Below are 144,179 nucleotides of genomic sequence, written 5' to 3'. Positions count from 1 at the left end.
TGTAAACGGTACGAGCCTATATTTTTATTGTTTTTAAGATTATCTTTTCAGCATTTCTTCTTTATTTGATAGTGAGAGACAGACCGCAAAGGCATGAGAGAAAGGCAGTGACATGAAGCAAAGGGACCGGAGACAAACCTGAATTCCTGCGATAAGGACTCTTAATGGTACATGCTCTACGAAGACCAAGACCATTTAGTGTCACTTGTCAAGGCCTGTGAATCGTATGACGCTCCTGGTCGCTGCACTGGGTAGTTCTAAGGACATGTCATGTTTAATGTCTGAGCATTTAAGCTTTTCATGTGTCATTTGACGTCCTGTTCTCATTCACAACTGGGCACATACGGACATTTAGTTAGGACTCCTTGGCCTCACTTTTTAACGCACTGGGTAGCCCTACACATCAAACTACACGTCAGTGGTCAAAGTTTTAAACATGTGGTTAACGTTGTAAATTCAAACAAAGCTATGTGGTTAGAAAAGGTCATGGTTTGGATTATAATAAGTACATATGTAAATTAAGTTGCCTATTTAACTTAAGTAGTAAATGTAAATAAGTCAATGTTGACTTTTGGTTTCACACGGGACACGGACAGAGGTCTTCTGAGTGAAGGTCCTGCGTTTGTTTGTCCTTCTCCCGTCAGACTTTCTCGCTCTTCGTACCACATCACAATATACTGTAAGTCAATAGAGACGGCCTGAAAAGACACACAAAAAGCAATAGTGATAGCACGTAAAATGAGAATTGGCACACGCCACTTGGTGATAACAGGTTGCATTACCAGTTTCACCATCTGTTAATATACAAATAGAGCAGCTTTAACTGTTTCCAGTGTTGTAGTTCACCTCCTACAGTAAGTTGAAGTAATGAATCATCACCAGGCAGAACATTTATTTACTGTTTGCTGGCTTTGAGGTCGCTTGTACTGTATATAATTTAAACCACATTTACCTTGATTTGTATGGAACACCATTATTGTCACAATGAAATGTTAATTATAAATGTTTTGTTAAAAAATTAACAAAACTGTAAAATAATTACACCCATGACCTTCATAGCTTTCAGTATTTAACATGACATATTGTGGATCTCAACTGGATTTTAAAATCAAACTCAAATGATGGACCTGCTAAAGGATCTATGGGGTTGAGGAGGCTAACTAACCAGCATTACTTAAAAAACATTTAGCTCATCGACAGCTTGTCAATATGTTGTCGGCTGAGAGCCCATTTAAAGATGAACCTCTTTGCTTTCAACCACCAAGAAGCCTGCTATCCCCAGACAGGGCATTAACTTAACACTCTGTGTAGCCAAAACAATTTGATCGTGCTCTCATTCACCAAGTTCAATCTCCTGTAAATCTGAGTCCAATCTGTTGCTCCCTGTTTGTGCCCTCTGCTATCAGCAGACATTACCCAAAGGTCAACTAAGGTGCTCAGGATGACAGAAAATTAACCTAATCAGCTCAGTGAAGAAGACTCAAATGCTTTAACAGGATTAGGACCAGGCCACTCCCCCGGCCATCTTTCCACTCTGAACACCTTATTGCTGTAATCTACCTCTCACAGGCTGACGAGCTAACTGTCCTTTTAGATCACCTGCTCTGTTGTTGTTCTGGACACTGATCTGTTGTGTGTTCAGCACGACTTTGACTCCCGTAGAGTGGCTCTGTTATGTAAAGTACATCACACAAACATGTTAAGCTCCATTTAGGCGTGATTTCAGGCTCAGTACAGATTCAGTTTCAGTAAAGCAAACAAAGTTAATTTACTCAGATTAACTTTGCATTAAAGAATGAATGTGAGACTTTCCACTGCGTAAAGTATGTGTGTAGATTTTATACAGTTTTATTTTTGTACACCACATTAGTATGAATGAGGGTAGGCTAAATTATAGAATCACCTGTCGGCACCACCCACATCCTCCGAATAGGATCATAGAGTTGAATCACATCCCTCTAAAACTGTGTCAATATAACCTGAACTTTATAAACCTCATGAAGGTAGAATTTGTTTGGTTTGTTAATAATCAATTAATCAATTGCTTTAGCTTAGTGTACTTAAACACCTAAGTCTATTTGATGTCGTCGATACATCACAGTGAACATCATGTCCACAATTTGCACCAGTACTGCATAACATACTTTGTAAGTTAGATGGTGCAACTCAGTAATTTCCTGTATCTGTCGTGTGGTTTGTCACTGCCCCGCCTCTTTAGGAGGTTAGCAGCAGGTCCTGAGTGTATTGTCTCCAATGGGAGAAGTGGACATGAGCACAAATTATGACATTTCCCTTCACTTCATAGTCACTGAACTAAATATTGGACCCGTTTTACAAAAGCCACATATCTCCAGAACATTCTGAAACTAAAATGGCATTATTCAGACCGACAAATCAGGAAATGAACTTTGTTTGAGACCTGTTTCCGTCTCAGCAACAAACTCTTTCTGGATCTGTGAACACAGCGCAACTAACGTCAACTAATGTCTGTGAAGGCCTCAGAAAACTAATTGAAATGGCTGTTAGTTGTGTAAACATCAAATGTTAGATGCATCCATCCACATGACGCTCACCACACTTTTAAATGAAGAGTGTGTATCATTACATTTCATTCTGAAATTTATTATATTTAACATAGAGAATCTTTGATCATATTTTATTGTATATTCCACTGCAATCAATGGGAAAGAAACAGAAAACCATCAGCTGCATGTAAGATGTAAAAACAGTATATATTTTTTTTTAAGTTAGGGTGCCTATAAAGTGCTGACCATGAAACACAATTTTCCCAGTTGCGTGTCATTCCCCATCTCTCTCTCTCTCTCTCTCTCTCTCTCTCTCTCTCTCTCTCTCTCTCTCTCTCTCTCTCTCTCTCTCTCTTTCTCTTTCTCTCTCTCTCTCTCTCTCTCTCTCTCTCTCTCTCTCTCTCTCTCTCTCTCTCTCTCTCTCTCTCTCCCCATTTCCTGTAAATTTGAGATTTAATACTGGATCAAAGATACAATCATAAAATGAATGTTGTATTCAAACCATTTTTTGTACTTTTTGTACTTTGATATTCGTTACCAACATTTAAGTTGCTTTTTTGTCCTTCACAGTTTGAGTCTACAAGCCTCTGAAACTACTTGAAAGATGAAACAGCATTCCTCCAAAGGTATACTGTTATTTTTATTATTATTATTATTATTATTATTATTATTATTATTATTATTATTATTATTATTATTATTATTATTATTATTAAAATATTATATTAATCTGTTTTGTGACCATTATGTAAAAAGCTCCATCTCATATTACATTAAACAATTATATTACAGTAATACCACATGGTGGTCATTTATGTTCCAAAGAAAAACTAATCATTGCAAACCACACATTATACGGGTGTCCTGAACCAAAGAACATAAACATGTTTACACAGACATACCACAGACTTAATTTCTTAATAAACTGTCTGTTCAGATATTCTGCTAATAAGTATCTGGACCAATGAAGTGTTTTATAGTTTATTTGTTTATTTATTCGGATCCCCATCGGCTGTTACCAGCACAGCTGCTCCTCTTCCTGTGGTCCTTCAGGAAGAAAAACACATGATTATGTAAATACAAGTCAAAGTAATAGTCCATACCTCACACGTACATGAACATATAAATACGTAAGACGTGCTTACATATAAGGTACAGTACTGCAATATAATCAGCAGTAGTGCAGCAACAAATATCCATAACTAGTCTACAAATACAATATAGAACAATATGACTCTCCACTATTTATTCTCAAAATTTACATGAGCTCTGTATCAGTCATCTATGACCCACGAGGAATCTCTGTTTTTAAAAAGTAATCTTCTACAGGAATTTTCTGGTAAATATTGGTAAATTGGCATAACTTTAAACCTTTTGTAAAGTGCTTATCCCAAATGAATGAAACTATTTTCATAGTTTTTTTGATTTCCAACATAAAATATATATTTTAATTTTACGATTTAACGGAAATAATAACAAGTGTGCCAAGCACTCATTGAATTGATCGGGATAGGATGGGGAAGAATCTCAGGCATCAACCGAACTTTCTTGACCTTTAGACGAACAGACATGCAGTCCTTTAACGGGAACTTGAGCATGCAAATCCCCTTAATTAGACTCAGTTTCACTGGCAACAAGATTTCACTCTTTATCTGGTGGTTGTGCTGCTTGTTCTGAGCTGTTTGTCATTATCTGAGAGGGTGAAAGCACAAAAAGGATGTGATCGGCCATTTGATTGAGGTCAAATCTCTTTCGCGTTCCTCCGTGCCAATTGTATCCTCCTGACCTCTTCACGGGCTGACTTGTGTCGGAAAGCTCAGGAGAGTCAGGTCAGCGTGGCACAGAGCAGAACAGAGAGATATAGAGAGGAGGAGGAGATGAGAGTGGATATGGAGTGTTTGTGACAGGTGAGCTAATGGCTTTGAAAAAGAGGTCGTGGGGATGAAGGCGCAGGCTGTGATCTCTTTATACAGCTTACAGAGGGACAACTTATTAAAATGAGGAACGGATGCAGAGCATAAATGAGTTGACCTAAAACCCCTAGGTCACTGCCCCTCCCTTCTTGTGGATGTGTGTGTGTGTGATTGCGTCCAGCCCCCACACTGATTGACAGCCTCTGTTGTTGTCTAATAATGGTGTGAGTATTTTTCCCAGGCACTGAAAAACTCCCTTAACCACATGTGGGGGTTTTAAAAAGAGTCCAGAGATGTGGAGTTTAAATGTTACCAGATGAGAGTGTCAGCCTCTATACCGTCCCAAAGAAATGACTGTTAAAATATCAAAATCAATCTGCTCTAATGTGCTTTGTTTGACTTTCTTATCTCACTCGTCCTTTAGTGCACTTTTAGAAAACTACATTTCAATGCATATTTCTTCACACACATAAACCTGTAATGGCTTTATCATGAGCAAGATTAGATTAGACCCTTCATGTCGGGCCAAGGTTAGAACAAGGTTTTATTCATGCAACAGAAATGTTGAAGTATGTTTGAATAACATTTATTTAAAAGGAAAAACCTTCAGCGGTTCTACTGCTTTAGGTACAGCACTTTACCAAAGTATATCCATTTAATACTTTATACTTCCACTACATTTCAGAGGGAAATTCTGTACTGTCCTTTTTGCTCCAGTACTCCACTGCCCTGCCATATTTTTTCTTAATCATGAGAATTAGAAGTAATTATACACGATGACAGTCCTGAACCTGTTATACTGGGAAAAATGCAGCACAGTTGTTCAAGTACTGTTCTTGGGTACAATTTGAAATACTTATAGTTTATGTGAGTAATTTCAGGCTATTCGACTTTTTAATTCTACTGTGATTGGAGGTTAGATTTCAGAGGCAAATATTTAGTGTTTACTCCATTTATTTGACAGTAATATTTATATAGTTACTTATTCGTTTCTTTACATTACAAATAGCACTGTATTTCTTAAATAAAAAGCACCGATGTAAAGTCAATCACTTATATATAAAGTGGTCATTTGCTTCAGCATTTATATTTAATCACTAACCAGGGAGATTTCTTTTGCAAAGTACATCTTGCAAGTAAAAAAAAAAAAAAGTCTGTAGTTTTATTTAAATTTTGAATGCATGACTTGGAGTGGATTATTTCTTTCATTGTCACATTGGTACTTTTTCTGAGCCAAACATGATCAAATATGTCCCTCCAGGGAACATTTAGACATGGGCTCTTTGACACAAGAGTCACCAGAAGGTTACAACAATCATCTCTCCAAAAAAAAAAAACCTTTGATGAACTCAGAAGCTTAACATAGATCTTAGAAAGAGCAAACACAAAATGGAATGATAATTGTATCATCTGCTCTAATAGCAGCTATTACAACAATAGCGATGGTGACCTGGAGGGATGGGGGGAGCGGCGAGGACAGGCCCTCTGCCGTGACCTCTGCTCGGGAAAGGGCAAGCTCAGGCAAGAGTCAGGGCGTCAGGGGCTCACCACCTCGTCTGGCACTCTGAACTCTCCATTCACAGGCTAACACAACAGCCAGGCATCGCTGTGACCCTGTGGGTGTGACACTCAACCTTTGCCTTAACCTCCTGACCGCCGGTCACAGCTGCAGCTGACCGGCTTGGGTAGGTCAGGGCAGGGGGGTCGACTGGAGGAGGGAGAAGGGTTGGAGATGATTGAGAGATGATTGAGAGATGAGTGAGGAGAGAAGATGGAGGGATAGAAATGGAGGTGTGAGTGAGAGGTAAAGAGCGAAGCATAGGTATGAAGAGACGGTTAGAGCTGTTTTTAAAAGCTTGGTTCAACTAAATTACATTTTTTTAAATTTTCAGTTACTGTTATTTGTATCAGTCTGTAGACATGGTTTTGGTTTTATTTGTGCCAATTTTGAAATATCCGTCTTTTGCATTGGCAACAAATACAATGAAGTGACCAAAACTAAAAGTGTGTTAAAGTCCTAATAGTCTTTAAATACTAACATTTTGATAATTAACATTAACAACGTGACAATAGCACAAATACAACACAATAAGGTTGTCAAAGCCATCGATACTTACCACATATTTCTAAATGATTCGACATCCACATTTGATAGTATTGAAAGTATCCAAGCTATAAGCTATATTTTTTAACCCATGGCCGCACATAAAGGCAAGAAAATCTGCGTGTTCACTGACTTTTGCTGTACCAGCACTGTGGGCAGGATGTTAATAGAATTTTTTTTTTATATGAAAAGATCCTATTTAGTGTGCCAAGGACTTTTTCTTCTTTTTCTGACATAAACATCATAGACTGTATAAATAATAGACGTGACGTGACGTCACGTCACGTCACGTCACCCACAGTTTTCTGAATGGGCGGCTCCTGGTCGCTCCAGCCATCGCCATCTTCTGGCTAATGGGCAAAAAGGTGGAGTCAAGGTGGTCCTGTCTGACTCAAAGCTCTAAGCTAGTGAAAGCTAACAAGATAGACTGCTTCGCTAAGGAGGAAAGTTGAAGGCAGAAGCCAGGAGTTTGAGTAACTTAGTTGCAGTATCAACTTAAATTCAGGCAGTGAAAACCACAGCACCAGGAGGCCAGCAGTAGACCTGAGTCGGGGGAGTCTTGGATCCGTAATCTGAACCTGGTGCTGCTACAAGTCTCCCCCTTGTCAGTTGTCACCACAAATACAATGTGCTGTGTGGGATTATTATCTTGAATATGACTGTAAAGAAATAATAATGCTAACATAAATAAAATTAGAATATAATTTCAGTCACGGAAAAAACTGTAGCATAATCTTCTTGAACAGTCCATTGGTCCATTTAAATGTACAGTAAGCCATATTATTAATCTGATATGTGGATGAATGGAATAAATGTGTTACACCAATACGGCTTGACGAGCCATGGATGTATTAAAAGACTGGATACCAGACCCCAAGATGGCACCTATTTAGTTTAAATGAGAATTGCTCGCCTGGTGCATATCTCCAAAAAATTCAAGGCGTTTGGATTAACTAAAGGGGTATGTGGCCCACTGAATAGTGCATTTGTGTTGTCACTAAAAATAAAAACTCCATGGATCAAATATTCATAATAGAAAGACTCATGATCGTCCTTGTCTGAAGTTCCAGGTGTCCTGTCAACAGTTTTAAAATAGTGTTCTGTGGAGAAAATTGCTGCAAGGCTAAGCGGCAGCTCCCTATCCAGTTTTTATACATCTATACATTAGCTGCTCACAATATAACACACCAAAATCTCTAACTGAACTGTTGATGGTCAAGTTGCTTCGTGGGTAATGTAGGAGAAAGGTTTTGACAAGGAAGAAGAATGCATGATCATATCTCTAGTTCCGCTGCATTCATTTTGATCGTTTTTTTTAAACTGTCCATCGTGATGTTATTATTACAATATTAGAGTACTTCCAAGAGGATCAGCTTTAGATTAGTGTCATAGTTTTTTGCCAGCTACAAGCAAACCCTTGAAGAGAAGTTGAAATAGTGAAGGCTAGAGAGCAAGATGGGGAGAACTATGAAAGTGCTAAGAAGACAAATGGGCTGGCCGTACATTTTGTGTGCACATCAGCCATTGTCCTGGCCCCCTTCCCCCCTCTCCGAGCTTTGTCCGGTCGGGAGTGGCTTTACACAGTCGGCTTGTACGGGAAAAAGGACATGTGCGCTCTAGAGGTCAGTCCCGAGGTCCTCAGAGGGTTCAGTCCTTGAAATGGCCTCACACATTCATGACTGCATAACAGCTGTGTCTCTGAAATAAGGAATGTGTCTTGTGATGTGTGAGTCCTGTTGGACAAGTTAAACCCAGTTCATTTTATTGGTGAGTCTCTCAAGGGTTGAAAAGGAAAAACTGACCGTTCTTCCCATATTTTATTGCCCTACATGCTCTATATTTACCTCTCAACCTGTCATGAATAACAGACTGCTGCAGGTGTCAAAGAGTTTACAGCCATAATAGCAGCTATGTCAGGCCCTATGTAGGCACAACTTTGAGCTAAATGCTAATGCTCACAATGACAATAACTTCACAAATTATGAAAATACATATGAGCGACTTGAATTCAGCAGGACGGTACATTACAGTTGGATAAATTTGACCATTACAGCAGGACAGGAAAATCACAGAATAGTCTCTTCCCTCCTCCACTCCAAGGCCTCCCCTGCAGCTTTTGGAGCTCCACTCTGGTGGTGGTGACTCTCCGTCATGGCAGCCACTTTCTGCTCTAGCCTCCACACCTGCTCCCGGTACTTCCTGCGAATCTGCCGGTACGAACTCAAGGCTTTACTGGAATGGAAAAAAAACCCAGCAATTTAATACACTCACATTAACAATAGGTGTTCTTATACAGAAAAGTCGGCACATTGGCGGCCAGGCAAAGGCAGTAAATTGCCGTCCTGTCTATGTGAAACCGAGGCGTAATATTCATATTTTCCCAAAAGCCAGCTTTCAGGGATAGGTGTAAACATGTGACATGAAGCCCAATGTGTGCTGTACAACATATGCATTGGAAGAAGTTAGCCCTGTAACACCAGTGTCATTTTCAAAATAGTGGGAAAAACATGAAGTTTTAAATAGGTTAAAAAAAAAAAAGGTTATGTGCAGCATCTACGGTTGATGACTTCCTGTTTCTCGTTCCTGTGATCAGCTGTTTCCTGCTTTAAAACCCCCGGCTGTGGGTTGCACAAAAGTTCACGTCATTGACACCTCCGCCGAATGTGCCGGCAAGCTGCAAAACTCTGTTTACATGGAAATCGAGCCGCTAATACGTGTAGGGTCTGAACCGGCACATTGGGGGGCTAAATCAGGCTGGGTATTTGCCGCGATCTGTCTGAATATGCGAACAACCGGTAAAAAGGCAGCCAAATTACTGGCTTGCTGTCCACCTTAAAAACACCTAATGACCCTACAAAACTGCCTGTATTACAAAACTGATTGAATTGCACCCTCGGTCAGAGTAGTCCGCTGATTTCGCTCTCAATAAACTGACCCACTTCAAACCAGCCCAGTAAAGAACAAGTTTTTATAAGAAGGTAGATACAATCAATAAGACGTGAATGAAGGATGGAGAAACTGTGGCAAAAAGCCTTTAATTACTAAATCCAAATGTTAGTTTTAGGCTCAGTAAACATTACACCGGACGAAACACTAATTATTTAACATTACTAACAGTCAACTTGTCCTCCCTGGTAAATGCAGGGTGCTAAAATAATCCTTTGACATCCTATAAGCTATTTTTTTAGCGGGAGGGTACTTGTGTTCCCCGGGTGCTATGTCCCCCACTTTGTATGCGACCAGGGAACATCGGACCATTTTTTTAAAAAAGGTCTGATGTTCCCTGCTTTTCCCAAAAAAGGTCTTATATTTTCCCCGGTCTGTTATTTTTTCCACAATCAGTGCCAAATTCTGCAAATAGGCCTATGTAGACCCTCACACTACCACCTAACCCTGACCCTAACCGTAACCCCTAACCCTAACAAAATGCTGAATTAAATCAGCGAAGGGATAGGCTTATGCGTCCGGGGAACATAGGGATGACCCCGTTTTTAGCTAGCCACAGGCAGCATTCATAATTGCCACATGATGCAACCTAGGTCTGGTCTGTTTAACAAAGTAATATGAATAAATTGTTGAAAATAGCATGATAACCCTACATTGTTGAATTACATTAAATTAAAGCATTCCTCAATTATATATACAGGAGTTATATTTTGTATATATTAGACACCCCAGCTGGCTGTCATTGTAACAACAGGACCACAATGAAGCACACTGACCATACAGTTCAGGGTCCAGCCATACTGTGTACGGACTAGGTAGACTTAGAAAGATGATGATGATGACGAGTTTACCTGTGAGCTTGTGTGAGCCGAGTCATCTGCTCTCCATTGTCCCTCCTGTGTGCACTGCTGTCTGATAGAGCTGTGTTTAGGGAGTCCTGGACTAAAGCCAGTCTCTTCTTCAGGGCATGTTCCCTGAAAACAAAAACAAGAGATTAGATGAAATAAAGGGGAGAACATCACAACATGTTCAGTACATTTGGACTAGGCATTAAAGATCCTCCCATAAACTATTTTTAAAATCTACATAAAGAACAATGAATGTCTTTTATGATGCGAGTTGACATTGGAGCAAATGTGATGTACTGAGGCTACAAACAGCAGAGCTTTGTTCAAAAGTATTCACTACTCGAGGTCAGTGGAGAAAAGGATGCTCTGAAGCGCCTGATGAACAGAACAAGAAGCCCTTTATGTCCAATGCCTGTATTTCTGCTGATAGTGTTCCTAGGCAACAGATAAAACCAAGCAACAGATGTTTGAATCATTCACCTTCTTCAGGCACCTTTTTATTTTATTATTTTTATTTTTATCTGTGAACACCCAAATGTCTCCAGGTGACATTACATTAAATGACTTACCTTTTAAAGACATTTTAAACAGCTAATATTTAAATATATATAAGCTATCTAATACAACATAAGGATGTGCTTTTACTGATAGTATTTTATAGTATAGTATTCATAGTATAGTGTTATATGCTTTAAACATCAGTATGCAGAGGAATGAGGATGTCTCACCTTTGCAGGACGGCCTGCAGCTCTTTCAGAATGGGTCTGGTTCGAGGATCAGCGATGTCCCCGTCACTACCTAGTTTAACTGCATTTTCACAGAGCCTCTGAAACACAGCATTCAATTATAGTTATCTTTAAAGCTCAAAGGCCCCCTTCCCATTCAATTCTGTATTAATGAACACAGTATACACAGTTATCTTGACCAATGTTGTGAGCAGTTCAACCAAAGAAGGATTTCCCAGTCACAGATTGATTCATTTGAATGGGCTTTAGAGGCCTGAAGGGGTAAATGTATGTTAGGCCTACAATAAAAAAAAAAATTAAAGAAAAGTTGGAGATAAAGCTATTTTTCTGCGACCCTTGCATCCACTCAGTTTATGGGAAACCGACCTCTATAGGTTGGGAACCACTGATCTAAATAAAGAACGATGCAGAATAATTAAGCTAAGCTAAAAGCTCACGACAGGCTGTGGTAATGCTTTTATAACAGTCATCAAGTACGGCAATGTGAAAGGTATAGACACATTCCAGTTTAACCCTTGTATGGTCTTCACTTTTGTGACCCTCTGGTATCCCTCAGGTCAAACTGACCCAGGACATATTTGGGTCTGAGTCTGAAATCTGAAATCAAATTTTACTTCATCAACTATTAACATATATTTTCTTTATCTCAATTTCAAACAATAGAGCTAACACATATGTTTAATAATTGCAATCATTCTCTGCCACAACACAATTAACAATTTAAATGAAAGTCTGATTTGTTTATTGTGGTGGAAGTGAACACATGACAGAGGGTAAAGAGAGGGGGGCAGTGAGGGCAAACAGCTTCTCTCTGCTTAGATTATAATAATGTAACATTATTTGTGTGTGTGTGTGTGTGTGTGTGTGTGTGTGTGTGTGTGTGTGTGTGTGTGTGTGTGTGTGTGTGTGTGTGTGTGTGTGTGTGTGTGTGTGTGTGTGTGTGTGTGTGTGTGTGTGTGTGTGTGTGTGTGTGTGTTGTGTTTGTGTGTGTGTGAGTGGGCATTTTTCTGTGTGTGTCTGTGTATGCGGTCAAACTGACCCGAAGACCATACGACGAATGTAAACGTGTGGGGAATAGCAGCATGTGTGCTCTGTTATTTGTTTTTTTGTTTGTACATGTTTATCACATAAAATACGCTAAGGCCATTGAGTTTCAGGTAGAAAGAAAAAATTATGCTGTAACATTTATCTTCTTGCAAAGACTTGAAATGGGGCAATTTGACCCGAATAGCACACAAGAGTTAAACTAGCACCTACACTAGCGACTAGAGTTCACCAAAGTCACACAATAACACAGACACATTAAATGATCGAGGCAGCGGTAGCCTGGACCAGCAACTCCTGTGTTCTGTGAGGTAAAAATAACTGCTTTTGTAAAAGGAGTCTGGTGGCTTTGAAGAGAACATACTTGTATATAAAAGGCTGCCTGATGGCAAAGCAACGGTTTTATTTTCTTATACGCAGAGTGATACACAATCGTCCAAAGGAATAAGATATCATAGCCGTTGTGGTTATTATGTCACAGCTATGAGCTAACCGTTTTAGAACATTTATTATGCTGCAATCAGAAACCATTGTGATTTTGGTTGAAATAGTTAACAGACATCTGTACGATCACTTATTGAGTCTGAACACGGTGAGGGAGATAAACCAGCTGTAGAGGGACATTTTAACTGCACAAATCTCTGTGCAGCATTTGTTTCTCACTCCTGTGTGGACAGTAATAGACAGAAAGCTGTACTAACTCTCATTTGATTTGGTGCGGTATGAATCTGTGCTGCGGCAACAGGACAGCCCAGCAGAAGACCTTGTGGAAACCAAAATATCCCTTTTGGCCTGGAGGGATTCTGCTTTGGTAGATGTGTGATTTCCCAAGAGCGACACCCAGATTTGAAACAGGTCTGCCACAGTAGACCAACGCCCTGCTCCCTCTTGCTCATTTCACCTTGACTTTGTATTATTTAATAAATTAAAGAAAGAAGTCTCTGTGTTGCTGCTGTAGGAGTCTGTCCTACCTGCTGTTCGGTCTTACGATCCTCCGTCTCCTCTCTGAGGCTTTCTGGAACAAAAGCTCCAGCAGCTTCCTGGGCCTTCTGGGCCATTAAACCCCACTCCAGACACCTCAGCTCTTTCTCCTTGAGGCGGATTAGAGCTCGTAGATCTGACATCTCCTCCTGAGCATAAAAAGTTGAACTAAAATCATTTAATATAAAGAGCTGAATGCAGGTTTAGCATGAGTGAAGCACAAGATGTGGACATTTTTATCGCAGTGAGCAGGTTCTGAAGCTGTTGTGAACGTTAAAGCTCCAATTTGTAGAATATTTATTATTTCTGTATCGGTCCTGTATTGCCGTTCTACCACTAATAGTAACTGAATGTAAATTCATGGATTTTTGTTTTGTTTTGTTGTTGCTGTTTGTTTGTAGTGATCTTTTCAAATAATTCCCACTCATTCACTTATCCCTAATCGACACTGAGTAGTTTAATCAATATCAAATTGTGATTTTGGACACTTATTAATCATCATCATTTGTCGTCATGGCTCACGGGTGGAGTGTCATACAGCTGTAATTGTATTTCAAATGTGTAACACTGCATTGTGGGTTTGTTGGAAGAAAAAAAAAACTCTTTTCTGCTGTCTCGCCGAGAGTTAGAAGATCAATGCCACGCCCATGTCCGTTATATGTGAAGATTCAGAGCAGCTCACCTGGTAGAGGGCTCCCATACTGAAGCTTAGCTAAGCACAAAGACAGGAAATGGGGAGAAAAGGCTAGTTTGGGTCGGGGCCATCCCCTATGTTCCCTGGGTCCTAAAAAATAACAAACAGGGGAACATAGGACCCTTTCTGTGACTGACTGAAGCTACAAAAATATGCTAGCAACTCTAAAGCTCACTAACATGTTATATCTTGTTTGATTTATCAAAACTAACGCAAAAACAACCTCAGGCTTACAAGTTACAACCGGTCTCCTGGAATTTTTTTTTTTTTTTGGGGGGGGGGGGGGGGGGTTATCACCTATTATTGGATGGGATACAGGAGACAAAGGGACATTTGGATTATGTTGTATGCACCAGGATCAAGATACCCACACTTCAGGTTTTGAACAATTTAAACTAACGAGATACCGGGTAACATGATGATGAGTGAGTTTTGGAGGTACTGGTCGTTGGGTTTTGTTTGACAGAGGCGGGCTAGCTGTTTCTCCGTTTCTGGTCTGTGTTCAAATGTTGAACTTTATTTGAAACGACCAGTTTCAAGTCTCTCAGTTCTTCCTGACCTCACTGTATATATTAGATGGAGATCTGCCAGCCTCGTCTTATACAGATAGGTATACTGTATGTGAGCTAAGTGCAGTGTTAAGAATAGATTTTCAAACAATTCACCCAAAATAACTATGACACGAGGATAAAAGCCACTTTTCTGTGATGATCTTTTTTGCATTGGAAGGTTTTAGCTGCATCTTTCCATTTCAGATCATGATTTTTTAATCATATATTAGGACGCACAGCTCGTACCCTGACGGAGATGAGTTCATAGAAGAGGGAAGCCTTCTCTTTCTTGGTATCAGGAGGTTTGGTCACATGTCCCCCTCTCGATCCGACCGGGGAGCCAGTTTCGGGGCTTATTTTGCTCTCAACTCCTGGGCTCGGTTTCGGTAGACAAATGGCTGCTCGCTCCCTCTTCAGGCGCTCAATTTGCTGACGGAGAACAGTCTCTCGCTCCACCGGCACAGGTGTCCTGTTGGGTTACAGGTGGTCCAAGAAAACACATTTTTGAATTGAACAGTTCTTTCATGCAAGCTTTTCCAAACATTTTGTAAATATAATATGTTATAATTTCTATTTGCAGTTTCAGTCTGTCAGTGTTGACACACATTTTTTCATTTCTACTCATTCCTGTTACAAAGAGCACTTTCAAACGTCACCTTTGCCCTGTGTGACTCTGTGTTTCCGTCTCCTCTGTGTCACCTGCTGTTGAGAAGGAGGTGGACAGCTCCTCAGTTCCCATTTTCATGAGCTGAGCTGATGGACTGTCGGGCTGCTGCCTGTCATCGACTGCCTCTGATGAGAGGAAAACTGTGAGCCTGTGTGCTTAGTGTGTGCTTAGTGTGTGTGTTTGCGTGTGTGAATGACATGCATACCACTGAGTTGTAAGCAGTATTAAAACATGGTATTCAAACACCTGCTGAGTCTGTCTGTGGAGGAATGCTTTGCTGCTTCTTGGCGTCATAAAGTGACAGCAGCTCGCCGTAGGCCTCTTCACACTCTTCACTGTCAATCACAACCACAAAGACAACAAAATGTGACCTCACTACATGAGAAGAACCTTGACGAATACAGTTAGACTGCTGACCTGTGCACATTGATATTTTGCATGTTCTTGAGTGGCCTGCACTACTTGACGCTGTGTGTCAGCTGTGTTGAATGTGTGTACCAGTATGTGAGAGCCATCTGCAGGGCAGAGCAGTCAGCCTCAAGTCTGTTCAGTGTAATACTGATCTGTTCAGACTCTCCCTTTCTTCGCTCCAGAGCTGCAGTCAGCCGTTCATTTCTGGCCCTAAGCCGCTCAATGCACCTGGAATAACAAAGGAGAAAATGAGAGGGTTAAGAGCAAAGATGTTTGTTTCATGGAGAGTTTTAATTATACAAATGATTTTTACATTTTCGCTGTTGTGGTTGAGTTGCGCCTCAAACAAACAATCACTTTTTACAGTTTCCAGCTCCTTAGATATTAGATATTCAGTGTAATTACGCCAACTTACATTATCTAGCTTGCCTGCCTGATTTTGAAACGCCAAACAGGTCAAACATACCAGAGATAACAAATCAACTTCGAGTAAAAATAGAAACAAAAAAAATATAAGACCAAGGCCATTTATTCATGGCATTAATCTTGAAAGGTCACTTTAATAGCTAACCTAGCTAACTTATTATTTTGTGTCCTACCCTGATTATATAGTCTGAATATACTGAAATGTTTGCGAAACCCCCTGTATTCTTATAATTAACTATCCTAACTATAACTATAACTATATCTCTACATATGTATGAGTGTCATGAAGAAAAAATGATATATCATTAAAATTATATTTACAGATGTGTAGCCTATACAGACATTAACAAAACAAAACAAACAAACACTGTCATCACTTTTTGTTTGGTTGATGCCTGACAAAGGTTAATGGTCTAAAACATGGCGTCTCAATAAATGTAATATAAGTGTTGAAAGTGTGCTGTAGCTGATTTTTATTACTTTAAAACATCCTGAACAGCTCCTTACACTCACCTGTTCAGTCGTTCTGTCTCAGGCTCTATGCTAATGGGGCTCGGACAAGGACTGCACGAGTTAACAGAGCCCACTGGAGATCCACCCCCACTCACAGACAGAGGTGTTACAGCTCTGGCTGCTCTTCTGTGGAGTAACGGTGACCCAGGGAAGGGAGGAGAGGCCCAGTCTGGACTGAGAGCCCCAGCAGTGGGCCGGTAGGACGGAGAGTGACTACCTGACCTCCAGGCTTTATGGAGACCGACCAGCTGAGAGAACAGAGAAGGGGTGCTAGATTTAGTTGTAGTTATTACATTTGTATAATAACCTATTAATGTACTCATAGTACTTCTGTCACAAACAAAAACCCCTCTCTTCTACCTTGTTGTTCTTCTCCTCCTCCATCTGGCTGATGGTGCTCTGTGTTTGCTCCAGCTCCTTCTGATGACTCTGCAAGGTGCTTCGGAGAGCAGAGTCTCGCTTCTCAAGGTCCAGGATGTCCTCCTGATACTGGTACCTGGGCAGGCCTGGTGGGCATGATATCCCAAACTCTATTTCCATCTCCTCCAATATCTGCAACCAGTGAGCCAAAATTACTAAAGGGGCTGATGGGAGTCTAGAGATTAACAACACCTTTTTTCTCCAAATCCTTTGCAGCATTGATTGATCTCTCTATTTATTAGTTAAAGTTTTAAAAATAGAATGAGTTTGTTAGTTAGTTCTAAAACTAACAATTGTGTAATATTGTTATTATTGTGCTAAATGTGTCAGTAAATTTGATCTAACATTAGATTTTTGTTTTGGCAGCTGTGATAACATAAATTCAAATACATTGAAAGATCCTGAGCATTTGTTACAGTTGTAATACCTGAGAGGCCTTATGCCAGCTCTTATGGGCTGCTCTCAGATGCTCTCTGTGTTTGTCCTGGTCCGATGCTGTGATGGGGGCGGCCCAGGACCTTTTACAGCTGATGGAGTCCTCCACTGATGTTAAAACTGCCTGGAGTTTAGTCCAGACGACACCACCGCCCCCTCGTGGGTGAAAAGTAGAAGTGCAATTAATCATGAAAAACATGGATGTAGTGATGGATATAAAAGTTTCTTTTAACATTTTTAGCTTACTGTGTTTACTGTATTTACTGTGTCAACTGTTACTGTGTATTGGACGGTTATCCATCATCCAAAAGAGTCGTTCTAAAGAATAAAGATTACGTCAGTGCTCACCTCGGTCAGTAAGTGGAGGTTTACATGTGGCAGCAGAGGCCGTGTTCCTCTCTGGGCTGCTCCTGGCCACCCTGTGGGACAAGAGGTCTGGAACCAGAGGCCTGGATGGTCCTGGTGGCCTCAGGTCTCCTGGTTCACTGCAGAATACCAGCAGCATAAGATTTTTTGCTAGTTAATCCGAATCCGAATCAGAAATACTTTAATAATCCCAGGGGGAAATCATTTTTGCTACAAAACCCCAGATATACAAACAACAAATATTATAGAGACAACATATATTAGAAAAACTCAAATTAAAATTTACATAAATTAATATTTACATTATTGAAGTATATACAATATAAATAATACCAGACTAATGTGTAATACCACTGTGCTTGTTTTAAGACAATATATAAGCAGAACAGTATGTATTTATTGTTTGGAAAACAGGGTTAAACCAAATCCTTATTCAGATCAATTTTATGGCTCGTCTCAGTGCCACATTTCATAAATTGCATATCTAATTACTCTCTTCACTTACGTTACCTTGGTGCCTTTAATGAACCCATCTTCTTGTTCAGTTCAGCAATGATGCTGAGCAGTGTGCCCACTTCAGCCTCACATTGAGCCAGTTCTGCTGGTGAAGGTTCGAGGTTTGCTGTGGGGTCAGAGCCCTCAGGATCAAGGGTCATATAGTCGATCGGGGTCATCACCTCACTGTCGCACCCCGACCCAGCATCCAGGCTGTCACATCGGACCAGGCAGGAATCCTGCTGACACATGAAGTTGTATTTGGATTGTAAGAAAATAGCCTGCCTTATTTGATACAATATTTTAGTATTTTACAGTATATTATTGCAAATTTCTTTATTTTCCCCCTTCCGTTCTACTCAAATATGTGTACCAATATAATAAATATAAAATGTATGTTATTGCCACCTAATTATGCTCCACTGAAGAGTGGCTCATAATTATAAATATGCTCTTGAACCAGACATTGTTGCTGTGGTGTTTAGCGGCTATTGTTTTGAGCAGCGGAAAAGGAGGAAACTAAAACATCCTGAGATCCAACTTCCTGCCTAGCAAATATTTGTGGACCAAACCATCTTTTGTTGTTTGCAAAGAATGTCGACTAAACTTAATAAGAACAAAGTGTTTCTCTCTCTTCTGCTAAGAAGTAGATATGAGGCATATGCAAAAATTATACAATTTGCAGACGTCTTACTCTTGAGCGTGTGAATTCATACGTATATTGTGCAGGTGATAATTGGCGACGTACTTCAAATTCCTTATCCAGCCAGTAATACATCCACTATACCCACCTCTTCCTTTTCAGAGTCACAGGATTATTCAAGAATGCACTGGGTGAAAAGTACAGAAACATCTGGGATAGGTCACGAGAAAAACACTCACATTTACAATTTCTGGCAATTTAAAGTTTCAAATTCAAATTGTATAACACATTGATTCCAGTCAGTCAGCGATATTGCTCCATAAACATTCTGCTCCTAATGCACAATGGTCAAATAAGGTTTCACACCAATGCATGTTGCTGTTATTCTGTATAACCATTCAGTTTGTAGATCTTGTTTATGGACAAAGTACATCGTCTTCGTAGATGACAGGTTTGAAAAAATGTACTTATCTTATGTCAAATCATCGAACATGTAATGCTCCAAATTGTGCAACACCCAGTATGATAAGTGACATATATTCAAGACAAACACTTTTTCATAACTTACCTCCATGCTTCTTGATCCTGATGTTTGCAGCAGTGATTTAGTTCCTGTTGTGGCCATTCACTGCCTGCGATTAAACATTTGACAACATGAGATGATATTTTCTTCAGTCCTGCTATTATGGTGTGATTATATTTTCCAGTCACTGCTGCAGTCTGCTCTCTGCATGTCTCTCCAACAGTGTTTAGTGTGATGAGTGAAGTAAGTGGAAAACACTAAAAGTCATCCCCACCCATTCCCCGTCACTGTGTGTCCTTTCCTGTTTTGTCCACATTTAGCTTTCATGCCTAATACCAGACTATGCGTTGAAACATACTGTAGCTGCTCTGAGAAAAATCTGTTGAAGCGTACTACAGTATGATGTTGAGTTATTTGAAAAAATGCAGGAAGTTACAATGACTGACTTACGTAAGGGATATAACATAAATGGTATTTTTCTGTCTGTTTACTGCAAAGACAGATTCTGCTGAAGCATTAAGCCAGGTTCTGCAGAATTGTGCAAATAGTAAGTTGAACAACTAAAACCAGACATGAATTAGCCTTAAAATAATACATTCAACACCAGTTTAATTTTAATGTATTTTCTTTATAGAGTGATTCACCACACCATATTTTTTCAGCATGGTGAGTCTTTGTGTATCAGTGGGAGATGTAAGAGAGACATACATAGCCTATTTACTGCTTGGAGATGATTAAATGAATCATTTTCTGATTCGCAAAATAATAATAATAATAATAATAATAATAATAATAATAATAATAATAATAATAATAATAATAATAATAATAATAATAATAATAATAATGATAATAAACATTAATTATATAGCACTTTTCTTAACATAACAATGTTAAGAAAAGTGCTTAACATAAGGAAATAAAAACGGGGCAGGACTAAATGGATTTGTACCAATGGAGGTCTTTATTTTTTAATATTTACTCATTTTGTTACTGCTACAAATATTGTTTTAACGACCACGACAGTCTCCTCAAGGAAAAGAGTAATGAGAGGATGCAGACCCTCTCATTAAACACCATTACCCAGAATGCTATGCGACTGCGCAGTTCCGGCTTTGATCATTTCCGGTAAGGAAGTTGTCCGACCAAAACAAATGTAAGCTCTTCGTTGAAATATTTACAACAGCTCAATGAGTTTCACTTTATTTCAGTCCTAGAAGTTTCCCAGTGTCCTGTCACGTAAGTCTACACGGGCATTTGGACTTACAACGTTTCGTGTCGAGTGGTTCAATTTCTCTTGAAGCTAATGCTAACCGTTCATCGCTGCTGTCATCACCTGTGTTTAGCTGCAGGGACACTGACGGACTCGTTTCTGACTAACTATCTTTCCTGTAGAGCTAAAACACCTCAGCATTGTTACTCCAGTTAGCCGCACTCCGTACTCTCAGCTTCATTGTGTACGGGCATGGTTTTGAAAGTAGAAATATGATTATAAAGTTAGTATAGGCACTGGGGTCATTCTGAGATTCATGCAGCAGCATTGTGCTCATTGTATGATCTGTGTTGAACTTTTAAATGAGCTCTAATTTTGATTTTTAAGTATTTATAGACAGCTGCCTTATACTTATACTTGTTGCTGGTCGTTTTTGAGAGGCAGATGTAAAGACCACTTGGTGAAGTTGACCTGTATTTACATTTTATTATGAGTGGATGCCAAACACAACTAAATGCAAAGGACATTCTGGTTACAAATGTTAAACTATATTGTTGCCCAGACAAAGCCATCATTTCCAATTCATTAAAATACAATAGAAAGCCTTGATTGTCATAATTTGTACAGAATACAAAAAAAATTAGGGTCCCTACTCCTGACCAGTGAAATAAAGGACACAGGAAAAACATCACAAGGCAAACAAACATCCACAGCTGACAAACCATGTTCAAACTGAATTAAATAATAAATACATTATGAACTAGAATATGAGTTTGTATTGTACTGGAGGAAATGTCAGTAATTTACTGCTGTGATATATTGAATGTAATAATTGCAGTATAGTAAAATGGTTTGCCCTTGAAAGTCATTCGATGCTTTGATGGCCCTGTAGCAACCTGTGCATCCATGGAGACACCAGAGCCGGGCCCCGCAGATGGAGAGGAGCGTCTGGTGGAGCTGCGGCCTCGGACACGTTCCAACCCCGAAGGTGCTGAGGACCGTCGCAGCAGCACCGGCAGCCTCGGGGGAAACAGTAACCCCAACATACCTCAGCCCGCTGTGGGGAGTCGTGTTGAGGGCGAGGGCGAGGCTTCATCCAGCGACAGTCCTCCCAGTTCCACCACCACGATCGTCTCAGCAGCTACAGCTCAGACTGTAGCTCCTATTACAGTAGCAGCAGCGGCCGCAGCCAGTGCCGTGGTCCCGCCATCCACTGCTGTTGTTGCACCCAAAGAGAGGCCGAAGCCCACACAGCAGCAGCCCACATTGACGACCCCCATCCCGCCACCAGCAGAGTATCAGCTCAGAGTTCCCCGTGTCAACTGTCCAGAGAAAGTGGTAGGCCCAGATTGCAATTCTGATGTTTCACATGAAAATTGAGAACCACTTTCATCATAATGCTTATTCTATCTGGTGCTCCTCATGGCAGATCATCTGCTTAGACCTCTCCGAAGAGATGTCTTTGCCAAAGTTGGAGTCTTTTAATGGGTAAGCTACTGTAAAGTAAACTTTATCCTCCCTGCTTGTTTTTCCATTTGACTTTAATTTGACTTTAAATTGACTTCTTAATTTGACTTTCCATTTAGGTCAAAAACAAATGCCCTGAACATTTCCCAGAAGATGATTGAGATGTTTGTCAGAACTAAACACAAGATTGATAAACGGCATGAGTTTGCCCTGGTGGTAGTCAATGATGACGCTCTGTGGGTGAGTACAGGAATGTCTTAGTATGAATGTTCATAAAACTGTATCTGTGCAACTTGTTTCTTATTTCTCTTGCGTCTTGTCTTCTTTTTCCTCTTCTTCTGTATGTGCCACAGTTGTCAGGCTTCACCTCTGACCCCAGGGAGCTGTGCAGCTGTCTGTATGACCTTGAGACCAATGTGTGCGAGTCCTTCAGTATCCTTTCATTCAAATCTAGCTCTTAAACAATGAAGATAAGTTTCCTACTATAAAGCGATACAGAGGACAAATCCATTCTAAATTTTATCCTTAAATATCCTCCGTAGACTTGGAAGATCTTCTTAATGTGATGTAAGTTCTGTCTGACTTTAAATCTTTAGGACTCTTAATACATTAATACATTACACAGAAGTGTTTACTGAATTTAATCCCTTTTTCTGTTCGTAGACGTCAGAAGATCGAGCTGCCGTCGATGGACAATGTTCAGACCGTCCCTCCTCCATATGTAGTGCGGACAGTGCTCATCTACAGCCGTCAAGCAGGACAGCTTCAGTTTAACCCCTCGGAAGCTGTTAATGTAAGAATGACTGAGATATCCAGTCTGTGAATTTGATTTCCATTTTGAAAACGTTTTTTCCCTCTCTCTTAGTACATGGCTGCTTTATAATAACTTTACATTGAAGTAGAAGTCTTGTTCTTGTGTTCTGCCACAGAAAATGCTGCAGTCTCCATATTTTTTCTTTGATGTGGTCTATCTACACAACGGGGTGGAGGAGCAGGGGGACGAGAGCAGCTGGAGGGTGAGTGAATCAGCTGATGGAGACACAATGATCCATTTTGAATGTGTACCAAGACTTTGCTCTGTTGCTGTAATTTGGCTGAAGTTTATCTGGTGTGGTGTATCATTAGTGTTTTTAGTAATACAGAAAAACTTCAGTTTGCATATATGGTATCAACTGTGTTTGGACCATAGACTGGTCTGTACTGTTTAAGAGACTTTACTACAGAGCCAACGTAAGGTCACTGGTTATTACTTCTTCTTATCTGTTTATTTATTTCCCACATTTGCAGTATAACATGAGATAGTGTAACGTGACATGACATAACACCGATATTTTTTGCGTTCCTTCTGATCTATAGAGAAATGCTGAGCAGTATTGTGTAGTAGACTATCTCTGATTGTGACTACAGCACAATATATATAGAAAAAAGTGGATTTAAAAGCAGATTTATGAGATTAAAATGGCAAATTTCCCGGATTTACAAGATGAAAAAGTAGAAAATCTATGAGAAAAAAGTCGCAGATTTGTGACATTAAAAGTCAGAAAAGTTGTGTTTTGTTTTACACTCCCTGTTGATCTTCATTGCTTCAGGATCACCAGATGCTGCTGCATGCCATAGGCTACTATGTCTGCAGGAAATTCTGAAAAATACTGTTTTGAGAAAGCATGAAGGACGCTACAAGGTTTTGTTTTTATCATACATGGCCCGATACGCCGTCGTAGCTCCGTACCTTCCTGTTTTTGCAGAGAATTAATTTAGATACTTCTGTCTGCAGATTAAAGAGCTAAAGAGCTTTTCACACAATGGTGTACTTATATGGTATGTTTTCTGTTTTGTGCATGTTTTCTGTGTCCAGGACAACTATACCTCTTTCTGCAACCTGGACTCAAAGGGCATGTGCTATCGCTTTGAGGTTTCCGTGAGTGGACCTGCCATCGAGCTGCACAACTGCATGGCCAAACTACTGGCGCACCCTTTACAGAGACCTTTCCAGAGCCACGTGTCTTACAGCCTTCTGGAGGGGGAAGACTCCCAGGACATTGAGGCAACGGTCTAACATTGGACGCTCTCATAAAGTTTCTCTGTGAAATTCACACACTGTAGTTTATTAAAAAGGGGCAGGGGTTTTCAAGTACACCTTATTACTGAGCATTTTCTCCCATTAACTGCTTTAGAGCAGAATATTTGGGGAAACCAGGTGTAGCACTAAAAAAATGAGGGTTTCAGCAGGTTGCTGTTAACTGAATCATTGGGTTTCCATAAAAGAATGAATGAGTCATTGATTGTTCTAAGCTGAGTAAGTAATACAATGATCCAGATATTGACTGTCAAACAGCAGGTGACCTGGGGATGTCAGAGAGTCCAGAAGGAAGACACAAGTAGGAGAAAAAAGAGCAAGATGGTTAAAGCATCAGGCTTTGTTAAACTCACTCCCTTACCATTTGCTTTTTCATTCAAATCTTAGACCACACTGATGCCAGTCTTAAATCAGTGCAAGCTTGTGACAGTTTGGTGGCCTTCTGAGACAAACTGTAATATGATGCACTGTTTCACAACTTCTGTAATATTGCCTTCCCTTTTAGTTGGTAATTTCCACCTTTTGTCGCCTGTTTTAATGCATTTTCTATTTTTTAAGGGGTTGTTTTTAGTCTTTAGTAAGACAATGAAAGAATGTAGAAGCGGCCACTCTTTTTACAATGATCTCTTGAGGCATTGATAGATTGATTGTAAAAAAGGCCCCTTTGTACTGCCAGTCTAGCTGCACTTGAAACACACTGTACAGATGAGCTTTTTGAAGCTGTTTCTGGATATTAAAATAAAATGGCATGTTGAATCATATTTTTCATGCTCGTATGTGCTTTCTAAGTTTTTTTCAGGAGATGGCAGCAAAGTCCTTCTAGAGATCTTAATTCAAAGGCTTGTTAAAAGCTGCTGTGGTCCATGAGGGAAGAGAGAAGTCTAATTTTGCGCTACAGCCACATACAAGTGTCATTTTAGATATATATATTTTTAGGATTGAAAGTGTTCAGCCGTCTGTTTTGCTAATTTTTACTGTGTTATATCCCCAGACTTTTTCACTGTCAAGCCTATTCTTAATGTGTCAGTGTCACTAACTTCTCTACAGGTCCATATGACAGCATGATTAAGCAGCTGTCGCAGCTTCTGCTGAAAACCTTATCTGTTATCCACCTATGGATGGAATATTACTTCAAGAGTAAAAGCATATTTTCCTGTGTCTGGTTAGTTATCTTGAGAGGTGTTTTTATCTCAGTAGTCGACCGTTTGGTTTCCTGTTTTTGTTCAGAAGTTCATCCGACGTCTGTCCCGTCTCCTGATAGTCTCTCATTTTCTGTCACTCTAACATGCTTTCATAAATTAGTTTTTTTCCGGTGAGGACAGGTTGTCAGGGAGACAATGGGGAGCAGGAAAACCCAGGGCTCAGAGGACCTTTCCCCTTTCACACACTTCCCCAGCTGTTCCTCGCGTCACCGCTGCAGATAACAGCGCGGGGGGGATCCAGTGTGTCTGCACTGCGGCGAGAATTTGTTATTCCCTCATCCCTGAAGAATGACAGGTCCCTATTGTTTTCATTCTTTCACTCCTCCACTGCTATGACTCCTTTCCGTACTTGCTTGGAACAGGATATGGTGGATTTTTTTGTTTGTTTGGTATTTTCTGCTTTTACTCCTTGCATGGCTTACATTGTTCATCCACCGCCAGGGGAATATGACCAGGAATTGTATATTGGCTATGTTTAAATGTGGCACTGATGGGTGATCTTTCCTGGTTCCTTTTATATCACATGCAAACAGTGGTGGAAAATAACTCATTTACTCAAGACACTTGAACCTTTACTTCACCGCACCGAGGGTAATATTGTACATTTAACACAATTGTTACTTTTCAGGTCAATATAAAACATGATTATCTTCAATTAAATTAAATTTTATTTATAATGTCAAATCATAATAAAAGTTATCGCAGGACACTTTCAATATATAATGGGTCTAGTACACACTGTGATAAATAAATCATCAATCGTCTGATGATTTATTTATGATTTACAGAGTCAATTCCCCCATGAGCAAACAGTGACAGTAACAGCAACAGTGCTGATGAAAACTATCCTTTTAACAGGCAGGAACGTCAAACCGACCCTAAAGGCTTTACGATGGACGACCATCCGTCTTGACTGGTTAGGGGAAAGGGGTAGACAGACCAGAGAGACCCAGCATGGAAACAATAATACTAAAAAATATGACTACTAGATATACTAGAATAATTAAACCAAACAGTGCTCCTATGCTGGTGTACTACCTGGCTCTTTGTGAAGAAAATGTAAAGTATGGAGGATACAACCTAGTTTATATTGTATATTAGTGGTGCAATTTTGTTTTCTAAACAATTGCTGTTAATCAAATTACTAACTAATTGACAAACGGTGCACCCGGAGGTCTGGAGCCCCGGCGCAGCACTTTAAGTGCTTAGTTATTTAAATCAAGCTCTATCTTGAACAACATCATCATGACAAACTTGTTTACATGCTAATATACCAGTAATAATATCTGAATATGCATAATAAGTAAGTTTACTTTAATTACATTTTGCCTATGAGATGACTATTAAATATTATAATTTGGGAATGTAGTTTTTACAGTGCAATTTTACTTAAATCTGACTTCTTCCAACTGTAGAGTACGCAGCAACATACATCTTTTCATCATGTGCAGCACATTAAAAGGACAGATCACTTTTTTAAAAAGTCTGTCTTAAAGTGAAATTCCGGCGTAAAATCATCCCAGGGTCTTTTTTGGCAAATACACTCATCAAATAAGCCACCGAGACCATATTTCTGTGTAACAACTATTGATGGAGATATCCTGGAGAGCCGCTAACAGTAATTGATGTAATGCAATGCGGCTAACACTGATTAGCTCGGGGGAGCACGGTGAACGCATTAAAACATCTTTTTTAACCACTAATGCTGCTCATGATAACATCAAACCTCTGCAGCAGCAGAGTCTGCAAGAGTCCTTAAACATTAACCGAGGCACCAGCAACGTAGTATGTGAACACAGAGTTTATAAGCGTGTTTTGAAAGACTTACCAACTGGCCCCGGTTCCAGCTCCTCTCAAAGTTAAGTCCATTCAAGTCAATTACCAAAGTCTATCCAAAAGGAAGGAGCCCATTGATGCTTTGTTTTATGTCTAGGGACTCTCATCATGCTAGTGCAGAGGTTTGGTGTTGTCTTGAGCAATATAAGTGTTTAAAAATGCTGTTTTAATGCGTTCAACATGCTGCCCCGAGCTGATCAGTGTTAGCGACTCTACCTTGACTCTATCTTGTCTCGATGGCTTAGTTGATGAGTGTATTTGCCAAAAAAGAGCCTTGGAATTTCACTTTAATACAAGAGCCACATGTCCAGATGTTTTGAAAGAGTTTTTGTTTGCTGTAGTCATTCCTCCCGTCCATTCTGGTTGTAAAAACATCCCTTCTGAGCTTGATTTCAATGAAAGTTGTAAAAGACAAAATAATCCATAGTCCTCATCCTGTATTAAAATGACTTCTAAGATTTAGCTGAAGATAATATGAGTTAGAAAAATTAACTTCTTTTAAGTATGAAATTTGTATTAGGTTCATATGAAGTTTTGTTTGAACAGAACAAGGACAGTGGATTATGTCCCTCATAGTTTACAATGGAATCACATTCAAAAGGCATTTGTAAATGGCTAGTTTGAACAAGTCGAATGACCTATTTTCTGTGTATATACATAAGAAGTGGAAAAAGAAGACATGCGCACCTGACCTGAAGTGTTTTAAGACACTTGAAAAAGCAGAACTACCCTTTAATTAAATAAATATCATAACAAGACCATTTTAATGATAAGTAAATGTTTATTGTATGAGTTTATGACTGGATAGAAGTTAAACATCATGAGGAAAGATCATATCAGACAGAGATTCTTATTCCAGGTGGATGTGTCTTAAACACGTCTGGAGGGGATCTTTAATCTTAATTTAATCTTCCTGCCACAACAATCTCCTTTTGTCTCAAACACCAGGAGCAGTTGTCTTAATTTGGGCAGAGGTGCCGCTGGAGGCTGTAACTGTGACAGAGGTCGATGAGGGAGGAGAGGAGAGGAGAGGGGAGGGAGAGGAGGTGAGGGCTGGGCTGGGCCAGGATGGACTGGAAGTGTGCCCCCACTGGCATTTATAAACATGGCCCCTTTACACACCTAAGGGTCATTGTTTACATCCATCCACACATGCCATTTCTGCGTGTATGTTTCTGCACCCTGACCGAGCGACAGAGCCAGAAGACAGAGGAACAAACCTCTCACCAGCTTCCATCTCTGCTCGACAGTGTTCACCTTGAAGCCTCAACACCTGCTCTGCAGAGAAGATAACATCCGAAACGGGAACCTTGTGGAATTTTTGGCAAAAATATTTCCTGTTTAAATCTTCCAAAACCAGCTGCCACCATTTCACCTCCAACAGTCATGTACAGCTCCAGCTACTCCCGGGCCAAGTTTGGCCTGGAGGCAAGGGAGCCCCTCCACAAGCCCAAAGGGAAGAGCTGCGGCTACTACATGAGGATCATCTTCTTTTTTTCCTCTCTGATCCAGTCTCTGATCATAGTCAGCCTGGTGCTCTTCCTCATCTATGGACAGCCAGAGAAGTCTGCAGAGGAGAAGAGGGTCCAGGTCAGTGATTTCTTCTAGTAAAATGGTTTTGTCAGATGTTAAAGGCACTCACACAAAAAAATCTTAAAATGACATCTAATTCCAAGTAAAGTAACTAAACAAAACACATTTTTTTAGGTTAAGGTGAATCGGGTGGAATTATTTCTGCAGAGACTTTTGATCAAACTGTAGCACAGCATCAATCATCACCGCCTTTTATGTTTCTAACACACATTACAATATTTTTGTATATACTTTGTTCAGAGATGTAAAAAACAGTGATGATGATGATGCTGAGGTTTCTGATGACTGTTACTGTGAAGGAGCTGGAGCTGAACTTCAACAGGCTGAGTGAGAACAACATCCAGCTGAGAAAGGAGAAAGGCGAGCTGGGAGCTCAGCTGGGAGCTCGCACAGCTGAGAAAGCTGCTGTGGAGGCAGAACTGGCAAAGCTGAAGACTACTGCCAACAACACAGAATACACGCTAAAAGATAAATTGGTAAGTAGATAACTTGATTAATATTCTACTAAGAGAAACCGGTCATTTTGTGCAGCTTTAATTTTATACACTTTTTACAGCAAGAGAAAATGGGTTAAAACGTTTTTACAATGTGTGAATTATATAAAAAAAATCTGATTTCTTTAGACACTGTTGTAGTTTTCCTATTTGTGACCAGTGGTGGAGGAATTATTCAGATCCTTTAATTAAGTAAAAGTACTAATTCCACTTTGGAAAAATACTCCATTACAAGCAAAAGTCATGCGTGGAAAAAGTAAAGTATATAAAGTATAAGCAGGAAAAAGTATCAAAAGTGCTGCAAAACATGCCCCCTGTGACTGTTCTACTATTATATGTTATATAATTAAATCATAATTATTATTCACGCAAAAGTAAAGTATGTATGTATGATGTATGTATTTTATATACGGCTACAACTAATGATTCAAGATTATCTTCTCAATTAATCTACTGGTTCTTTGGATTTGTAAAACATGCGATGGAAATCTGAATAAACAGCACCCACAGTGACACCTTCACACGGCTTGTTCTGTCCTACGGCCAGAGCAACAAACAAACAGGCAAACAAACAAACAAACAAACAAACATAGTCTTATGGATTAATAAAAGAACTACAACGAAAAAGCAACAAAGCACAATCACTTTACAAACGCTGGAACCATGAAAAGTTTCCATTTTGCAGGAAAACTTCTCAAAATAGTTTCTCAGTTGATTTCCTGCTAATCGATTAATCAGCTAATTCCAGCATTATCAGATGATGGGCGTTATCAGTTGTTTATCACTACCATACCGTATATATGAGGCGGTACTCAAATTGTATAAACTGTTGTATAATTTTAGCTCTTCATATGTTTTGAATGTAAAATCTTCATTTGTCAAGTAACTAAAGCTGTCAGATAATTGCAATGGAGTAAAAATTGTAATATTTCCCCCAAAAATGAGTGGAGTCTAAAGTCAAATGAAAATACTATAAAGTACAAGTACCTCAGAGGTTGTAAATGTACTCTCTTACATTCCTCCACTAATGGTCACTATGTTAATAAAATAAAACCCACAAATCATTAAACATCTTGTAAATAAACACATATATACTGTATTTAATTTATAGGCTAACTGTGAGAGAATGAGTGCTGTAACATTTAGCATGATGGCGCGTCGTCCCACCCCTCCGATCCAGCCCCCTCCTGTGGTTACTACGAGCGGTATGTACTAATACTTACATTTTGGATATTGAATATTAAGTCTAATGCTCTAATACTGTTTAAATATTGTAAAAATTACTCTTTTGGTTTACTTTCACTGCATCAGAGATTTGGCAAATAATGAATTCATGCAATGCCTCCTTTATACAGCCTTTAATGAAGGACTTTATTAACTGTAAATAAATCCTTTATTAATGCTTCTAGATCAGTTACACGACATTAACAAAAACAACTTTTTGCATTGGCTGGATGGTATTTAAATGGTTTAGTTGATATTGTATTACCCTCTTAAGTACTTTTCTACAGGTAGACTTGGTGGCTTATAAGAAAGTAATACGCTAATTAATTTGCCTCATTAGTGACTCGCGAGATTTTTTACATCCTGGCAAATCAGAAGTTCTTCTTGTAAATTTGTAATAACTGATCTACAAAGCATGACTAAATGATGTATTAAACATTAACAACATCATTCGTTACACTTTGTAAAGGTTGATTTACTAGAAAGTGGCATCCGAATATTAATATTTTATTTATTTATTTATATATATATATAGCACATTTCATACGGCAAGCATGGCTCAATGTGCTTCAATAAATTAAAACAAAGACACATTGTATAACATAAAATAGCATATAGGATACAAATAATTAAACATTAAACATAAACATTAAAACAAAACATTTAGGACATTATACAATCAAACAAGAATGTATTATTATCATCATTAAATAACCACAGAAAATGTCAGTGTTACTAAAAGTTTGTTTCCTGTTTTTAAACTGTTTTACACTGAACTGTTCAGGTGAAATGAAGACTCTGCAGACACTCAACGCTCAGCAGAGAGCTATGATAAGTCTCATCGAGGCAAACTTCACCCAGACGGTTCAGTACCTGAGCCAGGACAGAGACAACGCCCTCAAAGACAGAGACACACACCACCAGTTGGCCATCACCCTGCGCAGGGACAACACCATGCTGCAGGAGCAGCTCACCACCTACACCAGGTACACTTTGTTTTCTCCGCTGCTCCGAGTGTGTGTCTGAAAATGTTAACATTAAACATATTACAAATGTTGTATGATATATTTTTTTTTACCAGGAAGTGCAAAGAGGACTTTGCTCAGTCTTTGGGCGGCATCAAAACGGTGACCAGTGATTTCCTGAACAAGATCAACAACCTGTTTCCCCACCAGATGACCTTTCACCTCACCTGCGACAGCCAGCAGGAGCAGATGGAGAAGATCAGAAACAGCTGCACGAACCTGTCCAGAGACGTGGAGAATAAGTTCCAGCTGTATTTAGACAACGTGGGCAACAAGGTGTGGGCAACAAAGCTTGTGATTCTAGGTGTGATGTTATTTTTTAAAATGACCAATAGATGGACTCCACTCAGGTTATGCTGCAGCCTGGAGAGGGATTAAGCAGTGAAGTCACTTAGTTTTCACATTAATAGGAACTAAAGTATACCTATACGTAGACTTATACACAGGGATTGAAGACGCGTCAGATCCTCTACAAGTAAAGGTCCCGAACTCCAAATCCTACTTTAGTGAAAACAAAAATTTTACCAGTAAAAGATATATAAAGTTTCAAAAAAAGTTCTCATTTTGCATAAAAATACCATTCTAGGGTTCTTGTCCTTTGAAATGATCTAAAAAGGTCCTGAGATCATTTATGAGGTAGAATAGGTGAACAAATGTCTGCTTCACAACCTATTATGACTTACTTTAGTTAAATATTGGATCTTTTTTATGTAAAATCCTTAAGTAACTGGAAACTTGAGCTGTCAGATGAATCTGTTTTAAAGTGTAATGTTCATAGAATAATATATATAATACTAATTTCTTGCAAACTATCTCTTCACCTTTCCTTAAACTCTGATGGAAAATTCCACGGGACAAACTAAATGGGAAACCAGTTTCTCTGGGGAGGAAGTCTACCCGCTGCCTCATTCATGATAAATCTACAGCTAAAGAGACAGACGTCCTCTGAGGCAAACTCAGGGTCAAAGCAGAGGTGAAGTGCGTGTCTCTGCTGATGCAGCAGCTCAGAGCAGTGCAACAAACACATGCCCTCAGCAAGTGGCTTATTTTTTACTCTTAAGAGCAATTTTTCATTTGGATACAGCGTTCACTTAGGGGTCAAAAAGCATCACTACTCTAGAAAATATATATTTTTTCATGTATAATGTCTGTTTTATAAGTATAAAAGTGTAGAAAACATGTATTTGTGTATAAATACACAAAAGTCAAGAAACAAATACAAACAAGAACAGCACTAACAAGTACACAATTTCAAATCAATTACCATCAAACTCAAAGACAAGCCCCAGCACATCTATGACTTCAGTAGGGCTGACAACATGAGTAGGGCTGCAACTAAAGATTATTTTCATTATCGATTAATATGCCAATTATTATCTCATTTTCTTGATTGATTGATCTTAAAATGTTAGAAAATGGTGAAAAATGCCCATCACATTTATCCAGAGTGCTTGGTGAGGACTTAATGCCTTTTTTCTGACCTACTGTCCAAACCCCAAGTATATTCAGTTTACAATGATATAAAACAAAGATCCTCATACTGTTATAGAAAAGCTGAAACCAGAGAATGATTTATCCTTAAAAAATCAACTTAAACAATTGATTGATTAATCTATTTTTGATTGGGTGGGTAAGGGGTTTCCACATACTGCTCCCTAAAATAGGAAAAACAAGGATTTCTGAAAGGACACATTGTAGTTCCCCGTGGTTATGTTGGCATCTATGGATGAGTTTATTTGAACATTAGGAATATAGCAGTGAGGAAATCTTATTGCCTTCCTGTCCAAAATGTTAACTTTATGGTTGTACTTGGACAATTTATGAGGTACATCTGTACAAACTAAAGCAATCCAGTAAAATAGCTCCACCACATATTTAGCCATTAAAAAGCGTATTATGGCCATGTTGAGTGATTATTGGTGAGGATATTGTTGTTGTAGTACTGGACTGCATTATATTGATACTCCTCATGTTTGTACATGGGAAAGGCAGATCGTTCAACACCAGTCCAAAGTATAACCTCAATAACATGAAGTTAAATTACATTTTCTCAGACGGTGTCAATCATTTGCAGTAGAGAATGGTGAACAGTCTCTAATGCGTCTAAATGTTTACAGTTGGTTTTAACATGTTTCTCAGACTTTAGGCGGGACTCTAATGTAAGTACTACATACATACAGTACTACATGTACTTCAGAAAACATTTTCAATATGTTGTTCGCTAACTTTTAAATCTGACGTCTGACAGGAGTCGAGCCTTGGAAGAAAAACAATCGTCTTAATATTGAGTTTTCAAATCTCACAGTCAAATTCCTTAAGGAAACCATCATGTGACTACAAAGATTCCTCTGACTGAGCTCCATATCTGGTCAAACATAATCAGCGTTCATTAGTGTCACAGGCACCTCAACAGCTGATTTAGCCTAGACGTTAACCTTTGTGCTGTGACCACCAGGGAGACGTGTAGATTTCATTCACCCTTTCCTGACGTTGAGGAAAATGTACATTAAGAAACACTCACATTGATAGACAGAAATAGCTTCATGGTAAACAAAAACAGGTGAAGGCTCCATCTGGAAACATATTTGGTACAATGGAGTGTGTCACGTTCATTAACCACAGCCCATTATACTGCATATCAGAGACTCTCCCATTTTCTTACAGAACAATATGTTTGTCTTCTTCCAGGTGGCCGAGATTCAGGCCAAGTCTAGTCGTCTGGAGGTCCAAAACTCACACGTGACTGCTGAGCTGCAGCAGTGTGAACGCAGTCGCAGCGAGACAGTCGCCGAAGCCGCCCAGCAGCTACAGCTTAAGCAAAAGGCTCATGACGATCAGGTAGATTATATTTGACCTGAACTGTGACCTGCTACCATTGTAATATGTATAATAATGTATGCTTGTTATAACAAGAACCTAAATCATACAGTACCATTTAAAATAATGTATGCATCTTTTATTCAGGTGGAGAAATTACTGATTGAGCAGAACCGGCTGAGAGAGCAGAGGAAGCTGCAGGACGACAGTTTGGCCCTGAGAGATAGAGAGCTTCAGACCCTGCAGCGAATGCTCTCTGCTCAGCCCAATTTCAAGGTAAAATAAATACAGGGGACCAGCCATTTGCTCTGTACAGACACCTGAAATGAAATTAAGGAAGGCAGCGCCCACAAATTATTTCAAACCTTAAGTAATTCAGGACAGACATTCATTTTTGAGCGGTAAAGCATTAATCTAAGGAGCTCTCAAATGAACATCTGGCTCAATGTCTGATTGTATGCCACCCGTACACTTTTGATTTACTTACACTGATTACATGGACGAGAGTGCAGAGATAAGGTGGGGCGTGTGGACTCAGCAGAAAAGGGGAATCTGAGGGCAGCAGTAGCGGAAAGGATGTACAGGCAAGATAACAAAGGAGTCATAAATTCACAAACCCCACAGTTATGAGCGTGCGGTGTGGGTGTCAATGCATCGGTGTGTGTGATGTTAACTAATACTGAAATAAACATATTTGTTTTCCAGGCTGGTGTTCCTAAAGCTGCCAACCTACAGACCTCTATTGGAGCACCCGGCATCAGCAAAACTCCAACAGTAAGCTTGATATAAAAATAAATCTGATTATTAGATTATACACTCTTTTTATGAAGTGTGATTACTGTGTGTGAGTGTCATAGTTTGTGTTTGTGCCAGAGCATGATTAAATGTAGGCCTATCAAGGAAAATGAGCAAAAGACACTCAAAGTTGATGTTTTTGGTCTTTATTGTGAAACAAGCTAGCAGTTCTTTCATGACACTATACTACAACTTTTTCATGACACAAAAAGTCATAAGTGTCATAGTAATGTATGTCATAAAATTAGTGTTACTTTTTATGACATACTAGACTTTAGATGACATTTTTATGCCAAACAACATTATGATTATTAATGGCATACTATACTATATGGGAATGTAATTTGCTGTCAAAAGTGAAGGGATCACCAACGTGATTACAACTAATCCTGGGTGGGACATGACGTACATGCCAAATTTCAATGCATCCAATAGTCGTTGAGCTATTTTAATCACAACCTGTGAACCTCATGGTGGCGCTACAGTAAAAGTCAGAGGATCACCAAAGTGAGTCGGGTTGATCCTCCGAGGATCATGAATGTCAGTATAAAATTTTATGGATATCCATCCAACAGTTGTGGAGATATTTCAGTCTGGACCAAAGTCGACGACTGAAATCGCCGTCCCTGGAGCCGCACTGCTAGCGTGGCTAAAAATAGCACAAAACAGACAAACTTTAGCTCACTTGGACTTCATATTGTGTCTGTTTCTCATCCAATTAGATTTTTAAACCAAGATAAGCTCATTTGCATTTAGTGACTCATCATTGTTTTGTCTTGCAGGTGAGATGAAATGAACCAGTGGAGTAACAGCTGAAGGCACGAGTGCTGAACCACAGTGAACATTTTGTCTTTAAAGAATTTTCAATTTTCATGTATATATTCCTGATACATCACACTTCAACACAACCTGTACATACTCAGAGTCCATATTAATGACATATTTACTGTTGTTGGTCTGTGCATGCTTCGTTTAGCCCTACGTGGAATAGAGGATTCATCTGTGTTTTGTTTGTGTTTAGGTTTAAACATTTGCTGTGAAAAGCCTCGGTATCTACCGAGGGAAATGTATAAATATCCGCGACACTGGTGTAAATATTTTTATTTTGTGTCACTTACTGTGGTTTTTTTTACCTTGGAATAAAACATTAAATTAATCAAAAACTGACTCTCTCCTGAACTGTTTTGCCCTCAGTCTTGTCCGTCATTTAAAAAAAAAAATAAAAAAATACACAGGAATAGCTGCTCGCTTGTCTGCTATAAACAGAATATTCTTAAAATAGCAACATTTATGTTTCCTAGTTATTCACAAATGTTTCTACCGCAGCCCAGATGAAAATACCCATATTGGCCAAGTCATAAACACATCATCACATCTGCAGAGTCGTTAGCGGACCCACACTGTGTGTGAGAAATCAGAAGGAAGAACTTTGTCATGAATTAGACTGGAAGTACTACGTTTTTATGAGTAACTCAGTATAGAATAAGTCTATTAATTGCCATTTTTATGGTGCATTTTACGAGTTAAGTACAGTCACTGTTATATGAACTGTTCTCAAGCTTTACTACTTCCGTTTCCTTTCATAAGCACAAGATGATGAGCGCATAGAGTATTGTAGCTGGAAACAGCCAGAGTTTCCTTTAAACTGTTTTACATCTATTGTGTTTAAAGAAAATCTAATGTTTGTTCCATGTAGTGTGTCTGAGGGTAAGGTATGCAGATATTACAATAAAATGCCTTTGTCATTGCACCTTGTTCAATCTGCAATACAGATAAATAAGAAGATGGAAAAAAAACAAGTGGCATCGATCTATTACACCTTAGAGATATTATTGCACGTTATTACATATTATATGCGTCATTTATAGTTTATATATATATATATATATATATATATATATATATATACATACACACATACACATTGAGTTTTAGGCGACCTATTAGAATATGACTATATATGTTTCCCCAATTTTTCCATCATGGAAATAATGGAATATAATTTTAAAGTAAAATGATGGTCATATTTCTATAGAACATGCTTATAAATGCAAATAAACATACTTTTCATGATCACTTTTACGCTATTTTCTCTATCAGTTCATTTGTATGTTTAATTCCCTACACTGTGAAATTGGATTGCTCTGGATTTTGCAGCTACATCGGAAGAATTCGTACACCTTGGTGAATCATAACAAAGAAATTAAACATAACTTCATACATTTGCAGCATTCGAATAATTCAATTCAACAGCTTTACTGTATTTTGTTACAAATATTTGAGATTCCTTCTATGTTGCATAAGAAAAGCCATGACGATGAACTCTGCACTGATGGATGTGAGTGTTGCAGGTGAGTCAGTCTGCCTCCTGCCCTCGGGAAATCCTTTGTTTAATTTGAAGTGTTTTCGATCCCATGTATAGACCTGAACTCTCTCATGCACGTACGCACACACGCACACACTCACGCACTGACTTTAAGTCAAATTGGTAAAGGGTGGAACTGACTCTACTGGACTTGTCTACGTCAACCTCCCATCTCAGGACAGACATTAATCACAGCTACAGGAAACTGACAGAAAGCTAAAAGTAAAGCTCAATAGTCAGTCGTGGACCCAATCATGACACAAAAGTTAGTTGTGTCCAAAATAAAAGAGTGATAATAAAGAGTGATGACCATTAATCTGTCTCATATCTTTAAAGTTTTGTCCACTTAATTTATTCACTCAAGAAGGTACACATTGAGGATTATTGTTGAGACTGAAATATCTCAACATCTATTACATGGATTACCATCCAATGTACAGACATTCATTTTCCCCAGAGGATGCAAAAACAGCAGCAATCAGGTTATGGCAATGCATTTGAGATAGGGTTAGAGTGGACTGATCTGCATTATTGATGTATAAAAATTGCACTGACAATTAGTATGGAATGTATTTTCACAGTTGCGGTAAACATATCACACACAGGAACTCCTTCAAAGACGAACCGGGCTCCAAAATGTACGGCCACTAATTTGTATGACAGCAAGTCCCACTTTTAACTTAAACTCCTTCCCCCATGTGGTAATTAATCAGGGAGAACATGAAAGAGGACAAAAAGCCTGACAGAGCAGTGCGGAAAGAGGAAAGGTCAGGTGGCAGAGACGAGGTGGAGAGAGACAAAAAAGCAGCGAGACGGGGCAGTTATGCCTGTGTACAGCCGGGCAACTGTCGTCAGAGACTGGGAGAGAAGAAACCAACTGGGGAAGAAGGGTGAGGAGTTCAACAAGGAAACATAAATATTTGATCGAGGCCAGATTGACAAGGGAACAAAGGGCACAGAGAGAGCAATTCCTCCATAAACGTCCCTTTCCCACACAGAGAGGGGAGCTGGGTCACTGACTTTCTCTACATGCTGGATGTACATTATGGTATGTGCTTTATGGCCGGAGCTGGACTAAAAAGGTAGTTTACATTAGAATAAATCAGAGCCTACACATACTTGTTCTCAATGTTGGTTGTTGGTGGAAGAACAGGCAATGTTTTATGTTAGGGAAAAAACCTTTCATGTGATAAGGGTATTATGTAAAAACGTATTGGCCAGAAACACAATGTTCCCTTTCTGTTGGATGTGTAAATACTATAGGCATCTATAACAAAAATAAGATGTTTTATTAATGACAGAAAATTTGATTTCTTACAAAAACGCACATTATCCCATTTATCAAATATCAAAGACCACATGTAACATCTTTTAATTATGTATACAAAACTGTCTAAATGTTTAACAGTCACACATTATTTCATGTTTTTGCTAATGACATAAAGGTGACTTTCAAGTAAGTTTCAGCCTGTGTGTGATACATAAAAGAATCCATAGAAGACACTAAATCGCATGCATGAAAAAACACACAGTGCATTTGTGTTTTTTTCCCACACACAAAAGGGGTACAGCTGAAATGATATCTGCTCCCAAATAAAAAAAAAAAGTCTTCATTGTCCTGCAGTCCAAGTAAACATCCAAGGTCCATGACCTTGCAAAGGTCTGCTGCTGGCGTTATTTTAAATGATCTTGGCTGTTGCAGTATGTTGCGACCCAAGAGCCCGATGTTCGCCTATCAAAGTCTTTCAGAAGCTATTCTTAAATTATGACTCAAGACTTGCCAAACACTTGTCCAGCACATGGGGCCTCCGAGGCACCTGTCATCACGTTAAAACTATTTCAGTCTGTTAAAGAGTATCCACAGAAAACAAAGATTGCTGTGTCTTGGGAGCAGAGTGACCCTGCAGCCAAGAACATGATTTTTATTCTTTTCACTCTTGCTGTGCCTCGAAGCCTGGCATAATGCCGAGGCAGTGCCCTTTTGGACTCATTTTCTTTACCTATACTCTGGGACCGATCAAGAATGCAGCCTTCCTCTCTGGGTTAATATTACGTGTATTTTATGTTTTTGCTGATACTCATCCAGCTATTTTCCAATGCAGAAGTCTTTGAAGATGATATCCAGGATCTCCTCTGCCCCGACACGTCCAGTGATCCGGCCCAGGCTGGTGAGAGCCAACCGGACACCTTCAGCTGCCAGAGCGAGGTCGATGTCACGGTAGCGTTGGTACTGAGCCAGAGCCGCAAAACACTGCTGCAGGTGGGCCCTGTGGCGTGCCTGGGTCAGGGTAGGGCCACCAGACAGAGGGTCGCCACACCTAGAGAGGAAGTTAGATAACAGAATGAACCAGAAACTCATTATTTTGTACTTTAGAAAAGTTGAAAACCATTTACAGCAGAAAAAAAGTCTGCGTTTTTGTTTCATTCTTTTTGTCTAAATAGGATTTAAAAAATGTCTGAATCTTAAAAACATACAAATTGTGCAAAAAAAATCTGTGAGGTAGAAGCCGCATTGAAAAATAAAACAAATAATAATGTAAATATAACGTTTTTTTGTACTTAAATAAATATATTATGCCAGGTTTTATAGTTTTAATGCCACAAAGTTCATTGCAGTAGTGTATTTAGGTTCGGATAAAGGTCATTTTAGGCTACAAAAAGATCATCAATAACAGGTGCATGTGCAATTATCCATGCTGACATACACATGCTGGTTTGTATAAATGCATCGATCTTTCTGATACAACATTTAAATGAAACATTCAGTCTTGCACAAGAAAACATTTTAAATTGGAGCAACTCACAGAGTCTTGACACTGCTGTGCAGCACCGTGAGGAAGTCCTGTAGTCCTTCATTATTGTGGCAAGAGATCAGACAAACCGGAGGGAGTCCAGAGACCCGTCTCAGCTCCTTGTCCAGCTTCTGCCTCTGCTCCTCAGGCAACAGGTCAATTTTATTCAGCACAAGGAGAAACCTGTCTGCAGGGAATGCTGCAGTAACAAAGGAAGAAGGAAAAATGTTGATCAATCACCATGACTCAACTATTAGTCCCTCAGGCACAGAGATTTCTTTTTTTTTATATATCCATGCAAGAAATCTTTGAATTGCTCCCCAGCCGTTTAATAATGCAGGATGGAGCGGTAACTGAGCAACTGATTTCACAATAAATTGCATTCTTGAGCTAAAAAGCATACATGTTCAATCCGTGTTTGATGAAGCTTGGCCAGTTTCAAATTGATAATTATCCGATAATGGTACACATACGGCATGCATATCCATAGAAACGCAGCTCATGCAGCCCATGCCCATTATGTCAAAAAGTCTAGTATGTCATAAAAAAAGTCCTAATAGAGTAGGTCATAACAAATGTCATAAAAAGGACAAAGTTATAAAAAATGTCATATAGTTTGTCATAAAAAGTCATAATAGTATGTGTATAAGTCCATAAAAAAGACTGATCAGTGTGCATCATGAGCATTTACATTTAAAAACTCATTCTAGGACAACTGCCAACATATAAATGTTCATGTTGATTGGTGTGGAAATATGGTTGAAAACGCAGCTGACAGTCCAGGTGTAGCAGCAGTAGATGAGGTTACAAGGTTATTATACCTGTCTCAGGCAGCTCCTGGCTCGGCAGAACACTCCTGAGGTGCCCCTGAAGGAAGGCTGCCACTTGCTGTGCATCGGAGGGCATATGAGAACAGTCCACAACCACCAGGGTCAGATCGGCCAGCTCCACTCTGGAAAAAAAAGAAAGCAGCCTCAACTTTTGGAATTATTCATAACAACAGCATTTTGTCAAGAACTCTGTGGGATTTCTCACACTTTATATCAAATTACTCTGATCTAGAGACAGGAGGTTGGTGTACTGCTGGGAACAGATATCACAATATTAGAACATACTTCTTAAACTATTACTAGTACTGTTAGCCTGTGAATATTCTCATTTGGCCAGGTCATTGTATCCCCAAGGCAATTTCAGTCAAAAGCAACTGGACTTGGTTATTTGTCTAGGAAGACGTTTCACCTCTCATCGCATCTGACCAGTCCCAGCCTGGTCAGATGCGTACATGAACTGATGAAGCCTCTTGGATGAGAAGTGAAACATCTTCCTAGACAAATAACCAAGTCCAGTTGCTTTTGACTGAAAAATATTAGTACTGTTATATTCTAAAAGGCTGCACTTTAGTTAAGGACGGTTGTCCACACTCATTCCACTGTTCTACCTTCTGGTTGTCATATCTACTTAAATTTTCCAATACTTATACTGTATAATAATATTTTGTTTTATGACCGAATAACTGCACTGCAAAATTATAACGAGCGATTTCCAACAACTGCAGGTGACACAGCTGACAGCTAAGAGTCCGGATTTGCCTCTGTGCTCTGTGGTAAGCTCCACAAATACTACGAATAATGGCAGTGATTTATTTTTAATGAATTCATCTTGATGGTATTCACTTTAAATACTCCTGCACCTTGGTTCCACTGTTCGGTTAGCAGCACCGGCGGATGCTTGTACTCACCACGTCCTTCCTGTAGTGACCCAGGTCACAAGCATCTGACCTGCTCCCTGCACAAAAAGTTCCCCGTAGAACTGCCCACCCTTCCTATAGAGGCACCGGGCCGCCCAAATAACTTAAACAAACAGTAAAGGAGTTATAGCATGTCTTCTCTGTAAACAGTATTTTTGTAGTCACATCTTCGTCTGGATTTCATTGATGTTTTTCATCAGATTTCCCTGCAGCATGTGTTACCAAGCAATCTTTAGATTTTGAAAATACATTTATTTAATGAAATACATGTTTAATAGTATTCTTTCAGGGTGAATATGTGCGACAAGTCTCCATAAATATCTAACAAAGTGAATTGATATTGGTCACATGTAGTTGTGTGACACCTAATTGCTGTGTTTCGGATGTTTTATCCGCTGCCAGGAACAGAAGAGCATTTGGTTTTTTGGCATGAATATTGTCATAATTTATATTAAACATGTGCTGAAGTCCTTAAATTCTCTAGACTGAAGCCCTATTAACTGTCAACTGCCAGGTGTGTCAGCAACACACTGTAATGACTAAACACTTAAAGGTTTATAAAGCATTGCTTTTATCACTAAGTGCAAAGACTGGAAACTTTACTTTCACCTCTAAATGTATTACCAGTAATAACCAATGTGGGTGGGTGTTGTTAAGCCAACTAATCATGTAGTAAAACACGTCTGTGGATAAAAATTGATTTAATATTGTTTGTATGTGCCAGTGTGCCTGTTCGTCTGGTTGTCTGTTTGCCTGTTTGTATATGATAAAACTGTGATGACGAGCACTGCAAGTACTGCTATTCTTCCCTGCTGTAAACAGTGGAAGCAGCTGTCAGTGAATTGCCGTATATGTACATTCTGCACACCACACACGAAGAACCTCTTAATGATAAATACTCTACAACAAGGAAAGGAGGCTCTTCATTATGCAACCTCCTGAGAGTGTTTGTCCCGTGTATTTATAACTATGGCTCAGCAATAATATAAACTTGGGAGGTTCCATAGACATTACAAAAATATAGCAAGGTGTTCATGGGAAAAGCAATGACTTATTCCTTCCTTTCTTTGTGTTCAAGGACATATTCGATTGCTGGTCCGGCTAACTTGTTTTGTGTTATATTATACACATGTGAATGTTGTACATCACATGCACTCGACTATGCTGTAGCTCAAATATTCCAAACACCAGCGTTCATTTGGATTACATTAGAAGTTTTTTGGTCTGCTTCATTAAAATTTTAAAGCTAAATTACATTTTTTGTGGGGGAATATTTAAAATAAAATGGCTTCCTCCTACCTTTCTCGAGCTCGGCGGACCCCCTCTCTCTCCACCAGGTCCGGGCTCTCTCTGAGTCCGGCTGTGTCGCTCAAGAGGACGGGAAATCCACCGATGTCCAGTGCCGTCTCTACCACGTCCCTGGTGGTGCCAGCAATGGGAGACACAATGGCCGCAGGTCTCTGGCCTGGATATAAAAATATTCAAGGACAATATTGTCTAGCTTTCTTATTGTCAGTTTAGTCAGTTTGTTAGTTTCTACTGAAAAATGATAAATATTTCCTTAAACAGCTGGGCCTGTAGCTTTCAGATTATGAGACAGTGGGCTCAAGGTACAGACATGTAAGAGGTCCTCCACTCTGTCTACATAGGAACAAGACACCCAAAATCAAAGAGTCTCAAGAGTCTACTTGTCTACTCGTTTTGCATCTATTTTTAGTCTTCTGCAGGTCATTTTTAGTCACTTTGTGGATCATTTGTAGTCATTATGTGTATGTTTTTGGTCATGTTGTGTCTATTTACAGTCATCTAGTCTCTCTTTGTGGTTGTTTAGCATCTCTTTAGTAATTTTTTCAGCAACATTTTGCGAGTCAAGAGGACCCCTGATCCCCCCGATGTTCAGTAATCCATCCCTTATGGTTGGGGACTTTTTTCAGCGGCTGATTACTACACATCTAGGGCTCCAGTGAATATATCAGTCTTTGCCTACACAGACAATACTTGTTTTCATGATAAATTCATTGTTCGTTTTAGTCGTTCCACGGTCATTTTTTGACATTTAGAAAAATATAGAATATCATTAGAGTCATTCTTCCATACCCAAACAAAACTACAGACCAAAAGTAACTGTGGGGTAATGATGATGATCAGACTCATACATTGTAGAATTAATCCCTCTAAAAAAGTCAAGCAGTTTAATTGGTTAAACGTATTTTCTGAAAGCTGGTGTCATTATCTCAAACAAAAGCACGCCTTTTTCTTGTTACACGGTTATAAATAATGAATAAGGATGAACTCTGTGATCATGACATTATTGTAATTTGTTTCAAGCTTGTTTTTCTACATTATGTTGGCATTTTTTTCTATGATAATCAAATATTGGCCTATAATATTAACCATTTGACACACCAGTTGCACTCTAGTAGGTGTAGAGTTTTCTAAATGAGGCTGATAAAGTTCTGCACAACCGAAGATATTATGTCATCTTTTCTTTGTTCTTTATCCAAGAACTTGGCTGACCACGCTTATGTGTCCAACATCAAATAACACTGCCTGCTCATCAATACTTGTCTGTGCTGACTGGGTGTGAGCCCAGGCCACAGGGAAGACTAATTAGAAGAGGAAATGATATCAGGATTTTATCTGAAGTTTGATAAATACGTCTATTATTCTGATAGGAAGCTGTGAGTAGACCCTGCCAAGCACCCTCTCTGGATAGTTTATATAGAGTGATCCTAAATGATTTAAGGATACAGTGTCCTAAACAAACACAACCTTAAACCATAAACAAGGGGTTCATTACTTTGACACCAAGCGTGGATAAACAACTGAAGAACTGATTAAGAGTGAGAAAACTGAACACTGCAATTTTTATTTTTATCGTTACTGTTTCACAACCAGTGTCCATCTGAATTAAATCTGTATCTGGAAATTAGACAGATTTACTGTACTGAAGTAGAATTCACACAACATCGTTAAGTTGAGACAATGAATCAAGGGCTGCATTCATTTAATAAATGTAACAATATAACATTCATGGTATTTTGAATTATTTTTATTCTAGATTAGTCATTGGTTGCTGTTCATCTGCCAGTGCATCTAAGTCAGTGCATTAAAACAGGGAGGAAGTGAATCCGCTGATTCTTCCCATTCTTAGAGCTGGCCCTCGCCCTGCGGTCCAGCCAGAAACAACCTAACCCCAAAATCCACAAGAGCCTGTGCCCACATAGCATTTTTTTCCCAAGCGCCAGTGTCTTTATTCAGTTGTTCCCAGTGAGGCGAGCGTGTATGTGACTGTTTAGAACGGTCTGGACGCAGTGTTGTTTTTCCTTTTGTGCTACAAATGTGTCAATCTGTCAACTGGGCAAACTCCATCTGCTGAGGAAGATTGTGTGATTTGATCAAAAGTTCCAGACGCGTCTAATGCAGCTTGGAGAAAGATTGTTTTGGCGACAGCTTTTCAAATCTTTTGCTAAATTATGTAAAAAGAAGAACCGCTTCTGATGAAATTGTTTTTTCCTCATTTTAAAACTGAACACTGATTGTCTGAGTTGAAGGTAACTTTACTTCAAAGTCAGACAGCTCAAAATCTTCAGTTTTGTCAAGGAAACCTATTTTTTTCCCTTTCTGAGGACGGAGCAAAGTATTTGCATTTTAATCGAATAAAACACATTTCACAAGTCCATGCTGCTTATAGTATGACGGATGTTGCATTGTTTCCCTCCCAAACCATGGCTAACAGTGGTATGACTCAACAGTAAGGTCTATGTTTAGAAGATATTAAGTTATATTCAATGTTAATCCCTTTACGATGTGCGTGCGTGTGTGTGTGTGTGTGTGTGTGTGTGCGCTGGTTTTCTTTGCTCTCTTACAGAGTGTGTTAAGGAGGCTACTTTTCCCTGCATTGGTGGCTCCTGCGATAACGACCTGGACTCCGCTGCGTAGCCGCTCACCCCTCCTTTCATCCTGTAGGTGGCGCTCCATCTCCGCTTGCAGATCACACACCGATCTGTCCACTGTGGAGGTTGAGAGGGAGATAAAGACTGAGAAGGGAGCAGGATGTGACAAAGATTTCGTATTCAACTTCACTGTCATGGCCATGTCAAAGGAATTTTCCTTTGAAGTAAAAAAAACCTATCCGGTGTCTGACACCATTCGTCTGGATGAAAAATGGGTCATGGACCTGTCTGTCTCTGCATGTGACGAAAACGGAAAAATGCTTTTCACAATACGATGCAACATCAATACCTACTTTTTCTTGAGACTCCTGATTGACTCAGGAACACTAATTCATCGAACGTGGAAAACTTCAGCTATAAAAACATGTAATTTGCTGCAGGTGGCCATGGAAAGTATCCATGCCAGGTTTTCTATTTTTGGAAATGAGTCTATTATTATTTCCCGCTCTGTGGTGTGAGCCCACATTCCGTGCCACCAAAACAAACACATCGTTCTTAGGCTTTATTGTGTCGAAACTTCACAACATCTAAGGCTTCTGCCAGTGCCAGACAGCAGGCGACAGACTCAAGGGGAACACACACACACACACACACACACACACACACACACACACACACACACACACACACACACACACACACACACACACACACACACACACACACACACACACACACACACACACACACACACACACACACACACACACACACACACACACACACACACACACACACACACACACACACACACACACACACGAAACCTGGGCACAGAGAGAACAGTTGGACTGTACGTTGATGCTGACAGCACTATTCCTGTGAGCGACATGTCAGGTTGGCTTTGAAGGCAAGACGAATGCCTGTACTGTCCCCCCTGGCCTTCTCTCCACACTTCCTAAAAGGAAATTGTCTTTTAAACAGTTTGATGTCTATGGCTTCTCCCCACAGTGCAGCAGACGCACACCGTGGCCAGTTGAAGATCCAAACAGGAAAGCCAGCCTAACTCCTCTCCTCAGAGAGAAACAGAGCCCTCTGAGAGCCCAAGGGATGACCGTTCTGTTATTTGTCCTCCAGTTAAGACAACAGAGTGTCAACATACCTTGGTTTAAGACTCCATCCTCAATGAGTTCATCCTCACTGAAGTCAATGAAGGCCTCAACATGAGCCAGACACTGTGCAACACAAAGCAGAGAGAACAGAAGGGAAGAGGCTGAAATTAGTGTGAAATTCACACCGTGGACCCCCTGAAAATATCAAAATCAATAACTGGGGATTCTCAAAAATAAAGTTAAGTATTTTTCTAGTTATAATGTTTATTAACATAGTGAAGTGTCAAAAGGTGAGGAGCCAGCAGAGAAAATGTGATGGTAAAAATGCAGCCTGTGTACAGTTTATCTTGCCGGTTCCATAGCTGTTAATATAATACTGTGCACCCTCATTTTTAGTCAGAATATATAAAAGATATTCAAACTCGTTTTAAAACATTTTCAGAATTTCTTAAAAGTCAATATGAAATTACGTAGAATATATAAACAGTATATATAGATAAGCTTCGGTGTTTTCGCAGCGATTAGTATCTTGACTGACGAGTAAAAAAATAAACACAATAGTTGTATAGCTGCACAAAAACAGGAAGCGTCCGACTCCCATACTACATTCACAAAAGTGGGAAGCCAACGGTTAAAAAACTGCATTGTTTGGGTGTCAAATTAGGCTTTGACCCCTCGCATCGTACAGGAGGTATACATCTGATGAAAGGGATTCCCAGAAATCTGAGTCCAAAATAAGGGCGTTCAAATTGCTTCCAGGTCCTGAGAAAGCCGCGGACAAGCAGCTCAACAGAGTTTCTCAAGGGAGACCACCTGGACCGGTCGGTCAGATCTGGTGCCAAACTCTTCAAATATCCCTGGTCTTTACTCTTCAAAACAGTTTACAGCAGAGGAGGGTTTGGCCTGCATCCATTTAGTTGAAGAATTCATCTGCAGTCAGTGACCTGCTGCTCTGAACCGCCTCAACAAGATGTGAAAGGAAAACTGACCCACAGTCAGGATTAGATGTGAACCAGACAGGCATTGGAACACTTATGCCACCCTATCAGTGGAATAAGCATATTCAGAAGTCTTATTAATGAACGTAAAAGTACAATGTAGAAAGTGGGGCGCATGGTGGCTCAGTGGTTAGAGCAGGCGCCCCATATACGGAAAGTGAAAGGCTGAAAGTCCTCGCCGCAGCGGCCAGTTCCGACTCTGACCTGCAACCTTTTGGTGCATGTCGTCCCCTCTCTCTCTCTCTCTCTCTCCCCGTTTCTTGCCACTCTTCAGCTTTCCTGATAAAGAAAGGCCTGAATAGGCTAATATATATATATATATATATTTACTGTATGCTGAAAGTTAACACAAATACAGACAGTGCTTTGGATGACTGCAAAGCAATAAATAAACAAAAAACGTTGCTATCTCGTATCATTATTCCTGCAGCTGAAACGTTCGTCAGCACAGTTCAATACGTCTGTTATAAGTTCAGTTCAGTACAAAACTAGCTGATATAGCAGAGCACTTAAGGTTATTAGCTCAGCAGCCACTTATTTACGAATGATTAATCAGATTATCATTATTTCTGTGACTGTCACTGTCTTTTAATGATCTTTTAACTAGGAAGTAATGTACTGTGTATAATGGCTGAGCTGATAATGCTCTCAGACACCAGTGAGGAGCTCCACTCTGCTAAAAGCTACTGAGGTTTTCAGTGATTCAGAAGATTTAATGTTGAAGAAACATGTGTACGTCTACTGAAAGCCTTTAACCATGTGTCCTGGTGTGATCATTAAAAAATATGACACAAGCTGTATGGAGCGTTCAGCATCAGGAAGGTCACTGACCCCCTAATGTGAAAAGTACAGTTCATTCTTCCTCTCACTCTAATTTATCTTAACTTCGAGACTGACTCAACTTTCTGACCCTTCTATCTATTCATACAGTGTACAGTACAGGATACTGTACAGATAAGAAAAACAATACTGGTGCACAGCATAGATCAATGTCTTTATTGTGTGCCTGTCTTAAGATATACAGCAGCTGTGAGTGGTATAATTCATCTTTAATCCATCCAAAACATTACAAATCCAGATGTTCTGAGATGGAAAAACATTAAATGTGTGAATAAAGATGGAACAACAGCACATTACAAGAAGGTGCTTTATTTTTAAAAAAAAACTTGCTGGAGCTGAATTAGTCTAGAAATTTTAGACTATTTGGAGCCTAACCTAAGTGATTTTTAAACAGCCAAGCTACCATCAATAAATTATTTTTTTATTCACTTGATCCAGGTTTTTTAAAATGGCAGTCCGCAAATCTATGCCATACAGTTGGGGGTACTATCTGCAGTGGAAAATTAGAAGAAAAAAGCACAAAAGTGAGTTGAGTCAAGACAAATCATGCAATTATGTTATATTATTAAATATATGATCAATTACATTACAAACCCAACTAATTTCAATTATCAGGTTTAGTGAAGAGACTATTGTACTTCACACAAAATTATATTTCAATCGTAATTTTTTTTTTACGTTTATTTTATTTTTTCTAACAAACATCATCAATTGATATACCTGCAAAACCATTTATTGATATCCCAGGATGGATTTTCCCTTTAGTGTGGTGAAAATAAATCCAGTCTATTTAATTTCATTTGCATCCTGGTCCAATCCTGTTTACATGAATAAACAGATGTACCACACAGACTTGTATTTTGATTCTCATTACTACACTACGTGCTACGGCAACATGAAAACAGGAAGCCTCAGATTCCCATAAGTCAATCCATCAACAGTGCGTTGGAAAAGCAGCTATGGGGATACAAAAAAAAGAAAAAAAAGAAAGCAATGTTTAGGTGTGAAACTACTGAGGCCTGACCTACAGCACAGTACAGACAAGTTATTTCCAAGACACTGTTTTCTGAGAAATGTCAGACGAACACAGGCAAAGTGTCTCCGGGGAGAACTCCAGGGGGCTTGTTTCTGCTGTCAAGCTAACTGAGAATTAGACAGAACAACTGAATTCCCTGCTCACCTGAAACTTTAAAAAACAAGTCTGGGTGGGGTTGTGGTTGAGGCTCTAGGAGGAATAACAGTGGTTGAGATCAAGTCATTTTGAAGACCACCAGCAAATCAAGTCATACAGTACATCAGGTAAAAACCAACAGCAGTGTCTGAGAAACAGAGATGCACAGTCTCCAAACACCCAACTGACCTTTGTGTAGAAACTGGAGTACCATTACACAAACAGGTTTTTACAGTAAACTATGGTTTTAAACCTGCGTCTTGATTTTAGGATGCCACTTTACACCTGGCCAGGGAAAACCAATTAAACTAGCCTTTTGGCTAATTCTGGCATATTTACAGCAATGTTTATCCATATGCACTTTCCCTGACAAATAAAATGCATAATTAAATAACATCAATTCAAACATCAATAAAATCTGTTTTTTTTTATTTTATATATATATATATAAAAGCAGCGCGTTACTCGCTTTCCTTGCGATTTAATCGCATCTATCGCACCTGGTCTGAACGCGACATTAGCCCAGCGCTCCAGATGTCCTGATGGAAACATCTGTTCTCACATCACCCTGCCTGTGCTGGATGATGGCAACCGCTGTCTACACCACCAGTATCTGTACGGACCTACCCGTTTCAGTTTGTGGCTCCAGTCCTGATAAAGGTGCCCCAGCTCTCCTGACATCTGCCTGAGGGCCTGTCTCCTCTGAGCCTCTGTCTCAGCATGGATCAGATCGCCGAGCCCCTCAACCTGCAAGGAGATTTATATAGTTATGACTGCTTTACATGTTTTTATTTATCCATTTCTACCACTGATGTTTTCATTCTGACTGTTCCACTCAAACATTATGTGTATGATGTGTTATCTGCAGGATAGATTATATGGTATTATAAACATGTGGTGCTGTGTTTAAGATGTATAATATACTACCACTGTCTCCTGCTACTGTTAAGACAGCGTTTATGTTCTTAGTGCTGCAGCTACAAAGTCCAAGACATTTCTTTCTCAGGGAAATCTTAATTCTTAACACATTGATTATAGACGTTTTTTTGTTTTGTTTTTTACCAAAGAAGGCAAGTTTTCTCCCTTGATGGGATTTTAAAGGGATGGTTTGGATTTTTTGAAGTGGGTTTATATGAGGCACTTATCTATTGTCAGTGTATTACCCACAGTGGATGATGATCGGCGCACACTAGTTTGGAGAAGCAGACAGAAGTGCCATTATGGAAGATAAACACTGTACTGCTGTGGACGGGGTCAGCAGCTAAACATATTTTAGCATCTAAAAAAGGCAAAAAATCCTGCTTTATTTTGAATATTTTCACTGCTTTACCTTGTCATCAGCCAGCCTTTTCCGATGGGGAACTTAAGCTGTTGTATCCATTTATGAGCTCTTCAACACCACCAGACTTTTTACCTCGCAGAACAAAGAGTTGCTGGTCCTGGTCATAGATGGATATATCGGCTTCAGTTCCCCAATATAAAGGCCTGTTTGATGGCAAGACAATACTGTGAAAATGTACTAAATATAGCGTGCACTTAAACTGACAGTTTTTTTAGGTGGTTAAGATATAAATAACATTTTGCTGCTGCCCTGTCGACAGCAGTACATTGCTTAGCTTCCATAGCTGTAGTTTGTCCTGCGTCTCCAAATTTGGTGCGTGTCGACCGACTACTGTAGGCAACGCACAGACTATGGATAAGTATCTCATACAACCCTGATTCAAACAATCCAAACTATTCTTTAAGGAGGCATTTTGATTATTTCCAGGATACATTTTATTGACTTGTAAAAACACATTTGCGTTGCCCATTGATAATTCTTAATAAACTGTTATATTGTGTAAAAAGAAAATCCAGAACAGCCTCCTATCAATGCTTAAGGCTGCATGCTTGGCTGCTTTTCAAAGAAAATCACCATCTACAGAAGCCCAGTAGACTTATTTGACAGTCCAATGACAGAAGTGTTCAAAGGGCAAAAAAAATACATTTCACTGTTGACATTTCATGAACTTGAAATCTCTGTTCATTTCTGATCCTGTTTATTCCGTGTTTACCCTGTAAAATTCAAACTCCGAAGGGCTCTTGGTATGCAGATCTGCACAGATCTGTCTCAGTGTGTTTTATGTGCTCTTCTTGACCTACCTCTGTTAAACCCAGTTTCCCTGCTTGAAAGGCTCTCCGCGTGAATTCTCCAGCTTCAGCAGGCCTCATGCCAGGCACGCTTCCTGAGAAACACACACACAAACACACAACATACAAACATGAAGGAATGTGGGAGGCACGATGTGGGCATGCACCATGCACACAACACACATGCAGGGTCAGTACGTCACTCAGGGTTAACTTGGAATGGAAACAGGCAAAGCTGTGCAGGTTAAAGAGGTTATGATTTCATTGTTTTCAAAATAATTTCTCATCAGGAGGAGACAACACAGCGCACAAATTGTTTGGCAAATGTAGGCCATGATTCGCTAACAGGAACAAAATATTCTGTTTACTGGCTGGTTATCAGTCAGTTATAAGTATTCAGCCAAATCATTTTCATCACTGTTTTATAACTACAATATTTCTGTTTTCTTATTTAATTATTCCTGATTAACAATAAACTTACATTAACTGGTGACAAGCTTTCATTTACATTTTTAATTTATACAATACTGCCCTCTAGCAGACCAGGGACAAAACTGCAGTGAAACATTACTTGTCAGTCAAAGAGGGATTGTCACGCTTGCCAAGGAGCATTTTATAAGTATCTTAGAAATAGGAATGCATGCGTCAGTTTTCTCTTTTAAGTCACATTGATTGACAGTTACGTGACTCGACCAGTTACTGTGTTTAGTTATGCTGGCTTACAGCGGGGGAAGTCAAGGCTGTGAAGACACACATACCATGAACACCATGCAGAGTGACGGTGCATCATATGACACTGTATGTATGTGTGTTATACTGCATTATATGAAGTTGTATAATATTCTATCATAAACATAAGGATATCTGTAAGTTACCTAGGGCTTGTAAGACAGCAGTGATGACAGCAGCACCACCGTGGATGTGGAACTCGACACAGTCCTCTCCTGTGAAACTGTGCGGAGCTAAACACATGAACACATGAGACACAACAACACAGTCTGAGGAGCTTTTAGGAATTTAAATGTGCAGGAGGAACAAAAACAAGTGGATGATACTGACAGAACTTCAGATATTCACAAGACTTAAAACTGCGATGAACTTAAAACAGATCATCTCTTGCTTGTAGGTTCGTGACTCCAAATGGCAGTGTTTTGAAAATGAGAAAATGGTCTTGACATAAATATTAAGCAACCAAGCTGGTGTGTTATCACTTTACAACAAAAGATGTGTAATGTATGGGGCTGAAGCATTAATCCGATTTTTGTCTAAATGTAAACTTGTGCAATATTTGCAAAAGGCAAAATATGTTTAAAAATACCACTCTGAATTAAGTGCTGTGGTGCTGCAGAGATGTCCTGGACTATAAATCGTATTTTACAGACTAAAGAGAGAATCTTTGTGAGGAACAGATCCTCGCAAAAATCCCACTGTGATCATTTTAAAAACCTTCTTTAATGAAAATAAGAATAACAATTCCCTCAAATGTTGTGAATCATATCCAATAATGCAATGGCAGTTTTAAAGAAAAAAAATCACAATTTAGATTTTTTTCCCCAAATCTTTACGTCCGAGTAATTTACAACAAGAAAGACAGAAGACCTCAGAGATTTTACTGGAACAAGCAGGCACCCATGTAGTGCTGTTGGCGGGATTGGGTTTGTACTTTTCGCTCTGTATCATACCACACTTTCCTATTTTATATCCCATTTACTAGTAATCTTGCATGCTTAGAGTTATATAAAAATCATCTTACAGATACTTTTTTTAAAGGAGCAGTGTGTAGGATTTAGTGGCATCTAGCAGTAAGTTTAAAGACCACCTAATAATTTCAGGGGATTATACACTAATAAAAAACATCATTATGAATATTATATCCTATTTCTGCCTACAGATCACCCCAAATCGTACACACTCGACCTTTTAATATTCATGATTTATAAACACATAAAAATCTAATGCAAGGCAAATTCGAACATGAAACTAAATGTATTTTAAACACCCTCTGCATTAGCATTTTCTTATTGATAAAACCTTTAGCGGGAGAGGGAAAGCGTCCCATGATGTGTAAAAAAAGAAAGAAAAATACTATATTCACATTAGAAATCACCAAAATGTGATAAAAAAGAAACAAAATGCGTGTGCATTGGAAGGGAACAGACCTGGGAACCAGAGGACCAGTCCACGGTCCAGCATTTCTTTGGATTTGGGGTCTGTGATGCTGCGTAACAAGGCGGTGCGTGGAGGAGGCAGACTGCATGTGAGGCCGGTCATACACCTCAGAGCTGTAGCTGAGGCCGGACCACTGGCTCTCACCACAGCCACTCCACACCTGCCATGGCCTGATGATAATGCAAAGATGGTCTCAGCATCAGCCAGTCCAACTGGGCCTCCATCACAGGTGGACAGGGATCTGCAAGGTGGAGTTCCTCTGGTGGAGATATGTTGAAACTAAGACACACTGGAACCTCTGATTATACTGTATAATGGGTCAAAGATGTTGTTTTTTGTGTGTACACAGACATGCTGTACATTATATTATATAGAGACAAACCTGTATATACTGGAGCACCAACACTGATAAAAGGTAATAAAACATTTTCAGACAAGTCAAAAACATAACTGAAAATGTCAGACGGTCAATTTAATCATTAAGATGGAGTTAAAATAGAAAAAAACTCTTCTTGAAATAGTAGAGTACGTATTTAATCAAGTGGTAAAGGGACATTGCAAATATTTTCTCCTTTATGACCAACTGATTGAAGGTATACAGCCATATATCTATTTTCAGCATTTATTCATGTATTCAGTTACATTTCTGACTCATCTTAAAACATTTGATTGTCTTTTTTATATTCTTGGGCTCCACAGTATTGTTGGAAATGTTTTTTAAAACAAAAAGAGGATGTCCGTTTGTAAATTAGTTTTAAATCGAGGTTGAACTTTGGTCACAAACCTTGTCCTAAGTGCGTGGGCAGCAGCTCTCCATATCCCACGATAAATGAATGGCAGCATAATTATTGCAATAATAGTAAAATGTAATTACAAGACGCGAAGAACGGACGTTTCAAGTGCTGTTTCTTTTAGAGACTGACACTGAAACATGCTCTGCCCTTGACAAAATCATTATGTTTACCTTTTCCCTCTGAAAGCTAATGTCGAAATAACCTGTGAATGTAACGTTAGCTGGCAAATGGAGACAGTGAATCGACTGAAACGGTTTACTGTGAAAGTTTCTTTAAACGCCGCAGTCCTCACTCTTCAGCCGTTTACGTTTACCGGGATCCGTCCTTCTGTTGACTGTGATTGGTCGGCGTTTTCCACAACAGCGACAGTTCTAAAGTCTCATTTGCTCAGGACCTGTCAATCTGCGTAAGTCCCGCCCACTGTGCGTCCTTAAATGTGGTCCGTGTAGCGCCCTTTAAGCTTCACCTTGCATCGCTGACCGTCCTATGTAAAGATCCATACTGAGCCCTCATCTATCTATCTATCTATCTATGCATGTATGTATGGATGTATATATATATATATATATAGAGAGAGAGAGAGAGAGAGACATAAAACTCTTTTGTTAATCTATTGATTTTCAATTGTAATAAAAATGTAATATCTATCTATCTATCTGGTAGTATTTAAACTTCTGAGATTGTCTTAGCATCTCATTTTCCCAATTACAGACACAGGACAGTAGCAGTCCAAATGAAACTAAACTGTATTTTGAATGTAGAACAGACAAAGAAAGAGAGACAAGACTAAGAGGTCCGTGAGGTTGAAGTCTTGTTATGGATAGCAGTACTTTGAATGGAGTGTGGACTGGTTGGTAGACAGGTGCCAGTTCATCTCCTGGGCACTGCCGAGGTGCTGTTGAGCAAGGCACCGAACCCCCAACTGCTCGGGGCGCCGGTCACTGGCAGCCCCCTCACTCTGACATCTCTCCATCAATTGCATTAAGGTCCTGTCTGAGCATGTGTGTGTATTTCGGGCCTGTGTGTGTGTGTGTGTGTGTGTGTGTGTGTGTGTGTGTGTGTGTGTGTGTGTGTGTGTGTGTGTGTGTGTGTATGTGTGTGTGTGTGTGAAAAATGAAAAATAATAGAGTGAAAATTGAATTTTCCCATTTGCGGGACTGATAAAGGAATTCTTCTTCTTCTTCTTCTTCTTCTATAAAGAGAGAGAAAACAATTTTGTTAATCTAGTCAGAGCTGGTTAATGTGGCCTGGTAAAGGGAAGTTTGGGGTCCCCTGCTAAAGCTGCTGCCCCCGCGACCCGACCCCGGATAAGCGGTTGAAGATGAGATATTAATAATAATCAATTTGAAGAATTTTTAATGATCATATTTTTAGTAAACCTCAGTGTTTTTTTGTTAATCACACATATTTAATGTTTAGACATGCACAGAGCTGATTCCTCAAATATAAATGGCTGTTTGATAAAAATTTACTTAGACTGAACATAGATTTATTTAGACTACAAACAAAAACATTTGCTTTTATGTAGTGTTGTTTGGTTACTTCTCTGAACAATTTTAATGGGCTTTTATTCTCTTTCTTTTTGTTCATTTTTTAATATATTTTTAAACTATTGAAAAATATACATTTCCGTCTTAAATAGGACAAAAAGTTTCAATTTCAGAAAGCAGCACTACTGTTTAATACTACTGTACGTCTTGTGTTGAGAGTCACTTTCCATGATCTCGCAGGGTTTTTCCCCACCAATCAATTTTTTTATAATCATTTGATAAAATGAACAGATCTTCAACTATGTTTAGGAACAAACAGACTGATATTGGCTAATATTGTATTTTACAGCCTCTTCGTTTTCCCATGGAATAACCATGACCATTAGCGCCACTACTTCTGCACAGTATCATAGCTGTTCCTGGGACTGCGCTCTTCTGACACAGATCTCAGATGTTGTTCCTGGAATTTGCGGGAGCCACTGTCCCAGTTTAGGGGTTACAGCCCTGAGTGCTCTGATCCTGAGTACTTGAACCACTGTTGCCTTCACCTTCCACATCTTTTCTTGCTCCTCTCTAAGCCCTTTGTACTTCCAAGCTTCTTGTGTTCCTTCTTAGTGATGTTGCTGTTGCCTGGGACTGCTACATCACAACTGCCCTCTTGTGCTGTTTGTCGAACACCACAATGTCCAGTTGGTTAGCCATCACCATGTTTATACGGTATATATATATATAATCTATAAAGGTAGACTGAGAAAACACTGCTCGGTTTAAGGTAGGTAGGTAGCATTTATTACAGGTTGCATTAGTCTGTATCAATAAAGTGTGGGCATATGTGTTACCTCATATTCTCTGTCATTGTGTTCATTTTCAGATACCACTTTTCATTTTGTGTCTTATACTAAAAATGGTTGTTGGTGTGGTCTAGTCCTTAATGGCCTACATACATCAAGCATCACATAACATAAACACAGAGTAAAGGATACATGTGCACTGGTGTCTGTGTGTGCCTCACTGCAGCTCCTTGCAGCTGTCAGCCCAGAGGGTGGTGAGTAAGCAGAATTTATTCTCGAAGACGAGGTACTTCTGAGCTGTGAGGCGTACGAGGGGGAGGGTCGCCCGCCTGCCTGCATGGCATCCAGTAGGGCTGCCCAAGGAGATAGATTGTATACACAGCAAAGAGACATGGCCTGAGGCCCGGGGAACAATCTTTAACCTGAGATCTCAATAATTTATAGGCTGCTCTGTGTGTGCACAAAGCATGACAGCTGCCACCTCACAGCCATTGAGCACCATTAATACACAAAAATGCTTCCTCTTCCAACCAAAAGGGTTGTTAATCAGACAAACTGATCTAACGGCCTTTGTTCAAATTACATCCACCCTCCTTACACACACACATGCACACCTCACAGGCAGTTTAACAACTCCTCCATTGGTTGTAAAACTGCACACTATGGTAATTTATGACAGAAACATATATTTTATCAGTACAGAGGATCAAGATCCCATTTTAAAAGACATAAGAAAACTATGAGCAGACATAATAACACAATTTGCTCAGTAAAGTAAACTGTCAATGTGGACAGTGCAGTGATATACAGCTGCTGCATGCACAGTATTGTATTGAGTATCCAGTGGACTGAAGTGAGGAGACATCCTTGTCCCTATACCTGCGTGTCACTTAAAATTTAATCTATGAAGATATTTTTTGCATTTATGAATAAGTCATAGTCTCTTTAATCTTCCAGGAAAGGGTAGTGCATTCACAGAGGAGCAGTAGTCCACCTGCTGGACCGCAGTATTTTTCAACCTGAATCCTATTGCCCTATGTATTTCTGTGTAACTGATGAATGACAGCAAACTTTTTTTCAATTGGTCCAGTATTGAGCATGAACGCTGCAGCCCGGCTGCCGTGAACGGGGCTACAATGTTATCAAATGGGGCACCTGCGCAGCGTCAATATACGTCAACTAAAAGTATTTGTTCTTGCCACTGACAGGCTCAGATTGTTATCATAAGTATCTCAGCAATTAATCTTACTAGATCGTGAACTCACACAAGAAATGTGAGACCACGCGATAATATGTACAGTCATGGATGTATAAAGATAAAAGAGATAATAAAAGATGGATCATTTTCAGGTGATATTACCTGCTTCAACCATGGGTAAGTAGCTATGTAGTTGAATGTGTGTTTGTTGATGCAGTGATTTGATATGATCGGAAGTCTGCACAGGGTAGCTTCCGTCAAAAATAAACTTGGTGCATATCTTTAGTGGAGAGCCACTTCTAAGCTTCTGAGATGTGCAGCCACATGCCTGGTGGAATCACAAATCGACTAGAATTGCCGGGATTTGTTCAGGCAGCTGTGACGCTATCAGAATGTGAAGCATACGCATCCAGAGGAATTTAGGCGTTATGATAGCAATCTGAGCCTGTCAGTGGAACAAACAAGCATTTTTAGTCAAAGAATAGGCAAGGTCTGTTGTTGGTGCGCAGGTGCCCCGTTTGATTACATCGCAGCCTGGTTTACAGAGGCCACTCTGGCCAGGTTGCGGTGCTTGCAACCTGGCAACCTACACATAGCCTAAATAGATAGGTCCGGGAAATACATGGTCCCAGTTAAAAAAATACCAAAATTCCCCTTTAAGGTGGGTACAGTTATATTCACATTACTTAAGCTATCACTATAGTTACTGTTACGTTAGTGGTTGCTTGCATCTCTGGAAGTGTGTCTCTGTCTGTCTGTCTGCTTTTGTCTCTCTCTGTCCACCTGGCTGTCTCTTCTCTCTTCTCTCTTCTTTTCTTCCTCCCCAACCGGTCAAGACAGATGTCCGTCCTCCATAGAGCTGGGTCTGACTGACGTTCCTGCCTGTTACAGGGAAGGTTTTCGTTGCCTCCGCACTCAGTGGGGGAATTGTTGGGTCTATGTAATTCATAAATAATCTCACCTACTCTGTAATGTGTCCTGAGATGACTTTTGTTATGATTTGGCACTGTAAATAAAATTGAATTGAATTGAAATTGAATTACAGAAATCTTTGAAAGAGCTCAAAAATTAACAGCATTACTGCATAACAGCATATGCCATCAGTATAAGCCATGCATTTTGTTTGTCTGGGTTTTGCCTTAATAAAGCCAAGGGGATTCTATTTCTGGCATCAATTTGAAGCCTGGCTGCTGGCAGAGGTCACTGAAGCCTACAGTCTGTACGGCAATAAATCTAAATGTATCCTGCAGAAGGCGAGACTGCACAGACGAGTACAGGCTATCTGAGAAAAAAATATTTCTGTAGGATTTTCAAGTGTTAAAGTTGATTTGAAAGTGTTAAAGTTGGCTTGGAAAGAAGTGAGTTTAACCTGACTTTAGATTTGGATTTCTCATTAAGGAATTTCTTTTACAATTCTGTTGATACAATTCTCATCTAATCATGAGGCTACTAGGCTATGGTGAATTATTGTAAGGTGTGTGTGCTTGTGAGTCTCCCAGCCCTCACCCCCGCCTCCCCTCCCCTCGCCTCCCTCTCTTTGTCCCTCCTCTACAGTCGTCGGAGGAGCGCTCTCTGTCTCACCGCGCATCCTGCTCCAGAGTACCATCAGGATGATCCGCCGCTGCACCGACACCGACAACCTTCACTTCACTTTCACACTCATTTAACCCTTCACTCGGACCTCCGCCGGCCGCCGCGCTACACCCATGCTTTGCCCTCCTCGTGAGATGCGATACCATTGTACAATTTCCCGGAGTATATTTTCATCTTCCGTCGCTCCTCGCTGATAGAGAGCATGCCCGACTCGGGGACGGCAGCGGCGGCGGCGGCCGCCAGTGGCGCGGCCACCGCCGGCGACGGTAGCACCGAGAGCTCCCGGCACCGACACCGAGCGCAGCAGGGAGACGCGGAGAGGCCGGAGCCATCACAAACCTCCTCCGGTGTACTGGGTGAGTCGAGTTTACCTCTCGCTGTGGACGATGCGGTACAGGAAGCGCAGAGGGGAAGAGAGGTCAGGTGGACGTGATGTTGGCAAACGAGACAAGCGCCACTGTTCTTTTGTCTCCACGAGGGCGTCCCAGAATTACCCCATGATTAGACTACAGGCCTGTAAATAATGGCTTTGACTTGTATTGCATGTCTCTAATAGCAGCAGCTTTTTAAAATGAGCCATTAAATCCTGTCTTGGCTCAGTTGGCTACATTTCGGTACATCTTAGTGTCTGGCTTTGACCTTATTCTCCGTTACCTCCTGTCATGACAAGCTCGAGTCCACAATGTTCCTATGGGCAGCCTTCTTGTAGTAATTGCTGCAATAGTTTTTTCCCCCAGTGCATCCTTATATGCTGCTTGTAGGCTTTGATTGGCTCCTAGTTGTTTTTATTTATAGGGTTTCCATTGAGTTCTCTATTATGAGATCTGCCATGTAACCAAACGTTTAACTTCATGATGTGATCTGGGGTTCCTTAAGTATAGCCTGATTATACCTCTGCAGACTGCCACTGCCTATTTCCACGTTATTGCCTCAGTGTCAGTTGCCAGGCTATTGGACCGGACAGGTGCATGTTTTGTCATTTTAATGAGAGTTAAGCTATAAAGGCAGCTCTTTCACAATAATATTACCATCATTTGGTACTATTGTATATGTGGTGCACTTTATACCCCAGTGTTGTCCCTATATTATCCTTGAGGGAGTCATAAAAAATTATAGTATACCTTTTAAAAGGGGTAAGCATAACATACACGGTCTCTGTAAGGCCTCTGTGACACTGATAGTGGACCAGAATAGGCCAAATCATAGTCTGTCTTGTTGTGAGAATTGCAAGTGAAGCTATTTTTGGAACAGAACACAATATTAGCCGGGGTACAGAGCCTCAGCTGCCAAGCCAGGGTTGTTTTCCTATGTGCGGGTGCAGAGACTGCCTCTGTGCTTTCCTGCTGCAGAGTGATGCAGTGGAGCAGTGGGCTGGTGAGCGCTCTTTCCACATTTGTTCGAGGTAACCTGAGCTGCTGACTGGAAGAGCAGTCCGATGCACCCAGCGGTGGGTCCTTGAATGGGTTACAGGATGGTTGGAGGGTCAGTAAAGTAAAGATAGGCTCAAATTTACAGTTACTTCATTAGCTAGATGCAGTACTGGGTGTAAAGAGGAGGAGTGGGAGTATAACCACAGAAGGGTCGAGGCAGATACTCTCATAAGTATTTACCAATACCAATATCTTAATAAATGGCAGTCAGTGACAAAACATATCTATTTAAGTTCTATGGTCTGAATGTGTTTAGACATTTGAAAACACTGGCTTTGGCTTCTTTTGCTGAAGGAAAGGTATCAATAAGGCATGGTTTAGTATCAGTACTCAAAACTCAATTTCACTCATTTCTAATTGGGACATGAGTGGGTTTGAGAGACTTTGATTTAGCCCACCACTAAGTTTGGGAATATTACGTCCCCATGAGACTGAATGGATTCCCCCTGAAAAATCAAGGTCCAGCTGCTTTGATAACGTACAACAGTTAAAAAGCCTTTATTACAGTACCTGCATCATTACAACCAGACCAATGTTCTTTGACTGCAGGGTCAAACAGTCACACACACACACACACACACACACACACACACACACACACACACACACACACACACACACACACACACACACACACACACACACACACACACACACACACACAGGTCAATATTGCTACAAGCTTAAGTCCCTCTAGTGAGAACTTTCACAGCCACATGCTGTTCCCCCGTTACAAATCTTTTATCTTATGAAGCGAATTTGCCTCCTCATGCATCAGGACCACCTGCTTTGTGTTAAATTGTTGTCAGACTCCAAGTAGCGCCTTCTGTTTTTTTTTACAATATTATTCTGACAGTGAAAGCATAAACGACCGCCTTAGGGATGGTAAAATGTCTAAATTTATACTGTTTGTCAAAGTATCAAAGGTAGGATGTGTATAAGACTCTATTGCCCTTTTGTATATTTCCTTGCATGGGTCATGAGGCAGAGGGATTGGGTTTGGGGACTTCAGTGGGATTACCATGATATCACATAACCACCCTCACACGTGTCAGTGTCAGTCAGCTAGCACAGTCAGGGTGATTTCTCCAGTTGAGATTTCGGTTGCGGCCCGAAAGGATTTTCCTCACTGGAGGCTTGGATGCTCAATTGTCTCCATGCCTTCACCACATTTTCCTAATCCGTCCACAGTAGACTCGAATGACTTTGATCCTCTCTGCCATCTTCCTTTGTAGCCCCAACACTCACAAGCCGGCGTTTCAAAGATTAATTAAGCGCCCATCATTAGACGTTCACAAACGCAACGTAAAGAGTCACACCAATTAGTCTGTGTTCCCTCTGAGGCCGGTGTTGATAAGATTCTGTGTTATGGAAATCAGGTCATGTAATTTGTGGCTGCTCAATCAGACAGCACAGTGGTGTCGGATTTAGGACATTTGTCAGGACATACGCAGAAATTCATTCTCACTTTGGAATAAGACCTGGTCATGATGGGTTGCAGCCTGAAATTTTGTGTAGCTGAATACATTCCCCAAAATCTGTGTAATTTGAACTCCCTCTTTTGTGCTCTAAATTGCATTCTTACTTCTCTTCTTTAGTTTATCTTCAGGCTTATTTCACACTAAGTTTTTTTGTTGGCTTCTGAAACTTGGGGCTTAATGAGGTGGTGTGGAGATGACAACTGAGTCCACTTGCTTCCAGAGTATTCTTTTATTCTGTGTATACTTACTTTTTTTGTCTTTTTATACACATTATTTTGTTATATGTCTTATTTGTATATGTTATATATTATACCTAGTGTTATACTTTTATAGTGTTATATATATTTATTTTTTTCCTTAACTAGGGATCTACAGGCTTACGCCATATGGCATTTATTGTACTAACACAGTGACAGTAGCAATCAAAAGTATCTTGTATCCTTTACATTTGCTGTGACAATAGCTCTTAACCCCCTTTTTCAAAATGAAGTAATTTTGCTTTTCATCTCACTATCACAGGACATTCTGCATCATGAACTTATTTTATTACTTTTAAAAGCTGCACTATATAAAATAAGGTTTCACTGTATTTAATATATAAAAGTGTGCAGTTTTAGAAGTAAAGACGATCTAAAATGAGACTTTAAACCCCCCCGTGTTGTGATCTAATAGGAGGACGTTTTTCTGAAGGATCCATTTTCATCTGTAAACATGTTTAAGTCCACCCTTGATGCTTGGTATTAATATTTGCACTTTACAGTTTCCAAAATGCATGAGAAAATTGTATTAAGCAGGGATCTGCTCTCATCTACAGTATAGCCTCTTGGCCAGGGCTCTGCTCCCCCTCGCTCTCACAGTAGAAAACCTGAGATTGGCTTCAGAGAGATTTAGTCAGGTTCAGTGTCACACAGGTTGCTTTAAATACAGCCGTGTAAGGCAGGAAAAAGCATCCCACTGAACTTCCAAAAAGAAGAGAAGCTGTTTTTCGCTGCAGCAGATAGACTGATCCATTGGTTTTGTGCCCTCCCACAGCTTCATTAATGAAGGAGCTGATGAATGTAATGCAGTATGATATAATGACACAGTGTTTTGTGCTTAATGACTCTGAACTCAATGCCTCTCTCTCTCTGCATCTCTTTGCCCATCTCACTCATATTCATTGCATTCTCCACAGAGATAGATTTCCTGTTCTTCTTCTCCTCTCACCATCTAGAACACGTACTGGGCTGCACATTAGCTGCACATTAGCTGTATTAGCGAGCGAGGAAATCGCCTCTATGTGGGGTGACCTTGCTGCTACATGTTGGAGCTTTATTAACCTTACGTGATCGGTCAAACACACCTCACTTTGGTGAACCAGCTCTTGATGGGGGAAGACATTTTATGATAGAATTAAGCAGACCATCAGGATTGCTGGGATAACACTTTATGTTTATTATGAGCAGCTTGCCTTTTAGCTAAGATCATTACAGTTAAGCAGGTGCTGGTCAGATGAAGGTAGCTAGCTGCCCCTTATTGGCTGTGTATTGGCTGAGTGAGCAACGGCACATACAGAATTTCATGCCCCTATCTCTGCTATCCATTTTGCATGGGCTCTGTCTGCCTATATCTGCCCAAGACGATTGTGATTGGTTTAAAGAAATACAAACAACCCAGAGCGTTTTTCCCTTTATGCCAGAATGATAAATCAGTGAAGCCAGACTATACTCCAGTGCTGACACAGTGCCGCAGAGATAGGTCTGGCAATGCAAGACTAGACAAAATCTTTTCTTTATCAACATCAAAATTAAGTGTTTGCACTTAAATAATCAGTTGAAGTCAATCAGTCATTGTTGTCAGTTGACTCAGTTTTTAGTGTCATGGTATCTTACATAATGAGTTCCAAACTGTGTCGTATTCAGATTATAAAGACAGCATGGCATCCCTCAGTTGAATCAAATATCAGGAATCAATATCAGAAAACAATTTGGATTTTTTTCCCCAGAAATACCTTTTTAAAAAGCTGACCTTAGTTGATCTTTTTTTGTCTTGGTGGGTCTATTTGTAGCACAGGGCTGATGGTGCTACACTATTTGCCAGATTTGTGCCCATTTTGAGTACAGAAGAACAACCATTTTAGAGATGATTGATATGTTTCAGAGTTGCCATTAAGTGTTTAAACAGTAGAGAGTTTCCTGCATCAAATACATTCTCAAACAAACGGAAAGCAGCACGCTCTGTTGAATTTTATCTGTTTAGTAATGGATCGGTGTGGCCCTGAGCCTCTCACTAACAGTTTGTGTGCCTCTATGTTACCTGATTCTTGGTGGCTAAATGTAGAGTTGATACCATACATGCACCACCTGCACCATCAGACATCTTCAGAGGACATCCACGTGTAACTGGTGTGTATATTTCTATTTCAGAGCCATTCGATGAGGGTATGTTTTAGGAAGTTGTGATAAACCATCTGTCTTGCCAGTGGTGATATACTTGCCCCAGATTCTCAAGTTAATCGCTTAATCATATCGCCCATAATGCATCTTTGCTTCTAGCCAACCAACTTCTAAATCCCCATTCATGCTCTCTGGAAATTTACACTTTTTCCATTTATAGCCGTGAAGATTATCAAGCTGTAAGCAGAAAATGATAATGCACACTCCAGAGCTTAATGCATTTTGGGCACAGCGAGAGAGCTGCTGGTGTCGTCTGTCTTCTTCCTTGTGTAGAGGCAGTGACATGTTGCAGAGACCTTATCGGTGACTTTAGCCTCCATTCTCTGAGATCAAAGCATCGTCAAAAACCAGCCTCCTCCTGTGTATGACCGTTATTGCGTTCCTGAAGGAAAAAGTAGGGTAGAGGTGCATTCGGTCACTTTGTCCTTGTGATTTTTCTTTTTTCTTTTATACGGTAGTTGCTAAGCAAAGCCAGGAGAACTACAATGACCATGGTGAAACATGCTGTTTTTAGCCTCAGTCGTGGGGAATTGCTCCACATTAGCCACTCTGGAGCCTCTAGAGAAGGCTAAAGGGCTATGAAAGTGTAACGGGGGGCTAGTACTGTCTAACTACAGTATTAGCTTGGAACTAATACTGTAACTCGACATATTATCCATTTTGGTGTTAGCACAGAACCAGTCAATGAGAATGAATGAAGCAAGGGGATCTTGAAGCACAATCAGTCTCTAACATTCTTGCTTCTCTCTTAAGTCCCTCCTTTGACTTGTTTTATTCGGCCACTTTATTTTTACATTGGTTGGTAGGTTTTTCCCTGCGTGGCTCTGTGTGTGCATCGTGTTTGTTAATAATGTAGGGCAGGAAGGGAGCTTGTTTAGTGCATATGAGGAACAAAATCAGTGCATCAGCCTCTACCATCTATCTCCGACAGAAGTGTTCAGAGAGAGTAACTTAGGCGCTGCTCTGTAATGGCGGACACAACACTTTCTACTCATATATTAGTATAGAGCCCACAGCTTTAGATGACAGATAAGGGTTTGGCAGACGGTCCTCCCCTGAGATTTTACCTCAATACATCTCCTAAAGATATGGTTTGGCTATTTTGAAGTTGTATGAGGTACTTAACCATAGTCTGTGTGTTCTCTACAGTAGATGGTGTTATCTACAGTAGATGAACATTTCACACACATCTCTAGCAGGATACAATGATAAAGTGATGACATTTTACAGTATATCCAAAAGGTCAAAGGTCAACTTCGCTGTGGCATCATAATGTTTATGGTCATTATTCAACGCCATAACTCAGGAACGGAAGAGGAGACATTTGGTCGGATACTGAATTGGTGACACTAACCTTGAAACTGTGCTGATTCCACGTTTCGCCAAACAACACTTCATACCTTTTAAATTCCTTCACAAGTCTTCGCTACATATATTATCTAAGTCTAGACTGTATGAGTGTAAACTGTAACTTTACTGGTTGGTGGAGGCAAACAACCCCATGGTGGTATATCTAGTTTTGCATATTTACATCCTTGTTTAGTCACATTCTAGCCCCTGTTTTAATAAGAATTTGAATGTGATGAAAGCCTTTTCACAACCAGTGGGGAACATGCTGTTCCAGTTCATGTATTTGCACAATGTCAATGTTGACTGATGAACGCCTTCATCAGAAAAGCACAGGCTTTCTTTCAGCTTCCTTCTCATATATTTCTCCTGCCTTTACCCCCTCCTTTTCTAATTGCCTTTTTGTTTAATGTTCAGTCCACACCATCACGTATTAAAGAACATGTACTCTATGTGCCATCTGCAGCATCATGCCTGTTTTATTGGCTGATTCTGGTGCATTGTGTCCTGCTCGCTGCAGCTTTTATTCCTGTCATTTCCCTTGAAATAGCACTATGAGAAGGCTGTGATTGTGCAGTGATTCTGATAATGCCTGAAGAAATTGGCTGTCAAGGAAAATAAACCACAGTGCCACTGCTGTTACAAACATATTTGCATTTGAGAGTAAAATATCTCTAGTTTTTCACTTTCCTCCTGATGGTTGTTTATTAAAGCATAAAAGTCAGCAGACTGTTGTTTGTGTGAAGGTCTTTAAGTATGCCTGTATCCATTCACATACAGAGAAGAGTCATTCATTTGCCTCTGTCTTAAACTGAGGTGGCTTCGCCAATTCAAAACGCAGCGACTTTGAAAAACTGTAAACTCAGTTGCTCCAGTTGAATTCACTCAATCCTGCACTAGTTTCAGTTAAACCAGTCATTAAACATTTCAATAATACAGCTGTGCTACACTTCCTATGCTGCTTCTACAGTATGACCTGTGTAACATTGCTCTGTAGAAACTCCTCCTCAAGCTTCTTTTTGAAAGGCACGAGAAATCAAAGCCAACTAGGTCATTAAAGACGTCTTCCTCAGCTTTTCATTGAGCGGGGAAGGAAATGAGAGGAATGATGTAGTTATGTAAAATAATCACTACTTCCTCTGGGTATTGATCAGACTCTGAGCCTCCCTCCCATCTTTCCTGTCCAGGAATATGATATTATACCATCATACAGACCTGTTAATCCACAGCCATCAGACTGACTGACTCTGATGACAATAGTTTATATATATGTATTTTTGTTTTTAAAGTTATCACTGCATTGATATTCATTTATTTATTTATTCATCAGGAATGTGTTGAGATACACACTGTGTGGCACCATGATGTGTATAACACACCATTAGGGTCATTTTAATATTTGTTGTATTGCATTTGTATCATGTTGAATATGTTTTTCATGGCTGCAGCACGGGGGAAGGGCCCAAGACAAATTTCCCACTTGTGGGACAATAAAATAAATCTTGATCTTGACTCACTCCCTACAGTATCTTTTCTCTAAAAGCATTATTATATTATTCTTTCTTTTCCTATTGCCATAATTTCTGATGATGTCAATAGAAATCCCCAGTTTGCCTGACACTTATTGGAACATCTCACTTCACTAGTGTCTGATTATCTAATGATTAGAATTATGAATGACCCCCTGAGACACTGGCACACACTGAATCTCTGAATTTCTATATTTCTTCACGTTATTCATTTAACCTCAACTAAACAACTTTCCCAGACAAAAGATTGCTAGGTTTGAGTTTGGCAGAGTCAGTCAGATGTACAGTACCAGGCCTACATTAGGCACTAATGCTCTCTGTTAAAGCTCCTTAAAAATGTATGAGTCTGTTTTCTCTGAACGCCTGAGTTGTTATGTCCTCCACATGGCCCTTTTGTGTGCTCTGAATTAGAAAAAATGTTTGTGTCCTAGTGATTAAATTTACATTGCACTGGTCACAGTCCTGAACTGTCTGAGACAAAAGAACAATGAGAAAGATGTCACACGCAGCACTCTGTAGTACTGAAGTAAACATGGAGGCCACTAAAGTCAGCGTTTATGATGTCATTTATAAGTTGACGTGCAGTAGAAGTCAGCGAATTCATGAGCAGATGATGAAGCATCCTCTGGAGTGATGCACCAGACGTGTATCTTTAGCACCACATATGAAAGTGGCCCAAATCTGAACAGACTTTTCAGTTAGAGCAAAGACAAAGCCACCTACCAATACCTCTAAAGCTAAACTTATTAACCTGTTATATCTCATTTGTTATAAAAAAAACAAACAAACAGCTGCTGGCTCCAGCTTCATGAACCCACACATAGGAGAGCCATACAGATTTCTCATCTAACTCTCTACAAGGAAGCAAACTAGTGTCTTTCTATATTATTGATTCCATCTTAAGTTAGTTTTTTTTCGATGTATTTGTCCATGCTGTACTGCTATTCAACCTTGTATCTTAAAAAATGCTGTGGTGCTTTAGTGATCCTGCTCCACACGACAGAAATGACCACTAGCATGTGTTTGCATTGTTGCTGTGGGTGCCATCCGAGTCCCTTTGTCCTGTGTGTTATTTGGAAAACCCTTCCTCCACTTTGGCAGTTGCCCACTACTTAACAAGGAGGTCTGTTTACTCCACAAAGGCTGCTATTCACCCCACTATAGTCATCATCACCACTCGCTTATTCATAATTCGTAATCCCCTCTCGACAACGCTCAATTCAACCAGTTAGATAACCAGTCTGTGGTTGTCTGGAGGAGAAGACTGCATTGACAGGGCATGAAAGGGATTCAGCACTGGCTTCCGTTCATGATTGTCACCTGAATGAATAGTAGACAGCATAATTTAATCCTTTGTCAATTCCTGCTTCTTTGCTTCTTGACTGAGGTACAGTAGCTCACCCAAATGAACCAGCTCACCTAGAATAAACCAGTTTGGCCAACTTGAGAGAGAGAGAGAGAGAGAGAGAGAGAGAGAGAGAGAGAGAGAGGGAAATGAAGGCGGCAGATTAAGTGAGAAGCAGAGACAAAATGTGATGTAAAGGAGAGAAAGAAGATGGGATGGGGGAAAAGTGATACTTCAACTATTCTGCTGTGTGAGCACTGTAGCTCTTTTCTTCCTTTGGTGTTGCCTTGTCTTTCTCTTGGCCCAGAGCCACGGGCAGCTCCGGTATCACATGTAATCATTGTTATTTTGAGGCCAAGGACAAGTCTCTATTATCGTCCCTGCCCCTGTTAATGAGAAAACCAGAGTTCTGACATCCACCAGCACTATAATCTTCATCCTATTGTCACTAAGGTGGAATATACACCTCATATCTCCCAATTACATCACATACAGCTTCTTTTATCTCTCCAGTGATGGTTGTAGTCACTCTAGTTAGCAACGTGGCTCTGGGTATGGCAATGTTGGTCGCTCGGTCCATCACTTTGGTCCAGACTGAAATAATCAAACAATAAACAAGTGATGGATTTCCATTTCTGGTCCCCAGAGGTGCACACCTGACTTTTCATCTTTTCGGCACCATGTGTTTTCACGATTTCTCAACAACCACATATTATTTGGCCCCTGACTTTTCATCTAACACCATCATCACATCAACTTTTTAATTTTAATTTCTCCAATACTTTGACCAAGTACCTGTATAACTATTGACAGCCTCCAACTTGCCTTTCTGAGTGAAAAATATAAGGCATTTCTACAATATCGACTACTAGGCTACAAGCACTAAAAGTAGACAAAGCCCTGGTACCATGGCTGCAAAGTCAACATCATAGTTATATTTCATTTAAAGCTAATAGAATTATTCAGCTAATTTAAAAAGAACTTAAGGCTGTTTGTTTTGATTATTATTTGCTTTAATTAAAAACAAAACACTACAAAAATGTAGGATATTCATATACTTATAAGCCTAGAAGTTGTGATAACCATATTTGAATAATTTAAGGACACCTGTAAGTTGGAGAAATGGTTTTCATGTTCACCCTGTATTGAATGAATGCAGTGTGCTAATTAGAAAATATTAGGATGCTAACATGCTAAAACCAAGATGATAAACAGAGTAAACATTATATCTGCTAAACATCGGGATGTTAACATTGTCACTGTGTGCATGTTAGCATGCTGATGTTAGCATTTAGCTCAAAGAAGAAGAAGAAGAAGAAGAAGAAGAAGAATGACTTTATTAATCCCGCAACGGGGAAATTCGATTTTTTTTCACTCTATTATTATTAATGTTACACACACGCAGTCCCGAAATACACACACCTGCACAAACAGGACCTATATACATGCAATTGATGGAGAGATGTCAGAGTGAGGGGGCTGCCAGTGGACCGGCGCCCGAGCAGTTGGGGGTTCAGTGCCTTGCTCAACAGCACCTCGGCAGTGCCCAGGAGATAAACCGGCACCTGTCCAGCCACCAGTCCACACTCCATTCAAAGTACTGCTATCCATAACAAGACTTCAACCTCACGGACCTCTTAGTCTTGTCTCTCTTTCTTTGTCTGTTCTACATTCAAAATACAGTTTAGTTTCATTTGGACTGCTACTGTCCTGTGTCTGTAATTGGGAAAATGAGATGCTAAGACAATCTCAGAGGTTTAAATACCACCAGATTGCAGGCTGATGGCAATACAGCTTTGAAACTAACAGGAAAGCATTTTTGATTAAGTGCTTTTTCAAAAATGCACAACACAGCCTAGTTAACCTAGCTGGCTGTCATATGTCATCAAAAGGAAACTTGAAGCTTAATCTTGCCTGTGTACCTTCATTCCTTTCAATTTCAGAGATGAGATGAGTGATATTTTTTGCTAAAGCTACAGCTAATGGTAGAAATTAAGCTTTTGTCTCAAACCCTAACCCTGTTAGTGCTTTGCTATTGAAGCATCTGCACCTTGTTAACTCAGGTTTATTTGTATCACTATCAACATTGCCCCTCTTATTTCCTTTTTCTTGTTTTAAGGCATCATCCATAGCAGCTATGTTCACAATGATGACACCTCTTGAGACAGCCTGAGTGAGAGGAAAGTCAGGAGAGACTGAGAGATTCTGTCCAGGGGAGCTAGGAGAGAGGATTAAGATGAGAGAAAGAAGGAGGGATGGTAGCAACAAAAAGATATAGAGAGGAGAGAGAGGTCCATGGTGTGGAAGAGAGGTGCAGATTGAGGTGAAAGAAAGCAAAAAGAGGCAGGAGGAGGGCTCTGCTGCAAGGGGAAGAGAGGGCTTTCATGTCATCTAAAACGCATCTGTGTGTGCAGCTGCCGTTGGAAAACGAGACGCAATGTGGAATTGGGAGTGTTTGTGTTGGTTGATTTGGTGCCAAAATGTATGCAGCCTGTGTACCTTGCAGTGGGAGGGTGCAATGAGGTGGCCATTGCGACAAGCACTAAAGCGAGTCAGTGTTTGAAAGTTGAGGAAAACAGGAGGGAGGGAGGGAGAAGTGGGAGAAAAAGAAAGGACAGATAAGAGAAGAGGGGGTGGTTATAGCTTCTTTCCCTCAATACAGGCTGCAGATGCATAATCCACAGCTCGATTCACACAATCTTCACTTGTGGAACGGTCTGATTTGGTATTTATTTCACCGCACCTCACTATATATTATGCAGTGATGTGATGTTTCTGTCTGCATGTCTGTGTCTGTGTGTTTCCTGGAGTTGCATCTCTGTGTGTTGTGTCTCTGAGTTGGGAACAGGTTTGAAAGGAAACTGTGTGGCAGTGTTGCGTTATGGTCCCGTGCGGCCCGGTGTGGACTCGTGTGTACAGGATGGTGACACACAGAGTCAGGGATGGAAATTATTCTAATTAAGGGCATTATTGGGTGTTTGAACCTGATTATAGGCTTTAGTCCCACTTATGTAATCGTTCTAATAGGGTCAATTGTTTAATTCACACACTCTAGATGTGACAATGGAAATGTTTTCTTCTGTCTTTTTTTAACTTTATCTGTTACATTCCCTCCTTGTCTCTTGGGAGTTCTGTCAGTGTCTCTGTCTTTTATTACATTTTGTCTGTGTGTTTGCGTCTGTCAATCTGCCTCTCTGCCTCTCTATTAGACTGGCTAAATAAGAGTCGAAATGACTCGCTGCTGAGAAGATATAAACCCTGCTCTAGTCTCCAGCCTCCTAGAAAATATAGACTGTTGCCAGGCATATTTGGCAAAGGCATCTTTTTCTAGAGGTGCATTTCAAAGTACAAATCCTGAGCATTACACCAGTGTAGTAAATCTGCACTGCAGGCCTTAGCTAGTATAAACATAGGACATAAAGGTGCTGTCAACAGCTGCTCCATGTCAGACAGCAAAGACAAAGCATGTTGGTTTTTTTTTTTATGTGATGATGATTTTTGCTTCACTTTAATGCTGTGACTAAGAAAGGCTTTCATCTGGTAAATCAGGTGATCATCCTATTACACTTTTATTTATAGACCATTTGTGGTCACTCAGCAAACATGTTGCGGTCGCATGATTGCATAGTTTGTCAAAAAGATTCTGGTCTAAATCCAAACAGTATAGCATATTCCATAAATACCTATAGCATAGAATACATTCTAATATATTACTGTTATTATTATGACTATATTAATTTTAATACCATGTATTGTTCCAAGAAAAAGAAAATCCTCTATTCTGTTGAAAGTGATGCCTTTTACATCCTCTGAAGCAACAACAGCAGCTTGCTTGGAATAATATAGATTACAGTACGAAGCTGCAGTAAGTGTCATCGAGTGGCCCCCACGCAAAGCACTTAAGCAATTACTGCTAATCACCAAAGCGGTCGCCAGAAAATAACAAGAATATTACAGGTTATCACTTTAACTTTTAAGTGTTAAGCACCAAACATAGGCTACTTGTGTAACCATGGCTTTCTTCAGCAATGTGATGTGAATTTATGAACTTGAAATTAGATAATAGTCTATTTTATACTGTTACATACAATAAAGTGCAAATATTCTGCATCATGCTTTAGGTCCTGTAGGTTTGTAGTACAAACTGCTGTATTTAGTCACTGCTGTGTTTTTCTCAACCTGCCAAGAAGGATCATTAAGGTCCTCTATATTTCTGCTACTCTCTCCTAAAGCGTTGGTGAATTATGTAAAGTGGTAAGTGTTTATATAATAAAGGAAAAGCAATAAAAATGCAAATTTACTTTTGTTGGGAAAGCATCTTCTTTTAAAAAACAAACATCTGATGCTTCAGACATGGATCTATATTCCCACGCTTTATATTACTCATCGGTAATAACATGGTAATAGTGGGGTACTAATTGATAATAAAGAGTAATAAGTAGAGTTATGATTAAATGATAGCATATAATTATCAAAATAATAACCAGGTAATAGCATAGTATTACCAATGAGTATTTTATGTTAAATATTGTGATAATGATATTACTTGCAGTAAATTAAACAGATAAGAAAAATGAACTCTGTTCTGCCTTTTTGGTGCTTTTAGAAAACTGCTCAGATACAACAAATTGATTTTTGGATAAAAACGCAAACAAGAGGAAATTATTCCATTATTCCATTTTTATAGCCAACATTATTTTATCACACAAATTCATTTCTAAAAAAGTGTGACTGTTACATTTTAACGTGCAGTTTTCCACTGATACTAATTTAAAAATCAAGTCACATGATCTACTCTACACAACTAGAAATTAGCATTCCCAACAAATGTATTCGTTGGACCCAGCCCAAACGTTTGTTCCAGCTTCTTAAAGATTGATCCCAAAACTTAAATCCTACTTGACTGAGTAAAATCTTCAGTGTTGACTTCTAGCCAAGAATAAAGAGCAGAGAGTTATCAAACAAACTCCCGCAGGCAGTCAAGACAGTGAATGCATCGTCAAGTCTTTCCTTAAGTGTCTGTGACCTTCATTTTAGTGCTTCGCCTGAGTTTCCTAACTGATTTACACCCCATTAATCAGATTTACATCTCAGGCACACACACACACACACACACACACACACACACACACACACACACACACACTCACACACGCAAACACCCCACAGAAATGCTTCAGAGAGCAACTCAGATCACAGAAAGACACCCTGCATGTTGCGCCTGCCTGGCTGCCGTCTGATAAGCGTCGCCTGCAGCAGTCTCACTGTGAAAGCCGTGAGTAAAACAGGCTTCATCTGTATCGCTGCTCGTCCTGGACCGACCTGCTCAACGGTGCCCTGCTTTCTGTTAGGCGGCCAACAGGGGCTTTCAAACTCAGAACTCCCCATATTTTGCCAACATAAATGGCATTTGGGATCATTTTTTCAATGTAATTGCTAGAATGATAGTTGCAGAGATTACCCAAAAATCATGTAAAACTTGAACCCAATTAAATATTTCACTGTTAAATCAGTCACACACTGCATATACACACTATCTGTGGCAGTGACTTGATTCATAAATAATGAGGTTAACTGGGTAAAAGCCATTAATGCAAATTGATTAAAACCCTTTTCAATCCCAGAGGGAGGAGCCAAACGTGTTTTAAAAAAGTGTTATAAATACTTAGCTGTGACTCAAAATCACCAGTGAGGTCCCTAATAATTGTGTGTTCAGTGAACTACATGTAGCTTATATGTAACCCCCCCAAAAAAACAAAACAAATACAAACTGACAAACCCACACAGGTATATCACCTGACTCTTTCTTCAGCTCTTTGTAACTTCTTTCTCCTCACTTTTTTGGAACCTGGTGTTTCGATTCAGTCTTATCGCTCTCATCAGAATTATTTTCAGCCACAGCAGGTAGCTATTTTTAACAGAAAATCTCTTTAAACAGACTTCCTGCTCAGCACCACAGTTAAAGACTAGCTGGGGAACATAGAGGAGCTTTTCACAGCTAGAGAACCAGATATTTCCTTCAGGAATTAGTAGAAACCAAAAAACATAGGTGAAAAGAAGGAGTCAATATCAGACTTTTATTAATCGGTCGATCAAAAACAGAATTCCAGATGACTGCTAATGTTGTTAGGATGTGTAAGCCACTGTTTGCTAACAAAATTACCAAAACTTTTTCCGCTTCTCCCAAATGGCCATAAAAAAAGTTACTGTAGCTGTGAAGAAAGACATTTTTAACATAGATTTATTTAGATATTCGTTAATGTTGACCTGGAAAACCGAATAACCGAAAAACTGATAAACAGCCTGATAATACTCTGCTCAGCGGCCGTGGTCTCAGGTGTGCCGCTTTCAGGGAACTACTTCACTGAAAATGACAACAACCTTTTTCATGACAGCTGAGAGGTGGTGTCTGTTTGTGTAGTGCACAAAACACACTCTTACACATGCGGACACAGACCTGTCCGACTGGCCGAGTCCGTGCACTGAATCCTTGATGACCATGTATGAATCACTGTTTGTGTTCAACCAAGTAAGAAACACAGTACTGCATGCAAACCGTCTGAACACATGCTCAGTATTGGGGCTTCTAAATTGAAGCATTGGTGAAACCTATCGGCTGGCTGGCTGGCTGGCTGGCTGGCTGGCTGGCTGGCTGGCTGGCTGGCTGGCTGGCTGGCTGGCTGGCTGGCTGGCTGGCTGGCTGTGTGTGTGTGTGTGTGTGTGTGTGTGTGTGTGTGTGTGTGTGTGTGTGTGTGTGTGTGTGTGTGTGTGTGTGTGTGTGTGTGTGTGTGTGTGTGTGTGTGTGTGTGTGTGTGTGTGTGTGTGTGTGTGTGTGTGTGTGTGTGTGTGTGTGTGTGTGTGTGTGTGTGTGTGTGTGTGTGTGTGTGTGTGTGTGTGTGTGTGTGTGTGTGTGTTGCCCTCAGCGATGAATACAGGACTCATTAGAATTGCTGTCATGTCGCACCACTGCCTGCAGCATTTCATCCAAAGCACAGTGGAGCAGACAGTCACTTTTCAGTATCTAGGAGTACCACTCGAGATTAAAAAGTCAAAACTACCTCGCTCTGTTTCCTGTTCGGCCCTTTGCAATGTTTGAAAATGTTCTTCAAAGGGGAAGCGCGGTGTGGAACCAGATTAAGTTGTCACAACCTCTCTGTAAGTACTGAAGACGGATCCTTTAAATAGTAATGCTACCTTTAAAGTCAAGGTATGTTCGCTGGTACAAGTTTGTAACAACATGTTTTGATTTATCTTGACAGAAAATATATTTTGCTAAATGTTAGGTTAATTTTTAAGAAAAGGTAGACGATCCTTACATTTACTAGCTTAAGCTTTTAATTTGTGCATCCTCTCTGTGACTCTAATGTCATATTCACATTACTATAGATATTATTATAGTGACTGGAAGTGTGTCTGTCTCTGTCTTTGTGTCTGTCTTTGTCTCTCTCTGTCCGTCTTTTCTCTCTTTCTCTCTCCTTTTCTTCCTCCCCAACCGGTGCAGACAGATGTCCGTCCTCCACAGAGCTGGGTCTGTCTGACGTTCCTGCCTGTAATAGGGAAGGTTTTCGTTGCCACCGTACTCTACAGGGGAATTGTTGGGTCTATGTTTATCATAAATAAGTCATAGAGTTTGGTCATTACCTAGTTTGTAAAGTGTCCTGAGATAACTTTTGTTATGATTTGGCACTATAAATAAAATTGAATTGAATTGAATTAATGTCATTATTTTTATTTCATGTATATAGGACCTTTTAGGACAGAACATGATGCTTCCCAGAGAAGACATACGGAGCAGAAAGCAACAAGATGAGGAGATAGGACTGTTAAAATATGATGAAGAGAAATTTTTTAATGATTTAAATACAGAAGAATAAGTTTCAAATTTACATAATAAATTATAACCCAGACATAATACAAGGCTAATAAATAAAAACTGAGTTAAAGATAATGATGCTAAAATATTAATATTCATTCCTCATTAGGTCTAGAGGAATGAAACAACTGAGCAACAAAAAAATATTAGGTAAATCAATTAAATGGATTTTGAGGCAAGATTTAAAGATTTAAAGCTGCTTTAATTGACTTTTGAGGCAGGGGAACAGAGCTGTGTTGGCAAACAGTTTCTTATTTGCACATCCAGCAGACACAGAGCAACATTAGCATTCATCCGGAGTCCTGCTTCTTGCAATCATTCATTCTCCTTTTAGGGTAGCTCTTGTATAATCTCCACAAACTCCTCAGAAAAAGATCTGGGCACATATTCCCAAAACATTTTAAGGCTCAAAAGAACTCCCAATTTGCTGATTTAGGAGTAATATAAAATATAATATGAAATGTAATATCGTCACCCTGTTAAAATAAATGCTTAACTCATTTTCTTCAACTTTTAGGAAACACAAAAAAACTTGACACACTTGACATAGGCCATTATCTTAATGGGTAAAATCCCATGATCTGATCAACTGAGGATGTAGGCGATTTTACCATAGGTGGCCGGCGTCATGAGGAGAGGATTTAGGCAAAAAAAAAAAATGTTTTGACAAAAAATGACTACAATTTTAAGAGGGGCATGGGCATGTCAGTACTTATTTTAGGATTCCTACATGTTTTCTCTAAGAATATTTCACAAAGCATTTAGCGCAAAACAGCTCCTAAATCAGTGAAAAGTAAGAGGTAGTCAAGTGGACTCCAACATCACAGAGCAAATCCCCAACAATCCTAAAATGGCTGCTGATGACAATCTGCCTTGTAGAAACCTTTAATGATTGTGGGAAAGCTGAATTTATTTCCAGGCATACAGTATATTAACAAGCTTCCTTTTTTTGGCTTTTGCAGTTATCGTGACTCTGAATTTACTTTAAAAATGTCCTTCTGTTCAAGCCACAAGTTGTCCTTGTGTCCATTTTGGGTTTTTGTTAGCACCTCTCACTATCAGCCGTGCTTATTGTAGTCTGATAATTATGAGGCTTCTCACATGGATAATTGTTAACGAGCTCCCAGACATGTAAGAGGCTGACAATTAGCTGCACATGTACTGGAGTAGTCAGCAGCCTATATTACTCTGTGTGGTTATGACAACATACCTCCTACAGTGTTTCTATCAAGAATTCACTAGCAGAGACCCCAAACAGCCCAAGACGCTCGGTTTCTCTTAGCTTAAGACTTCTCCCACTTCCATGGTAGAAGTTGGTCTCTGTTAACTGTAAACATGGATAAGGCTTATTTCTGGGGAGCCCCATTATGTCCCCCACTCTGTGAAACTCTGTTCCAGGAATTGGAGGACACACTCAGCAGCAGCAGCAGCAGCACAACGATGTTTTTATGTGACAGGTGTTTATTAGATCCACAGAACACACAGAGGCGGTGTTTGATTAACAGCTTAATGCCAGTAGTGTTGACATCATGGTTAAATTTACAGCCTACCGTAACCTTGACCTTGTGCATTGTGTGCATTGACGTTTGTTAACCATATACTATCGCACCATGTAAGCAGCAAAATGTGACCCAGTTATATGACGCACATTACCTTAATGTGTAAGATGATATGTAGCTTTCGTATTTTGGTGTTTTTTGCGTCCACTCATAGAAATCGAACATTTTCTACTGCTTTCAAATATATACGAATAAACAATTATTGAAACCTTGCATGAATGTTGTGACAGAAAACTCACAAATAAATTGAGAGGTTCTCTTCCATCGCTTTGGATTAATCTTGTCAGGTTGAGCTGTGTTTTTTCCTACACTAAATGCAAAGATGAGGATGAACAAAATGTATATTCTTGGATGAGAGTTGGGACACAAACGTGCCTGCATGTGATATGATCTTTGGAAAGTGCCCTGCTTTCCGCCTCCTCTGACACACCATGCCTCAGTGATCACAGCACTGTTGTGGGACAGCTATTCTCTCGGGCTGCTTTCAATATTATCCAGGACCTGGGAAATGGGTTTTTCAAAAACTGTCCTGTGACAGCTGAGCAGGGTCTGGGGTTAAATTGCCTACAGAATGACTTGGCTCTGATGCCCTCCTGGAGAACATATTTAGGGAATATGAGAATCTAGTGTTTCAATGACAGATAAACGAGGTGTCGAAGATACGTGAATTTGAGCCTGGATACCTGGTTGTTTTGAAAATGTTTCCATGATGTAACTGTATCCACCCTGGAAGAAATATATGCTGTGTGTTATTTTCCTTCAGACTGCTGCATTAAGGGTGACTGTGACATAATGTGACATTACTGTGTGGCTACAGAAGAGCTATTTTAAGTGTGCTGATGCCTTCAGGAATAGAAACAAGGTAATTCTACACAGGAGGCCGTATGTTCAGCATAGTCAAAATGTTTAGGTGTTGGGTTCTTTTATTATTCCAGGGTTATATGTGGGCGGGCCTGAGACTAAAGATGTATGACAACAATGAGAAGTAGCTGCACTTACATGTGTTGAGTTGATTGAGCTGAGTGTCTCTGTGACACTTAAGAGAGTGTGGACAATGTGTGGCCTCTGGTCTTGGCAGGGCAGGACTAGCTCCGACAGGCTCATGTTGTGAGGCGAAGATGCTTGACATTTAAATCTGTCCCTTTTGAGAGGGGCGATTTTATGTGCGCCTGTATGTGTCCGTCTTTCTGTGTGTGTGCGTGTGTCGGGGCAGCTGGGGTAAGAGTTTTGGGGGGGGGTTAGAAAATGTTAGAAATGTCATTGCTCCTTATACTGTTTCACTTTGAAAAGGTGACTCTCTCTCCCTTTCTTTCTCTCTCCCGCTCTCTGTCTGTTTGTCCCTCTGTCTGTCTCTATGCTTCTGTATCTGTCTCTCAGATAAGTTGTTTGGAAAGCGGCTGCTGCAGGCCGGGAGACACATCATGTCTCATAAGTCTTGGATGAAAACGGTGCCCACGGAGAACTGTGATGTCCTCATGACGTTTGCAGGTCAAGAACTCACACACACTCACATGTTTGTATTTCTATACTTGTGAGGACCGTCGCTGACATAATGCAAGTTTAAAATGAACCATCACAACAACATTCCCAGGGTCAACCCTTACATAAACCTACGTGCCACTAACGGACATTTTGATTATATCCAAATTGATATATTCTAAGTATTTGGTTTTTTTCCAATTACTGTAACAGTTCAAAACCATAAGATATTCAGTATAATATCATATGAAAACATGAAAAGCCAATCCTTACATTTAAGAAGCTGGAACCAGAAAATGTTTGGCATGTTTGCTTCAAAAGTGAATCATAGAATGTATCAGCTGTAAAAAGAAGTTAATAAATATCTGTATAATTAGCTACAGTATTTGTTTCAGCTCTAGTCCATAACAGCAAGTCTTAACCCTCAAACAGCCCTTTGAGGAAGTGTCTTAAAGTTAAAGTCTAAAAGTCGGTCCGCTCGAATATAGAAGTAGAGCCCACACATGGCACATTTGCATTACACAATTTAAGACAAATTTGCCATGTGAAATACACCCTTTTATTTTAATGCTGTACATTTACTGCAGCCCTACAAAATGTAAAATATAATCTCACCCATCCATTATCTGTCCATGCTAATCATGTGCAGGTCAGAGGGCAGCTGAGGGTGAAAGGCAGGATGCATCCAGGTCGCCAGACTATCACCGATCACACACAGAGACAGCTATTTAGAGTCGACAATAAACTAACACCTTCATGTCTATGGACTGTGGGAGGAAGCCGGAAAAAACCTGGAAAAAATCCATGTTAACACAACAGTAGGGATCAGTACAGCTACATACTGTTAGTAAAGATAGGGATCATGACTATTCCATTAGTCATGCTACCTCAGTGCACTTTCTTTACCTACGAAGGTCAGATAAGCCTTTTTATGACCAGTTTGAATCTCTGAACTACAGCTATAGAGAGCAGAGTCAGTCTCAAGTGTTTGTCAGCACGACTGTTCATCTCTAGCTGCTGCTCAGGAAGAAATAGAACAAGACTGTGGGAGTACTCCCGGCAGCACATATGTACAGTGATGCGTGGTTAAGGCTGAAATGTATTTTTATTTTTCATTTCCTGCCACAGACACTACAGATGACCATACGTTGCTATGGCTACTGAACCACATCCGGCTGGGAATCCCAGAGCTCATCATCCAGATACGACATCACAAGCACACACGAGTCTACGCATTCTTCGTCACCGCTACATATGAAAAGTAAGGCCTCTCTACAAAGGTTGTCTATTGTTAGCGACACGTTTTTGCAAGGGTGTATTTAGTCATGAATTTGTGTGCTTAATCTTGACATTATGGCTGCAACTACCGGTAATCATTATTTTAGAGATTTATTAATCTAGTCTTAAAAAAAGATTAATTAAATATTTGGTTTGTCTATAAAATGTCAGTGATGGCATAAAACAGACTAATGCAGTTAGAACAGGTTAATGTTTGTATTTTTTTCTTGACAAATGACTCAAAACAATGATAAATGATTGATTCTATTGACCGTTATCCAGATATCTGCTGGGTTCACCTGTAGCCCAGAAGTAATCATAGCCAATGGGTCCAGAGATTGGCTTCCAGTTTATGCTTTGCTTTATGCTCCCAAAATGTAGACGCATTCCTTCAAATTCATTAAAATATTTCTAGATTTATCCTTTAGATACCTTTAGCTGAACAATATTCAAGCTTGCCAAAGAAATCCATAACAACTCACTTTGTGATTTTATCTTTCCTGTCTTGAACTGCTACAGTACAGGTACAGTAGTGCTGGCTGTTACTGCTGTTTTAACTGTAGCTGTGTGAATTAATCACCCTGTCATCCCCGAGACAGAAAATAAATACTGCAATATAAATCACAGCTTCTTCTTGTAGTTTCAAGTTCAGTTATTTTGAAATGCTACAACTGGAATTTGGTTGTTGAAGACAAAAGTATCCCTACAGTACTGTTCTGTGCTGGTGTAATATTGTACCTTTGTTTATTTTGGCATTATATTTAGCTGCAGATATAGTAGGCACAGCAGTTTTGCTCATACACAGTGAATCATTAGTGAGGCTGCTGTGATGCCTGGTTTACTGTATCAGCACCATTAGAGGCGCAGAGCGCCTCCATCTGTAGATTATTTGGTTTTACAGAAGGTTAGAGTCAGGCTGAACAGTATAGACTGTATTCACTCTGATTACACTCGCCAGGGGAATTGGGGATGAGCCCAGGGTCATTTTAATCTTAGCATTGACTTTGGTGTATAAATACTGAGAAACACAATCCAGGAGATCAGGGTGGCACTTACTGTCCCATACTGCATTTCACCTCCTCTCTGCTGACTGTGCATTTGACAACGAGCCTCTTGAAAAAAAAGAAAAACCTGAGAGTCTCAACCAAACCCTTTTACCGATGAATGGAATAGGAATAGACAGATGGCTGGAGGGAATGAAGAAAGAGAGCCCGATGGAAACAGATGCAAGAGAGAACGGGAGAGAAAGAGTGAAGCGGAAAGACAAAGAAAAAACAACAGGGAGGACGGAGAGAGTGCTTTCTGGGTTTTAGATGAAATGCTCTAGTAAAATGATATTGTGTGATGAGAAGCTCCCCTATATCCACACACACACACACACACACACACACACACACACACACACACACACACACACACACACACAACTGCTGTTGGATAGGTTGACCTACATTTCATGTGATAGAAAAAGTAATCCAGAAATTGTTCCATCCTTTCAAACTCACCTTGAATAGTCCTTCTCTTTGCATACTAAAGCAGCAAGAATTTTCCTACCAATCTGTCCAAAGTGAGAACACCAGCTGAGGGCTCCAGGTGTGTTTTCTGTCAACTGCAGGCTTGTCCTTTAATATACTGTACTATCAACCGAAGTGACATTGCCCTTTCTCCTATGTGTTTGAGAGACCAGGGGCTATTTTTTACTGAATTGTTTTTGTTTTAGGCCAGTCTTAAAGTAATATTGCTGCTGGATTAGTGTACAGACATTTGACTACTTAAAGGCTAAAAAGTTAGCCACCCTGCTAAGGAGAACTGTGGACTAAGAGCTGTGTTATCTGGATTAATTTAAAGTCTGAATAGCAGTTAGATCTAAACTAAAAAACCATCCCAAGTGTAGAATATCTGGGTAGCGGATAAAAACAGCTGGGGTCACAGTGCTGATGTGTGTGTGTGTCATTTTCAGAAAGTCTACATTTATTATTTTGGAAAGAACTATAGCAGAAAGAAAAAAGCACTAACATTTACATACTCAGTGCAGCATAGAGTAAATGTCCTCCCTCTCTTTTCATAGCTGACACATCATCCATTACTCATCTCACAGCTCTGACTGTGCAATTTACAGCATGCCATCCTGTACTGCTGAGTTTATACATTACGTCTGATGGATATTTGCTAAATTAGCATAAACCTTATGTACAGTGTTTTTCCCTCAGCAGCATTCTGCTCTTTTACAAGGTTTGCTTTGTCCACTCACCACCTTTGACTGTGTATCCAAATTAAGACTCCTTGTATTTGTGGAGAGAGAGTTTAAAGGCGATAGAGTTTTTAATTAAATAAGAAAGAGGAAATCTCATCAAGATTCCTGGCAGCAGCAGGAGCTTTGCAGTTGTTGGCTTAGATTACTAAACAGTCTGTTTAAATAGATACAGCCTGGCTTTTTTTCTCAGACAAGGACCTTTATTGTGATGGTGCTGCGCACTAAGCAGTATTCAGCGGTGATACAGGAGCTTACCCCTCACAATTCTGCTGTAATCCATCATGGTGCTGATCGTACCTCAATGTACTGACCCTCCAAGTGCCGGGAGCTGCATGATGGATGGATGTTACAGGCCCACCTATGCTGTGCTCCTGTACGTGTGGATATAAGCTATATATACACATACATGTGGCAGAGGGAGGTAAGCTGTCAGTGTGGAGGGAGCAGAGGGTGTGGTGCTGTATTATTACTGCGATTTCAGCACAAAGCCACCGGGAAGGACAGAACGAGGGGGAAAGGAGGTGATGGGATACAGGAGGAGGATGAGGAGGGGGAGTAGGAGACAAAGGAGAGGACTGAGGGAAATAAAAGGATGAAGAAAGAATTGGAGAGTAGACAGAGTGGCTGGAGAAAGGAGGAGGGAGGAAGAGGTGATGGGAAATGAGATGATGAGAGAGAGTGATGAGGTTAAAGCATTAGAGGAGAGTTCAGATGACTTTAACACTATGAAGGACAATCCATCCTCGCTAATGTTATTGTTTGCTGTTGGTTTTTGTAATCCCATTAAACAACTCGCCAACTGTACTGTGGTCATTTACAGTAAAATGTTTTCTATTTACATAATTCAGTACTCAGATCTTCTGACCGATTGCTCTTATATATCACACGGTCCAGGTTTAAAACAAAGGGGTATCGTGCTTATACCGTTTTAGCGCCAAGAAATTGGAAATGCTTCCCCCTCATTGTCAGGTAATTTGAGTCTGTACTACATTTTAAAAGGAGCTGTACTTGATTAGAACATTAATAAAGCAGCAAACAGATATCTGTTATGTAAAGATATAGTGGAGTAATGGCGTCCTGAGCAGAGAATAAAGTCACTCTCCCTGTGTGGGTCTGTGATGTAATCTCTCTGTTGTTTGTTTTGATAGCCAGTCTGGCCGCACGTGAAAAAATTGTGGTATTTCATGAATTGGGGAACCTTCTTTGAGAGCTCTGCGGAGGCAATCCCATCCCACTCCTTTTAAAAATGTTTAAAACCCTTATTTATTGGTGGCTGAGTGGTTGGAGCAGTCACCCCATGTAAAGAGGCTGAAGGTCCCAGAGGCAGCTTTCGTGGGTTCAACTCCGACCTGCGGCCCTTTGCTTCATGCCCCCCTATGTCAACATTAAAGAGGAATTACTTTTTTAGGTAAAAGTCCCTCATTGTCAAAGAAAAGGTGTATTAAAAAATAAAACCTTCGATATTTGTCGTGGGAAAAGTCCATTGTTGAAGTGATCAACTACTGCTATCTCCAACACCCCAGAACACAAATTATGCTCTGTAACACCAGCAGGGGTGGATTTTTGTTTAAGGTCACTCGTTGTTGTCCTGCAGTTTGTTGCGAGGTGCTGAGGAGATGGGACTGAGGAAAGCAGTGAAGCCTGAGTTTGGCGGAGGAACACGAAACTTCTCCTGTGACGAGGATTACATCTACGAGAACATCGAGAGCGAGATTTGCTTCTTTACTTCACAGGTCAGTGTAAATGTGCGCGCGCACACACACACACACACACACACACACACACACACACACACACACACACACACACACACACACACACACACATACACACACACACTCGTAAGTAAATGTGCCTCTCTCCTCCTCTTATGTGGTGCAGGAGAGGCAGAGCATCATTAAATACTGGCTGGACAATCTCCGTGCCAAACATGGGGAAGTGCTTCATAATATCAACTTCCTGGAGGGCCAGCCAATCAGTAAGTTCATGCTTTATCAGTACTGTGTTGCTAGACACTAATCTTTGTTTTTATTTAACAGAAGGCAGTGCTTTGGACTATTGTGTTGGATTTGATGGTTTACTCTCGCTGATTTTCCATTGAGTTTTATCTTTTGTATATCTACTCTTCTTTCTCTCTCTAGAAAGTTAAATGTACAGTCATGTACAGTTAACTTACTTCATTTTGTGCTTTATTACTCTCTGCAGTCCCGGAGCTGAGTGCGCGAGGTGTGATCCAGCAGGTATTTCCTCTCCATGAGCAGAGGATCCTCAGTCAGCTGATGAAGTCCTGGGTCCAGGCTGTTTGTGAGAAACAGCCTTTAGGTTAGTAGAACAAGATACTCATTCGCAGAGACACAATAACATATTATATGTCATACTCTATTACAACCCCAGGACAGAAGAAAGTACTTTTAACATAGTGGGAATCACTAACTTTGCTCATGGTTCCTTGTTCTATCCTTTAACCCTCTAAAACCTACAGTATAGTAATGCCTGGACATAGTTTTATATTTCTGTTGAGTAACTCCATAGTCAACCAGGACATTTCTTGTTGTCTCAGCGTGATAAGACGTATCAATCTGTTTTGGTGCAAATACACCTTTTGACAGTATCAATTAGTTATAGTCATACATTGGATATTGTCCAATATATTTGAGTGTTTTGTAGTGGTGTTGTCCTAAGATTTTGGTCATTATCACATTTGAGAATGAATATCAAAGTGCTATACTGTATATCATTGGAAAATAGACATTACTGCAGGCACCACATTCATGTCTAGCATAGCTTACCATTGACGCTACACTGCTCTTTTTATCCTTTTTTTAATCCTTCTTATTTGTCATTTTTTACTGGTGTTTACAGATGATATCTGTGACTACTTTGGGGTGAAGATCGCCATGTATTTTGCCTGGCTGGGATTTTACACCACATCTATGTTATATCCTGCTGTGATCGGATTTGTGCTGTGGATGCTGACCGAGTCAGATCAGGTGAGGAGGGAAGCTATCACAGCCTGAAACAACTTAAATAGCCTGTACATATATATGTGTGTGTATATATATATATATATATATACAGAGAGAGAGAGAGAGTCTGAGTGTTTGTTGTTTCAGACGAGCCGTGACATCTGCTGTGTGGTGTTTGCACTGTTCAACGTGGTGTGGGCCACTTTGTTTCTGGAGCGATGGAAGAGAAGGGGAGCAGAGCTGGCATTCAAGTGGGGAACACTGGATACGCCGGCTGAATCCCTGGAGGAACCACGGCCTGAGTTTCGGGTGAGAGCAACTCTATCCATTGCCATATCATCTTCATATCTTCTTCATCTCTTTCAGGCCCTTTTATGCTTTCTCTCTCTTTCGGCAGGGAGTCAAGCGCTGCAGTCCCATAACGGGATGTGAGGAGTTCTACTATCCTCCGTGGCGGAGGCGTGTATTCAGGTGGCTGGTCAGCCTGCCCATCTGTATCCTCTGTCTTTGCTTTGTCTTCCTAGTCATGCTCATCTGCTTTGAGCTGCAGGTCAGTCAGCACCTGATTTCTTTTTACATGTCCCGCTTTTAAAAGTGTAGCAATAAAGGTTTTTTATGGTTAAAATCTCTTTACCCTGCATCTGTACCTTTAATAGTACAGTAGTTTTGTCACATTTCTTTTATGGGTGAACGTAATGATGCAGCTAAGTTCTGCAGGCTATGGGTTGATCTTGATATAAATAAAACAAGAGAAAATATGTTATTACCTTCTCCTTCAAAATGTTGGTCTAAGAGGCAACACAACTGCTTTAAAAAAACAATGTTTCAACACTATTGTGTCTTCATCCGAGTCAAACAGAACAACAACAAGGAAAACATACAGTATATATAGTCAACCCACAACAGGTGAGCAATCCTCATTTGAAAATTGGTTGGACAGGATTTCACATCTATTGGATGGTAAACCCACATATGGGTGTTGCCATTGTCAGTGACCAAAGACCCCCAATCACACCAAGGCTATGGAAAGAGGCAAGGACAATGATCAAAGATGGCGGTCCTTTGGGGCTATGACACATGCGCAGTAAAATTTGGTCTGCAATTGCTATGATGAGCCTCATGTCATAGCCCAAAAGTGCCGCTATTTTTTTTAGTAACATAGCCTCTTTGTGCTATTCTTGAATCACACCAGGAACTACACAAATCTTAAAGTTACAGTGATAAAAAGTAAAAAAAAGTCCTGCATCCAGCACTTGTGACAGATCTGACCTGAAAAATTCAGTTAAGGGGAGACACTATGATCGAATATGGAACAAATTTTAACCTTAAAATATCATCTTGAAACTTCCCCAGTTGATTACTTACAATCAAACATTTTCTGAAATGTTATGTTTGAGTATGCAAATGAAGCAGTACCTAATAAAATCAGCTAATTTTAGCAAACATTTCCAGCTTAAGGTGAATTTAGGATAAATCTGCAAATGCAAACAGGGAAAATGTAGTAAAATAAACACCTAGATGTGTATTTTTGGTTGTTTACTTTCCACTAGTCTGAAAGAAGACATGTTATGGAAGCATATCACCACGTCGAGGAGAGGATTTATTTATTTTTTCTATCCTTTCTTTTCCCTTGGAAAATCTCTGTCCTTGAGCTGAAAGGCACCTGATTCAGACTCATGCTGCTGTTAGATGCATGCACGGGGAACCCAGTTTCAAATAAAATTGTGTCTCTGCAGGAGTTTGTGATGGGGATCAAGGAAATGCCTCGACTAGCTCGCTTCATCCCAAAAATCATGCTAGCTATCACTGTGACTGCATGTGACGAGGTGTACAGGAAAATCGCCTGCTGGCTCAATGACATGGGTGAGAGATCTGAGATTCTTTAACACTCGTCATGGATATTTATACTATTACATTGTTTATGAGTGGTAAGGGTTGATTTATATTCTTTATCCACAGAGAACTATAGACTCCAGAGTGCCTATGAGAAAAATCTCATCATCAAAATGGTTCTTGTGAGTGTCTTTTCCTATATCTACACTAACCGTGTGATTTTAAACTTTCCTTTTCACACAGCTTTGTTTTTAATGACACCTGGCATTTATTTCTCTTACAGTTTCAGTTTATAAATTCTTATCTCAGCCTTTTTTACATTGGATTCTACCTCAAAGACATGGAGCGCCTGAAAGAGGTAAGAAACACCCCATGTTCCTCGGTCACCTAATTATTTTGACCTCTAACATCTGTTGTTTCTCCCATCCTAAAATGCTTTGCTCTCTCTGCTTACATGCATTGATTTCCATAACTATCCATCTGCACATCTCATCCATTTGTCCATCTGTGGAAGATGCTGGTGGTGTTGTCTCTGTTAAGGAGTCTGCAGCGGCAGGTCCGGGTCAATGTCCTGCCTTCCCTCTTCTTCAAGTTCCAGATGCTTGTGGTCTCTGTTCCCTGGTTCTTCAGGGCTTTACTCAGGTCAAAAGTATGATCCCTGTACATCCACATTCTGGGCGAGAGGTTAATAGTCCATTTCTGAGCACCTCGGTTTTAACCCCTGCATGCTCCGTGCCAATCACGGTATGAACTTGAACTACCAACATGCTTTGTATAAGTGTTTGTTTTGATTGTATTTGTAGTGAAATCCTTGCAACTTGTCATCACGTCAAAAATAATAATGTTTTTCTTGCTTCTTACTGTAAAATCTCTATTATGGAAACACGTAGCTTTCACCAGACAGAAATCATAGATCAGAGATAGAGAATTTAAAATATAGCTGTCATAAGATAATGTCACAAAGTATGCCTCCTCATCTGCGTAAACTGTATGATCATTCACAGTTACAGTTGAATGGTTTGGATATTTTTTTCCTTTAACATTGGGAAGTGGAGTCTGTGGATTTTTTTCTATTGGCCTTTTCCTTCCATGCAGTATGGGTGACTTTTTTTGTGGGATTACTCACCACAGTTTTTGTAACACTCTCAGCCAGAGTGCTACCTCATTGAGCTCATCATATTCTGTCAACATCACCTGACTTCCATATTTAATCCCCAACCAGTACAGCCTGCTTCTGCAAATATTTGTCACAGTATATTTACCTTCTTGTTAAACAATCATTCCACTTAGAACTGCATTGCAACACAAGAATAAAACCACACTGAAAAGGAGTCTTGGTTAAAGGAGGATTCTGAGACTCTACTCCAATCCACTTTTTGTCAAATTCAGCAAATATCTCCTCACAGTATGCTAGCTGTCCTTTCTGTGTGTGTGCTGAATAAAACAATACGGTGTTCATACACAGCCCTGGCTCTGTAAATTGGGAAACAAACAAAGTGGCATGGACGGAGTCAAACATGGCTATTCCACTTCATGCTTGTGAACAAGACGAGGAGTAAAGAGAAAGACAGTGGGGGTGGAAAGGGTCTTTCTCCAGATGCGCAGACTCCACCTTTAATTTTCATATTGTAGTTAAATGAATAAATAACAACGGCTGCCTGTCTCTTACCAAAGGTAAGGGAAAAGATGGCTAAAACAAAACACCCTGGTGTAGTCCTGAAATGAAAACCATCTGGTGATCAGCTTGATTCTGCCAGTGTGACTCTGACGTATCTATGCCGACTGTTGCAGTAGGTAGCAGTGGGAGAATATTATCCCCTTTTCTCTTTTTCCAAGGTCTCCCGTCGCTGGCTGAAAGTAACATTCTGTCCATGTTCTCGCCAGGAAGTCATTGTGGTTTTGTGTTTGCGTTCTCTGCTGTAAGATATTGTGCGAGAGCATTATTTGATATGGAAACAACTGCTTTTAGATTGAAGCCAATAACAGACAGTAGGCTTTGTGATGCAAATATTATGGCCTATCCACTGAGTGTATATTAGAAGGCTGAAGTACTACGTACTCACTGCTTGATTTTGAGTGTTAAAGGATAATTCTGGTTTATTACATCTTGGGTTCTCATATTTCTGCATTTAACTAAGTAATGACGTTCCCAAATCATGAAAACATTTTATAATTATAAAAGTTATAATAAACCTGAATTAGCCTTCAAGTTAAGCATATTTGTACTTCTTGTTGTGTGTGTGATTTGGATTAGTTTGGTAAATTATGAGTATTACTGATTGCTTTGATTGTCCATGTTCATCAGTCCTTGGCCAAGGAAGATCATATACCATTGAAATGTTGTTTCCATGGTCTTAAAGGGCGCATCCACAGTGAATCCCATTGTCCAGAAAACTGTGGCTGCACTGCTCGATGTTGGTTCTTTCAAACACATTGCCCCTTTAAGAACCAATCAGACGGATTACAATTTAAATGTATAGGTTAATGTTCAGCAGTAGTTTTCTGTCTTATGTGAGTTGCTTGTTGATTAAGTCTGCAAACATAAATTGTGTTTTGATTGATTCGTAGCATTTGTTCCATGAGGGTGTATCCTGCTGCTTTCTCAGCCTGTTCTCGTGCTTTCTCCTCTGTCCTGCTGGTCCTTGTTTGCTCCATCCACCCATTTCCAACCCCATGCATCCTACGTGTTTCTTTTAAATGCTCTGATGAGTTGGACCGTATATTCACAGCATGTTTGCTCAGTGTGGTGGATAATTTTTCTCTGAATGTTTCTCTCTGTCCTTGTCAGATGCTGGCCACTCTGCTCATCATACGCCAGTTCCTTCAAAATGTGAAGGAGGTGCTGCAGCCTTACCTGTATGAGCGCCATAAACTGGGTGAGCTCACACCGCGAGCTGTGTGGGACCTGCTGGTGTCAGTGCTTCTAAAATACGCCCGGCTGGCAGCTGGAAAAGCCCAGGCCTCTCCCACTGACCAGGCCATGCCAGGACCTGGACTGAGGGGGACCAGACCCGGGTTGGGGCATCTAGATAGAAGGTCAAACTCAATATCTATAACTCCCATTAGATTTAAAAAATGCAGTAAACATACACTTGCAAATATTAACACTGGATGTCAAAAAGAGATTAAATGAATCCTTCACCAATGCAGTGTGAAGCATGCAGTAAGATAAACTGACACTTTCCCATCAGATCAGTGGGTTGAACAATGACATTTAAGTGTTTTCAGTTGTCATTCACACTCAAAGCCATTTTATCTGCACTTGACATTGTCTCCGTGCTGCAAGCAGTTATGATTCATGCCAGTGGGACACCCATGTAATAGACACAACACCGCTGTGAGTGGTTAACACATTTTGTCTGATGTCTATCTGTCCCTTAAACTCCTCTCAGGGAAAAGAAGTGTTTGAATGGGGGATGCGGGGTGCCTGATGAGGAGGATGGAGGTGAGAGGGACGAGGCCGACAGCGGGAGGTTCAGTGAAGGGGAGACGGAGGAGGAAAGCGTGATGGACTGCGGTTTGAAGCTGAGGAAAGTCAGCTTCATAGAGAAGGTATTTGCTGTGTGATAACAGACACTTATGAAGCGTTAGTATGCTTATGCTGTAGCGCTAATCTGTGTTGTTGTTAAGGTGGACAGAAGGCCAGTCTGCAGTGGGCCCCCCATGGACACTAGTTTCCTGGAGGAGGGGAGCCCCACTATGGTGGAAAAGGGAATGGACCCTGCCTCTGTATTTGAAATGTGTGATGACGATGACGATAATGGCATCCATGATGTGAAGGAGTCAGGTGGGGGAGCAGCAAGTGTGACTGAGGGATTTAATAATGCTGCTGCTGCTGCTGCTGCTGCTGCCAGCGCTGCCCCGCTACCTTCTGGGTCTGAGAGCAACACATCACTGCGACACAGAAGAAGAGGCAGGAGCACAGAGAGACTTGAGACCAAGACAAAAAGGGAATCATGGATTGACCCCCCTGAACAGAGAGAGAGTAATACACTCACTCAGGCTGAGATGGAGAGCTGCATGCAGACTTATGCTGTAAGGCAAATTCCACAATTTGACAAGTGTATTGTAGAGATAGGGAAACAATAAACTCAGGCAAGAATGACATTAATTGGGGCCAGGAGGCTCCTACAGCTTTCCAGAAAACTTTTAACAGTTTAACTAAAACCCTCTCACATATCTTTGAGCTTCTAAAGCAATTAGTCAACTGGAGGATCCCTTAATTGTATAGTGGTAGGGTAAGAAAACACCATGACGTGTATACCATGCTATTTTATTTTTGCATTTTAAAACCTCCAAACCTTCAGTATTTGCTCTCTACCATTTACAGAAATTAAAAGTGAGCCACAACTTTGCACTTAAAAACTGAAGTTTGTCCTGAACACGTCAGCCGATGAGCTGACCAGGAAGTAGATCTTATTATTTGAGATGATTTCTTTTAAATTCTTGAAAGCTGTAGGTGACTCATGCTCCTCTCACAGATTGACATAGTTGTTGCAGGAATCCTTGTTTCCCGAATCTCTACAATGTATGAATAGACCTTTACACAAAAACGTGACCACAACCACTAGGTAGTCAAACTGCTCCTTAAGGTATTCAATTAACTATTTTTTATTAATTTTAAAGATTACATTTTTATTAATACCAATGTCCGTATTAATTTTGCTTATCAATCCAATTCTTCATTGATTCCCTTACTGATTCCTGATCAATTATCTGTGTGGAAAAAAAGAAAGATTTACATGTTTTCTGTTTTGTTGTCTGAACGCAGTGTAGTTGTAATGAGAGAATATTTTTACAATATTTTTCATTTAGATTATACAAATTAAAATGTTGTATAATGGGAGGTAAAAACTTTGCCATATATAGGTTTCCATCTGGGCATCTAGACGGTCATTCTCCTCATACTTAGCTCAGGTTTCATACTTCTTGTAAACAAGCACTGAAACATGAATACATGAGTCCCCCGGCCGTCACAGTTGCATGACACTCCACCAGTGTCCTGAGTGTGATGTGAATAACACTGGGTTATGTTCCAAAATGTCATACTATATGACAGCTTAACAAAGCTAACAACATAATTTTTTTTATCTGGTACCATTGTGTATTGATTTGCTCTAAAGAAATTCAGTCGTGTCTCCTAGTTGCATACAGACTGCACTTAACTTGGCAGAGATGTGGTTTAAAAGTCCGCTCTGCCCCTCTCAGGACACCTTCCAGGACTACCAAGAGATGTTTGTCCAGTTTGGCTATGTGGTGCTCTTCTCCTCCGCCTTCCCTCTGGCTGCCATGTGCGCTCTCATCAACAACATCATTGAGATCCGCAGTGATGCCTTTAAGCTCTGCACCGGTCTGCAGAGGCCCTTTGGAATCAGAGTGGAGAGCATCGGCCAGTGGCAGGTCAGAAATACACTCTGTTAAAGTTAACACAGGCGCATGAGGTTAGGGACAATTAAAGGAACTTCAATGGCTTGATTTGAAGACAGTTGATGATCATGTGAACGCACTGAATTGATCAATTACCAATGATTGGCTGGAGTAACTGAGCAAGACTGAACTGAGCTATTGGAATTATTATTGTGTATTATATGGAATATTGCACAGTCTGTGTTAAAAAACAGTAAAGTTAAACCGTCTTTTTACTCTTTCACAGACTGCGATGGAAGCCATGGGCCTGATTGCCATCATGGTGAATTGTTACCTGATTGGTCAGTGTGGTCAGCTCCAGCGTCTCTTCCCTTGGCTCAGCCCAGAGATGGCCATCATCTCCATCGTCATCCTCGAGGTACCACGGCTCGTTCCTGCGAGACTGTCTGAAGTGCTTAGAGCAGTGTCTTTAAAATACTTTTTTCTCAGGGCACCAGCATTATGTGACCCAGTACAAGATGTATGGTAATCAGAAAATGTGCCAGGTATTAGACTGCAAACAAGTTTACTACTCTCTGTAGAAAAGTGTTTCCTCTGATAATTACAGAACAGATTGTAATCAATCATCAATGTTTAGAGGAAGCAGTGTTGTGCATTGTGTTCTCTTTGTGACATCTACATTAACAAAGATATGTCCTACAACAGCTATATCTTATTCTGGCTGACCTTAGACATACATGCTGTTCACATTGATGAAGAAAATAAATGAGTTTTAATCGTGCCAATCTTTATGAAAAGTATGAACGAATTAACTTAAGCTCTCTTCATTTTTTTCAGTGTACTTGTAACATATTTTTAGATACTGGTTCTGTTAGCGCTGCATGCTGTGCCAGCCTATATTCGGAAAAACGTAAACAGCCTGCAGCTCTGTCTTGGCCTGATAAAAAAGCCCGGCCTATCAGGAGTAGGCTTTTAAGGCTTAGATGATGTTGTGCAAGAATTAGTTCACATAACATATCCGTAAAGAGAATTTTGATGCTCGGTGTCCTATATCTGATTGTAATTTCAATATATTATTATTAACTTTTAACTAATTTTTTTTTGTCCCAAACCTCATCTTACCATGTGCCTGTATATCTGCAGCACTTTGCCATCCTCCTGAAGTACGTCATCCACGTGGCCATCCCTGACATTCCTACATGGGTCCGAGAGGAGATGGCTAAACTGGATTATCAGCGTAGGGAGGCCTTCAAGGTAAATTATGTGGCATCATAAGAACAAGAACATTTTACTTGACGTAGTTGCAAGAGTTGGATGAAGTTAGTGATTATTCAGGCAGCTTGCCTTTAATGTACCTAGTTATGTGCAGAGTACTGTAATATAATAAAAATCTATAGCAGTAGCCAGAGGAGCCAAACTTTCTGCTGCAAACAATCTGTACTGCGACACTGCAGCTTTCTTTTTGGAGTTAAATTACTTATTTTGAACTTCTGGTGGTATTTTAGCGATGATACTTTTGAGAAACACAATTTGTAGAACATAGAGTAGAGATGAGGCTGTAGTGGCCCCTGCAGTACTAATGCAGGAGTCTTGGTACAGTAAGGAATTTGTTTGCTGGGTAGAACTGCAGTATTGTTAGGGTTAGCTGAGTTAGTGCTGATTTTAGTGAATACATTGTGGGAATGTTTTCTCTTCCTCTGCAGAAGCATGAGCGGCAGGCACAGCAGCATTACCAGCAGCTCCAGAGGAGGAAGAGGGAAGAGGAGGAGAGGCAGAGGCAGGCGGAGCATATGGCCCGCAGGGAAAGGGAGCGGGATGACAGCAAGGGCGACTCCTCTGGGGATCACCACCATGACAAAAGTCACAGCAGCAAATCACGTCCTGGGGGTGGAGGAGGAGGAGGGGTCAGCGGGTCAGACAAACCCAAGAGGCCCAGCTCTCTGTTGGCCAATAATAACGTGATGAAGCTGAAACAGATCATCCCTCTGCAGAGTAAGTTCTCCTCGAGTGGCGCACGCTCTCCTCAGTCACCCACTGGAAACGAACCAAAGCTGCCCGGGTTCCTGAGCTTCAAATTCCTCAAGTCACCTGAGAATAAGAAGGAAGGCGCCACGGCTTCTGCGGCCACCACCACAGCCGCTAACGCCACAGCTACAGCGTCCTCATCACTGTCATCTTCTTCATCATCAGGTAGCAGCTCTCAGGAGCGTTCTCAGTCACCCAGCAAAGCCTTCAACCCTGGGAAACTGTTTAACTTTGGGAAATCTGAGGGGGGGACATGTGTGAATGGGGCAGCACTGCCCAGACCCGGGGAAGGATCATCATCACAGACGTCAGACAGACAACCATCCAGGTCCGACTTGAACGGTGTCCCAGATGAGATCCCCTCGCCAGGAGGGGAAGGGTCGGAGAACGGACATTCAAAAGACTTGGACTCTAAAGTCTAGTAGCTCCACAGAGAGCATACTTGTCGTTGGTTACATCTAAACCGAAGAAGCGATTTGTTTACTGTGAGGAGAGGCCTGACCTACCTTCTGTGCTATCACAGGCTGTGTGTAGAAGTACTTGAAGCAGAGCAAGGAGAAGATGAAACTTATGACTGTTGTTTTGGTTTGCTTTTTTTTGCTGAGACAAAAAAAACAGGCTTTATAAGAAAGACGTAAACCCTCTTATCATGGCCGAATAAACACACACACACACACACACACACACACACACACACACACACACATAAAAACCCTTCCTTGTCTGCAATACATAAAGAAATGCATGAGCTGCGTTTCTAATATTTTTAAGCCTTTAAAGCAAAGAGCTGTTTCTTGATTCCTTCTATTCATAAATTGTAAGCATCTGGTTGGCCTCCCCAAGGACATAACAGTCTGTTGTGGAGGACAAAGGTTAAAAAAAATGTATACAGTGTCATGGAAGGATCACAGATTGTACATCAAGAAACTTCTGAGAGCGTTTTTAGCCGTCACAACACAAGTGATCATTAGATATTGTCTCATTTTTAACTGTGAGGAATTCTTGGGCCCTTCACTTTTTATACTGAAGTGGTAAAAAAAATGCAAAAGCAATATGACTCAGTTTGAACTATTCCCATCAATCGTCGACTCCCTTACTAAGCATCCCTGATGTATCGCCAGCTTTATTTTCAAAGCAGAGGTGATGTCTGAGCTTTGAGCACTTCTTACCATCCTGTGACAGCAGCAGATTTGTCCGTAAAGGAAGTAAAGAGCTTAGCAAGTCGAGCTGTCACGTACGAATATTTTTTCCCGACAGAAGGTGATTTCAAGAAAACGGAGCAAAGAAGGCTATTGCGCTGCTCTCCATCCCAGCCCATAGAGCACCATGTAAACACAGATGGTGCTCCATTCCACTCACTCTAACCAGACTTGGCAAACGAACATTAAAGAGTTAAAGAAGTAACATTTGCACTAAACCCTTACACCCTGCATAGAAAACCTATCTCGCTCTGCAGGAGAGACGACCAACACCAGCCTGCCTCATAACATTATGCAAAAGCTGGATTGTTTTTATTTCACACGGTTCACGCTATCTGCTCACCTGGCCCTGCTCTCAGCACCAATGGGATTTCCTAAATATTCAGATGTTTTGTTTTTTAAGAATAGTTGCTCCTATTTATGTTGGGCCCTTTATCTTTTTTAAACACACCATTTGATGCACTGCTTTATTGCATTGCCGATGATGGTATTTTCTTTTCTTTAAAAAAACCAAAGCGGTATTTTTTAGATTATGCTCTTAACCCAAGATGTATGTGTACAGTTCTGTTAATCGTTTACATCTACACTGTATGTGTTATACATCATGCTTCTCTAGGAAACAAGCCCACCACCTACCATTAACAGGCATTTCACTTCTGCGGCGTGTCCAGAAGGTGGCATCAGAGTATATTTGAATAGAACATTTGTTGTTGAACAGCTTGCTCTGATTCCTTATTGATGATTTATCCATAAGACCAGTGTCTCGTCATCAGTAAACAGCGGGGACAGCAACATAAGGGTTTGTTTAGGAACCATTTGAAAGGAAAAATGTATTAAGGTGAGATCTGAAGGTACACACTGATAAAACTTTCCGAGGCCATCACACTGTAGGTTGAGAGACAGAAACATTATCTATGCATTTTCATACCATCACCTCTGGCACGGATTTCGGCAATACCACTGAGTAGTAGGAGACTTGCGTGTATTAATTTAGGTCCAGACTAACTCCCCCACACACAGCACACATCCGTCTGCATTATCCCCAGCCAGACTATGCATATTTTCTTTGTGTCTCCTCCCTTTCAGCTCTTTCAACTCCCTCCTGTTTAACATGAGAAAACTCCCGATTCACAATTGAAATAATAATCTCATCTACCGCTTTGTGTTTACACAATCTTTCCAGTCTAGGAGAGATGATGACATTGATTTTCAAACTGGTTTTTTTTCTTAAATATTTTGTTGCTGCTTCCATTTATCTGTAACAACTTCACAATAAACCAAGTCCATCATTCAGTCACAGGCCTAAAAGAAAACACAAAAATGTTCTTCCACAGACAGGCAAAAAAAGTTCTTACTGACATTAAATGCAATAAGGAAATAGACAGGACATCAATTTGTGTGGTCCATCATCATTTACTGTCAATCTACAGCATGTTCTTTTTTATATATGGAAGTCATTGTTCATTACAAATGTAACATGAGAAGTGCAAGGCTGAAAGAAATGTAATGTGTCTTTGTGTCACAGGCTGGCCATAGATAAAGGGATACATGATAGAGAACAGGTAAGCGTAGCTGAGCGTAGTCTCATCAAAACCTTTGTTCTTTTAGCATTTGGATTTCAGGGATGAGTGATACCACAATGCAATAGACTCCGTTTATTATCATTTGGAAGTTTGTGGGAAAATGAGAAGCCAGTTTCAAAGCAGAGGTGACTAAGGGGAGAAGAGCAAGAGTTAAGGTCATGCCTCCATGTATGTAGTTCCTCCTTATTCAGGGAAAACTTACAGTACAACTTCAGTGGATGTAAATGGATAGCATTAACAAACCTATCACTTCTTTCCTCATTGCACTCTTAGCAACAGCAGCAACATCTGCATAATGTCAATATGGAGGTTTTTAAATAAGCAGAGGTTGAAGTAAATTAACAGATCTTGGGTATCATTGAAAGCTTCATCAAGAGGCACCCCACGCCAGAGACAGCACCGGGCCAAGCACAGTCCCGCACCCCTCTTGTAAGGACGGCAGCTCCAACAGCTGAGACTCATCAGAGCAGCAGTGGTTCTTTAAAGGATTCGGGCTGGACTAATGTGAAAGCAGTAAGAAAGGAACTGAACTTAGTCCGGGTTTTTAGAGTGTGAACAGGTGGTGTTCTCACCACTGCTACATTACAAATCTCACCCTAACCTCAAGAGTTTCAGATAAGACATTTTCATGGAAGTCTCACTTTCTGAACATCATATGCTCTTCCAATGTACCACTGTACAAAAAAAAAATATCTTTTAAAGAGAAATACTGGGAAAATGGGATTATTTATTTCTTTTAATTTATTTTGTCATATTTTTGTAAGACCTGAAAAATAGTTAATAAAACTATTTCAAATGCATTTCATGTGTTGTGAACTTATTCCTGCAAAAAAAAACAGGTATGCACACTTTTCTTCAAGTAATTTTCCCAATTTCAAAATTGGGAACCAGAATCTGCTTAAATCAAGGACGTAAAAATCATGTTAGAAGTACCACAGGACAAAAAAAAAAACAGTTTAAATCCAGTTTTATTTCAGCAAAGCTAAAAAGAACATATCTGGCTTAGGGTGTTGTAGAACAGTCTATCTGAGCAGAAGCATAATAGGGTTTTTACACTTCAGAAACAGACAGGATTTATAGTGAAGGTAGGATGATGACTGACCATACTGTCAACCCACATTTCAGCATCGACTGGAAAAAGGACATGAAGGAGAGGAGGCTTTGATGCGACTCCGCTGGGCAGTGATATTTAAAAATAATAATAAAAGCTCAGTTTTGTACAGTATATGACACCAATACAAACTGAAAGTTAGGAACAAGGCAGGATGGCGACAGCACTTTGCTGTGCATGCTTTTTGTGCATTCTATGGCTGAAAATATAAACCCCCTTAAACCCCCGTGTTCACTGAAGCCAGCTTTCAGACAATAACCATCCCAGGCCCTGAGCTTTGGGAGCTAAAGGATCTGAACCATGATGACAGGTTGTAAGGCTTCTAGGCTAATGCCTTCAGCAGTCACACAAGATAACACCACAACCCAACACCCCTTAAGTTATATTACTTGTCCAGAAGTATACTACCCAGCCATGAAAACATCAACATGCAAGGCAATGTAACATCCACTGGGCACAGAGGCTATATTTTTTTTATTGTATCCATGGGTATGTATTTTTTATTTTTTTTCTAAAAGGCAGACATAAACATACTCAACTGGATAAACTAATTCTGGTACTGGCAATTATTTACACACAACATAATGTATAATTTTCCTTTTAACTGTACATACTCTTCTTCACTATCCTTGCCGTTACCTTGTTGTGCAACTAAAACTTCCAACATTACAATTTACAACTCCATATTTAAGCTCCACTTTTGTCGCCCTTTTTTTAGTTTTTTACATTCTTTGATGAAAGAGCAGCTAAAACTCCCATCCTACTTGCCTAGATTAGCCAAGAGGTGGTGCTAAATGTAAAAAAAATTCTCAGAAACACCAGCACAACATTTATCCTACTAGCACAAGTCCCAGAATAGAAAGAAGATATGCATATTCACCATAAACACATATCTACGGGGGATTATGGAAGAGTTGCTTCTACTTTGTGCTGTTATTCACAGTGCAGTCTTGGTTCTGTTGATTCAAACAGTGTGGAGAAATATCGCAATGCCCCCCCATGTGGTTGCAGAGTGGGCAGTGAATCTGAGAGGGTGGGCACTGTGGCTGGCAGGAAGCTCATTGCCATACATAAAAAATAATAGTTATAATAAAATTAAAACAATAACAAAAAGTTATCTTTGCACAAATCAGGAACGACTCTGCAGGTGACAGAAGGCTACACAAGTCATGTTCCAGTTATGAGACTGTTTTTAAGGTAGTGTCGGACTTTATCAGTCAAGCCTCTCTGATCTCATATCTACTCTGACACTTTTTCAACAATTCATTCATCTCACACATACAGTACAACACACACTCACAGCTCTGCATGCATACAAACATATATACATTTAATACTATGCAGGGAATAGCCAGCATACTTAGAAACACCATAAAGTTCCCTCCCTGATAGCGTAAGTGACAAACAGTGACTTTCACATGTTTTCTGGTTTACACCATAAATGGCTGCTTTGTTGAAAGGAATTTCCCTAATTCTCTATGAGTGGATCTTAATTTCATGCCAGCAAAGGCATCCTGCCAAAGAGCAGAGCGACCCCAAGTATTTATTCAGGCGGGGTTATCCTTTGTTTTGATTAGTTTACACATACACACGCGTACACGCACGCACACACACACACACACACACACATACACACAAATACACACACTTATGAGTCCTCGTTCATCTCTTGGCTATCTGTCCTGGCGATCTTCCTTGGGGGTGCCGGGCTGTCACCCTCGCCTTCCTGTTCCCTTTTCTTTGCTGCATTCTGTGTGTCATAGGATTACACAGCGGGTCATTAAAATCGCACAATTTATTTTCAACAATAATCCAGCAACCAAACACTAACAATTATGAGGCTCATGATTAACTGAAACCTTAACGATATCAGTGAGTGAAGCCAGACTGATGAAATGAACTCAGAAAGAAGTACTAATGCTTACCTTTTTGTCCCACTGCTGATGGAGGTAACGCAGGAGAATGTTGGTTTTCTCCGTTACAATAACTGTAAAGCAAACAGTCAGCATATTAGTGAAATATTATGTTAAAAGCTGATATTAGACCACACTCTCCGCAAAATGATGTTTGAGGTGAACCGCATGAGCGATCGGCTACTGTACAAAAATTTTAATGCAGCCTTACTGATAATTTATGGTTTAAACACACACTGTGAGTTTGGTACGTACTCTGTTCAGAGGGGTATTCTCGTGTTGGTAGGTACACAGAGGGTCTCCGATTCTGTAAAACAGGTCAAAAAGAGATTACAAATTACAGTAGTGCATTCTCCTTATGCATCGTTTGAGTATAATGTATACGTTTAATGACCATCACAGAAATTTTGAAAGTCTCTAAGTGATTTGTCTTGTATATGAGCAAATATTTGACAGTTACTCTTCACTGTATCAATGGAAAACAATAACTAGGATTCAAATGACAGTCTGAGGGCATAAATATTATCACATGCTACTTACAGATGCTTTACAAACAGAGTCTGCATGAAACCTGCTGAAGTTGCTCTTATTGTAGACAGGAAGTCCTTTCAAGAAATCAGCCTGTGGGAAGAGAGTGAGGTTATGATTATGATGAATGCCCTTTCTTTCATTTTTTCATTAAAAAGCCCAAGTCATTTGTCCTCCACAAAGATTCTACTTTTAGCAAACAGGCTTACTCACCTGTGGCATATAAGATAATATAATCATCTATTAGTCCCACAGTGGGGACATTTAGAGCAGAAAAAGAGGATACTGCAAATAACAAAAGCATCAACAACAGATGCAAATTAAAAATATAATAGTGTAAATGTGTGTGTGTGTGTGTGTGCGTGTGTGTGTGTGTGTGTGTGTGTTCAGCAAGAGCCGTGCTTATTGTAAAGTCTGACTGCTGCAGAAAACAACAGTCATAACAGTCCAAATTATAGGTTGGCATCAGTGTCGAGACTTTTCTGACACAGGTGTTGGGTGGAGGATGAGGAGTCCCTACAGAGGACTGTAGATAGAGGACCCCTGTCAGAGCTGGGCGTGCCCGCATCTTAGCTGCTAACAGGCCTGCTGATCTCCCTGTAACGTCCCCGGTAACCTCCCCAACTGGAGGCGATGATATCAGATAGTGTACAGCAGGGGTGCCCAATTCTGCTCCTGCCCTGCATGTTTTAGGTTTCTTTCTGCTCTAATACACCTGGGTCTAATGCTGTGCTCGTTATCAAGCAGCCGAAGCTTGTCACAGGTTTGATATTCATAGAGTCGGGTGTGTTGGAGCAGGGGGAAGCCTAAAAAAACATGCAGGGCAGTAGCTCTCCAGGAGCAGGATTGGGCAGCCCTGGTGTACAGCAACTGGTGTAGTGAGCAGCTCAGAGAACATAAGCCATGCCGGCTCGGCCTCGGTGAATGAATGCCAACAGCAGAAGCAGGTGTGGCTATAGCAGCTATCTGTTACAGTCAGCCGGTATTACCATATGCCCTCTGAGGACCGCGGGCTTCAGCTACCATTATAAGCCTTTGTGGACTACATACCTTCTCCATGCTAATGTTAGAAATGTCCAACGTCGAAACACCGACTTAGGGGGCTTGTCTCGGGGACTGTTCTGCTGGTCGTGTGAGTGTGTGACGGTTAGCCGCGCTAGCTCACAGGCTAGTTCACCGACACAGCAGCTATCCTGTCTGATCCCCTTTGGCGAAGCAAACAACGACCTTCACACGCAAGTTGTTGTTGTTTCCATTTTATGTTCAAGTGTCCATGAAAAAAATGATAGTACACGCAGAGAAAATAACCCAGTATGTCATTTGCATGAATTAGCAGAAGCTAGTTGCACAGGACTTCTTCGGCTAGCATGATGGTAAGCGATGCTTCCTTGGCCACGCCCCCCGGAAGCATCCATTGGTCTAGCCTCGCGCCCACGTGATAGTAGGTTGACCCGACAGCCAATCATTAAACACAGGGGATTTTAGCCCCTCCCTGAAACATTGAATGGGAAATATTTCTTTCCCACACGAGATTAGAAAAAACATCACCAGCTACTGACCCAACAAAGTATTCAGTTCTACTGTATTTCATGTTTGTGCTGATCTTTACCTGTAGCGAGATAAGAACTCAATTTTTCCTTGCAGGAGTCATCCCAAAGGTATCAATAAAGAGAAGTCTAAGTGTGAGTGAAGTCTATGGAAAAGTTAACATTGCTTGTATTATATGTGTGTGTGTGTGTGTGTGTGTGTGTGTGTGTGTGTGTGTGTGTGTGTGTGTGTGTGTGTGTGTGTGTGTGTGTGTACTACTGTTTCATTGTTTACAAATTCAACTGTTTTTTATATATACAGTAGGCCAAAGCTATATAGTAATACCTTTTATACATATTTATATCTGTACATTGTATTCAAATTACCTTGTTCAACTGTGCTGTCCTTGTTTTCAGCCATATATCTATTTTTGTGTAAGTGCATTAATAACAATAAGAACACATACGTGTTTGACCACTAAAGCTGATTCTGAATCTTATATTTTCAAATGTATGTGTCATTCCAGCTATACTACATTACAGCTGAATGAAATATCATTCACAATGTAAAAACAAATGGTCTAAAGTCATCATCAGATAAAACGTAACAATGAAAGGGATGTAACTCTATTCTGTCAAAACTGCAGCTGGACACAAATTAGGGTATTTTCTTTCCACTACAACACAGTACTATAGTAAGTATATCAATATGTCGCAGTGACCATCACAGTATATCAAAAATAAACCTACAATTAACCTTAATTTGTTACAGCTGGATGGAGACCTATACATTATAATTAACTCAGTGGGTTTGCAGGGTCTTGGTTTTTGTGGCATCCCTCACACCTCTGCTTACCAACAGTTACCTAGCAACAGCAGCCATGGTAACTGCCACAGTACCGGTAAAATGGAGGGAATATTCTTTACTGTGGAAAGTTTCTCAACTGTAACTTTAGGAGATTTGTGTAAGTTAGACATTACAACATGTTAAATATAACAATTTATAAATAGTTACTAATAATAATAACTTCATGTCATATCCTTTTCCGCCTTGCAGAAGGCTCCAAACAGAACATTTTCAAACAAAAAAACAACATTGTTACAACAGTTGGTACACCAGATTGAACGAGATTTAACAAACCAATCGAATATGTTGTTTTTGTTGTTTTTTCCTTTTCTTTACATTATTTCTGTTTATGTTGTTATTCCATTCACATGTTCGAAATAAAAACAAACAAACAAACTTACTGCAGCTAACTTGATCTTATCAGGCTGATCGTGGCCCAGATGGAGAAGAACATCCCACGAACTCCGGCCCCATCTCAGTTTATAAGGTATTACACATCTACACAGTGCACTGTGAAGCCAATCAAATAATTTGTATAGTGCATTGATGAATTCGTCACCTCAAGTAACAGTTATGATGGCCAGAGGTTTGCAAATAAGACAACTCAGAGAAACTTCTTTTCCATAATAAAAAATAAATAAATCACTTTATTTAAAATGCAAGAATGCTAGGTTACTCCTTATACCGCTGGTGATATAACTTATTTACTTTCTCATACTGATTGGCGAAGTTTTGGAGAACAGCCTGCATTCACCGAGGGGCAGCAGGTTACAACCGCACCGACTGCTGACGGATTAAAACGCCCTGACATCCGGCGGAGCTCCGGTGCGTCCGTCACAGATATGCCAACATAGAGGTAGAGTGCTGTAACATTCAGATATTTTGGATGGATCCACTGAACCACACAGATAGATGTGCTGTCGTAGTAGGCTAATACTGGCCGACATGTGGAGGCTACCAACAGGACATCAAAATCCCGATCAATTAGATTATTGGATTGACTGCAACAGATTATAGCTCTCCCTCTGCCTCGATGCTTCATAAGAAAACCACATCAATTTGATCATATTTCACGCGGAGTTGTTGTAAATATAAAGGTAAGCACTTCTTGGATGGCACCTATTTCTCTTGATGTACTTGTTTGTGTTGTTTTGTTATAGTAGCCTATGCTTTATATCCTAGATTATTGGCAACAGACACGAGCTGAGTATCAAGTTGTGCTGCACTTAACCGAGACAAACGGGTTATTGAGTGTTAAAGAAATATTACATTTTTTATGATGTTAAAAAAAACATTAACACATAACATACTCTGTCACTTGCTGCATCATTAGTGGATTGGGACCCTAAACACAAGTCAAACACGTTAATTCTACAGAAATCAGCAACAAAGCTTTTTTTTTTAGTATGCAAGGAAGCACACACTGTTTCCTGTGTTGTGTGTCTTTTTGCTCAAATTGGTATCAAATATGATCTGTTATATGAATCTGGCAACTTTAACTGTCCAGTTTGAACATCTGAATTTGGCACAAAATGCACAATGCCTCCAAATATGTTTATGTTCTAATACATTTTACTTTGCTGAAGATTTTTATTGAGTTTCTCATCAGTTGTGTTAGGAGCAATTGTCTTTGTATATACATGTAGACAGCAGTGCTGGCTTAAGGTGTGCAATACACAGTGCAGTTCTTTCATGAGGAAATCTTGCCATCCATAAAAAAAAATATATTTCAATCATAAATAGCACTATTCATTGATTAAATTGTTTCATACAACCTTAAGCAAGTGCAATGCATAAGGATCAATATTCAATATTTGGGAGCACATTATTTAGCAACCCAGGGTCTATCGACAGAGAACCTGCTGTTGTTTTTAATCCCTGTGACAGTCTCTGCTCTTTTCTTGGCATCAGTCCCCACTGTGATTGTGTCTGACCTGTGTAAATCGTTATATAACAGCCTCGTGCTGCCGCTGTCAACACAAGCCAATAGTAACCACAAGAGGAATCAAACCTACTGCAGCGTTTCATCACCAAAAAGAGTGATGTCCAAATGGAAGACATCAAGCACAGGGAGGCAAATCAGTGTTTTTTCTACGTAACATATAACATTCAATCAGTCTTGGAAGCCGTGAGGTCCTCAGTTCAATCCTCAAACCTGCTTGATAAATGGGATGTAAACGTGAGAATGTAGCCCTTGCCTTTCCCTCATTGCTGTCATGATTTGCCCTTTAATTGGGCAGTTAACACCTGACTGCTCAACTACAGTGGTACATGTACTGGGCAGGTATTCTCAGGTGTGAGTTTTCTGCAAAGTAGCAGTGTCTTTCTGTAGGAGTATCAAGTGCTGTACCAAATATGGTCCGGTTTGTAATGGTGAGGCCTCATCACTGCCATCATATGTATGCTCTAACACACCTGAGTCTAACAATGATCAAACCCTTGACAAGTTTCATTTTCTTGATGATGAGCACATCATTAGAATCAGGTGTGTTGGAGCAGGGAGAAACCTAAGACATGCCCACCTCTGCTCAAGAGACACACTGGACAGATTTTGTTCTCACGGTGAAGAGTGTTTTGCTCAGTTATTTTCCAGATGTTTTCCTGCAAACACTTTGATGGAGCTAGAAAAAAACTAACACCTATGTTCTACTATTTTAATAATACAAACATAGGCTAGATTAAAGTGACAAGGGAGGCTGCTAGGAAACATGCATGGTAGGAAAGAATTTTACCACACAACACCACCTCTGCATTTGGTTTCTATCAAAAGCAATAGTCTATTTTAAAGTTGACTCTAATATTTAAGATGCATGAGGGGAATCTGGCAATTTACTTAATGTAAATTGGCAGCGGACACTAAGAAACAGAACAGAGGTTGCAGAACAAGAAAAAATAATAATTGTGTCACAGGTCACACCTTGTCTGGAAAATGGATGTATTTTTATTTGAGAAAAATATGAGAGGTGACACCTTCAGTGATTTTAAAATGGCCTGCTCAGCCTCCCCCATCTGTTCGCACACAGAATTGTACAACACTGCTGTTTGGATAAATGATGTGCAAGTGTAAGCAGAAAGAGCAAGAGAATAGCCAGCGAAGCAGGAATGCTGTATTACATTGTGTCCATAATCCCCAGATAAAAGCAGTAACTAATGGTTTGTAAGTGCAGAAAAAGATGTACCAAATCACACAGAAGGTAAAACCGTTGTCGTACAGTGTCACTGTTTTCATCAAGAGTGGAGATGGACAGATTGTGTTGTGTGGACTTAGAAAGTATAATCCCTTCCAGTAGGGAGGGGGGCAACAGGGAGGCAGGATAATGCCTCCAGCAGAGAGACTTGCAGACCCTGTTCGGCTGGCGTGCTGTTGCCATGGTTGATAATCAACCGGAGTGCATACTGTATACTGTACCTGTAGTGTGAATGAGACATGCATTATAAACAGTGTCATCCATTTTTTGGATCATTCTGATGGTTTCTCGAATTTAGCAGCTTGGCGCTTATCAAGAAGCCAGTTGGTTGTAGGCTGTTGCAGTACAGAGTGAATATTAAATCCATACCTACATTTCTCCACATAATCTTAACATGTGAGGGCTGCCATGACTTTGAGTTCAAGTGCACGTGTTCTCTACTACGTATGAGCTTAATTTACACTAAAGTAATCAAATCCTCCTTTCTTCTTTAATATGCTTTAAGAAGCATACCTACTGGACCGTACTTGTTAACCGTTTCGTGGTTTTGACGGACAGTATGACAGAGTGTGCCGGTGCAGAGTGATCACATGGCGAACAGCTTTAACTCAGGGAGCTTTTACCGGTCCTGTCTATTAATACCCCCAAAGTCTGCGCTGAGGGAAGAAAGTCTCAAGGCTTTCAGTTGTAATTACATGGCAGATTGTAAGGGCACAAGAACTTGTTTATCTCTTTGAGTGGTTCATTTAAGGTTCCTAGATGCTCATTTAATGCCAGAGATTAGAAATGGCATGACATAACAGTGATAGAGTGATAGTAGAGCAATTTTGAAGCAGATGATATTTGGGAGTAAGTAGAATACATTATGATAACAATAGACTTTAAAAAAATATACATGCACTTCTTTTAGCACTTAGGTAGAGACCCAGGTTGGAAATCTCTCAGATGTGTTATCAAACAATTACATAAAAGATATGAACTTAAAGTATTTTTGCCAGATTCCATCATATGCTCATTTTTTACAGATTAATCAGATTCTTTAGAGTGCGGCTCCAATAGACAGAAAATACACTTCACCGCTGAATGATGTATGATGCATTGAGGGTTTTAATGTACTCAAACCTGATTCAAACTTTATAGTGAACAGATATTAATAGATCTGATTAATGCATCTAGATTCTGGGCTTCTCTCAAATATATTTTACTAGTTTTTACTGACCTTATAGTTTAGATTTAAGTTAAATGGAATAGCATACTTGCTTGTAAACATGAGTTATTTTATGTTTTTTGTGCCTCTGGGTTTCTGTGACCTTGTTTCATTCATGTTTGCATGTGTTGTGTTGACTCATGTGTTTTTATATGACTGTATTTTCTGCAGACTGGCAGCTATGCTGACCAGCTTTATGGAGGGCCTTCTCTGCTGCCTGACCTCAAAGTCGGCCAACATTGTGGTTCCTGTAGAAACATCAGAAACAGCTGATGGCTACGAGTTTGTGGAGGTAAAACCAGGCCGTGTCCTCCGGGTTCGGCATATCATCCCGGATCGGCCGCTGGTGGAGGAACCAACCGGGCCGGGAGGGAGTGTCAGCTGCAAACGAAAGATCACAGTATATCGTAACGGACAGCTATTCATTGAGAACTTGGGTGACAGGGCGAGTGCAGAGCTGAAAAACTGCCAGAATGGGGAGACAGAACCCAACAACAGGGTGGAGGTTGAACCGACAGACTGTGGCCACTCCTCGCCACCCGTCAGCATCCCTGAGTTGGCCACAGCTGGAAAAGACGGAACAGCTGAAACAGGAGCAGGGGGAGAGGAACCTGCTGCCGGACAGACTGACCAGTCGCAGCAACCCAGGAAGCGCAGGTGGAAGCCCAAGCGCACTGTGGTGATCGACTGTGAGAGAAAGATATCAGCCTGTAAAGGAACACATGCAGACGTGGCTCTGTTCTTCATCCATGGAGTGGGAGGCTCCCTGGACATCTGGGGAAGCCAGTTGGACTTCTTTTCCAGGCTGGGCTATGAGGTGATCACCCCAGACTTGGCAGGTCACGGAGCCAGCTCATCACCACAGATAGCGGCTGCGTACACCTTCTATGCCCTGGCTGAGGATATGAGACTTATCTTCAAGAGATATGCACGCAAGAGGAATGTTCTCATAGGACATTCTTATGGGTAAATTTAAGATCACGGCATTCATGTAACACACAGTTGAGTTGAAAGAGAGGATTTAGAAGATTCCAGGATCAAAGTGAGAAAGCAAAAAACACTTAACTGCAAATGTATTTGTTTGGTTGCCATAGTATTAATAATATTATATTATTAATATTATTATGTATAAGAAGCCCAGACATGCAATGTGAGCATATTTCTCACTTACATATTGTGTAATTACAATATCAGTGAAGTGAACATTGACATAGTGTGAATTTATAGTTTGATAAATGCTTAATTAATGTCATTCATTTAAGAAGCGAAAGCCTGCTGGTTCTTGCTTCTCAAGTTCCTCTGCATTGGCTGCTTTTTCAGTTTTATATAATTGTATACTGTGTTTCTAAAACTAGAGATAACACATTCCTCCTCGCACAAATGAAAAGTTCCTTCATAAGCAACAAGGTGCACCGTTGCTCCATTCAATACTCAGTTCAGGGGTGTTGCAGTCACAGCTGAACTTGGTACCTTGTGGTGCCTAATTAAGCAAACTCCAAATAGATATTGTTGTGTAACACTACATTTTAGTGTTGATCATTGTCTAATTAGTGCCACTTGTATCCACAGTGGTTACAAGTGGGCTCTGGGAGATAGTAATGTGTATTTTTCACTGTTTCCTGACATTATAGACTGAAGAATTGATTGATTAATGTGATAGGTCATCGACAGATCTGTTACATACTACAATATTTGTTGATTTTAGTTCTGATGAATAAGTGTATACTTTATGTATACTTACATGCTAATATGTCAGACTTGTCCCTTCCCAACACACCGGATATGTAACTAAAAGGCAAAACAAAGAGCATGGTAACCCTGGTCCTTCTAGCTGTAATCGGCCTTCTGTATTTTTGTCCCAGCGTGTCGTTCTGTACCTTCCTGGCCCACGAGTTTCCGGAACAGATCCACAAGATGGTGATGATCAACGGAGGTGGCCCTACAGCTCTGGAGCCCAGCCTCTGCTCCATCTTCAACCTGCCTACCTGTGTGCTTCACTGCCTCTCCCCACTGCTGGCCTGGAGCTTTCTCAAGTGAGAAAAACAGCAAAACAACAGTAACAATTTTACCAGACAAAATGATGACCTATATCGGTCTCCTATGTTATTTAATGTGCAGAATCTGGAGCAGAAGCTTGTAAACTGATTGTTATAGGCTGTTATGAAATACAATAGAATGTAACAGCAAGTAGCTCTCATGGATTAACCACAGACTATATCAAATATGGATGTAGTCTCTGTGTGTCACCCGTCGCCATTTTGGCAGTGCCTGCCGTAGCCTAACTCCTGGCTAGCACCTGGCTAAAACTGCTCATTGCTGGCTACGGTCAAGTGTGATATTCAGGCTAATTCTACCCTCATGTGGCACAGTGTTGTGTTCATTTCACCCACAGTTTAATGTTATCAGTATCCCGATTTTTTTTTTTTTTTGTAATTCAGCTAAATCTCCTCTGCTCTGCCCCCTACAGGGCAGGCTTTGCTCGGCAGGGTGCCAAGGAGAAGCAGCTGCTGAAAGACAACAATGCCTTCAACGTGTCGTCCTTTGTCTTGCGTGCCATGATGAGCGGGCAGTACTGGCCTGAGGGGGATGAGGTCTATCATGCTGAACTCACAGTGCCCATCCTGCTGGTTCACGGCATGCATGACAAGTTTGTCCCTGTTGAAGAGGACCAGCGCATGGCGGAGGTGAGTGGGCCCCTTCAGCGCGCCAGAATTGGGAAACTGGGAAAGTGAACTTAGTTAGAGTGAAATGAGAGAACCATATGGTCAAAATTAGTGATGCTTTTTTGTCCGTGACATGAGAATCAAAATGGACCTTCGGTATTTGTTTTAGTTTAGGCCCTAAAGTACCATATCCTTAAAGGTGTGATATGATATGCAAGATTTTCATCTATTTAATTGTCTTTTAAGTTACTATCTTTCAAAGATCGATCATATGACCCACGAATGAAAGTACCTCTACTTGCATTTTTTCCAGAGTATTCCAATCTGAGTGTCTGTGGCGACATTCGCAGGCTACATGTAAACATGCCGCCGTGTTAGTGACACTGCCAACAGTGGTTGGTCTGCTGGTGGAGTCACTGCCAATTATGCAGCGTTTCATTGTAATCGGAAATCGGGAACATCCAACTTGAGTCAGGCTTGTAGTAAGTGCAGAAGTGTAATAGGAATGTGTGTGTGTGTGTGTGTGTGTGTGTGTGTGTGTGTGTGTGTGTGTGTGTGTGTGTGTGTGTGTGTGTGTGTGTGTGTGTGTGTGTGTGTGTGTGTGTGTGTGTGTGTGTGTGTGTGTGTTTGTGTATGGATTTAAGAGGGAAACATATAGGGGACGGACTGGAAGTAGGGAGGTGAATGTGTGTCAATAAAGTTTACAAAAGAGCAAATAATACACATAGTGACCGTGAACGTGACAAGATGGAGGCTCTGAAGAAACAGGCTCGTCTGCAAAGACATCTTACTGCCAAAGAGGCCGTCAGAAACAAGGGATCTGATATCTTACTGATTATGACTTTAATATTTTACCTGTTGTTTTGCAGAATAATCCTCACTGATTTGCTCATTTCAGTCCTAACTACAAATGTAACATTTTTTATATAACTATGTATATATAACTACACACCTACCTTACCTTACAATTTTCTTAATACAATAGAACAAGAACGAGGAAAGAAGGAAGACAAATCAAATAATATTACAGTGGTTATAATTCAAATTTCATATCAACCATGGATCACATAACTATGTGTAATGTGAAACAAGTCATAGTGAAAACCCACACAACACCTTACTCTACAGTTCACCTCAGCTCTACGGGGCGTTTTAGTGTCTGTTTCTATTTCAATTTTCTGGTTTTATGGCCTGTTTGAAGTACTCTCTCCACTCTCATCAATGTTGTATCCAGATGCAGCAGGCAGCTGTTTTCAGGAAACAAGCTGTGATAAAACCAAAGTACACTACCTGCTCAGCACCAAACAGCAGATGGACTTAATTAGAAACTTAGCTGGTGAATCTAGTAGAGCATTTAGTGCCAAATATTTCCATCAGGAGTTGATGGAAACCAAAACTGAGCTAAAGGGAGAGTGATTAAATACCTCTATAGTCTGTTGGATGTGGAAATAGAGCTGTGTTTACAGCTTGTTTCTGCAGCCACCAAGTGACCAGAAATATATCAATATATCATTGCAGGTTTAAGGTTAGCTTCGGCCATCAGTAAGACAATTGTAGTTTATGTGTTTAAACATTGCAACCACCCACAACCAGCTGAGGAGTGGTATCACTCTGACAAAACACAAAAACTCAATAAAAAGACTCAATAGACACATTTTTCTCTTCTGTGAACTCAACAATGCAATATGGTTGAAGAGCCACACTAACTCAGAGCTTTATTTCTCTGTCTATATCGTATCATGCCAGTACCTTGTCACAAAATTAAAAGTGTTTTGAGGATTTCAAAATTTGACTCTGTTTTTGTTTTTAACTGTGTTGTCAGATCCTCCTAATGGGCTTCCTGAAGGTGCTGGAGGACGGCAGTCACATGGTCATGATGGAGTGTCCAGAGGCTGTCAACACACTCGTGCATGAATTCCTCCTCTGGGAGCCGGCCAGCCCTCCCCCGCCAAAGAAAGAGTCCAAAACACGTCCAGAAACTGCCAAAGCCCAATCTGACAACACCAAGGCCACATCTGACCCTTCCAAGGTTCGACCTGCAACTGCCAGGCAGACCTCATCAAACGGTGGCACGGAGGAGAAGCCAGACAGCAGGGCCAAGGAATGACTGAACAAATAAAGCTGGAGCTTCCAGTGGTTAATACATGATATCATGGCTGGCCATGCACTCTATGGGTCCTGATAATCTGAGCGGGTTTTGAACCTGATGCTGAGCCAAACCAGTTTATCTGAAATGTTCCAGCTAAAGGTTGGATAAGTGAAGGTGTGACACAATGCAGGGAATTCTAGTCTGATTCCAGTTATGTCATCTGCTGAGCTGAAGGACAGAGGAAAACAGGGCTGGAGGTCCATTCTTCAGCTGGCAGCTCCCTGTCCTCAACATACAGCAGGCAAGATGTCTTGAAGTGGAGGGTGGTGATGATGCCAGGACAGGCGGAGCAGGAGACGGAAACAGTAACATACACCCAGGAGGGTGAGGGTTAAAATGAACAGTTGTTTGTGGCAAAAGTAACAAAATTTGACTTCTGTGGGAAAATCAAAAAGTGTCACCTAGAATGCTGATAACTACATTTTTAAAAGGAAAACATCTGAGGGCCTGGTCGGACTTTTGCCATTCCTAACTTGAGGAGAATGAAAGAAAAATGCAAAAAGAATGAAACTTACTTACTGTAAGTATGAAACAGGCTCCTGTAACGCTGCCCTATAAAGCAGCAATAATGGCTAAACCTTATAGAAACTATCTTCGATGGTAAAGTAGCCAAATGTATTATTTATTATGTCTACTCTAGGTTTAATGTCAAATCGTGAAACGCTGGGCTAGCTGTGGGGTGTCTTTCTGTTTGTCAGGGGATGTTTCGTGGCCCCATAAAGTGACATTTCAAACAAAGAGTTTTAAATGGGCACAAAGTGTTAATGTCATACTCAAAATGGCACTGAGAAAACAAATAAGAAGGCATTCAAAAGAGTACGTTAAGTATTTTGGCCATTGTTTTGTTTTTTTCTTCTGCACATGTTTGCACATTGCATTAGAAGTAGCTTTACCTACTCAACCTAAATATTTAAGCTCCTGCTTCTGGTATTTAACAGGAAAAAGGTGTTTTGTGATTGTGAGTGACTGAGTTGTGAACAAGTGAAGAATGATCAAGTTCTGATAAAGACGGAAGTGAAAGTGTGTGTCAAGTCTTCATGTAGCAACAGTTGAGGCTCATCAGTGAACAGAGGGGGAAGAAGTACCAAAGTAGCAATACTACAATGTTATAAGTAAAAGTCTTGCATTAAAAATCTGACATAAGGGAAAGTATTAGCAGCAATATATACTTAAAGTACCAAAATTGAATGAACTTATGCCGAGTGAATAATATATTATTGTGTTATAATTAGTGATGCATAACATCACATTAATATTGCAGCTTGTTAAGGTGCGGCAAGTATTCATTACTTTATATATTGCTGGGCAGCTTAATACATAATATATCATAATCCATTTGTTGATTTCGGCTATATTTTGTACCAATAAACTGAGTTTGTAAAGCAACTTATAAGGTTTCAAATAAATGTAGTTGATTAAAAGTACAATATTTTTCTACTGAAATAGAAATATAAAGTAGCACAAAATGAAAATACTCAAGTAAAGTACAAGTTAACAGTCTACTTAAGTAAAGTGAGAGTGGGAGTAAATGTATTTAGTTACATTTCACCACTGGCAATGAATCATAACTATATTGACTAATATGGAGGCTTCCATTGAGATGCATCAGGAGTGTGAAAGTGTGAAGTGCAAAAGCAGACAAAGCAGACATTCTCCCAAAACTGTACCACACTACAGTATGTTGCCATTTCACAATATTCCACTATCATGTTTGCAGTGTGGTCATATGCTGGCACAGCAGCATCTTTGGTCATTTAAATCCCCACTGCGACAATAACAGAGTGAAAGTCACTGACATACTGTGTCACTTCCATATGGTATTAAAAAGCACTTTTTTCAAAGGGTTCCTCTATTTCCTGCAAAAACCCACTGTTTATGCAGCTGTATATTATTTCTAAAACCTGTTTTTCTTATTTTTTGGATGACAGACATCTGTGCTAGAAGATTTGATTGACTTAATTTATTGTTACCTGTAACTGTTATTTGACCACAATGAAGTGTGTGTGCCCCCACACATTTGCCCACATGTTGCTGCAATAGCCGAGGTATTTATGAGGTTCACAGACCTCTGAGCCTGAGTGTGAATGAAGTCAACAGTATTTGATGGTTTTTATACATAGATTATTATTTTTTGTACATTGTATTTCTATTTGTGATGGATATTTAGAGATTTAATATAAATTTGTAACAGGTAATTCACTGAATCAATTGAAGATGCAGTTCCGATCAGTGAAAGTAACTTTGTATCGAGACGTAAGCTCACAAGCTCATTGTAATTTCCATGTGATGGATGGATTGTTTATATGACTGTCTTGCATTTGAGAAAACTGCTCATGTTGTATGTTGTGTGTCTTACATTTTGTAACTGTTTGCCTTTGACTGTGATTACACAGCTGATTTCAAATGTGATGAAAGTCAATTATTATCAACAGTTTTATCCTCTGTCTTTTATATTATATTTTAGACTATTTTAAATTTACTTGTACACCTTTTCAGCGACTTTTGTGTTTTGTTTTAACCTTAATTAAGCTAAAGCATTTTCTAAAACAGCTGAACATCTGCTTACCAGTTGAGCCAGTCTATTAAGCAGTTGAAAGTATAGTTAGGGAAGTTATTGTTTGGGAATCAAACTGACAACCTTTAGTCAGAAAACTCTTGGGTTTTTTTTTTTTAACTTTAGAGCACTATTTTCCCACATCTTTACATCTTCTGATGAGCATTAGTGTTCTTTGCGCTTAATATTGCTTAATCATGTTTGGTGAACGTAAATATGTGACAACCAACAGAGCCCTGCCAACGTCAAACCAGTGAGAAGAGCACTTTCATGCCAAATAATCAAAGTGGTTCAAACTTTGGCATAAAATGTTCATGCAGGAACCCATCGCATATAGTAAGATGCTGTAAAAAATGTATCAACTTGGTAAATCCAATCTAATAACATTCATCCATGTGGATAACCACAATTTTAAAGTCCCCCTCCAGACTTGGTTTAAAGAGACAGGTGCTAAAGTGGAGAATAAATATTCAGACACACAGTATGAGAAAAATAAAGTTTTTTTGAACATGTATTTTTTTTTAACAGAATGTGAACATGTTCTACAGGAAACCCAAACTACAATGATGGACCTGAAAATGAGCATACTATCTCTTCTTTAATAAGCAAATACTAACTAAAAGTCTCTTTGTAAGTCTCTTTTGATGAAATGACACAGTGTCACAGAAGACGTTTTAAAATGAACGACTAAATAATTAAAATATGCCATATATATATAAATGTAGACGACAGTATTCACTTATTTAAGGAGAATAAAAATACTGAAACTAACTCAAACTCAACATGCACTTATAGAAGGCTATAAAACAACAACTTATCTAAGGTATGTATAAAATTAGTAGTTTGACAAAACAGCATTTATAGTAAACTTTGCTCACAGAATGTATTATTTGCAAACCTTACACTTTTCCTGCTGAAATATTTATGACTTAGTTTGAATCGTGTTTTTTAGAAATTTACATTCAAATATTTGATCAAATCCTTTAACAAATTTCAACCAAAACAGCACTGTGTTAACGCTTCACAATGTTCGTACATTCATAAAATAATTAAAAGAAAGCATTCTGCTGAAGCTGCTTATTCCCCAAAGTAAAAGGCACAGCCATCCACCTGCCACCCCCTCACACCTCCACAGTGACAGTGGCGTCATCGCTGGGGATCTCCAGTGGAGTTGTCTGTGCGGACACTTTTTCAGACTCCTCTTTCTTGTCGTCCTTCCCTCCATCAGCCACAAGAGGAGTGCTCTCTGCCTCTCCCTGCTGGTTGTTGCTGGTAGTGTTGGCTGGATGCTCAACCTTTTCCTCTGCTGCTGCTGCTGCTTTGGTTTCATTGACAACATGGACAGAGTCGGTTGCAGAGGCCTGTACTACTTTTGCTTCCCCGTTCTGGACAGGGAAGACTCCTTCAACTGTGTCATACAAGAACCGGTACTGCTCCTGTAAGAGACACAAACAGATTTGAGTGGAAACATAAATAAATGGTACGATTCTGTAGAGTAAACATTTTATTAGTTGTCTAGCTCAGCTCACACCATCATGCACTTTTCTAAATACCCCATAAAACTGCTTTAATGATAATCTGGTGATATTTTATAATTTTTCTTATTGTCAACAAATGTCATGAAAAAACAACAATTAATTTATCCTTCCAAGTGTTACCTGTGTGGCTAAAACCTGATATACTACAGTTGGTTCATCTGTGCCACAGACCTTCAAAATCTATTAAAACACATTGAACACAGATGTCTCACTGCTGTCTCACATGTTCCTTCATTACGATGAACATGGGCGAGGTGGTTTATTTTGAGTCGATGACACGTACACCGTTCCTGCTGCTGTAAATACTCACTGAAGCACACTTAACCCATTATTTCACATTCAAAGTCAGCTAAAACAAAGCTAAAGAGTCGTGCTGGTGAAGTGAAATACACTTATATATTTTAACCTGGTATCCCCATGTATTTCTGTGTAAGTGACTAATGGCAAAAATGTCGTAGTAGTCAGAAACTTTCATTACAATCTCAGTCAGTGGCAAAAACAAATACTTTTAGAGGACGTATATTGTCGGTGCGCAGCTGCCCCGTTGGATTACATTGAAGCTGGGTTCACAGTGGCTATGCTTCAGCATTCATGCTAAAAATAAAAAGCTGTCTCCATTAGTCACTTAGACAGAAATACATGGGGAAATAGGGGCTAAGCTGAAAAATACTGAAATTCCCCTTTAAAGCTGTGTAACAGTGTGCTGACAATCAGACACCGGGTTCCTCTTTCTTACCAGGCTGGAGAGCATGCCTTGTCTCTCCTTGCGGAGGGTTTTGGCCACCTGGAAAACATCCACCAGCTTCTCAGTCTCAGCGCTGTCCAGCAGGCTCCACAGAGCACAGAAAATCCCTGAACGTGACGAGCCATCACTGGGACGGACACACACACACACACACACACACACACACACACACACACACACACACACACACACACACACACACACACACACACACACACACACACACACACACACACACACACACACACACGCACACACACAAACACACACACACACACACACACACACACACACACACACACACACACACACACACACACACACACACACACACACACACAATTAAGAAAAACATTTAGTAATTTGCCCCATTAATCCCTTCAACTACTCATTTTCCAGGTCATGGGAGGCTGCAGCATGATTACAATTTATATATTTACTATTCAGATATTATGATTATATTAGAATGCTGTAGTTAATTGCCACTGGGTTAAGGATTTCACTAGAGATAAAATTATATATATATTAATGTATTTATTTTCAGAAAAACTAATCACTGATGTGTTGATTGGCCATTCCTGTACTGTTCACACATAATCAATCATGATTGATCATCACAGCTTTATTTACTTTGCTGTAAGAAGCTTATTAAATGTATTGCTCAGACTAAGCCAATACATGTTTTAGTGCATCCTTAAGGTTAATGCTTAAAGGTGGAAAAATATGGGTCCAATTACACAATCATGATCATACCTATGGATGATTTAATGCTGACAGTCCATTCCAACTGGTGAAACTGAACAAACAAGCTCGACACAGAAGAGAATCATATACATGTCTTCCTTGAAATGAGGTGGTACTACAACTGTGATTAAACCACAACTGATTAAATATGTTTTTAGTAAGATATTTTACATTCATTTATAAAGTAAATGCTTGGTGATTTGTTCAAGCGTTACAAGACCGGTGCCCCCCAATATGTTCTGACAAATTTTAGAGGCTAAAATGAAAATCTGACAGCTTTGTTCTATAAATACTTTATTCAAAAAGGTATGCCACTATATAGCTTAAAGTGAAGTGCTGTCAAAAGATCTGTGACCTTTACCAAGCTCTTTAAAATGACCTCATCAGAGTGACAACTTGGATCTGCCCTGCAACTCAAGTAAGTGGGGAAGTTTTGTCCTCCGTAGAATACTGAAGGCCTAGAGGACATTTTCTGCGAGGCTGTCTTACTTGCAGTGGACCACGATAGACATGCTCCTGTGTGATGTGCTGCTGCCACAGCTGTGCCTGATGTCCTTGATCATGTCCGAGAGATCTTGAGGTTTCTCCGGCAGCTCGCCACTCGCCCACTTCAGGAACTGGAACTGTTTCACCGACCGACTCTCTTTCCTCTGTTGACAGGAGAACAGCTTGTGACGTTGAAATGACCGGTCACATCACTGGCTGATAAATATGAGAACAGAGCAGACTTTATTAGAAGCTTGTTGTCGCGTTACCTTGACATGACGGAGCAGCATGTTACGGCTGATGAAAGTTGGAGAGGTGTCTGTGCTTGCCACTTCAACCTCAAAGTCCCCATATGTTTTCTTGTCTTTATCCCAGTAGACACAGTCGGACTCCTTATAGCAAGAAGACACACCACAGTACCACATTGTAAAAACACATTTACTGTATATAGGCTGGTGTTTTTATAAGCAGGTTGCTTGCAATCGCTTTTGGTTTTATTCTTATTTTTATTTAGTTTGTTACATTTGCTTTTATTGTTGAGTATCTCTTTTTGATTTATGAATTGCATTTACATGTGTTTTCATGCTGTGTACTTTTATGCATTTTTGTTATTGATTAATTGTTGAGCACTTTAGAACCTCTGTTTTGTGCTTTATTCATTTAGTGCTAAATAAATAATGTTTACTTACTAACATAACAAACCAAGAGCATTTATATTATATTCTATATGTAAGGTGCATACATTAAATTTAATTATATGCGCATGATACTTTACCTTATCTCCCTCACTGCAGTGTGAGAGCATGACAATGGTAGATGCTTTCTTCTGGTAAATCATAGACCAGAAGTCAGCCATGGTGTCTGGCAGTGGAGTCTGTGCTGCAATGAAGGTGCGTGGGCCCCAGTATCCCTGTGTGGGCAAGAAAAAACTTCTGTCTATTGTTGTACACAATCCAAACAAATTGGATGTGGTACGTTTAATTAGAGTTGTTTTAAAATTCAACTGGAAGCACGAAAGACGGGAATTCATTAAGTGTTAATAACAACATGAACAGGAACACAGTTTGCTATGCTACGATGAAACAAAACACTGTTGTTCTTGTCTGAGGTAAACAGAAACATGCTAGTAAATTAGCTGAATATGTCAGTAAAATAACATACATCTATGTGGGAGGCATTGATGTATTTAGTGGACTCCTCATCCTCCTCGTCTGATGAATCTTCTTCATCTTCCTCATCGGGGTCACTGTCATGACTGCGTCCTTCATCTATCTTCAGCAACACTCGGTTGTAGTCATCTGAAGTTAAATTAAACATATTTACTTGCATGTACACTACAAACCGACTGAACATTCACAGATATATTACAGTTGATATTCTAGTGTAAAATTTAATTTGTTCCCTCACTGAACCGATACTCACATGGGATGACAGATGTAGAGCGATTCTTCTTGTTGTTCTCGTCTGTGACCCCTGTGTTGAATGTCCTCCAGTTTTTATAGATGGGCAGTCTCTGAATTGCAAGAAGAATACTTTGCATTATAGTGATATACAGTATTATTTTGGTCTGTAATTTCTTACATATTGAGGTGGGATCAGAAACACATTGTTGTCAAGTGCCATACCTCAAACTCCTCCTCCATTAAGGTGGGTTCATTGTCTGAGTTTTTCTGTTTGAGCGTGCTCAGTGTGCTGTGGAGCTCAGGGATAGTGATCTCAGTCTCTCCGAACTGATTGTGCTCCAGCAGCGCCTGGTGAATCAGGATGTACTGGGCCTGCATGAGGACAAATGCACTTAAACAAAGGAGATATAGTTCATTTTTCTTTTCTTCTTTTTTAAATTGTAATTTGTATTGCCTTTTCACATCATGGCCAGGGGACTACTGATGAAAACTAGCCTTCTGGCTAATTCTGGCTTTTTAAACCATGTGTAATCATGTGTTTTATGAAATTGCACTGTCCCCTTTCAAATAAACTAATACCTAATACCTAATTAAATATACATAAGAACAACTGCAATTGAGATACGTAATCCACATCTCAGATTTCAAATCTTTATCTAACTCATCCACAACTTTGTTGTCTCTGCCTCATTTTCTATGATGGGTTTAATAATAAAAATGCTGCTTTTGTAATGTGTTAACTTCATGAAAAAGAGTTGGCCTTCTGAATATGTTGTGCACTCACTGTACAAATACATGTGTGAGATTAAAAACACAAATGTACTGCACATGTTCATACACATACTGTGAACAACTTATTTTCGCCTCTGCCCTCTGGTGGGCGCACTCAACACTCTCAAAACACCATCACACTCCTTAAACCAGCCATGTTTTTCAAATGCTGTAAATTTATACTATGTCATAGTGCAACTCCCTCAAAATGTATTGTGTAACAGCTGCACATTAAGTTTGCCCCAAAATAATTAGAGAGATTCAACAGTGTGTCACTATAATAAAAATATAAATAAAATGTATTGTAAATTCATTACATTTTCTGTTACTTAATGAATTAATAAACATGGAATATACATGAGGATAATAAAGTTTGCCAATCTATTATTCAATTTCAATATTATATATATTATGAATTAATTGACTTAAACTGGAATCAAATCATTTATTTTATAAAGGCCTTTAAATATGACTTTTGTAATTCCTACTTGTGTGTGTACCCATCATATTCTCCCTCCCATCTGCTTGACCATTTACACATTAACATATAAAGCCCCCCCTGCATATAAAGTAATTTACTGACTTCCCAACAATATTTATTCAAATGCCCTTTGCACTGCCATGCATTCTTGCAACCGGATCGTAATATTGTAATGTTTTTCTACCTATTTGCTGTACATGATAGCTGTATCTATGCTTGTGTATCGTTGTCTCGCTGTAAGTATATGCACATTTTAAATTGATACCTCTACTTGAACCATTAGACATCTTTGTCTGCGGAGTCTGACTACGTAACCGTAGATGTCCACTCTGCCCTCCGCCTCCAGACACTCCATCATGGCATCGATGCCAATGTAGGTGCCTGTCCTGCCAACACCCGCACTAAACATGAGATGATAACATTATGTTAATATATTATGTTAATATATTTTTGTATACATGCATATCAGTGGCATGTAAAGGTAAAGTCAAGCATTATATTTCAAGCAAACAGAGACAGGAAATAGTCTTATGTATTCTTTTTTTGGATCACCATTATCTGTCACTAAGGCAGCAGCTACTCTTCCTGGGTGATGTGATGCGTAAACCTGATTCCTAATGATATCTGTTTTTTTCTCAGTTCAGATGTCATAGAAGCAATGTTCGGAGATATATCTGAAAAGACACTTGAACCACCAATGACACATTAGTAGAAAGAAAGTAATCCAGTCAGAAACAAGTAAGTTAGGAAATGATCTTGGTATTACATTGATATGAGCATGAATTTCACTGTTATTGCACACAGTAAGTATAAGTAAAGCTAAATGTAATGCTAGAAATTAACCAATGAGGTATGTATTGGTGATGTTAAAGCTGCAGTCGGTAAGTCTGCCAGATCGAGTTGAATGTTAACAACTCTCACGCCCCTCCCCAACTACCATCGAGCTCCTCCACTCCCTCCCATCGAGTGCTTGTCAGCGCGAGTGCACCAGATTCCCTTGAACGCACCCGCCTCTTCTCTCATCAATAAACAGCATGGAGTACATGCTACACGGAGGTAGGCTGGCTTATTTACTCATAGATGGCAACTGCTAACGTCATTTAGTGTATGCCTAACTTGAGGCGTGTGCCTATGATATTGTAACATGAGCGAGGGGGGGTCTCTGGTGTGTGCACGACCTGTGAACTGCACTGAGTGGACAGGATGATACGGGCGCGGTGGATTTTTGCAAAATAAACAATCAGCTCTAGGTGCAGGTAGAGTCGCGTTTTTTTGTGTGTTATGTTGTTCTATCAGAGCATAGTGTCTACTTCAGTGAATATGATCAAACAAATGTTGCCGACTGCAACTTTAAGAAGGTATATGACTGTGAAATATACAAAATGAACAAATGACAAATAAATGCATCTCCAGTACGTCAGTAATGCAATAAATAAGGGGACATTATTTTGAACTGAAACAATTGGAAATGGGAAGATACTGGCATACATCAAATCCAGTCTAGCAAATGCACAATTTAGTTCTACTATTAGAAAATTAAATGCTATACATTTAGATATTTGTAACAATCAGAAGTGGATGTTAGCTGACCACAAATGGGAGATTGTAATTACCTGCAATGAACGACAATGGGGCCACTGAAGAAATTCTTGAAAGCGTTGACACGCTGCCTCAATTTCAAGAGGAGATGTGGCTCCCCGGGGACACCGTGGTCCGGCCAACTCATGAACTGGATGTGGGTCACCTCCCTCTCTGAGTTCTTCTCCCTCTTCTGCAGACACACAAACACACACACACACACACACACACACACACACACACACACACACACACACACACACACACACACACACACACACACACACACACACACACACACACACACGTTATGGAAACATGCACTAAGAACACAGATTTATTAATATTCAATCAAGTGTATTTATGGAGATGAAGATGAACAGATAAACATGTAACCCCTCCTAGAGTGATCCCTACCAATAACCTGCCATGTACATTTTTATGATCCATACTGTTAACGTGATTTTGGAATTGTATATATTGTATATATTTTGGATATGCACTTTATTGTTATTGTATCTTAGTTATTTTATATTTCCACACTCCCCACTTTGTATTGCAGGAATTTCCCTTGGTTTAAAAACATTTTACACACACACACACACACACACACGCACACGCACATGCACGCGCACGCGCACACGTTCACACACGCACAAACACACACACACACACACACAAACACACACACACACACACACTAGCACACACACCGTACCGTAGTAATGCAGTAATGACATACATTTTCACTATTGAACTATTAAACTGTTGATGGAGACTCACATTAGTTAGGCTGAGATGGCGGATGGTGTAATCTGGACAACGGTCCTCTGAGTTCAGCTTCACTATAAACTCCTCATAGATCTCTGTCTCCCGGTCTTGAGACGGCCAGTACTGCGCACACTTGACCTGCGATGCAACATGCAAGAGGAGGGAGAAACAGTCACAAAAAAATTGAGTAACACATCAGTGACATTGCAGTTATAGAGAACTTTGTACTAAGTATGAGAAATATGCAGATGATGCATGTAAAAAGCCAACTTTTACAGATAAAACAGGAAGACACCAAGTATGGGGGCTATAGTAAGATGTGTGTTTAATTCATTCAGTTATCATACAGAGGACAACATTCAGCTAGTACCACTGCAACATGATAACCAAAGTCAACAAAAAGGTAAAACTACTATTCTTACCCTGTTTCCCTCTTCGCAGCGTGTTACCATGACAATGATAGAGGACTGCTGCTCCCAGACCATCCTCCAGAAGTCACTCACAGTCTCTTCCTTCGGCCCTACAACTCACAGAATGTATTCACTATACACAGGCATGTACACTTAGTATCAACCAGAAACATTAAGCAAGTGCACTGACTGAGTGTGTGAAGAATAGGAGAACTTTGCTTTACCTTGAGCTGCAATATACTTTTTGGATTCCTTGTACCCCTGCAGCAAGAAAACAAATGATGATGATGCAGTAGCCCTTTAATGTGAGTATTCTTGAAGTTATTTTTAAAGGTTTTATCATTCTTAAACTGCATCAGTAGTAGTAAAAGTAGTGGGATCTTTTTCATACATCAATGAAGCTGGCGTTGATGTAGTCACATCCCGGCTCTCCATTCCCGGTGGTCAGCTGGACACGGTTATAATCATCTGGTTCGAGACAAAATAAGTAAATAGATAAAAATATCAGACACCTTAAAAACTGAAATGAATGACAGTGTACATTTTTTTTTTTGAAATTCAATTAACTTTAGTGAGATATAACCTGAAATATATTAGGCATAGCTCACATTGATGGAAAAACCTCTTAATCCAATAGGGCATTAAAACCAAGATGCCACTGATTTGCAATATTTCCCACAATAGTTCAATACATCTAGAGATATTAAAGAAATGGCTGCCCCAGCATACACAGTACGGCAAGCTGAGTTTCACGGTAAACAATAACTGATGACTGAACCGGTGATTTACTGTTTGTAGGGGAATCTTGGTGGTAAAAAAAGTGAATAGAAATACACATTTCACACCTGGTAAGTGATTTTTCTCTCTTTTATCTAGAAAGCTTTGTGTGTTGTTGGACAGACTCACATGGCAGGATATCAACGTAGCGGTTCTTGGGGGTGTTGCAGGGCTTTTTGGCCTCTTTCACTGTGTACCTCGAGAAGATTCTGGGAATGCTCTGAAAACAGAAACATATCATTTGCCATAGCCAAAGATCAAGGAGCAATTCTCAAGTACGGTTCACACTCTTTCTACTGTATAATTGGCCAACACCTGTAGCGTGCACATCAAAACCTCCGTGGTACAAGTCAAGACCTTTGTTATATGCCATCTCCCTCTGTGCCACTCCATTGTAAGCCATCCAAAAAAATACAAAAAAATAAGGCCCCCAAAACAACATGGATATAAATTATACCTGAAACTCATGCAGGAAAAGTCTTCCCTCATCAGCAAGCTTCCTCTTGTAGGCTTCCAGCAAGAACTCTGATGCAATTGGCTCAACAGGCAACAGATTCTCCTCATCATCTACAACAGCAAACCAGCCAGCAGATAAGAAACAGAAACATGTAACACTCTAACACTAACTTATCCATAGCCAGTATTCCAAATTGCAACATATTAAATACATTTCTGTGTTTTTATGAGTTATTTGTCTTGAAACACGATTCTACATTATCTAACAAGGAATAAAGGAATACATCTGTATCATAACATTATAACAAACTTAAAGACTGTATAATCATCTGGTTCAAGGCAAAATCCAGTGGGAAAACAGGAATCAAAAGTCTACTCACTTGCTATTGAAATAAGCATCATGTTTTCACCCAGGTCACTACAGAGAAAAAAAAAGATTGAATTTAAATGATATACAGATACAAAGAGTTTTATAACGGTAATGTTTCTGTCTAAATGCAATAATAGTACTGTAAATTAAATTATATCGCCTTAACAGTAGAAAACCTGCAGGTGTAGCTATGCAAAACAGAACATTCACACAAATACATAAAAGCCAGAGACAAATGAACGCAGAATGATCCTTACTGTGACTTCCTGCGCTTCAGAATGTAAATCTTGTAGATAACCAAAAGCAGAGCCACAGACGTGAGGAGGATGAGGAAGATCAAAAACCCAATGACAGCTTTGTCATTATCTGAAAAGTGATTGGAAATAATATCACAGTGGTGACATTTATGTTAAAGATGCAGTGTATAGAGATAGATGTGATAAATGTGTGGTATTAATTAAAGCAGCACATACAGGAAGTGGTGACAGTTTCTTTCCTGGGATTGCTCTCAAGTTCTCCGTTGAAAACAGTCACCTGAAAAGAAAGAAAAAAATCTTAATCCATGGCCAAAGACGATAAATTCAGTATGGAAAGGAACATTTGTTCCAATTGGTCTAAAGTCTTGAAATCTGGTATGAACAGAACAACTTTAAATGTTTTTATATCACATGAAAAATCATAATTATGCTGGAGTTGTGAAGGGAATACTGCTTCTATCCTACATACATTTGGACATGTCCAGCACTTAAGGGGGACATGTGAAAAATGCACTTTTTTAATTAATTAATTAAGTTCAGTTGTGTTTCTGGAGCGCTTACCAACCCACAGACTGAAATAAGACGACCAATCAGTTTTTGTGAGCTGCCTGAATCAGAAAACACAGGACTCAACAATCCATTCAGATTGGGCTTCCCTATATGTCAAATGCAGGCTCATTAGAGTAGATCGACCCTCACCTGACCATCGCCATGAGAACTACCTTTAAGGTGCACCATATTTATCTCATAAGCAAACAAGGTAAGAAAGACAACATATCAAATGTTGAAACTAAGAAATGTCATTGTTTTTTGAAAATGATACGCCCATTTTAATGACAGCAACATGTTTCTAAAAGAGTTGTGACAACAAAAAGAGTGTAAAAGTTTTGCAATGCTAAAAGAAAACACCTGCTGGAACATCTCTCCATTAATGAGGTTAACTGGCAACATATTAGTGACATGACTGGGTATTAAAAGAGCATCCAGACAGGCCGAGTGTTTCTGAAGTACAGATGGGAAGAGATTCACCACTGTGTGAAAGAGTGCACTGACAAATAGAGCAACAATATAACAATAGTGTTTCTCAATGTAAAATGGTAAATAATTTGGGTATTCATCGTCTACAGTCCATAACATCATTAAAAGATTCAGAGAATCTGAAGAAATCTCTGAACACAAGAGGCAAGACTGGAAACCAATATTGGTTGGTGGAGATCTTCGGGCCGTCAGAAGTCACTGCATTAAAAACAGACAGATTCTGTAGTGGACATCACTGCATGAGTTCAGGAACACTTAAAAACATTAACACAGTTCATCTGAATCCACCAATTACAGCTGAAACTCTAGCATGCAAAGAGGAAGCCGAATATAAACCAGATCCAGAAACGCTGTCGCCGTCTCTGGGCCCGCGCTCATTTAAGACGGACTGAGGGGAAGTGGAAAAGTGTCCTGTGGTCTGACGAGTCAACTGTTTTGAAACATGTTGCTGACATCAAATACAAAACTTTCATCAATAGTGATAGTAAAGGATTTTGGAAAATTTAAGAAAAATGTGAATATTGTGTTTATTAAATATCTTCCATATGATTTTGATTTTTAAAAATATTTTTTACACTGTGTGTGCATAACTTTAATACAACAACTTCTTATCATACTATATTTAGTCTTTCGGCACATGGGACTAATGTCTTTTCCTGAAATATAATAGAATTTAAATATACTAGAATAACGGCCTACTACTGTATACAACTGGTATGCCTTCGACAACCAGTCATTTTTCAGTTTACAACTAAACTGTCCAGACTTTCATATAATATATGTACTGAAGGGATTTATTGACAAACGTGGATGCTTCATACAGATCTTGAACCCGACAGCAAAGAAGATCAATCTGGATGTTAAGATGTGACCGAGCGCCCTTTCAAAATATGATATCCGGGTCCAAGCCGGTCCAAGCCTCGTACTTCTGCAACACCACAGTGCTCTGTTCCCCTTTGTTTGAACCGATCTGAGTTTTTTTAAAACAACGTCATTGTCATTTTACCTCTTTCTTATCGATGAAAAAGATGTCTATCTGACAAAAGAGGTGATCCAAATTGTTCACATGTTCGGCTGTTGTTGTCTGTTTTGTTTCAACGGAGCGTTTGGACCCGGAACCACAGTTTCAAGATTAGTGTCACCAATTCAGTATCCGACCAAATATCCCCTTCTGTTCCTGAGTAATAGCATTGAATAATGACTAGAAACATTATGATGTCACATTGAGCTTGACCTTTCACCTCCAAAATCAAAATGAAATCAGTTCATCCTTGAGTCCAAATGGACATTTGTGCCAAATTTAAAGACCTTCCCTGCAGGGGCTCCTGAAGAGATTGTTCACAAGAGTGAGACGGACAAACCGAAAACATAATGCCTCCAGCCACGGCTCAGATGGCACAGAGGCATAAAAACAGGAGTCCTTTGTCATCAAAGACTAAACATAGTATGAAAACTTACATTTAGTCTGTACAGTACATTGATTTGACTGATTTTGAAAATGTCTTTACAGAGAACATTTTCACCAAAGGAGATTCAAAAGTTCAGCTAAGAAAGCTGCAAAAAATGAGGAATAAAGTTGAAATAATCTTGTCAAAATCAAGAATTAGGATTATACAAACCTCCAGTTTGTATTCTGTCAAGTAGCTTAGATCTTTGAATTCAAACTCGCATGTTTTATTTTCCAGCTTCTTCACAAGAGCACCATTATGATAAAGACGTGCAAAGAAATTACGAAGGTACAAAGGTCCATTAAGACGTTTTCCAGCAGCACAGGTCACTCTGATCACGTTATTCTCTGGAACCTTCACATCCAGTGGAATAATATCATCTGGTACTGTAAGAAAAATAACATATTTATGGATTTTATACTTACACACTTAAAACACTGTCTTAGTTTGCTATAACAACAGTTTTAACACTGATTAGCATCAGTTGTGTGCTGCTGTATTGGCTGCCAATAGTGATACAAAAAAAAAAAGTTAAATTTGCCTTTTAAATTGATCTTTGTGTTAATCCATATATCCCAGAAAGCAGTTACAGTTTGTGATGGTGGAAGTTGTGTGAGGGGTCTGTAGGTTTGCTTCATATCATACAGATGTGTAATGTAATCTTTCCCAAAAGTAACATTTTCAGACACTTACTTCCACTATCAGTCCTGACTTTAACATCAGTTGGTTTGGTGACTTTCCTGTTGTTATATCTTGGTTGGACTTTACAGGTGTAGTCGGTGAATGGTTTCAGTCCGGTGATATTACAAGTTCCTCCTGTTGGATTGTTGTTAGCTGGAAGTGCAGCACAGTTTCATGAGTTGTTTGGTTGTTAGACTGAATAACAAGACAGTGAACACAAAATAACAGCAATATACAACAGCTGATTGTTTTGTTGGTCAAGTTACTCATGAAGTAACAAGAAAATGGATATCAATCAATGAATCAATTAATGAATCAATCGATCAATTACTCAATCAATCAAGTGTCATTGGCCTAGTTCAAAGTCCTCAGAGGGAGGAGACGGTCGGGATGGATGGGACCAAAAGACACCAAGGATTTACATCCAAGCAATCATTGCTCATGTCCCGTGTGATACCAAAGGCTTATTTTGAGTAAACATTTAAAAAAAAATATCTAACCATCCATTTTCTTCAACCACTTGTCCCTAACAGGCTCACAGGGTCCCAGCTAACATTGAGCGTGGGGAAGGTACAGCTTTTTCTGACCTTGTTTACTTCTTATGGAAACTCTGTATCATATTTTATGTCGTGTCACATCTTCTCAACCAATCTCAGCTTAATTACACCTACTACCATTCGGCAAACTAAATGCTTAGCATGGAGCACTGTAGAGCCATGGATGATTCAAATGTCCACAGTTTATTTCAGTATTTATGTAAACTGACCAGTAAAATGGTCCCCCAACGGGGAAATTTAATTTTTTCACTCTTATTATTAATCATGTTACACACACGCACAAACAGGACCTATACATGCAATTAAGGAGAGATGTTAGAGCGAGGGGGCTGCCAGTGACCGGCGCCCCGAGCAGTTGGGAGTTTGGTGCCTTGCTCAACAGTACCGAGGAGATGAACTGGCACCTCTCCAGCCACTAGTCCACGGTCCATACATGGTCCACACCGGGACTTGAACCAGTGACCCTACAGCTCCCAGCCAAGTCAACTATGGACTGAGCTACTGCCGCCCCAGTCAAAGTCAAGTCAAAGACTTCCAAAAGACCATTCTTGTAAATCTAAAAAATTGTACTCACTGCTGTGTTTCTGATCGGAGTGAGTATAGCCACAACTGCAGTCATAAGAAAGCTGTAGATGAGGAAGGACACGTCTACAGTTCTCACTGTAAGTTCTCCATTTCAGATCAATGGAGGTATTTGTTGGAGTCTTCTTTGTAAATATTATTTCAAGCTCTGTTGGAACACATCAGACATCAGTAACACTGATCTGGAGCTCTAGTTACCTTCATCTTTCTTATTATTGCACTGAGATAAAGTGAATATTAACTTACCACAGTCAACCCTGAACTTTATAGCTGTTGTGTGATTAGTTGTTTGGTTGTTGTTCTTGATCTGACCGGTACAGCTGTACTCTGTGAAGGGCTCCAGGTCAAACAGTTTCTTGGAGTCATTGAGTTTGCCGTATTCTGAGGAGACATGAGGATGACATCATTTCTACAGTAATTGGTGTATCTCTGCACTAATCAGCACTTACCTTTTGGGTTAAGATTAGATTCAAATTTGGACACATTCAGAAATAACTTTCTCTTACACCAAAAGAAAATTCTGATTCAGTTTTAAAGCAACAACTACTTTACCTTAAAGCTTCAAAATCACAGAACCGGGCAAGCGGGCAGTGATACTGGGTTCAGTGAAGAGGACCTTGATGTTGGAAGCTAAAGGCATATTTTCTGTATTTTCTCAAATGCTCTCAGGACAATGTCCAACAAATTAGATGTGAAGTTGTACTTTCACACATGTAGCACACAACAGGAGATTGTCTGTATCAGACACGTTCTCACTAACTGGAAATTCGCTGTTTTGTTTAGGTGAGGGCTGGCGTCTGGAGGCTGGACATGACAATGATAACACTGCAGCCACATAACCGGTTCTTAATTTGGTCATAAATAACAAAGTCTCCTAGGGCTTCTTTAATTTCTCTGAAGACATTCTTGTTGGCGACTTCAGTAAATGACCCTTCTTCTTCACTCTTGGATGTTTGTTTTCTTTCAGTTTCATGTGAACCGTATGACAGAGACGCCATCATCATCATCCTTTGTATGGAGCGTACAGGTTGAAGTCCATTTGATGTTCAATCCGACTGATTTGGACATTTCAGCTGTGACATACAGCTCCTCTGGGTTAATGTCTAGATAATATCAGGTTTACAGTGCATGAGTGAATAGGGCTTAAAGAAGAGTAAAGCAAAGGACTAGAGTAAATCTCTGACTGGCTTTTAGTTGTTGGCGGGAGATTCATGAAATAAAATGCTGCAAAAGAGACGCTGAGCTGGTCATCTTGCTGTCGGACTGGCACAGTAAGTAATATTAGCTGGTGTGTCTTGCGTTGTTGCACTTGCTTGATATTTTGCTTGTTTGATGTTAGCAAAGTTGTCAACTCACTAGTTTTTGATCATGAGTAATGTTATCATAAAATTGCACCTGTACAGCTGACTATATTTACTACAGCAGTGTAAATGTAGGGTCGCCATATTGCAAAAAACACAAATTCTTACATAATGTTGCTTTAAGAAAAATTGGTTGTCATCTTCATGTCTGTTAGTGTTACTATAGAGTGAGCATTTACTGCAAAAGATCACCACCTATTTCCATGTAAATCAGTTCACAATGTTGGTCTCTTTCCACTTACCCTGACAGGTGTAGTCAATGGTGAGATTGTTGCAGTTTGGAGGTAAATCTGGATCTATTGTTGCAGGAAGTTCATTTGGTGGTTTCTGATATATTTCACTTGGATTTAAGAAATCTGTAGAAAAAAGAAAGCGGCACACACATTAAACATGATGAACTCTGATCTACACCACATGCCGTTAAACAGGACTTTGCTGTACATACCAACACCGATGCTTTTGGTGAGGTTAAAGGAACCCAAACAGTTTTCTGAAGAGAATCTTGTTGTCAAATCTTTGCAAATGTCATCATAATCAGGTTTGATACAGAACTGTCTTGCGTCATATTTGCATGGCTGAACTGAACGTGTCGATAGAAAAGCGCTGATGTCCCAATCACTCCGGTAACAAACATATTTAGGCATGCAGCTGCCATCTGTAACGTCAAGTTTATCTGGAATACACAAGTGAAATGAAATGTTCAAATATGTGTGTTTGTATGATTTCTTAAATTTAAAGAAGATGAAATTCAACAGTATGAATTCATTTTACTCACTCATCCCAGTTGTCATGGTTTTATTTTCAAGGCGGTTACAGGGTGTTTCTTTGCCATCAACAAATGTCACATGATGCTCATACTCAGTACAGGGCTTCAGGTTCTTGATTGGATGTTCTGAGTCTTGCCTGGAGAACTGAACAGTTACATTTTTTCCAGTCCCTGGTCGTCCTCCTTCTTTAATGTTTATGGTGTAGTTTCCAGTGTTAACATTGTCAAGCATGTCAATCCTGAGGCCAAACTTGATCTGTGTGACAGTGTAAGAACCTGCACACGAGATCAACAGAGTCATAACATCACAAAGTTACTATAAACCACCTGATGACATTTTTTCTATCTTAGACTAACTGTATAAATCTAATGTAATAGCTTGAGATAATTACAGGAAATCAATATGATAAAGAATTGAACACTGATACTTACACTGTGCAGGTGGAGGGGCGTGTGTGGTGACTGGAGAGCACATTCAAGTGATTTTATAAAAGGAAACAACAAAACATTAATATATGATTATACAACTTTGAAATATACTTTTCCGAAGCAAGTTACAAGTGAAGCAACTGTCTGTATTTCAGGAACTTCTGGTAACCCACTGTTGTCAATAAGATTAACATCACAGCCCAATAGAAGAACAAATGGAGGTAAAGGAGAAAAGTCCAACCTTCGGTGGGAAGAGTCACTGTGGTGTTGGACGTGGTGATTGGAGGCAGAGAGACTGTTGTCTTTTTGGTTGCGATTGTGGGTGAGGTGCTTGCAAGAGGAGCAGCAGTGACTGTAAGATGGACAGCATGCTGGAGTTTACCAACAAGTGATACTTTACCACCACTTACCTGATATAAAGCATACATGGGCAATATATTGCTGAATATAGCGCTAATGTTTCCCGTAAAACTGTAAACTGGGTCTGAATACTTTACCAGACACGGTAGTTGAATTGCGTGTTGAAATTGGGAGGTTTGAAGTGAGCGTTGGTGAGATGCGTGGAGGTTTGTGGGAAGTTGTTGGGATGTCTGGAGACATGACAGGAGCTGCTGTCATGGTGCGTGGAGGTGGGGTGGTGGCAGATAAGGTGGTTACTGAAGGTAAAGTGGAATTTGTGGTGATGCCTGAAGGTAAGAGGGTTGGAAGGTCAAACCAAGCACAATATCACAATGCTAGTTCTTACTTCAATAAAAGGTGCCACATATAAAGTACGATGACCACTTAAATCCTGTTTCCTCTTGGTGCAAAAAGGACTTTGCTCAATGCTTCCCCTCATTTATGTCCACTACACATTTGTTTTAACTTGAAACATAGTGATAGTAGCACATAGTAGCACTGGGCAAAAGCAAATTTCTATTCAGTGGAGGAAAGGCCGTATTCAGCTTGACAGTGGAAATGGAATCCGGTTGAGCTTGACCTGAAGCTGGGAGTTCAAACACTTCCTGTTTTTGGTCTTAATACTGTCTTACTTTGTGTCAACAGGTTTAGGGACAGCATAATGACATCTTAAGTAAACAGTCAGTAAACTATTCTTAAACCAGATTTGATGAGGACTCGGCCTGATTTGAATGACAAGTTAGAAGACATTTTCCAAAAGCGTTCTCACAGAATCTGTAGGATAAACTCACATTGTTTATTCCTATAAAGCCAGGATCAGTGGATAAGATGGAAATGTATTTTCCAGTCAATAGGCCTTAAGTATCTATTGATTTCTGTGATTTGCCAATATTTACTTATTTTTGCTCTCTCTCGCTCTATTAGGTAATAGAACAGTTGAGAGGGTGGTGATCAGTTTTACGAGAAGATAAGAAAAAAACAATCTCATCTTCAAAGTCCACAAATTGTTTGTGTACAAGTAAACATACGTTTTAAAATGCATAAATATCATATAATCAAATTAAGATTGTGATATATTATAGAATATTAGATTTATATATTTGATCATTATATGTTTTATAATTGTGTAATATGTTTTCTCATTTCTCCACTCATTGTGCATAGAGGCACATGAAGAGATGAAACAGTATGAAGAGAGTGTGGGGGAGAGGGAGGCTGAGCTGCACAAGGTATAGCAGAGCTGCATCGTTAGAATTAAACACTTTATGCATTATATCAACAATTATTGCCACTCACCTGTTTTGTTTGCATCTTGACCTGTAATGGAGATAAAACATACAAGAGTACAGTGTTGTACATAGAATATGCAAAAGAAACAAAAAAATTATGTCTTAAAGTTGATTCATAATTCTTTATGTAAAGTTTTATTAAACCGACCACTTTATCTGAAAGATTAAAACTCCTGCAGGGCCAAAGCAGTATCAGGTCAAAAAGAGGAAAGCGACCATTGTTATCTGAAGTTCTGCACGAACATACAACCTGGTTGCTATGACAATGTAGCAGAAAGCCACACTTGCTATTTCAGAAGGCAAACCACTATTTCCTGCTTTGCACTGAAACCTAGAACCTCCAAGTACTCACAAAATGAGTTCAAGTTTGGACAGATAGCTAGCACACATTGAAGCAGAAATAGACTTTCACTCTTATATCCTCGTTCTTAGTTATCAGAAATGACAGCATCATCTAATAAAGATTAAAATATATAATAATATTTATGCTTAATGCTGTGTGCACTCAGTATGAACAAAGAGTAATTTACATCTTCATAAATTTGTTGATTTTTTAGCTCTCCAAACTCTGAATTCTGATATTAAAGTAGCAGTTTTAGTCATTTTTTTCTTCTTAATAATCACACTGTGCAAGGTGATGGAGGACAGTCAAACAACGAGTGTCATGTCAGGATGTGGTTTGGCGCACTCTTGTTTCACTGTGTCGAGCAGAAGTGCACGCTCTCTGTAGTGACATTTCAAGGCTTTCTGCTTTGTGGGGACTGATTTGAACTCTTTCAGTGAAAGGTTTATGAGATGCAATTGTGCTCCCGGAATATTTCAAGTAAACTGTTTCAGTTTGTTTTAGCTGTTTAGCAGTTTGTTTCTTGTTCACTGTCTGCAGGGCCGAGAGTGAAAAGGTGTGAGGCTGACATCAGCTTGTTCAGGAGTAGAGTTAGGGAGACAGAGACGAAATTCAACAGTGCAACAGTTACATTTTATTGATCAGAGCTCAAATGCCCCCACACGCCGGACATTTGGCAAATAAATTGATACGGTGTCTGCATCTGTCTCTCATGCATCAGTCTTCTCTCTATCAGTGTTAAGCATCAGTTTCCTTTTATCTGCCTCTACTTTCTTCTCATATTTTGCATTGGCAAGCACGCTCCCCCTCCTCCCAGAAACAGCTTAAATCATGCAGTATCCTTAACATGTCTGACCTCACTTCTTCATTTTACACGCTACACTTCTTCTTCTTTTCTTTTTTTTTTAAAATGAATTCTCAAGTAATTTACTTCTGCTCTGTGTCAGTGTGCCTGGTGCTCTGCTCTGCTCACTCTGCCAGGAAATGAAGACAACTCAGAATGGAACACGGAAGTGGTCAACATTTTGCTCACAAAACTCCTCTGCAGCTAAAGAAAGCTTGAAGACTTTGCATTTTGATGGGGCACAGTTGCTCTCACACACTTGGTTTTAATAAATGAATGTGGTGCCTATGTGATCTTTAAAACAAAGAAGAGCCAATTGAACGGAGTTTTGAATCAGATTTTGTCTGTCGGGAGAAAGCCCTTCTCACATTTTCTGCTATTTGGTTTTAGGGTAAAATACTGTATTATGTATACTTATTATATAAATACATGTGAAATGCCTAAAGTATCCCCTGTGTAATAAATAAATAAATAATTCTTCCTTCGCAGGGGGCACTTGTCTGCAGAAACAGCATGATCAAATTTTGATACTATGTCCATAAGTCAATTTAGCTGACAATAATTTTACTTGAGCAGGATTTTGAAAAGAGGACTTGAGCTTATTTTACTAATAAATAATAAATGGACTTCCTAGTCTTCTGACTACTCAAGGCGCTTTCACACTACTTGTCACATTCACCCATTCACACAGACATTCACATTGATGGCAGTGGATCTACCACACCACTTTCACACACGCATGCGCAGCACAGGGAGCAATTCAGGGTTCTGTGTCTTGCCCAAGGACATTGATATGCGGACCGGAGGAGCCGGGGACCGACCCACCGATCTCTCGAATGGAGGACGACCCGCTCTACAGCTGCCCTAATGAGTGTCTGAGTAATTCTTCCAGTACTGTGCAAACATCACTCTGTATAAATACTCCCTTACAATTAATAGTCTGGCATTCACAACTTCTGATGTAGTATCTGTGACATTTACCTAGTAAGTATGAAATGACATGCTTTTCAGGCTAAATTACTTCTGCCAGAGCTTTTTTTAAAAGATGGAAATGGGGTGAGAGAGAGAGGGAGACATGCAGCAAAGGGTCGCAGGTCGAGTCGAGCCTGCGGCCGCTGCCTCAAGGACCTTCAGCCTCTTTACATGGGGCGACTGCTCTAACCACTGTGCCACCAGCCGCCCCATCTGTCAGAGGTTTTTACGACCCTAGTCATGTTTATAGAGCCACCGAGCCTAGTGGCTTTAGTAATTATGACGGTGGCAAAACGGCTGGAAGTCAGGTGACGTAGTGTAAGAGCAGCAAAAAATTATGTGTATAGTCATAACAAACATTCTTATTTTAACCCAAACCACAATCTTTTCCTCACCCTAACCAAGTAGTTTTGTTGCCTAAACCTAACCAAACTGACCATTTCACAACATCAACCATGTGCAACAGTTACGTTTAGGTATAAGGATGTGTTGATCAGCCACTGGTAGGGGAAACGCTCTCGTAGGTCGTATTAGAGGGTAGGAACAAACAACCCACGTGGTTGCATGGGGCCGTTTCTCGAAATCGCAAAAAAAATTCACGAGACTCGATACACAACCACCTACAATAACCTCAACCATTAGATTTTGATGACTATTCTTAACCATCTAAACGTAACCATTCAAGGTTAATGCCTAACCCTTAACCATTTTGCAAGACTTCGTAATCTTGGGTTACCACCTAGAAAACACTGTTATGGGTTGGAGGACTTCTTGGGAGAGGAATGGTAATAAAGAAGAGTACTAACGGTACTTATTTACTATCCACCACTGGTTATATGCCATTGATTTAACGATAACTAATCAACACAAAGTTATTTAAAACACGGCCTCATTGATATCAGAAGATATTGCTACTTCAGTGTAAAGCTTTATAATTAAGATAAATGATGCTTGATCAATGGAAAAGGGAAGGCATATAAATAAGAAATGTCTGTTGATGCGGTGTACTGTGATGACTCACCTTGCCCGCTAACTGAAAATTTGCTATATGTTGGAACGACAAACACTGACCCTGACTGACATTAAAGGCAGCAGAGTGACATAAATAGAGTGAAGGGTTTATTACAGCTCATGTGTACAGACATCTGAGCTGAAAATAGCAGATATGATTTGATGTGCTGAACAGTAGCAGAACTCTAAGTGATGCAAGAGGCAGTAAGGTGGGTTTGACTTAGCACACACACTCACACACACAGATGTGTATCATACACAACACCCACAGCCACTAAGGTTGAAGTGAAGAGCTTGCCGGGACACACCCCGAAGATTCCTCTCATCTCTGACAGACAAACCCCCAACCCAACACACACACACACACACACACACACACACACACACACACACACACACACACACACACACACACACACACACACACACACACACACACACACACACACACACAATGTCAAAGCAGAACAGAAACATGATTGCAAAAATTCCCATAGCTTTGTACCGAATGAAAGAACACGGTTTAAAGAGAGTCTTCTTATTAACAGCAGTCTTTGATAAACATAACGGTTTATTCTTTTGCCAAAGGGGCTCACAAACCTGTCACTTTTCAGCTTCTCACATCACAAGTGTGCGCTGTAATGTCTTGTGTTCTTGGGTTTGGAAAGTTTCAGAAACGTGAAGTAGCACAAACGGAGGCGAAAACTCAAAGACATGATGTACTGTAGCTTGTCATTTCTGCCCTCAGTTTTTTACTTTAAATGATTGTATTATGTGTGGTGATGTCTTCCAGTTTTTGAAAAGAAGCAAATTGTCGAGCGTTTGCGCTGACAGATTCATGTCTCTATCTGAAGCGTGGAACATGTTTCACCTTTCCTCATAAACACGATCAACCATATGCTACATTTTCAAAAACAGCTAAGTTAGGAGTTTAGAATAAGACACCTCATCACCTACAGTTGGCTATGATTGTTGTGCATCATTTACAGATTTTTTTTTCTTCTTTTTGAATATTTTCAATTGACAGGCTTAAGAACACAACTTCATAAAACCCCTTTTCTTTTCCTTTCCTGACTAAAGAAGATAAAGACGGTTACTTACAGTTGGCCAGACAGATGATCCCAGCCCAGATCAGCAGGATCTTGAGACCTGCCATATCCAGGAGTTATGGGTGTGGACGGCCACACACCATACAGTATAGTCCTAGTGGTGACCAATAGGCAGATATTCACACGCCAAACCAAAGCTGTATTTCCAATTCTAAACTAAATTCTAAAACAGAATTAAGTAAAAAAAAAACTGACATATGTTTTCTGTCTTATCAGTAGATGCAGCTTCCTGGACTTGTTCCCCAAACCCTAAACCTCGCCTCTGGTTTCAAGTCAAGCAAGTGGTAGTGAAGCCTTTACCTTAGCGTTTGGTGACAGGAAGTTTCATTTCAGCTACGCCACCAAGAACAGGAAGTCTTCTCTCATCTAATCTTCACTTGCTTTTGCTCATGTGTGAACACTCTGACTTGTGAAAAAGGAAGGAATGAGTTTAGCTTCAGGGTGAAGCCTATTTTTTAACTTAAAGATTGTGTTCTGACATATCAGATGTTTAGATACATGCTCAATACATGACTGAGCTCCATATCAAAGGACAGAGAAATGAAAGAAAATGGTAATGTTAACACACACTGAGTCTTCAGCCTGTTTTGTGTTAGACTGTACGCAACTAGACTCGATGAGAACATTTTACATCTGAGACACGAGGCATACACTTGCAAAAGTTCTCAGAGCTCCTCTTCTTTCTCGTGGACTCCTCCCTGCTCTTAAAGACCGACAGTTGCTAGGACATGTAATCAAAAACTCACTAGCTCTCCAGTGTGCAAGAAAAAAAGATGCAGTCTTTCCTTTCTTAAACTTCGCTCTCTGTTGTTTTTCTGTCTAAAGAGAGAAACATGTGGCTATTGGCTCCAGAAGTGAATTTCTTCATTTTTGCTGTTCCTTCTGTGTGAAATACATTTATAAGGGATGTTAGATCTTTTCAAAGTCATTGATCGTGCATAGTGTTTGATCATCATGCCTTGCCTTGGAGCCCAAAATGCTTTACTTCTGTTTACATACACAAGAAAATAAAGGATAAAAGAGGAAGGAGAGGAGTAGAGAAACTCTCCGGGGACTGAGACACACACACTGGGTGCTGAGCTGATGTGAATCTGGATGAAACACAGTCAGCAATTTCATGCAGTTATATGAAAATAATACATGTAACTAAGCAGGCCAATTTTTGAGTTTAGACAGTTAGATACTGAGCTGGCTTTTGCGTAAACCTGCTGCTTCACAGTGGATAAAGCTGCAAGTCTATATGGCATCATTAGAATTACATAAATCTCCATATATAGTCTACAAAGTAAAGTCAAGGACACCTATATCACATCAAACATTTGAATAATATTTGTGTTTACACAATGGTTGCTTTCTTTCTAAGTCATAGGGAATTTCTGTGGAAATAAGTTTGAACCTGAAACCCAATAGGAATGTCTTGCGTTTCCGTAAGAGAGCTCAATTTTAGTATGAAGATCTAAATATGGATTTCCTCCTAGACCAGTGAAACACATGGTATTTGGTTATTTCCACTTCTGAGGGTTTAGATTATTGGAATCAGGAAGTGGCTCTTAGGCAAGCAGCATCAAGTTAATGTAATCCAAATGAAACTGTATTCACTGTGGTGTTTTTTTTGTTGTTTGTGGGAGTCTTCAAATGCAGAGATTATATATCAATGTATGTAATTATAAATGCAAGTGTCTTAACCTCAAGAACCACACAGACATTTAACCAACAAGCAAGCACCAGGCACATTTACCGTAATGTAAAGAAATCCACCAAACAGAACGGCTGTCCGTTTACTGTAAAGATGGACAATTACACAGGAACGGAGGATAAATTGCAGCATGCTTGCATCTTTGGCTGCTCCCTCTATTTTCTATTATCTGCTCTTGTGAAAAGCATGAAAGTACTTCATTGTATGATGCAACCAAAAAAAATATTCTGAAGTTATTCAGCTCACTTTCAAATATACAGTATATTGAGGCTGTGAAATTAAGAAGTATTCTGTACAAATTAGTTTAAGTATATACGATAATTTACTTTCTAAATAATGTTTAATTTAAATCAAGGCAACAGGGTTTTGTAGTACATTTTAAAACATTAGATGATGTCTATAGAAATGTCACGTCATCTGTAGAAAGAGGAAATGAGAAGCCTATCAACCTGCTGTTGACCAATCAGTGAAGGGTTTATTATTGACAAACATGGCAACGTCTTTTTTTGTCTTGACTCAGTGCCTCTGATGTAAGGATATCTCCACAACTTTGTGTCAGGTGGGGAAATTTCAATAAGGATAGTAGTCCCCATATATATATTTTTCTCTTCAATCAGGCCAAAATTTGCATTCAACAAATCTAAAAATCTAATCAGAGTGCTATAAAATTTGTTGTTGTTCCCCAGACAATTAACCCACTCCATTTCCAGTACTTCAATGGTTTTATGGGTGTGATGATGTTTGGAGCCTCTGGGTTTTTTATGAGAGAGATTGCAGCAAAGCAATGGCAGGATATACGAGGAAACAAGCCACAAAGGTCCCCAGTCAAATTTGAACTGGGGATGTTGTAGTTCATGGGGAACCCCCAGTCCCATATTGCACTGCAAGCTAGCCACAGGCTCAAGGGATGGTAATGTTGGTCAGTCTGTGCATCACTTGGGTCCAGACCGAAACATCTCAACAACTGTTTGATGGATTGCCATAAAATTGCGTGCAGACATCCATACTGCCCAGAGGATGAATCCTACTGACTTTAGTGATCCTCAGACTTTTTATCTAGTGCCGTCATCAGGTTGTTGAAACAATTTCTGACCTAAAAACTGCAAAACTAATGACATTCCTATCAGCCTCTTTCTGTCTTTTGCGCTAATTAGCAAATGTTAGCATGCTAACAACCTAAGATGGTGAGAATGGTAAACATGATACGCTAGACATCCGCATGTTAACATTGTTATTGTAAGCATGTTAGCATACTGAAATTAGCATTTAGCTCAAAGCAACACTGTGCACTGACTACAGCCTCACAGAGCTACTTGTGCCTGCAGGCTACAGAGTGTGAATTATATATTTACAGTACCAGTCAAAAGTTTGGACACGAGAGAGAGAGAGAGAGAGAGAGAGAGAGAGAGAGAGAGAGAGAGAGAGAGAGAGAGAGAGAGAGAGACAGAGAGAGAGAGAGAGAGAGAGAGAGAGAGAGAGAGAGAGAGAGAGAGAGAGAGAGAAAGAGAGAGAGAGAGAGGAACAAAGGTGTAGTTAGGATTATGGTCAGGATCTACGTCAGCATCAGTCACAGGAGGGGCGGTATACAGTAAGCCCTCTTTTTATTGTAACATATCCTCCTATAATAGATAAACAACAGATGGGTAAACCTAGACTCTTGCGTCAGAAAACACGTATAAAGTTAACAAAGATACAGATGATGAAATGAACAGCAGTGGTTCTGGATTCAGTTTCAGGACCACATGTTGACACAGTGAATAAAATACTTTTTTCTTTGGTCTGACTCACTGACAATAAAATGACACACTGTTGCACGGTTGCCCATTTGAACCTCTCGCCTTCTTTTCACAAACCAATCAAGGACAGAAATTACATTGCCTAACACATGACTACCGGACAGTGTCAGTTAACCACCGTCTCTCTACGGTGCTGTCATACTGTGTGATTTGAGTCTAACTTGAAACTTTTGCTTTAGAAAGTTAAATATGAGTATAAGTTGTATGACATTTGGCAAAGATTAAAAAAAAGAAAAGCCACTAGAGACAAAATGATACAATCCATTATAGGCGCTTAAAATCTGACCGTAACGCATGCAAGTTTTTGCCGGTGTTAGAGGAC

General features: G+C 39.9%; 8 protein-coding genes across 12 annotated transcripts; 4 read left to right on the top strand and 4 right to left on the bottom strand.

Annotated features, from left to right (window-relative positions):
• Nucleotides 1-8,360: 8,360 nt before the first annotated feature.
• ushbp1 (Usher syndrome 1C binding protein 1) lies at nt 8,361-19,342 on the bottom strand. Its single transcript, XM_083940299.1, has 14 exons — nt 19,297-19,342; nt 18,101-18,324; nt 17,573-17,709; nt 17,217-17,380; nt 16,730-16,921; nt 16,370-16,617; nt 15,518-15,658; nt 15,266-15,354; nt 15,009-15,144; nt 14,599-14,821; nt 13,098-13,256; nt 11,065-11,162; nt 10,340-10,462; nt 8,361-8,774 (listed from the first exon to the last, which is right to left on the bottom strand). The coding sequence occupies exons 1-14, from the start codon at nt 19,300-19,302 to the stop codon at nt 8,609-8,611; spliced, it is 2,106 nt and encodes a 701-aa protein (XP_083796425.1). The 5' UTR covers nt 19,303-19,342; the 3' UTR covers nt 8,361-8,608.
• A 1,038-nt stretch (nt 19,343-20,380) lies between these two features.
• babam1 (BRISC and BRCA1 A complex member 1) lies at nt 20,381-24,769 on the top strand. Of its 2 annotated transcripts, none has more exons than XM_083940087.1 (9): nt 20,381-20,490; nt 21,357-21,802; nt 21,894-21,952; nt 22,051-22,171; nt 22,285-22,363; nt 22,474-22,498; nt 22,595-22,724; nt 22,861-22,947; nt 23,787-24,769. In XM_083940087.1, the coding sequence occupies exons 2-9, from the start codon at nt 21,371-21,373 to the stop codon at nt 23,985-23,987; spliced, it is 1,134 nt and encodes a 377-aa protein (XP_083796213.1). In that variant the 5' UTR covers nt 20,381-20,490; nt 21,357-21,370; the 3' UTR covers nt 23,988-24,769. The 2 variants fall into 2 exon arrangements, with proteins under 2 accessions (XP_083796213.1, XP_083796214.1); XM_083940088.1 differs by having other exon boundaries at nt 20,390-20,407.
• A 3,663-nt stretch (nt 24,770-28,432) lies between these two features.
• On the top strand, nt 28,433-38,253 carry plvapb (plasmalemma vesicle associated protein b; the record flags this gene model as incomplete). Its single annotated transcript, XM_083911457.1, has 10 exons — nt 28,433-28,636; nt 28,939-29,115; nt 30,245-30,338; nt 31,142-31,343; nt 31,439-31,658; nt 34,071-34,220; nt 34,347-34,475; nt 34,905-34,973; nt 37,941-37,945; nt 38,073-38,253. The coding sequence occupies 10 exons, from the start codon at nt 28,433-28,435 to the stop codon at nt 38,251-38,253; spliced, it is 1,431 nt and encodes a 476-aa protein (XP_083767583.1).
• A 1,053-nt stretch (nt 38,254-39,306) lies between these two features.
• gtpbp3 (GTP binding protein 3, mitochondrial) lies at nt 39,307-55,057 on the bottom strand (the record flags this gene model as incomplete). Its single annotated transcript, XM_083911235.1, has 11 exons — nt 39,307-39,677; nt 40,164-40,350; nt 40,973-41,103; nt 43,198-43,363; nt 45,768-45,911; nt 46,957-47,029; nt 50,543-50,662; nt 52,058-52,140; nt 52,921-53,007; nt 54,205-54,473; nt 54,999-55,057. The coding sequence occupies 11 exons, from the start codon at nt 55,055-55,057 to the stop codon at nt 39,446-39,448; spliced, it is 1,551 nt and encodes a 516-aa protein (XP_083767361.1). The 3' UTR covers nt 39,307-39,445.
• A 5,032-nt stretch (nt 55,058-60,089) lies between these two features.
• ano8b (anoctamin 8b) lies at nt 60,090-99,779 on the top strand. Of its 2 annotated transcripts, XM_083911233.1 has the most exons (20): nt 60,090-60,436; nt 80,457-80,567; nt 81,687-81,819; nt 85,685-85,823; nt 85,972-86,068; nt 86,296-86,412; nt 86,953-87,080; nt 87,204-87,365; nt 87,454-87,606; nt 88,793-88,919; nt 89,016-89,071; nt 89,173-89,247; nt 89,404-89,538; nt 91,678-91,925; nt 92,282-92,441; nt 92,520-92,924; nt 94,098-94,289; nt 94,543-94,674; nt 95,400-95,510; nt 95,960-99,779. In XM_083911233.1, exons 1-20 carry the CDS (start codon nt 60,283-60,285, stop codon nt 96,701-96,703), a joined length of 3,579 nt encoding a protein of 1,192 aa, XP_083767359.1. In that variant the 5' UTR covers nt 60,090-60,282; the 3' UTR covers nt 96,704-99,779. The 2 variants fall into 2 exon arrangements, with proteins under 2 accessions (XP_083767359.1, XP_083767360.1); XM_083911234.1 differs by lacking the exon at nt 89,404-89,538.
• A 234-nt stretch (nt 99,780-100,013) lies between these two features.
• On the bottom strand, nt 100,014-103,963 carry dda1 (DET1 and DDB1 associated 1). Its single transcript, XM_083911507.1, has 5 exons — nt 103,666-103,963; nt 102,628-102,708; nt 102,343-102,394; nt 102,100-102,161; nt 100,014-101,924 (listed from the first exon to the last, which is right to left on the bottom strand). Exons 1-5 carry the CDS (start codon nt 103,672-103,674, stop codon nt 101,823-101,825), a joined length of 306 nt encoding a protein of 101 aa, XP_083767633.1. The 5' UTR covers nt 103,675-103,963; the 3' UTR covers nt 100,014-101,822.
• Nucleotides 103,964-109,564: 5,601 nt separating this feature from the next.
• On the top strand, nt 109,565-114,153 carry abhd8b (abhydrolase domain containing 8b; the record flags this gene model as incomplete). Its single annotated transcript, XM_083911456.1, has 4 exons — nt 109,565-110,349; nt 111,246-111,416; nt 111,851-112,067; nt 113,869-114,153. 4 exons carry the CDS (start codon nt 109,565-109,567, stop codon nt 114,151-114,153), a joined length of 1,458 nt encoding a protein of 485 aa, XP_083767582.1.
• A 3,116-nt stretch (nt 114,154-117,269) lies between these two features.
• On the bottom strand, nt 117,270-140,712 carry ptprc (protein tyrosine phosphatase receptor type C). 3 transcript variants are annotated; one of them, XM_083940196.1, is made up of 32 exons: nt 140,666-140,712; nt 140,358-140,459; nt 136,094-136,114; nt 134,896-135,084; nt 134,640-134,750; nt 134,402-134,431; nt 133,979-134,245; nt 133,649-133,876; nt 133,446-133,559; nt 132,089-132,223; nt 131,835-131,990; nt 130,716-130,856; nt 130,194-130,408; nt 127,753-127,813; nt 127,537-127,645; nt 127,290-127,327; nt 126,911-127,020; nt 126,583-126,673; nt 126,068-126,144; nt 125,901-125,937; nt 125,689-125,792; nt 125,279-125,404; nt 124,531-124,688; nt 123,183-123,318; nt 121,888-122,037; nt 121,685-121,775; nt 121,424-121,560; nt 121,038-121,172; nt 120,532-120,654; nt 120,266-120,426; nt 119,024-119,159; nt 117,270-118,185 (listed from the first exon to the last, which is right to left on the bottom strand). In XM_083940196.1, exons 2-32 carry the CDS (start codon nt 140,410-140,412, stop codon nt 117,871-117,873), a joined length of 3,957 nt encoding a protein of 1,318 aa, XP_083796322.1. In that variant the 5' UTR covers nt 140,413-140,459; nt 140,666-140,712; the 3' UTR covers nt 117,270-117,870. The 3 variants fall into 3 exon arrangements, with proteins under 3 accessions (XP_083796322.1, XP_083796323.1, XP_083796324.1); XM_083940197.1 differs by lacking the exon at nt 140,666-140,712 and having other exon boundaries at nt 125,689-125,786; nt 140,358-140,646; XM_083940198.1 differs by lacking the exons at nt 134,896-135,084; nt 140,666-140,712 and having other exon boundaries at nt 140,358-140,646.
• Between the last annotated feature and the right edge of the window lie 3,467 nt (nt 140,713-144,179).

This window comes from Echiichthys vipera (genome assembly GCF_963691815.1).
Source record: "Echiichthys vipera genome assembly, chromosome: 3".
NCBI classification, from domain to species: Eukaryota; Metazoa; Chordata; class Actinopteri; order Perciformes; family Trachinidae; genus Echiichthys; species Echiichthys vipera.
This window is presented reverse-complemented; position numbering and strand designations above follow the sequence as displayed.

Bases quoted from the DNA above. Each gene is read 5' to 3' on its own strand.
- ushbp1 (XM_083940299.1), bottom strand. The intron at 16,922-17,216 runs GTATTACAACTG...CACTGGTTGCAG, and splicing joins GCTGGCATAAGGCCTCTCAG to ATATTGGAGGAGATGGAAAT. The intron at 15,355-15,517 runs GTACACACATTC...TGTGATTGACAG, and splicing joins CAGATGGCTCTCACATACTG to TGAAGAGTGTGAAGAGGCCT.
- babam1 (XM_083940087.1), top strand. From the start codon at position 21,371: ATGGAGACACCAGAGCCGGGCCCCGCAGATGGAGAGGAGCGTCTGGTG. The intron at 22,172-22,284 runs GTGAGTACAGGA...TATGTGCCACAG, and splicing joins TCAATGATGACGCTCTGTGG to TTGTCAGGCTTCACCTCTGA. The intron at 22,499-22,594 runs GTAAGTTCTGTC...TTCTGTTCGTAG, and splicing joins GAAGATCTTCTTAATGTGAT to ACGTCAGAAGATCGAGCTGC.
- ano8b (XM_083911233.1), top strand. From the start codon at position 60,283: ATGCCCGACTCGGGGACGGCAGCGGCGGCGGCGGCCGCCAGTGGCGCG. The intron at 86,069-86,295 runs GTAAGTTCATGC...TACTCTCTGCAG, and splicing joins CCTGGAGGGCCAGCCAATCA to TCCCGGAGCTGAGTGCGCGA. The intron at 87,081-87,203 runs GTGAGGAGGGAA...TTGTTGTTTCAG, and splicing joins TGCTGACCGAGTCAGATCAG to ACGAGCCGTGACATCTGCTG.
- dda1 (XM_083911507.1), bottom strand. The intron at 102,162-102,342 runs GTACGTACCAAA...TTTGCTTTACAG, and splicing joins AGAATACCCCTCTGAACAGA to TTATTGTAACGGAGAAAACC. The intron at 101,925-102,099 runs GTAAGCATTAGT...TATGACACACAG, and splicing joins ATCAGCAGTGGGACAAAAAG to AATGCAGCAAAGAAAAGGGA.
- ptprc (XM_083940196.1), bottom strand. From the start codon at position 140,412: ATGGCAGGTCTCAAGATCCTGCTGATCTGGGCTGGGATCATCTGTCTG. The intron at 125,793-125,900 runs GTAAAGCAAAGT...ACATTCTGTGAG, and splicing joins AAAGTATATTGCAGCTCAAG to TTGTAGGGCCGAAGGAAGAG. The intron at 123,319-124,530 runs GTAATTACAATC...TCTCATGTTTAG, and splicing joins CCCATTGTCGTTCATTGCAG to TGCGGGTGTTGGCAGGACAG.